The following is a 144179-nucleotide window of genomic DNA, read 5'->3' on the forward strand; positions in this document are numbered from 1 at the left end:
ACACGCATTTCCTATCGCTGGCTTCCCTCTCTTCCTTCCCACTTTCCTACCTTTCCCCTTACTTTTCTGTCCTGTCCAAAGGCTACAAAATGAGGCTGGAATGTGAATCGTGTGTTTCCAAGAAACACAGAGAACTTGCTCTGTGGGTCAAATTTCCCATTTATTTTTCAGTAAAGATTTCTGAGCCCTCCCGAGAGCCGTGCGAGTAGGAACGTCTTTCCGACACGCAGCTGCTCATTAACCCCTGGGAAAACCCCTAAAACAAACAGAGTTTTCGGCAATGTAGTAATCTTTCCATTCTGAAGCTCCGCTGTTATTTTGTTAAAGGAAGCACTCGCAGCCGTTCAAAAAACACCATTTTCAATGCGCTATTTTGATCAGCCACACAAACGCACACACGTACGGCGTTCCGGCTGCAAATCTCGAATTTGGTGACAAATTTGGTGCCCAAATAACTAAAACATTGGGGGGGGTGGGGTTCTCCACCCCTCCTGTTCTCCCACGGGGTACCCACTCCTCCCTGGAGAGCCTGAGCCTTTGCCACGGCCCCAGCTGCCGGCAGAGCCCTGGGGGGAGGCAGGCAGGCTCCTCTGCGTCATGGAGGCCTGGGCAGCGCAAGGGACAGGCTGCTGCTGCCAGTATTGCTCCAAAGCGGGTAGCAGCACACCCTCCCACATTTCCAGCTTTGCAGGAGGATCGCCGTCTCGGCTATCGGACCATAAATGCTCTGCAAACAAGCTGGGCCCTTTGCGTTTGCACCAGGACTGAGCTCTGCCATCTTATTCGTCTCTACAAGCCGCGAGACCGGCTGAGCCGCGTGCTGCAACACGGCGCTGATTCGAAAGCTCGTGTCAACACCAGCCTCCCCTTGCTCTGCCACTGCCGCTGCTGTCCCCCACCCGCCCAGGGGGAATGGCTTTGCAAGAGCCTGGGCACACAGAACACCTCTGCTGTGAGGACAGGCTGAGAGAGTTGGGGTTGTTCAGCCTGGAGAAGAGAAGGCTCTGGGGAGACCTTATTGCAGCCTGCCAGTACTTAAAGGGGGCCTATAAGGAAGATGGGGACAGACTTTTCAGCAGGGCCTGTAGCGATACGACAAGGGGCAATGACTTTAAACTAAAAGAGGGTAGATTTAGACTAGATATAAGGCAGAAATGTTTCACAATGAGGATGGTGAACCACTGGCTCAGGTTGCCCAGAGACGTGGTAGATGCCCCATCCCTGGCAACATTCAAGGTCAGGTTGGACGGGGCTCTGAGCAACCTGCTCTAGTTGAAGACGTTCCTGCTTGTGGCAGAGGGGTTGGACTAAATGTCATTTAAAGGTCCCTTCTGACCCAAAGATTCTGTGATTCTGTGGTTCTATAATGAGGGTGTATTTGCCTATGGCTTTTCCTCTGCACTCCCAACACCCAGCACTGCAGGGCTGCTGCCATGGCTGGAGCTGGTTCGGTGCTGCGGCAGGGACGCTCTCTGAGCCGGTGAGCGGCTGTGGAGCGCAGAAGAGGGTGGAGGTTTCCTACAGTACCAGGAAAGAGAAATGCACAGCAAAGGCTGAGTGAGAATAAAGAGGAAAACTTCCTGATTTATGCTCAGAAAATCATGTTGCTGGCAAAGAGCAGCACTTAGTACCTAATCCCTCCAGCAACCCACAGACTCTACATCATTTCTAGGTCTTAATAGCTTGTCTTTGACGCCACATCAGCCTGCGGGCCATGTGGGCAGAGCTAAGGGGAGCTGGAGGCAGTACCTCACTAACATATTTCACTAGCCTGGGGGCATTCCCTTTGCATGCACACCATTTTTTGGCTGAAAAAATCCCAGCATTTTTGGCTGACTAAACCTCCTTGCCTTGCTGCACAAGACTCTGTGCCATTACCTCTGCCTTTCCCAACGCACACAGGGCCTCCAGGCTCAGCTGAGAGTGAAGCTGCTACACGGTCTTAGGAGTACCTGGGGTCTTAAAGCCCCATTACCGCTTGGCACAGAGCGTTCTTTTATCTCTTACAGGGTGGAAATAATTTAACTGCTGCCCCAGATTACTGCTGACAAAAATAATCCCAGGGCTCGCTGTCACTTAGGTGATGTGGCGGTGTAGGCCTGGGAGGAAGACCGCACCCGTGGCAATCCCTCTCCAGCGAGAGCACTGGCTGCCTCCACCCCACACAAGTCATTTTGGAGGGCCCCCACCCAGATTTCTGCAAAGCCCTGCCACTTCAGGGCGAAGGGTTTTGATGTGGTGCCTGTGGTGGGCTCAGCAGCTGTGCTGGGCACAAACAATAGCGAAGTGGCTCTGCCTAGCCGGAGCCTCCACGCTTTGTAGGATCTGGCTCTTTCTTTCCATTTTCCAGACTTGAAAATGTCTGGAGGGTGTTTGGCTGAGATCAACAATCAAATCCTCCACGATTTACTTCCAGGCCCTTTCGACGTTCCCCGATAGCATTTGCACAGTGATTTCTTTGGCTGTTTTTCTGCCGCAGGCGTAGATCAGAGTGCTCTCTCTGACAACCCACCCCTTGCCATTCAACTTGCGTTCTCCAGCCATCACAGCTGGTTGGAAGATTTTTTAACGAGGCTTCTTTATCACTTATGAATATTATCATTCGGCACTGCAGGTAGATCTGTGAGTGAACAGCTTGCTAACAGTAAATGGTGATAAGAAAGCCGCCCTTGGCAAAGGCAGGAGGAACAGTGTCCTGTGACAGCTCCCTTATTCGGGGCCAGCCCAGGACGCCTCTCTCAGAGCCGAATGTGGGTTTATACGGCAAACGTGTGTACGTGTTCCCTGCTAGGGATTACAGGCGTCTTGCTGTCTGCGGTTCTCAGGGTTAAGTAATGAAACTACCAAGTTTCTTGGTAGGGATTGCCTCGCTTCCCAAAATGTTAGAAGCACCACGGAATAGCAATAAAAAGAAGGCAATAGGAAAACACGGTAACCATCCATAACACACGCAAAAAAAGAGTTTTGTAGAAAAGCCATTGACTCCATTAAATAGCGAGAACTAAAGGCTGTAATATTACTCTACGGAGGTGAAAGGTACCTGATCGGAAGTCAGGTAATTAAACTGCTTTCACTCCATACTTTAAAGTGCAAGCTCACCTCCCAGGACTGCCTCACAATATTCCAGTAGGGAATACTCATGGGGAAGTGGTGCTCTGACTGGTGTTTTTGTGCTACACCTTCTTTACCCTCCTCTATTGAATTTAAAGATTAATAGTTGTAATTTCTCACCCATCCTGGGCAGTCAGATCCCTTACCCAGCTGAACCGGCCCACCCTGCTGCCCCCTTAGCCGCCTTTTCCCTTGTACTCCACACACGTTTGCTCTTGGGCTGGCTCCACATCATTCATTTGTCTCAGGCTAATTTTGCCCATGGAAACTTCTCAGGCCCTACTTTCTAAGTCCTTTGTTCCACACAGTTTTATTTTAAAAAAAAAAGTCAACCCAAAGAGAAAGAGAGGTAAAAGAGAAGTATAATTCAATCTGATGGAAAAAAAATAATTAATTACTTAACGCCTATTTGGCAAAAACATGCTTTAGCTAAATCCTGAGCACTGCACACGATGTCGCTGCTCTGAGAATGTGGTTGTCTGCTGGCAATCATTAGCGTTGTTGGTATGTACAACAGGTCCTCTAAAAATAGCTGGGTACAAATTAGAGCTGCAAAAACCTTGATGCAGTGATTCTCTGTGGTGTCCTGGCTCATCCCTTCTCACACTCTTGAAAGATGGATTTTGCCTCATTTTCTTCTATTTTTACGCATCTTTAATAGTATAGACCATCAACTCGATTACTGTATTGAAGTACATATGTTCAGGGATGAGATTCCCAGATGCCTTTGGTCAACATAGGTTTTTAGTTTAATTAAACATAAGTGCTAAAACAAAAGTGGCAAGATATGCATCTCGCATGTCTTTATTATCAACATTTCAGCATTCACAGCCTTGCTCTTTACAATCATCTGCTGCAAATTTCTCAAATGTTATTTGATGTTACTCCACTGGTATTCAAAAGTCTTTAACAAGAAACATTAAATGCAGTCCAGACCCAAACATTCTGAAGGTGTGGGTCAGGGAAGCTCAAGTCACAAAAGCCAGTTACACACAGGAGGATGTATTTACAAAAGATACTGAAGGGTGCTCATGCGGAAAATCAGACCATTGAAAAGATAAAAACAGCCATTGATTCTTATGTAAGTGTTACCTAATCGTTATTTTTTTCCCAGAAACAGTCCATCAGAGCTGTCTCTTGTTTCATGACAAGCATCTCCTTTGTGAGGACCCTTGACAGCAACTGTGAAGTTTTTAAGTAATGTTTATTATCACCACATAAGCTTGACTGCAAGGATCAGTGTTAGCTTTCTCCCCTGGGAATATGAACGATATTGCCAGGGACACACTATCATTGCTGTGGGAAATACACCACCTTGCTAACTGGCATTTGTTTCGTACTAGAAAGGACACAGTGAACACTAACCACCCCTTGTAGTAACCAACGTCAGCACTCTAAAATGCAGTCACTGCCATCGAAAGAGCCACCAGTGTTTTTCCACACTGAGTAAGTCCCAGTCATGCTGACAGATACTGACACTTTGAAAGGCTAAGTGCTCCCTAGAAGACTTTCAAGAGTCCCCTTTGTGGAAACTATCTTTTTTTTTTTCGTTTATGAAGCACTGTTGTGGGTCTGAGGAAGTTCTCAGGAAGTTGTCCATCTTCCTGGTGTCTCACCATTTGATTCTCAGCTGGCATATAGGTGCTAGACTTGCAGCTTTGCTGTGAGCTATATTTGATCTTGTGATGCGCAGAGGGAAAACTCCATGGTGTTCTGCACAATATCCAACACACATGCATTTTCTCTACTGGATGGAAGGCTGAACTTGCTTTCTCTCTACTTGCATCGCCTTCATGTTTGCTTTCCCTGACTACTCAAATGTGATGTAAAACTGTGGCTGTACATTTAACACCTAGCCTGTTTTAATGTATAGCCCCCAGCCTCTATTTTGTTGTAACATAAGCAAAGAAATGCCATGTGAGAGACAGAACAGCCACATGTAATATATTTTGTGAGAGCCAGCTGGTTCCTTCTGGCTAGGAGTGCTAAAGCTTCCCAACAGCGTTTCTCCCAGCTCAGCAACCCTGCATTGAGCCTTGGGGGGCTCCAAGCCTTGGGTGGGCTTCAGAGCTGGGCACTGGAGGGAGAAATCACCTTTTTTGCTTGAGTAAAGGCCCAAGTGAGAGTTTTTCACACTGGAGGAGAATCATCTCCTTTCCTTGAGTGATTCGTATGATCTCTGGTCCTGCACTGCCACGGCTGTTTGAACCCTGGGGACTGAGACAGGCTGAAACAAAGAACTGAAAATGATTGAGAGAGGCATGATGAACACTCAGCCCCTTCCCTCCCATCCCGGTGACTTCTGTGGGATTGAATATGAGCTCTCTTTGCTGAAAGTTGTTTAATTTACACAAACTAATCTGTTGCACACATATTAAAAAAACATTAAATACTCGAAGTCTGTAATTCTCAGCACATTTTACACAGGGCATTTATGCTGCCATCAAAATGCAAAACGCTATGTCTGAGCAATATTTCCAGAACAGCGTAGTTAAGAGAATTGCAGCTGGAATTACTTACAGACTCATTCTTTGGAATGCAAAATAGTTTCATCGCATGTAGATATCATGGGCTAAATTGTAATTGAGTGGGGCAGAGCATCGGGGCCCCTACAAGGCATGTCCACAACAGGCAAAACTGTGATGGTCTAATATAAATTCTAAATATGACTTATATATTTTGACAGATTGATTTGCATCTACATATGCATTATGACTATGGTCAATTTTCCGTCAACATCTAATAAGAAGACATTGGCACTTTTGCAATCATGTGAAAAAATGACTTTGCATAGATCAAGAAGGACAATAATTATCATAAAGCTTACTTGACTGTGTTGAGAAGTTTATCAATTGCTCATGGAGGATTGGTGGTGATGAGATGTCACATAAAAGGAAATTATTATAAAAATAATACTGTTGGAGTTTCTGAGGAAAAAATTCTTGAAAAATGTTATTGAGAAATATGAAAATACAGAAACAGAAGGTATCTGTTGCAGAAGCAATACAAAAGTGCAGCACCATCATATGCAATAATTGTTATGGCTCACTGGATAATAATGGCAATTAAGTTGTATAATTTTCCTAAGTTCACACATAGCAAAAATAAGATTTCTCAGTCAGGAAAAATATCTGGTGTATTACAGACATATGAGCTACACTTTCAATGGAAAAAAAATCAAACAGCTGGCTGAGAACATATTATTTTTGTAACCACTTAGGCAGCAAACCATGGAAATAACAAAATGTTGCTGATGATAGTCTTCAGTGCTACACATCCCTCCTCAATTTGATTACTTTAAGACAGGAAAGAACAGTGTCAGCAATACCTGAAATAAAAAAAAAAGGAAATGTAAATTAAATAATTACAATTTTGACAGTGTATAAGCTAGTGATAACATCAGTGTTTGGGGGACATCTATCTGCAAATTAAAACAAAATGAGAATTGAATTTTTCCTCCAGTATTAGTCATGTGATATAATCTGTAACCTGACAAAGTAAGCCAGAGAGAAGTCATAATTTGATCCTGGATGTTGCAGTCAGAGTTTCTTACCTTTGAAAGGAATTTAAAAATAACATGATACTTCAGCCGACACCTAGACTACATGTAAATACTGAGGCATATCTGTACAGAGGGTTGTTGTATAACTCTGCAGTTGAAAGAAGCTTCAGTCACTCTTGCTGTCAAGCCCAAGTTTGGGTTTTCACAAAACTTCTTATTTTTCTTTCAGCCTGTGAATTTGAAAAATGTGTAAGGAATAAACATGCAGGAAGCTACAGGGAAGAACAACTTCCTTGGGAGAATGTTAACTTTGTGGAGTTCAGTGCTCCAGAGCTGGGAACTTACAGAAAGGGAATTTGCTGATCTGACCTAAACTTGGTGCCTTTGTACCTATGCATCATGAAATGGTATTTAATTACACAAACTTAAGATTATCTTTGCTCCTGGAAAACTCCTGCCTTATTTCATGTGAGGAATGGATGTCTGTTCCTGGATGGGTAGCTATACCTTCTTCTTTTTACCTCAAACTGTCATTACTTTAAGGATTTTTTTACGTAATGCGTGATTTTTAGAGAAACCCTTAACTGCATGGAGACAATTAAGTGAAATAGGTAATGTTATTCACAGCTAACACTACGTATTTACATGCAATGATTGTATTTAAATACCTTTAATGATAACTCTGCCTGCTCCTTATGGAATAGGATATGGCTTGAGAGGATCGAAAGGAGAGTCCTTGCAGCAGTTCTAACACAGAGGCAATTGAAGGCCAGGAGAAAGTTTGCCTTCACTTTGCACAACTAGGCACAAATGTAAAATCATAGTAGACAGACAGAGAACATTCAGGTAAAACCCCATCCCTAATCAGTGGATTTTAGAGTTGCCAGATTTGCTAGGCATGATACCTTCACAAATAGGGACAAGAAAGGAAAAGGGGATGGGAGAAGTAAGAAGGAGTTAATATTCTCTGATCTTGTCTGTTATCTCCCCTTGCAAAATTTCAAAGTTCAGTTATAAGCCTTGTACTCATGCAGCCAGGGAAGTAAACATCATCATCATGAATTTAAAGTGCTTTCAGCATACCCCTCATGATCATTCAAGTAGATAAGGAAAAAAAAAAAAACAAAGCAAAGCCATTTAGAAAATACTTAATTATTTCAGTTGAAATAATAAACATGTTTTACAAAGTTGCAGCCTGACCTAAGCTAGATTCACTGAGTAATTAACTACTATGAACCTCTCTTTTGGTTTACTCCATTCCACACCTTTGGGTTACCGGTCTGTGATAGCTACTGACCTTATTTCTAAGGACATCCTTGTCTTAGGAACTTTTCCTGCTAATAATGTTTGAGTATTTTTTCCATATCATTTCTGACGTATAATTTTGCCATGTTTTTCGCACTGAGGGCACTACCATATCATTTCTCTTTCACTGTTGTTTCCAGCATTGTCACTTACAGCCTTGAGCCTTCTTTTCTGATGCAGCTGGAGGATGGAAGCTGAGTGCAAAAACCTTTCTGCAGAGATTTCCATGGGTAATGTTGACTCTCCAGGCAGCTGCAGTGGTATGCAGCACGCTTTAGAGCTCCTTTTTATAGTTGCTCATATCAGTATGCTTTGACTCCAGGGGCCACAATCATACTGAGAATAATCAAAATACTGGAACTTCCCAGACTACACATGGCTTTGTAACTTGTCCTACCAGCTAGTAAGCTTCATAGACTTGAAGCTGTGAAGCCTTCAGGGAACAGAGGAAATTAATCATTTTAAATATGCTTCTGTCCTTGCTGTGCAGTCTGTTCTAAAGTTCAGTGATTGCTCTTGGAACTATTCACATGAACAGGTTTAATCAGGCCTGCAGACTACAATTATGTAAGCGTGATGCAATTTTCAGGGACAAAAATATGGAGCAAGTTCAGCATTTCATTACCTGTCCAGAGCCTCAATCCATACATAGGTGAAGGTTGACTAAACTTGGTAGGTAGCTGGTTGTAACAGGACCCAAAGTTGTCTGGATGTGATGGTGGCATTCCTTATCCTCGTTAACTGGATGAGTTGTCTAGTCTTGGAGCACACCTAGGTTAGAGTATAGACTTGCAGTGATTAAAATATATCTCTATATATACACACATATGTTTACTTCTTACTGGACATTTCTGTACTGCCAAATCTGCTTAATCTAAACTGTTTTTCCCAAGTACAGAGTAGCAGATTTTTTTCAGGTCATGGGAAAGTAGCTCAAGCCAAATGGATGCAGAGCAGAGCTCCAACAAAGCAGGGTATGCTTGCATGGTGTGGTTTACTAAGTACAGCCACACAGATGAGTGGCTGTATGACAAACCACACAAGCTAGGGAAGCCACGTATGCTGTAGGAATTTCATTGCTTACTTGGGATATTACAACACTCAGTCACTAGCAAGAATTAGCTTTTTATCTCTTCTCAAACGTTGTTGCATTTGCATTTTCTAAACAGGGGCTATTAAACTCTTTGTGAGCAGCTAGGGGTTTTAAAAAACTTACTGTCTGGATCTGGAAAAGCTGAGCTGCTAGCTTTGCTGGGAATGGTGTTTCTCACTGGTATTTCTCAATGAACAGACTCACCTGTGCTGTGCTAAAAATAGTAGGCATACTATACATACTATACACATACACCTTCTATACCGACACATACCTTATCCCTTTCTTGGTCCTATTGCACTTTGCTTTCCCCTAACAATTTCCTTTCTTTGACCTCCCTGCAGCCAGACAAAAAAACCTCGGGCAAGAAAACTGACACATTTATGATAGACAAAATAATAAAAAAATTTCTTCCTTTCTTGGGCGGATAAAGAACCCTTACAGTCTCCACAGGCAGCTGAGGAAATACTTCCAGGCACAAACGTTACCAAAGGCTTTCCCCTGATGTTCCTTCCCCACTTCTGGTCTAAATGTAACAAGAGGTTTGGGGTGGTATGTGAGGAGCTAGACCACATTTCAATGCTGCTGCTAACACCAAGCACTCATGGCGTAGTGCACATTTCACAGCTCTAAAAAGCGTAAAGCCATCCCAGACTAATTCCTGATAAGGCTGAAAATTTTGCTGGTAATTGTTATTTAACAGCAACTGCTCTGCAAACACAAGTAGGGAAGCCTTCCTCCATAAAATACAGGGTATAAAACAAGCGGAGCTTTGACTGCCTCATCCTGTGAAACACTTGTCTGCTGTCTTCATCTGCCTTTGCAGGGAACACATCTAAATGCCTACCCTTAAAGGGAAGTCACTATTTTAAGGACTTACTCTGGCAGCAGCGGGATGGGAATTTCTAGCAAACATGTTCACCATAATGTAAAAACTTCAGGGATAAGGTTCAGATGCAAAAGGAAAAGAAAAACCTTACATATAAGGTATGTTTCCTTGGTGCTAGGTGGTAGGTAGGACAGCTGTGAGAGTCACTGGTCTGAACGTCACCTAAGTCTGCCACTGCCACCAGCTCCTTCAGAAGGAAAGGATCAAAAGTAAATAGTATTTTTTTCTGCTGGTCACAACACCAAGCACATGCACTTTTCAGATTTGAGGTTTTATGCATTAGCTTCTTTGAATGCCTTTAAAAGCAGCATGATATAATCTGCCCAGAAGAGAGCAGCATTGATACCCTGTGAAGGACAACCAAGGTATTATCTATTGCCAGACAGTAGGCTGGTTCATATTATCAGCCACAATATGCAGATGCAATTAGTGTTACAAATTAGCACTGAAATTTAGAAATTATTTCTACTATCAATTAACATTCTAAGCAGTTTCCTTAACAGGAGCTAGGTCAAGTTTCTTAATAGGAGACTTTGTGTGAAACAAGCATAAATCTGAGTGAACCACAAAGTTATGCTTGTATTAGAGCAACAGAAACTGTATATAACATTTAAGGCTTGCTGACAGTAAAAATGCACTGTGCTATACACAAGGCTACCCTTGATGGACTGCAGATATACCCTTAATTAATCACAGGAACAATCTGCTCTTTGCAGGGAACTTTTGCCGGATCCATTTTAAAAGGAACATGCACCAAAAGAACCTGACCTTGTCAGGTGAAGTATAACTCTGTTACCAAACAAGCCTGCGGCTTCAGGATTTGGGGGAGAAGGGGGTATTCTGCCTAACGGAGGCTTCCTTCTCTTCCGTGGGACAGCATCACCTCCTTCTATTCACAGCTCTGCCAAGGATTTTCTATGCAACTTTGACCAAGTCACTGGGGCAGAGCTGTTTGCAGAGCGTGCCTCTGCCTATGCTCTGCCAAGGCAACGCTGGCGAGATGTCAAAGCCCAGGCTTGGCACAGGCACTGGCTGGCTCTCCCCAGGCTAGTTTGTAATCAGGTTCCAGTCCTGCCAGTACCCGAGCGTGTTCATGACGCTGCATGGTAGTTTGAGCAGGACCACCCTCCTGCAGGAGAAGCCCTACGCCTGCTGAAGCACAGAATTTTCCCACCCACCCCAAAAAAAATTTTTTTTTGTTTTGCTGAACAATCATGAACATTTACAACCCCGCGATGGCGGTTAAACCAAGTACAAATCTCTGTATTTTTTTCCCCACTGTTGGAGCCGAACTACTTCCACATTTCTGTGTGGGTGATTGCCTTTGATCCTGCGGAGAGGAGGTAGCTTTCTCGAGGAGTGTGCTGGGAGGGAACAACTGTTGATCTCCCTTGTGAAATCCCATCTGTTGTCTTCAGCAACTCTTACTTGCTGGCTGAAAGAGATAATGTTTCTCCGGCAGTAGCTGTAATTTTCCAAGCACTTTGCTGTGTGCAAAGTCAGAACTCGATTCAAAAAGCACAAGCAGGGATATAATTTTGCTCTCTCCCTTCTGTTACACAGTGTGTTACAAATTAGGCTGTGGGCAGTCAGGTAGGGCAGAGTCTGTGTAGGTTTCAGGGTTTGTTCGACACCTCCGAAGAAGAGGAGCCATGTGCTAATGTTAGGGGGGGTGTCTGGAAACAGGGAAGCCTTTTTTTGGTATTATTTTGCGTATTATTACTCCATGTTTTTGACATCCTGGCGTTTATTATTTAAATCATATTTAAATGATTGTTAGTTTGTGGTGGAAACTAAGTCAGCAGAAGCTAAAGTTAGTACTATTTCTATGTAATAAAGCATTGACTTTAGTGAATTATTTGGGGAAATTAAATGGAAGAGTGCGAGGATTTGGGAGAAGAAAGATGAAACCAATCAAGTGAACTTAAATACTAATAAAACCACCTCTTCTCGTTGGTTATGGGGAAATTCCTTGGGTTTGAAGGGCCATACCTGAAGCCACTCACCCCCTCTGTTAGCGAGACATTTCCTCCGCGCTAAAGTATTGGAATTTTTTTCCCCGCTGTGACAGAAATGTGAAATGCACAAACCTAAAGCAGGATCAGAATCGGATCCACATGGATTTGCCGCCGAGGTGTCCGGCTCCCCCGCCGGTTAGGCGGAGCCGCGGCGGGAAGGCCGCCCCACCGCCGCCCAGCCCCGTGGGCGCGGAGCTGCCCGGCCCGGCTCCCGGCCCCTGGCATGGGAGGCGGAACCCTGCGGCCGCCCCCGCCCCTCGGAGGGCGGCAGGAGAGGTGAACTTGGGAGCGAGCCGCTCCGGCTGGGGCCGCGGTGCTGCTCGGCCTGAGGAGAGCCCACCCCGCGGCCGAGGCGCCGCGCTCCCCGCTGGGGCGGGGGCAGGCCGAGGGCGGACGGCCGATGGAGAGGCGAGAGGACGGGCGGGACTGGGCGTACAGGTAAGGGCTCCTGGCGGCGGCGGAGCTTCGCTTCCCCCGCCCCGGGGCCCGTGTGGCGGGCGCCGGCTCTGAGGCGGGTGCCTGGCAGCGGCCCCCGGAGGGTCCGGCGTGCCCGCTCCTTTGCCGGGACTGACCGGGGCCGCCTGACTGCTCCCGGCTGGGCTCTCCCGGGGCGGGGGGAGAACGTTTGAAAATACCGCTTTTACAACTTCCCTGTGGATCTGCGGCACTCGGAGGCAGGGAGCGAGCCGGGAGCAGGAGCCGTGCTGGAGGGTGAATTTGGAGCCAGTTACCCGGGGGAAGAGCGAAACGTTCCTCCCGGAGCGCTCGGGGCTATGAGGGGGCGGCCGCAGGTAACGGCCGGGGGCGGCGGGAAATGGCCGCGGGGGCTCCGGGGGGAGAGGCCTCCCCCCGGGGAGAGCCCCGGCACAGGCCGGCGAGCGGCGCGGCTGTTGGCGTGAGGGCACCCAGGTGTAATGATCACCCTCCCTGCCCGGAGGCCGGTTAGGGAAGGCGCCGGACTCTGGCTATTTTCCCTTTCCACCTCAAGAATGGAGTTGAGCATGAAATTAATCTGGACTTGCTGCCCGGACAGTCGCAGTCATAAATAGGAGATGCGTTTTCGTGGAGGTGTTAGGATTTTTTTGAGCGTTCTCACCCCCTGTGTCTTCAGAGAAACCTGTATCGGGGGTTTCGGTGTTTACACCTGTGCTTTTTGTGTCACATTTGCAGAGTGCATAAATACAAAGGTGAATGTTATAACTGCCGATTAGGTAATATAAATTTGAGGTCTGAATATTAAAATGTTCCTCTTCTGATTCATACTTTACTACCCGTGACGATCCCATGAGCCAGAGTTTACCCAAGGCTGTGCCGGTGCCGCTCCATGGGCAAATTCCTTCTCCGTGAATGAAATGAGCAGTGTTATTGGAAGTTAAACCTCGATGACTGTCTTAGCAAACTTTTCTGAGTGGGCAGACCTCTGCCTGTTTAACTTCTACCAAGCCTGTGAATGCTCTGTGCTCCAGTGATAATCGGCAGGTATAAAGCGCCCTGGGAAGTTGCTGTAGATCTAGTTTAGCAAGGGGACTTTATACATCAAGCTAGAACAGAATCAGACTTGCAGTTTTGAAACTCCGTCAGTGCTGTGCTGGCCGAGATTATGCGATGTAACGTTGAAAAACTGTTAAAGACAATAAAATAAGCATTTTTGATACTACAAATGAAGAAGGTTGATACAAGGAGTTGTGGTTTGTTTGGGGTTTTTTCCAAACTGTGTGCTTTCATGAAAATAATTTCCAAAATAAGCCTTGCTAAAAATAATCTTTGTTAACTTGTTCTTTTTGTTGTCATTTTTATGTGCAGAACTGTGTGGAAAGTGAGTTCAGGCCATATTTGAGCTGTTGTGCTATACCTTCATACTTTTCAACTGTTTGTATTACAGAGAAAAATACTTCCCAGACTTCCATGTGGTCATAATTTCGGTCGGTTTTGCACACAACGGATCCTATGCTCTAAAAACTCCTTACTTCTAAAAGTAGTGAAATCTGTAAAAATTACTGGACAGTGCATGTTTAAATTCATTTACTTAAACAGCTTTAATATGCTAAATGGAGTGTAACAGTTTGTGAGGTTTTTTTTGTGAGGAGGGAGTTTTGAGCTGCTTTTAGAAATAGCAACTGGAAACTATTTAAAGCATACTTGCATATATTTTTTTTTCAGCTGTATGTATGTAGAAACATTTGTGCAAGAATTGTTTTTTATTTTGTAGGGTTGATCCATATGGATTTGAAAGGCCAGAAGACTTTGATTATGCATCCTACGAAGCATTCTTTTCCAGATATCTAGTGGTACTCACTAGAAGAGCAATAAAATGGTCCAAGCTCCTAAAGGGGAATAACCGTATACAGAAGAGTTTAAAAGGTGAGCTGTATGCCTATTTATAGGTGAAAGTGTATTATGCTGGAACTAATATAAGTAGTATTAAATTGGTTTGCATTTTTCAATGTTAAATACTATTTTTGTCCTCAGATGAAAAACAGTAGTATAAACAGTAATAATCCATAAGCAAGTATGCTGTTGTTGGGGGGGATCGTTGATTTGATTTAAAGATTGCAAAGGAGTAATCCTTTTTTGGCATACACTATAATATCTTATTACATCTGTAACCCGGAGATTATGGCTAACTGGCACTTCAAGATGGCATTTTACAGCTGTTTGTTGTATTGCACTCTGCTCTGTGCTTTCTTTACAAAGACATGAGATTATGTAGAAAATGCTGACTTGAACCCCAGAGATCAGTATGTTAGGGCTCTCAGTTGCTGACTCTTTGACAGTTTTTTTAGATTGCTGAGATTTTCTAGCTCTCCCTACCCTCCTTTTGTAAAATGACGTTCACCTCGCAGCTAAAAAGGTGTGTACTAAGAACCGATGCTAAACGCCTTACGAAGTGAAGAAAGTAAAATGAATGCAGGAGCTAATGCAACATTGGATAAAATGCGGATGGAGCTGTTAATGGTTGCTTCAAAAAGCAAAAAAACCTCTAGTAATGTTTTCTCTTGCAAGACAAACAGGGAGAAATAAATGGAGTCGAACATGACAGGGAATCCTGTGAGACTAAAGGGTGGGGATTTTTCCTCATGCTCTTTCCCTGGGTTATTTTTTCATATAAGCATCTGATTTTTCCTCTCTGCTCTTAATGATGTTATTCAGTTTGCTTTCTCCTGAGAGTCTTTTGGAGTTGGGCACAGTTCTCTGTAAGTACATTAAAGAAAAAGTGAGTAAAACTAAGCAGAAGTTCATCAGGTACTGACTGTAACATAGCTGAATACTTAGAGCTGTTTTTCAGGTGCAGACTTTGACTGCTAATTCTGACGGTTTTGTTGTCTTGGGGTGGGCTGTTGTTTTTTTTCTTGGCACCAAGAATGGGACGGTAACTAGCAAGACATGCGAAGTATAATGGTGTTATTTAGCATATGGATATCTGCCTTAAGGCTGAGGAATCCCAGAAAATGTAGGTTTGAGCTATAGCTGCTAGATCATATGCTGCTAACTGGAAAGTAGCTACTTCTACTCTCTTTTTCTTCCAAATGTAAAGAAGCTTTTGTTTAGGGTGTCAAGTTTACATAAAGTGGTAACTGTGCGGTATTTTGAATTGGTGAAGATTTTGAGATTCTTCAGAACTTAGTCTTCTAGTTGTTGTGGAAAAATAATCTGAGGCTTTAATTCATCTCCTTTTCTTAAAACGTGTGACAATCACAGCTTTTACCAATTTCTGTGAGTTTGTTACATTTCTCTTCCCTTGTGCAGCCTGTTCCAGCATCGTAGACACAGAACGCTACTGTGATACAAACAGTGTGAATGCCTTTGGTCTTATTTTGGAACCAAAACTTTGACCAAATCTCTCAACTTGTCCACCAGGCTTCAGTACTGATGGTCATGCTGCCCCACTAGCCACGTAATGGCAATAACCGTTAATGTGGTCTTAATTGTCTCTAACAGGGTCCTGTTTGTGAAAAATGGGATACCATAAACCCATCGTGTGGACACAGGCAGTGCCTCTTCACTGTAGCAAGCCCTTATGGGCTGGTGCATCATCTTTGATGTTACTAACTTTTGCTAAAGATACTCTAATTTGTAGATTATGTATTCTCATGTATATATGTAATATGTAATTCTAAGGAGAGTGACTGAAATAAATAATGTTGAGGAAATGTAGTCTGAGTGTAAATTCGAAGTTGTTACAATAAGCCTCCCTCAGTATTGTCAACTGATACCCCAGAAGAGGAGAGCAACAGGTTAACCTGTACAATTACTGATTTTTTTAAAATACTTCCCTTCTTATATCAGTATTAAGATTGAAGCCTGTGGCATAAGCACCTAGAATTATGTAAGCAGTTGTTCGGTGTGTGCTTTATCCTGCAAGATATTCCTGCGGTGATTTCCTCACAGGCAGTCAGAGAGCAGAAGGTCTGCCTGTAATGCACTGAATTTCACTCCTCCAGGACCTGACTTCATTGCTCTCAAGCTTTGTTCGAGAGCTGCTGGTTCTGATGAACTTCCCTTCTGCTGCAAGTCGACCATAAGCTAGAACTGAAAAGAGTATTTGATTTGCCGCTTTCTGCCCCAAACTCTATAGCTGTATCTGAAAACCCATATCCTTATTTTGAGTTCTACTGGGGCCTTTTCAAAATGCATCCTGCTGTGAGTAGATGTGAGAGAGGCATTGTCCGTGTGGTATTTCAGTTGCTCCACACCCATTTGTCTTTACACATAGAGAAGTTCATAATTCCTGTCTGGGTGAACAGGAAGAAGGTGATGACTTGTGCTCTTTCCAGTTTGGAAATGTGGCGTGCTCACATGCTGCTACGTTTGCCTCACATCTAGGGTAGTATGTATGTGTATAATTCAGTTCTACTGTAAAGAAAAATAATTATACTACATTTTAACAACAGTAATTAAGCAGTGTATCCTGTTGTTCTGGATCATAGCCTTCCGGCAGGGCGGGTCATGGGAATTTTGGCTGACAGTTCCTTTTGCTTGTTCTGCAGTCTCTTCCTTTTTGTTATTTTGGGGTGGTTTGTTTCCCACTCTATCCTTGTTATCTTCACTGTCTCCTCTGCGCATGTGAATTTTTAGTCAGTGTTCAGTGTTCAGTCGCTTGCCTTCTCTCTCTCTGTGTCACTACTGACATCCTCTTAATTTTTGCATTTGTCCATTCAGCTGCTATCTTTATGGGACCAAAAGACAGCTTTCAGCTGTGGCTTATTTACAGGCGGGCAACAAGCTGTCTGCCATAATTGCTCAAAGTAGCTTAATTGTGACCAAAAGCATGCTATGTAAAAGAATTTGGCTGTAAATGGGTTAGTCAGAACTGACCAGTAGCAGAAGTCATTGAGCCTGATAAAACCCAGTGTAAGGTGAAAGTAATGGTACTAAACAGTGATTGTAACAGGAGCACTTCTGTTCAGCCCAGGGGTTGGAGGAAGGAAGGAGCATCCTAGAAAGTGAGGTTTTATGTTTGACTGTAATTTGAATATTTACAGTGCAGATCTGCTTTGTTTGTTCTGTGATGTATTCATAAAACAAAACTTCCAATTCCTTGTTGTATGCTGTTTTCAGCTTTTTTGTAGAATTTTTTCCTCTAGGGTCCAAGTTAGGTTCCTCAGCATTCAATATTAATTGTTAGTAACTGAAAAAGTAACCAAAAAGTGCAGATGCTTTTCAAAATCATGCTCTTCTAATATTTTATACGAGATAATTTTTGTTTTTAAATGGGTTTTCCTACATAGACTTAGTCTATCTGTGGTGTAGAGTGAAACAATGTTAATAGGGGGGAAAAGATAAATACAACTTTATCTAGAGGCAAAAATCTCCATAATTCTCATATTCTACCATTAAACAAGGACAGACATGTTTCAAGTGATTTACTTATTTTAAAATCTTGTTACTATAAGTAGTGCCCAATATTGGAAAAATGTTATTTTCTGCGTATTTTTTCTCTTGTATTTGCTTTGGGTATTTGTCAGCACTTCTAGACTACTTCCCTATCATTGTAGCTACTTCTTCTGGTAACAAGAAAAACATGCTAGTAAGTGTGACTCTAAACTTCTGTAAACTGGCACTCGATATCAGAGGTAATAGAATTATTGAGGTTATTATTATTTGCTTAAAATTAATTGGTGATGTTGCATATTTCATTAATTAAGAGGCAAAAAGTTCACAGAACGATATTTATTACACATTTTAAAACTTAGACTATTGTGTACACTGTGGTTGTCCTGGGAGTGATCCTGAGTGCAGATACTCAGGGCTTGATGGTATTCAGTGGTGCTACTTTTGAGATCAAGCCCTTGGTTTACAGTTGGAGTCAGATGTGTGATTGGAGACACATGCACAATCTGGCTTCATCTGTGAAAGCTTCTTAAATGTTATACAGTGGGAGGATATTCTGCGGTGTGGACTGTTATTGTTGGCTTTTTAAAAGTTCCTGAGGATAATGTGGAAGAGGGCCTATAGAAAACAAAATAAATACGTATTTGTATAAAACAATATAACTTTACATATAAAATATGACTTGTATGTTTTATATATATAAAAAAACATATTTCATTGCAACTGTCCTTGTTTTCAAAACTACTTTGCTGCTTCGGTATGCCAGTTGACAGATCCTGGCAAGTATGATAACGCTGTGAGGAAGAAAAGCAGCATGTAAAGGGCTTTTCCATTCCTCAGGGAATGGGGGAACGGGGGTAGGTAGCCACTTGGGGCGATACAAGCCTCTGGCTCTCTATTGCCATGAGAACGCTCATGCTGAGGAATGATGAGTGTATGCTGTGCTGCAGGGCTGCTTTCCCCTTGTGCCAATGTCAGAGGCTTGTCTCTGCTTCTCTTTAGTTTGATGTGTATTGTTGGATGTGGATGTTGGCTGTGCTTTTAGAATTGACAGTTGTTCCATAAAAAAATACCATTGGAATTACATGTTAGAATATGATAATCCAGTAGTTCAGCTGCTTCTAGCGACATTCGCAGGCTCATTTGAATGAGACATTCTTGTTGACCTAAATGTGACTGCTTTCTTACACTCATTCCTGCACTTGCTATGTCCATTTGTAGGATTTCTCGACCATTAGAGTTCAAAATCTTGTAAAAAAAGATGAAGTGGGTATTATTAAACAACCATGGAAACAAGTAAATTATTTCCAGTTTGTATAAAAGAAGGTTGTAGTTAAAGTTACTTTACAGCTGGAACAGTAGAGACTGTAACCCGTAGTATAAATCCTCATTGCAAAGCTGAACAAAAACTGTACCCTGAAGGCCAGGTGTTTACTGCAAATGTCAAGGGTAGGAGTGTTTCTTTGAGAGAGTACCAGACTTTAGGTGGGTGAAGTGCCCATTAGAGATGCATGGATCTCTCTACTAACGTTGGGAAAGCAGCTTTGGCTCCTAAAGGATAGGCAACTGCAACTAAGTGGAATGTATTTAGCAGATGCCTGACTGATTTGTTGTAAAACCTTTTTTCACTCTGCTGTTTTTAAGGCTTTTAATTCAGGCAGCATTTATCTTGAGTAACAGGTATTTGTGATTGCATAAAACCAGGCTAGGTAATGATATTTTATGTGTGTCTTTGTGTGGGTGGAATAGAAATCCCCACTCTCATTTGAGCCCTATAGAATTTAGGGATGAGAAGTTGTTACTGTAATTGATACATACTCATTCACGTAGTAAGATGTATCTGATTCGTTTCTTAGATTCTTCTCCCTGGAAAAAGCAGAAGGATCTCGAAACATTCAACTGTCTTTTTGGGTCAGAAGGGGTAATGCTGGTTTAGGATTCTGTACCAATGAGCAGCGTTGGCTCCTTAATAATATTTTTCATACCATTCCCAGGAAGAAGCTGCTTTGGCTGTCATTAGCCTGATGCTTCTTCCTGCAATCTTGCATCCTAGTTATTTACACTGAATCATCTGCTTAAAAAAAAAAAAAAAAACACCCCAAGGCATACCCTGATGATGAATATGATGCAGGAGATGAAAGCTATTTTAGATTTGAAAAGACTTCCCCAGTTATTCTAGGGAAAAATAATCTGCTGCTCACTCACAATGTGTCCAGTTCTTCCAGAGGCTCATCTAGACAATAGCCACATGCCCAGGAGGCAGCCTGGGCTGCAGTGATCATGCACTGGTGGAGTTCACAGTCCTGAGGGATATGGGGCAGGCAAAGAGTAAAGTCAGGACCCTGAACTTCCAGCTCTTCAGGGAGTTAGTTGATAGGACCCCCTGGGAAACTGCCCTCAGGGACAAGGGAGTGGAGCAGAGCTGGCAGATCTTTCAGGATGCTTTCCACAGAGTGCCAGAGCCCTCGATCTCCAGGTGTAAGAATTCAGGAAATGAAGGCAAGAGACCACCATGGCTGAGTGGAGACCTGCTGGTCAAACTAAAGGGCAAGAAGGAAATGCACAGGCAGTGGAAGGAGGGACAGGTATCCTGGGAAGAGCACAGGGATGCTGCCTGGTTGTGTAGGGATGAGGTCAGGAAGACCAAGGTGTGGTTGGAGATGAACTTGGCACGGGATGCAAAGAATAATAAGAAGGGCTTCTACAGGTATGTTTGCCACTCTTGCTCATCAAGGAGGGCACGTTTTCTTTGACCTTCCTTTTCTGGCTAACTGGTAACTACGGAAGAAGAGAAGGCTAAGGTACTGAATGACGACTTTGCCTCGGTCTTCACTGGCAGTGTCTCTTCCCACACCTCTTGAGGGGTTGGCCTGCAATATGGGAACTGGAGGAGCAAAGTCCCTCCCACTGTAAGAAAAGATCAGGTTCATGACCACTTGAGGAACCTGAACGTCCACAAGTCTATGGGACCTGATGAGATGCATCCCAGAGTCCCGAGGGAGTTGGCTGATGTAGTTGCCAAGCCACTCTCCATGATATTTGAAAAGTCCTGGAGTCAGGTGAAGTCCCTGGAGACTGGAAACAGGGAAACATTGCACCCATTTTTAAAAAAAGTAGCAAGGAGGACCCTGGGAATTACCAACCCATCAGCCTCACCTCTGTGCCTGGGAAGATCATGGAACAGATCCTCCTGGAAGCTATGCTAAGGCACATGGAGGGCAGGGGAGTGATTCGAGACAGCCAGGTTGACTTCACCAAGGGCAACTCCTGCCTGACCAGCCTAGTGGCCTTCTATGATGGAGTGACCACATGAGTAGAAAAGGGAAGAGCTATTTATGTCATCTATCTAGACTTCTGAAGGCCTTTGACACAGTCCCCCACAACATCCTTCTCTCTAAATTGGAGAGAGATGGATTTGATGGGTGGACTGTTGGGTGGATGAGGAATTGGTTGGATGGTTGCACCCAGAGGATAGTGGACAACAGCTCAATGTCCAGATGGAGATCGGTGGTGAGTGGTGTCCCTCAGAGGTCCATACTGGGACCAGTACTGTCTAATATCTTCATCAGTGATACTGACAGTGGGATCAAGTGCACCCTCAGCAAGTTTGCAGATGACACCAAGCTGAGTGGTGCGGTTGACATGCCTGAGGGATGGGAAGCCATCCAGAGGGACCTGGACAAGCTTGAGGAATGGGCTTGATTCTGATGTGGGATTCTGACCTGTTTTACTGTTAACCAGCAGCCATGATGAAAGCATTAATCTTTGAACATTAGAGGTCAGTTGTATTTACCTAGGAATTAAGCGTGCGATGTCCTGTTAAGCTGAAGGTGGAATGTAGGAGTCATCATGTGCCTGTATTTAGAAACCATGATAAGCCTGAAATGCTTATTACTTACAAATCTGAACTGCTAGGGGATTTGGGAGACTTAAGCAAGGAAGGAATAAGTAACTGATGTTTTTATTCTTTAAAATTACATGTATATTTATACTTTTGGAATAATTTATTTTTGTTTTCTGTATATATTGCACACCTTCACACACACACGCACCCCCTGAATCACAAGCCTCATCAATAATTGAACAGTCCTCATGAGGTTCAACAAGGCCAAGTGCAGGATCCTGCACCTGGTTTGGGGCAACCCCCGGTATCAGTACAGGCTGGGGGATGAAGGGATGGAGAGCAGCCCTGCCGAGAAGGACCTGGGGTTACTGGTGGATGAAAAGCTGGACGTGAGCCGGCAATGTGCGCTCACAGCCCGGATGTCCAACCGTATCCTGGGCTGCATCCAAAGCAGTGTGGCCAGCAGGTCCAGGGAGGTGATTGTGCCCCTCTACTCCACTCTGCTCTGGTGAGACCCCACCTGGAGCCCTGTGTCCAGCTCTGGACCCCTCAGCACAGGGAAGACATGGACCTGTTGGAGTGGGTCCAGAAGAGGGCCACAAAAACGGTCAGCGAGATGGAACAGCTCTCCTATGAGGACAGGCTGAGAGAGTTGGGGTGGTTCAGCCTGGAGAAGAGACGGTTCCAGGGAGACCTTACTGTAGCCTTCCAGTACTTAAAGGGGGCTTCTGAGAAAGATGGGGAGAGACTTCTTGCAGGGCCTGTAGTGATAGGACAAGGGGCAATGGCTTTAAACTAAAAGAGGGTAGATTTAGACTAGATAGAAGAAAGACATTTTTCACAGTGAGGGTCATGAAACACTGGCCCAGGTTGCTCAGAGGTAGTAGGTGCCCCATCCCTGGCAACATTCCAGGTCAGGTTGGATGAGGCTCTGAGCAACCTGACCTAGTTGAAGATGTCCCTGCTCACTGCAGGGGGTTGGGCTAGAGGACCTTTAAAGGTCCCTTCCAACTCCAAGATTATATGTTTCTGTGATATTTCATACTACTTAGTTTCTTCCATGATTTCAGTGATTAGGTGCTAAGCTGAAATCCTAGGGTTGTGTTAAGGTAGCCATTTACGCTAAAGCATAACTAGGCAAATGGAAAGGGCTATCATGTCAGAGGGCATTAGTGATGTTGGGAAAGGAAAAAGCAGTGCTCATCTGAATGAAAAAGGGGAAACATTGCTGTTCATATCTTCCTCTGGAAAGGTGGGAAGAAGAGGAAGGGATTGAAAATCCTAATGGAGGAATAGAGGAGGGAGGAAAGCCTGGGTCTGGAGATCTGTGTGTGGAGTTTGAGTAGAAACAACTTAGGAGTGAGTCTAAAATATACTGTGTAGCTGAGAAGGAAAAGCTTATCCCAAGTGGTAGCATAGGAGAGAAAGCATAATAATTTCTAGTCAACAGTTTTCCTATGACTTCTCAGCTTTCTGTTGTTCACTTCCAAATGAAAAATATAGCTGGATTTTAATTTTTTTTGATTTATTTTTAAAAAATACATCAACCTTTTTGTTTTGCAGTGAAGAGATATATCAGAAAAGGCATCCCCAACGAACACCGTGCATTGATCTGGATGATTGTGAGTGGGGCCCAAACCAACATGGAACAAAACCCTGGATATTACCACAGACTACTTGAAGGAGAGAAGAATGACAAACTGGTTGAAGCAATCAAAACAGGTTATTGTCTTGATAACACGGTCTATCTGTGTTTATCTGTCCTATGTCCTTAAATGTTAGAGATCAAGTTATGTCATGGAAAACTTACATTTCTGTAGTAGTGGTTTAAGTGCTGAATTAACATGTAAATTAGATTAGCCATAAGCTCTTTAACAGCACAGATCTTTCCAGGTTCATTATGTGGTCAAAAGCATTAAGGAAGGTTAGAAATTATTTGGGAAGGAGCAGAGAACAAACTAGAAAACATTATTAAGTTGTCTCCTAAGTGACTGAAGAGTTACAACTTTGTACCATGAGACCTGCCTTCGGGTCTGTTTCTCCTTCCTTCTGTTCCAACAGAACACTGGAAGAGCAGCAGGGGTGGTTGAAGATATGGTACAGTGCCCGTATGAGGTATTACGAAGTATGCTAGGATTTCAGCTTGAGGAAAAAGAGTGCTGAGAAAAAGCTGCTGATAGAGCTCTATGAATCATAAATGGTGTAGAGAGGGTGAATGGGGAGCGATTGTTATTTGGTTCTTGTAACATAAGAAATTATTTTCACTGAATGGAACTTGCCATACTGCAGGTTTAGAAGAGTATATCACTGAATTGTGGCACTTGTTACTGGAGGGTGCTGCTGAGACCAGACGTATGGACTGGTTTAAAAAGGAATTTGTCAAACTGAGGGGTGGGGAAATACGCCTTGATGCATGAAATCCTAAATGCTAAATGTAAATCGCTGGAAGACGGGAAGGGTTGGAGGAGAAATACCCTTCCTCTACTAACCCAGTTCCATATGCTCTGTGAACCGATAGTGGCTGATATCGGTGACAGGTTATCAGGGCAGCCAGGCCTTAGACTGGCCCACTGGGTGTTTGAAAGAGGCAGCAGGGGAAGACAGGCAAGTAGAAGTTTGATGTAACTGATATTTGTCCTGAAACTTTTCAACCTGCTAGAGTAGAGCTTTTGTAGAGAAGCTGATACTGTCTGAAATTGCCCAGTTAATGAGGGAAGGGGTTGGGCTTTGCTCTGGACAAGCACAATGCTGAGGTTGTTTTTTTAGAGTGGCAGGCGCAGTTGCCATCTTTTTCCTCTTGACAAAAAAGCCAGGTAGTTAAAAGTTGGGACTTTATGGATTTTTTTCTTCGAGCTGGATAACCATCCGAATACTTTGCAGTTTATGCTGAATTTCTCCTCTGCCTCTCCCTGCAACAGCAGCAGCAGCACTGTGGGCTTTTGGGACTACATTTTGGAGCATAAACTTTCATGTTCTTACGAATATGAAGACTAGCCAGAAATCTTCAGGCTCGTATTTTGCTCAGAACTAGAAACAGTAGAGCTCTAGCTATAAATACAGAGGGAACTGCTTGGATGACTTTTGAAAGCCAGCCTTGGTAAGGGCCTGGAGAAGGATCAAACTGTGTTCAGTTGGGGTACAACTGCTGCAAGAGGGAGTTGCAAACAGTTTATTTTCCAGCAGTAGACAATTGCATGAAGGGTCATATCACGACAGTAGGTGGCTTTTCACACAGGTTATACGATGAAATAAAAATACTTCGGGGGGGGACGGACAAATAATGGAAGAAGATAAAGATCCATTTGTGAATTATGGAGGAAATAAAATTTTGGAAGAGCTACTGCGTCAGTTGGAAAACTGCAGAAGAGAAAACTTAACAAAGAGCAAGCGAGGGAAAGGATAAAGAAAAATGGGTTGGAGGGTTTTATTGGGGGGGGGGGGGGAAGAGGACCTTGGACTCCAGAGTGATAGATTTCCCTTCAGAAAGGAAGAAACGATGTGAGCATATGAAAGATGGAAGTACTTAAGGTGAATGGGAATGTTGTCTTTAATAAACTTAGTGATCCTGTTGACTCCAAATTTTATAGTGGGCTTTAGTTGAGGACTGTTTCAGTGTGAATTGTCATCTGACGTTCAGTTTGTTTCTGCCTGTGTTGTTTTCTGATCACTGTAGTTGCTTTTAACAGCAAACTAAAGTACGATGTAGAATCTTGCTGCTATTCACTTTTCATGTCTGCAGTTTCCAAAATTTTCAGGCAACTGTACTGTATTTAATCCTGCAGTCTATCTGTAAAGTTATAGTCCAGGGTGATGCTGCAGTTCAAAACCAAGAGAACAGCAATCACGCTTTCTTTTTGTCAGGGGGAAGACGAGGCCAACCAAACACTTTATTTCAAATTCAATTTAAAACGTGTAAGAGTCAATGTGTCCTGTTTCTTTTACGTGCCCAGAAGCTCCAAACAATTTTCATGTACATTTGGAACTTCTTTTCAATATGCTTAAAAAGTGCAGGTAGATTGTGTGGAGAAATGGTCTAGTCTTTAAAGAAAAATCTGATTAGTAATAGTAATAAAAGTTGTTCAGCTAAATAAATCTAAACTGTCCTTTCGCCATTTTTGCCTTTTAGTTTGCTGATTCTTGTTTTATACAACACTTGCCATTCGAACTTTTATTTTTTAAGATAAATATAAGAGAGAGCAGACTTCTTGCTCTAAACATGAAAGAGCGAGCTTAAAGAATGCAGGTGTCTAGAATTTTGATTGAAGTTTTCATGGTTTAGTTTACATACACATTTAGAAAGGCATGCATTCGTACTGAGCTTCATTGTTCATGCCCTATTACAGTAAAGTTTAGCAGGACAACTGATGTTGTCAGGATAAAATGTGGCTGTCCTCCTAATGCAAAGGCTACGTGCTGGTTACAAAAAGGCTGGAGTGTAAGTTTATGTAGCTTCCTTGCAGGAAGCTCCCTCTTAGCTTACTTAGCCATTGAATTTCAGAGTAAGTATGTCTATGTCTGCAAGTCCTCTCATGTGCACATGCAGCTAATATCCATGTTTCCACCTTTGCATTTCATGAGGAAGAGTTGTAGGTGCTGTGCCCAGGGTCTGATATTTACCTGCCAGTCCCCTGAACCTCCGCTGCACCTCGTCACTGCTGGTATAAGGAACTGGCTGCGTGGATTGACTAGTAGTTCTTAGTTTAGTTGGTGATGGGTTCAGAAGAGTAATTCAAACAATAGCCATTGCCACTTCACTAGAGACAGTGAATATTTTACTACCAAAGTACTAATAAGCTTCTCTGAATAGAGTTAAACTATTAGTGAAGCCTGGGAATTTTTGCGTGAGTATAGGGCATTTAACCATGCAAGAGCAAGGGGAACAGCAGTGTCAGCTCTTCTGGCCCTCTGTAAGAGAAGCTGTATCAGGTCCTATCCAAACAGCTTCCTCGTCTGGTCTTCTGTCTACCAGAACAGCTAAAGGAAGAACTGAAGGAGTAAAGTGTGTAGTGACACTTCCTCAGAATGTTTTTCCTTGTCTCCAGTTATCTGTGGTTTGGCGAGTTCCTGAGTCATATGCCGCATGTTTGTAGTTAGTAACACTGGATGGGGAAAAACATTCACAAAAAATCCCTCTGGTTGCTCCTTTTTCATGTCCTTTACCTTGATCGTGACTTTGCAGGTTTGTGCTGTCTTGCTCATAAGCATCTCCCTCCAAACTAAGGAGCAATAATTCACCTTGCTTTATGCTGTGTATGGTAGCCATTTCATACCTGTGATCTTCCTTTTTTCTATTCTCTTCTGCAATTTCTCCAATTCTGATACCACCTTTTGGAGATAAGGGGAGCTAGAATTTATGTGGGTGCTTCTCAGATTTATATGGTGGCATTGTTCTTTTTTAGGAAATCTTAACCCTGTTTGCTTTCTTGATTGCTGCAAGCTATTGAACTGTTACTTGGTGCTGGCGGTGGAGGTTGTCAGACCCAGTTTCTCTAGTTCTAGTTGATACCAAACTTGACCTTAACTTAAAAAAAAAAAACAAACCAAAAACGCCTAAACCTCCAAAACAATTTCTGCTTCCAGGTGTTGCAGGGAAAAGCTTGAAGATGAGTCCTAAATATCCAATTATAATAAATTTAAAGGGTATATTATTTTTAGAAGTTGTAACTGATGAACTAACTTCATTATTCTGGAGGTTCACAGTGCAGTTGTTGAATGCTTGTAGTTGGCAGTTGAGGTGAATTTTTGTTCTGCTCTTTACTAAGTAAAATAAAAAAAAAAAATTTACCTGTCTGGAAGCTATTCAGAGCAGATGCAAGTTACAGATGTAGCAGTAGCAAAGAAGTGACCGAAAGTGGAGTAGATGATGTTAGTTGTAAAAATACTTGTGTAATTTACGGGGCAGTGTGTCTGTGAGTGGGAAGCAGCTGGATATGAAGGTAAGAACAGAAAGGGTGGGATAGCAAGGTTAACTTGCAGGTGCCTGACTTTTGAAGTACCCTAAATATGAAAAGCACAAGACTGATACAAAAACAGTTTTCTGGACTGCACATTTAAATCTCTTTGCTCCAGAAATAGCATCAGCAATTGTTATTCCAGGTACATAAATAAATGTCTGTTTTATAAACTGAGGCTAGCGTGGCTTTCTGCCTATGTTTTTATTATTGAATAAGTGGTAGAAATGTTGCAGAAACAAGCCAATGGTCTTTTCATGGTTGCTGCAGAGAGATGAATCAACAGAAAAAAGAAAGCTCTTGGTTTTGTTTCACAGCAGCATAACACTGCCACCTCACAGCACTGAAAGATCATCTGAAAAAAAAAAAAAAGTATTGGTATTTAATCTGAATTTACTGCAAAGTAGTAGCTAGTCTTTTCTTTGTGGCCTTCTTCATGGTCCCATGCTCCTATACCTAGTTTGGTTATAGCCAGCAGATTTGCACCCAGCCACAAGCTGGTCATTGTTTTGGGGTTTACCTAGCAGTACAAAGTTCTAATGATCATTTCCCTGCTTGAAAACAGTTCTGATGTGTTTTTTTTTTTCTTTAAACTGGACCAGTTTGAGGCTGTGTTCCTTTGGATACTAATGTCTATCAAGAATGATGTAGGTTAATGGATAGCAGGTCAGAGGGTGGGCTGTGTGGAGGGGGAGAAGGAGGTGTTAAGACCTCTCCTCTGGGACAGATGTAGTAAAGTGGGGCTAAGTGCTCAAGTCAAATCAACATCTCTCACTTGCTCCTGCCGTTTGCTGCAAGTCATCTCTGGCAGTTGTCTTGTAGTGTGGTAAAACGCATCAGTTTGTGTGAGCTTGCGGTGCAGGTTGGCTTCCCTCACCTTGCAGTCAGAGGAGCCTCAGAGCTGGAGGAAGAGGGAGAGCATGCAAATGGAGCAGAAAGGGGAGGATGGAGAGGAAGCAGGACACCCTGCTCTTGGTGTGCTCAAGATGATAATCTGGCACAAGGAGTCCTCTGAGACCATGCCCCATATCTTTTATTAAGGGTAAAGACTTCTAGCTCTTGTTTTTGTTCTGTGCCCCTCTCTCCCCCAGCTAAAATACTGTAAATAAATAAAAAGAAAACTTTAATATCCTTCATAAAATTAGGGAAGACTTCCCCCAATCCTTGTGGGGAAAAACATGCTCTGCAATCAGAAAGCAAATTGGAGCTGATTCTTTCAACTGCAACCCAAATTGTGAAATTAAAAGTGAGTTCAGTTTCAGTAGTGTCTGCTCTGTACATGATGGACTTTTCCTACTGCCCCTTCACCTTTATTCTAAATAGCTGATGGGAAGAGCCATAACTGAAATATCAACATTAATATTTTCTCTAACATCCAGCATATACTTTAATAAACAACAAATTCTGATTATGCAAATACTATGCTGCTCTTCTTACCAAGAAGAAAAAAAAAAAAAACACAAAGGTATTCTATAACTGGCTGTTGCTCAAGTCCTTTTAAAAATTGTCTTTTTCCTTGTGTTTTTCTTTTCAGTCACATGAGAGGTGAAGTGAAATATTTTCCTGTCCTCCCATTTCTGTAAATGATTTGTTCACTTTTAAAAGGAAGAAGTAGTGATTAGTATGATAACGTTTAAATGTTTGTGATTTCCATGACAGTAGTCATGATTTTGAGGGGCTTTCTTCCTTTGGTTGCTTACAGCTCAGCTTTGTGTCAAAGCTGTAACAGACAGCTTTATATCTGTTTTCCTTTATGCAGGAAAAACTGATAAGAAGTGATAACTCTTAGAATGTAAGTATCTATACAGTAATGCTCTTATGGAATCTAATTTTTTTTAACTTCAAACAGATTTTTTTTGTTGTTAAATATAACCAAAACAACTGTTCATAATTTATGAATAAGTTTTGGGTTTTGAAAATCTTAAAAGTTACTTTTGGATAGGATTTTTCTCCCCAACTTAAACTTCTAAAAATCAGCTGCACAAGTCTGGACTAGTGACCTTGGGTTCCCTCTTTATAGAGTGAAGCAGGCCAAAAATTAACGCTGCTTGTTTCCTTCCAACAACTAAAGGCAGTTTTGGGTGACTAGCTCAAACTTGCATGTCTAATTTTTAGACCTTTGTAAGGAGAGATGAGTCCTACTATTCATGTTTGGTCTGGAAGAAATGAATGTTTTGAAATGTCAGTAATTGCATAGTCCTTACTTGGTTTAGGACTCAGCTTGAAGTACATGGGGGTGTGCTCTGCTGCTTGCATATCAAAAATCACTCAGTGATCTTGCACCAATGAAGCAACAACTTTTCTCATGATCACTTAATGGAGAAATTTAAGAAAATTTTTAAAATACCATGATTTTAAGTGGAAGTCACCAGCTGCAGGAACAAGACTTATTTTTAGCTGTTTGGGACTGTTTGGTAGAAGTTCACTGAATAAGTCAGTTGAAAGTTCATCAGATTTGTTACAAGACTATGCTTTCCTAGAGGCACAGCTCATTTCATGCCACTTGGTTAGATACATTTGGTATGTGTTGTTTCTGTCAGTCTAAATGTCTGGTTTGCTTTCATTTTAAGACTTTGCAGTCACGTGTTGAGAGTCCAATCTGCAGGAGAATTTCTTTAGTCCTGCTTGAAACTGATTTCTGTACACTAATAGAATTAATCTTTCTAGGAATAAATTATCCTTGAATGCAGATAGCCTTTTAGCCAAAATGGAGGTAAAGCTGTTTCTTAAAATTCATCCACCAAAACTACAGTTTTAGTGAGACATAGTGAAGTTTCATTTGTACTTCAGAAAAGCTGTAAAAGTTTGTTTGGAAAATGAAGGAGGGAATGGCTCTTAATTTTGGTCTTTTTTTCCTTTTTGTCCAGACATGAACAGAACATTTCCAGATAATGTAAAATTCCGCAAAACTGCTGATCCCTGTTTGCAGCATACACTCTACAATGTATTGGTAGCGTATGGGCACCATAATAAAGCAGTAGGATATTGTCAGGTATGTAATCACTGTTTCTTAAACAACGCTGAATTTCACCAATGGCAATTGTTCTTGTCCACTGGAATGTGTGCTTTTAGAAGCAGATCCACAAACTTCCTGTTTTTAAAATGGCCCCGGGAAAGGAAAAAATTAATTGCTTCAGGCAAGTTCAAATGTCCTTGTGAGTTTCTCCACAGCCTTTTTTGTAGCTTACTTGATCGTGTTTGGTTCCATTCCTTAGCTGCAAAATAAATGTTTTCTCACACGTGGTTGTATCAAGATTAGTTGCTTTGCAGAGAAAGTGAGCTTGCCTTTCCCTCTTCCTCCTTCCTGCCACCTTTCCCAAAACAGTCCTTGGTATGTACAAGAATCATCATGAGATCTTGGTTTCCTTTGTTTTCATGGTCACATTTTTCAAAATGCAGGAAGATCAGTGTTCATGCGACATCACGTAGCTGTGGGGGTGGTAGCATTTATTTGGTGCCATCTCCCAGTATAGACATGCAAGTAGGAAGAAAATGTTTGAAATTCAACCTGCTACTGCTTAGATGGCAGCTCAAAAAACCGTCTGTCAGCACTGCCAAGTACTGTAAAGCTTCCTGTGGGACACAAAGAAGATAAAAGTTGATTCATGACAGTCAAGTACAGAGAGGCCATCATTAAGGATCATAAAGGAGCAAGACTGTCATGAGCAAAATACATTTTCAGTTCACTTAAGTCCTCTCATCTCTCCTCCCTTTTCTCACCAAGGATATGTGTGCTAACCTATACCTCATGTTAGTTGAGGAAGTTAGTACAGTAAATGCAACTGTTCCAAAGTTAAAATAACATGAATTATTTATTGAAAACTGGAGAGGAGAAGACTTAGAGGGACTTAAACCCAGACTGGAGTTACTAAAAAAAATTCTTTTTGTGTATCCGAACCAGCTTTAATACAGAAGTTACTTGAAGAATGGGAGTAAAAGATGAATGACTTTTATTATTTTCAGTATTATATATTTATTAAAATATAACTTTTAATATTAAGAGAATAAAAGAAGGGGTAGAATTATGAATACTCTTTCGCAAGTGTCAGGCTCCTATTTAGAGGTAGTTATACCCACAAACACACACAACTTCTAAACCATGCTAGCTTCTACCCAAAACACATGTCCATTTGTTACCAAAAAGTTTTGGTATATTAACTGTTTGATCAGTGTGATAATCTTTGCATTTTAACTTGGCATTGTGAACGCTGGAGAGGGAAGACGACAACTTAAAAAGCCTTACATGATTTCTTTTCACCTCTGGTCTCCTCACAGGATGAATGTTATCTTTCCTGGCTAAATAATTAGAACATAAACCAAAGGTCAACATCTGCTTTCCAAGGCATGTCGTAAATCAAGCAAAGTTTCAGGACCTCTACTGCTAGTGAAGCAGCAGACTCATCAAGATAGATACAGCGATGCAATACTGCATGATAGGAGAGACCCTCTAAACACTAGAAAACTCAGAGTGAAAAATGGAGAGTTTCTTTCAAGTGTTTTGCAGAGCTTTTACTGACTGAAGGCTCTTCAGGGAATGTTTTCATAATGCTAGTGCATTTGTGGTACTTACTGGCATGTAAGTCTCCCGTCTGTGAGTGTAGTAGGCTTTGCCTTGTCATGCTGTGACAGTGGTACGGTGCTGCCTACCCTGGTAAAACCTGCAAAATTCAGTGTCCTGTGAACATAAACTCCAGAGTGGGTTTTTGTGCATGCTATGTTAAAAGCCAAACAGTCTCTTGTCACCATAGATGCAGTTACTAAGCTAACTGTCAGCATGGAAACAAATAGTTGCCTTCCTAACCAGAAGGCCAAGCATCATGTAAAGTCTATCCAAGCCATTTTTGTAACAACTGCTGTAGTGACACAAAGCTTGAAAATGAAACATTGGAGATGATGTAGTGTCCTAATATTTCCATGCTGTGGGAGTGTTGCAAGGCCTTCTGAGATAGGATGGGTGAGTCAAATCTGTTGAATGCAAGAAATGAGATCTCAGTGCAGAGAGGAAGCTGTACCTTCCAGAGGCTGCAAGGGGTGTTCTTTTTGGTAGCTGTCCTCTGGGTCACAGCTGTAATTGGCAGCACTGCAGGATGCCCAGAAACAGTGGTGCTGCCTGTGGCCATAAATGTGCTGGAGAAGTCTGGCTTGGAGGGACAGAGAACATGGAGAAGGCCAAAGAAAGGGATGAAACTGAAGAGGGCAATATAACCAACAGCAGCCTTCGTAGCCTGTAAATATTTAAAGATAGCTTTCTGTTAGCTTAGGAAGACTTTGGAGGTGCTTGCACCTCAGAGGCAGCTTTTGTATGTTGTCCCACTGATGTGCTGCCTATGTTATTATAGTTGTCAGCTTGTTTAAAGTATGGAAAAGACATACTTTAAAAAATGCTTAAGAAAGTGGACTACTGTGCATGTAAATCAGTAATACTGCCAAAACTTAGCAGTGTTATGGTGGGTACAAGAAAAAAGTGCCTGAGACAGAGGCAATGTGTTTACAGGGAATATCAGTTTGTAATCAAGTGTGTTCTATATGTCACTCCTCCAGTCAGAGAGCATCAGTAATGGTTACGAAAATTGCAGAGTTGGAATTTGACCAGTGATGACTTGACTAACTTTTCACAAATTCTCCGGTAGCTCTTCCAATCCTCCCACCCCCTGGTGTTTACCTTATGTTTGCATGTTGAAAGGCAGGAGCTATATTGGCCAGTCATCGACTAGCTTGTAGAGTACGAGAGGTATTATGGAAGCAAATGATGTTCATGCAAGCATTTGATGAGTTAAGCAGCAATAGCTTGTAAAAGCTGCTGGAGCTGCAGCTTTTTACTAAAGAGTGTGTGGGTCAGGCATTCTTCTTCTGCAGGCGCACTGCCTACCTGCAGGTGTGTTGTGTTTGTACTGCACATCCAAGACAGCTGTATTTTGGTTCTGGTCAAAGCAGTCTTCATTTACATTGGGACAGGGCTCTGGGATTTTTTTTTTTTTTTTTAAAAGGAAAATCGAAGGTAAATTATAGAGTACTAAGCTTTTTCTTCTAATTTTCCTCTCCTTGATCTTTGTTAATAATTCTTGTAGCTGTCGTCATGCTGGTTTAACAGCTTACTCAACTGGTAACCTGTATTACTAGATTTTGTTTAACATGGCCACTTTGTAGAACTGAAGTAATTTAGCCCTTAATCAAAAGAAATAAACCAGAAACTCTTAAGAAAAATGTATGCATCTTAAAACCCTTCTTTCTATTTCAGGGCATGAACTTCATAGCTGGATACCTGATTCTTATTACAAAGAATGAAGAGGAGTCCTTTTGGTTGCTAGATGCTCTTATTGGAAGAATATTGCCTGGTATGCTAAAAACACATATAGCTGTATTCATATATTGGAGCTTGGCTTGTATTTTATCTTTGCATTCTTCTTCATTTTAAGAGGTTTTAGATGTCAAAATGGACTTGCATAGACTGAAGATTTTCTAGGGTGCTGCAAACACAGGGCAAAGACACAACACAGGCAAAACTTGTCTGTTTTGTAGTTAGACTTTAGTCTTGATGCAGTGGTTTATGTGTATGTTAATTTTCAGCCTTATTCCTCACTCCCTACTTACATGTGTTAGGTAGGTGTCTTCCTATATGAGTATGATGCTGGGGAACAGGACTTGGCAAAGGTGTCTGGGTTTGGCAGTTCTGATTGCAGGAATACAATATGAGACACAGGTGAAGCAGTGGTCACAGAGCCGAGCGAAGATGGGACATGTGCACAGTTTGAGCACTGAGCTTAACATAGGAATTCCCAGTGCCTTGGCAAGAAGCAGCATGAGCTTTCTTCAGAGGTATTTGGCAAGGTGGTGGTAGTTTCTGCTAGGCATGGTAGTTTCTGCTGTCCCCTGCTTCTGAGTGGGGATACCTTGGGCACTTTACACATTGTGATTTTGCACCAAAGCAAACAAATGCTAAAATCCCTGTCTGTGTCTGTATAAGAAGTTCTTGTCAAACCTCTGTTATAGTCAATGGTGGTCTAGCCAGACTGGTCAAAAGAGTCTAGAGGGAAATTCAGCACAGCCTAAGCTGTAGACAATATCTACATCTGGTCAATTTAGTAGCTGTCTAGATTCCCTTGCCTGGATCTCTGGGTTTGCAGGAAGTGTTTACAAAACACATTTTGCACCATGTTTAAAACCAGAAGCAGACATCAGGCACAGCTATATTTTATACTCCTATGAAATAGATTTGGGAATGTTCTTTCCTGCGATTTAATTGTAGAGGAAGAATGGTTTCATTGTGGATTCCTGTTAGCATTGCAGAGGACTGACCACAGCTATGCCCTTTAATGTAAAGCCATACTCAAAATGGAAGACTAATTTGCTTTTGAGCAGATTTTTATCCCAAATGGTTGGAGGCTGAATTCAATACTACAGTGTCATCTAAGCACTGGTCAAGGACATTGAAGTTGATACTTTCATTTCTGTTTCATTTTTTTGTTTGTTTGTTTAATCTTAAACACAAACAGAAAAGTATATAATTTTTGGTGCCTTACTGAACAGAGGGGAAGACATTGAAAAAGAAGGAAAAAGTCTGAGGGAGTCTTTTAATGCTTTTGAGCGACTGTAAGAAATTACCTGTTATGCTGAATACACCATGTAGGAACTCAGGTTTTCCTTCCATATGAGCAGAGTGGTTGGACTTTGCAGTCTGAAAGAGTAGACACAGGCAAGGAGCGCTATGACTTGTTGAATCAGTCTGCAAATATTTGAGGTTTTGCAGCCTTGAAGTTTACTTTCAAGCTATATAAATAGTCTAAAGAAATCAACTGTCTGTTGCTTTTGCTCAACCTTGAGAGCTATAAGCTGTGCAAACAGGTAGGAGGCTTGAGGGCTGCTGTCTGCCGCATGACCTGCCGCTGGCTGACATGGGTGGATGTCTTTCCATTGACACCACTGTGTGGGGGACAATGCCCTCAGTAAAAGGCAAGTTTCATTGCAAAGTGATGTGTCGCAATTTTTTATGTTAATCTTTTTGATAGTCTTACATGTTTTTATGTGGGGCAAGGGAGTAGATTCAGAATTTTTTATTCATTGTTTTTGGTAGGGAACTTACTTTAGTTTGTCATAAAACCTTTAGTTCTTGTATATACTTCCTTTACACTTTGCTGATACCTATATGACTGAAGTTGCTCTTATTTTTCCTTCTTAGTTGTTGAATTTATCTGACACCAGTAACATTGGTGATGAGAAGAAACTCATAATGTGAAAAGCAATTACTGTGTATAAAAAGAGATGTACATTTACTTGTTATAGACATATTTTTACTACCCTGTTTATAGATATATTTTCACTACCCTGTAACAAGAGTCTAGTTACAGACTTTGGCCTGGGTTCAGCACATCCAATACAGGCATCCCTCTGAGGTGCTGAAGTTAGAAACGTGTACTTGAGTTTCTTTTGATAGTCAGTGGGGAAGGGGATACCTGATCAGAGCTGCTGATCTGAATACGCCCCTTTCCCCTTCACAGTCAGTTTTAAGAGAACTTGAGGCATCCCTTCCAGTTTGGGTGCCTCAACAAGAACCCAAGTTAGGTAGCTTGAATCTTTTATGCAGTAGAAATCTTTATATTGAGTAATACAAGGCTTTATTGTCAGAAAACTTGTTGCTGATGCTATTTTTTTCCCCTTTTATTCCCACTACCCTCCTATATCATGCTTGAATTGTACATTTATAAAATTCAAAGCATGGTGGATAAAATTATTGGCCTAATTTCAGTGAAATATTGTGTGTTTATATGTGAGAGAGAGACAATCAGGCAGGCAGACTGTATCCATAAAGAAATTTACTCAGGTAAGTAAGTACTGCCCTTCTGTTAACAGTGCAGGGTACAGCACATTTCAGTTTAAAGCCCTCTAATTATTTTTGGGGAAGCAGAGAAATATTGTATATTCTCTAGGTCTTTAGAGGGAAAATTAGCGATCATTTTTTGTTGTATGCCAGCAGCTTGATTAGCCAACGTTTTTCCTTTAGTTTTGTTGCTGATGCTCATCTCTTGATCTGTTTGCATTATAATCTACATGTTTTCCCCTTTCATGGCAACAGATATGCCGCAAGGTCATGTCCTCATTTTAGAGTGTGTCCTGTCGATGCCAGTAATTGGTGGTGATTTAGGACAATTTAGAAATACCTTCTCTGCCCTCTGCAGTGTCCCTGTGAATGCTTCCTTCCCCCTGCCCACAGGCATTTAATTACACTAAACAACTGCTCATGTACCTTGATGCTGACTGATTCCCCCCCCCCTCCCCCCCCCCTTTTTGGTCAGCAGATGAACCAAACCAGCCACAGATCAATGTCATTGATTGAAAAATGTAGAATGTGACAGATGGGAGCATTAGTGGCAGCTTTTTGGGGAAGTGACAGAGAAAGGCTCCCTAAGATATGGCTCACCTCCCTACTTGTACTGGTTTTTAGGTCTGGGTGGAGGTATGTACCATAGGATAGGATGTTGTGACTGCTCCACCCACTGAGAAGAAGGGACAGCTTGGGAATGGGACCCCATCAGTAAGTTTTCTGGCTGAATTGTTGTGTTACATCCAAATGGAGTTAGCACAGCTGGAGGAGCGAGCCAGCAAAAATGACTGTTTGGTTTGTTGGTATGTGGAGTTGTGTGCATGCCACTCATCTGGCTGAACGTGGCACTGCTGGGTGCAGCTGGGTGGGACCAGAAAGATCCTGCTACTGCCAAAGGCAAGCCTGTAGTCTGGTGCCTGTTGTGTCTGTGAGCTGCTCAACCAGGGATTTGGAGGGTTTAGGAGCATATCTCATTTAAACACAGCAAGGGGGAAGAGAATTATTTGTTTAACTCAAGTTTTGGGTGTTACCAAGATCTTTTATTCCCAGGTTGATTCAAAACAGATGGCTGGAGCAGACAGTATTGCCCACAAGAAGCAGTATGGATTCAATTTGAGCTGAGAGTGGATGTGTCTGCAATTTCTATTCAGCGTAGCTCTAGTGTTTTTGTTCTGTTCATAGCTCTGGTTCCTGTTGAGATTTTGTTTTTTTTGTTCTGTTGAGGAAATATTGGGGAGGTTGCTTTAGAAATCATCAGTTAGGTGGGAACTTTTAACTGGTTGCTCTGGTATGTAATTTAAGTACCATATTTGTCATGGTTTACATATGTGTGATTAAACGGTGAGTTTAAGAGAAGAAAAATTGACAATTTAAACTCACTTTAGTTATGCGTATATATAGCAGAACAATTTATTTTTTTCCCTCCACTTCAGTGGTTCTCAGTGCAGCAGTGTTTATCAAGCTGTACTAATTAGTCTAGCAGACGGTTATACTGGAATTATTTACTCTTACTGAAAACCAGTTGTAGAATGACTCCTCTAATGGTTAAGAGAGGTCTTATGATTTCTGCATTAGCCTGTTCATGGCCAGTTTTATGTCCTTTTATTCTTGTGCCCATGCTGACTTTTGGGGGTGAAAAAAGTCCTCCTCTCTCTTGTGCTTACATGTCATGTATTTGTAGGATGCACTCAATGCATTTTACAATTCTTTTGTATTACTAAGCTGCTTCAGTCAAGCTCTTGCATGAAACCCTTCAATGTTCCTGTTTTAGCATAATAATTATTTTGTGTGCTCGTTCCTGTTCAAATGGATTTATTTTATTTTTAACTTGATCGCAATGGCATCCTTTTCTTTTTTTTCCAGTGGTAAATTTGCTAGTGCCTTGTGCAGTGGTATTATTCCTCCCTTTTCACAACTGAAAGTGTTTTATTTGAGAGAGAGAAAAACTGTAGGATATCCCTTACCTCTTTTTCCTTGTGACACAGTGGTTTTGATTTGTGATCTCAGCAATAATGCATGTGCTATTGTCCCTCTCTCATTGTCAACAGAAGCTTTTTTCTGTGGCTTATAGGAATTCATAACACCTTTTTCCTGAAATTTATTTGCATGTTCTTGTCCTTGTTATTTTAAATATCATCATCTCTCTTAATCCAGTCTTTTCACTATGTCACTCTGTTGTGCCTTGTGTATTGACATGGGACAGTATCTCTCAGTTTTGGATTGTTAACAAATACCAGCTTTTGCTTTTTCTCCAAAGTTGTTAATAAAAATCTTACATTAGGCGTAGCCTACAAGCATTCTTCAAGGACTAGTCTAACAACCTTCCTTCAGCCTGGTATTTTTTAGCTTTTGTTTTTTAAAATTTTTTTACCCACATGTACTGCCTGGTAGTTTATCAATAATTAAAAATAAGAACAGAGTTTTGAATGATGAAACAGTCACAAAAGTAGTAGACTACACTGAACTAACTGGCATTATCTCCAAGGACACAAGGTACAATGCAAGATACCACTTTGGTGGGTAGCTTAGTGACTGCCGTTTAAGGAAAATGTCTGCATGTTGAGATAATAGATAATCTAACATATTTCTGGTTTGAGCTTTCTGTGGTTCTCAATTGTATCAGCCATAGGCTTGCAGGTACTGCTGCATAAGAGATTAGACATAGTAAAAGACATGAATATTTGAACTGAATAATAACATAGTTACATATAAAATGCTAAAATGCTTGTATATTCTTCTCTTTCAAGTGATTCATGTTAGAACATTCTTTAAAGTCCCATCATACAGACTTCCAGCTTTGAAGGGAAGGGCCACTTGAGAAACTTAGAATGCTGTACTACCTTTACAGTATTTTTATTTAGACTGCTTGCTTTTAGTTGCAGTTAAGCATGTATTTATTTTGTTCATATGGCTGAATTTATTTTAATACCCTGATTGGGAATCGCTGGGGAACTTCTGGATGCAGAACCCACTAGGCAGCTGGGTCTTTTAAGACCTGCTTCTCCAAAGGGGAGCGGAACGTTGTTTCACCTGAAGCATTGTATTCAGCTGCACAGATGAGACGCTTGCAAGACCTGAATAGTAGTAATGTTGAGCTGAATTTGCAGCCTGTGAAGGAGACCATTGTGATGAAAAGCCTGTTGTTTCACAGAGAAGACTTAAGTACCACAGACATGTCTTTGGTGTGCAAAGCTCCTAGCAGGGTTATGCATAACATGCATGACCTCATGTTTGCAAAGTAGTTTTTGATAACCAAGCTTTTTTTTTTTTTTTTTTATAGCACCATCAACCCAGAAAGTTTAAGCAGATTAATCAGTTTTGGGCTGTTTGCTTGTCTTCCTCCTCTGGCAGCACCCAGCTACAGGGCCATGAGCTGGCAGAGTTCTCGCTCATCCTTAGAGAGTTCCTCTGTGATCGCATGTGAAGGCGTAGTAATGTGCACCTCCTGAAGTATCGCATCACGTCTACCGCTAGGAGAGATGGACATTCAGCTGGTAGGCTGAATAATTAGAAGTTTTGAAATACGGGATTCTGACCTGTTTTACTGTTAACCAGCAGCCATGATGAAAGCATTAATCTTTGAACATTAGAGGTCAGTTGTATTTACCTAGGAATTAAGCGTGCGATGTCCTGTTAAGCTGAAGGTGGAATGTAGGAGTCATCATGTGCCTGTATTTAGAAACCATCATAAGCCTGAAATGCTTATTACTTACAAATCTGAACTGCTAGGGGATTTGGGAGACTTAAGCAAGGAAGGAATAAGTAACTGATGTTTTTATTCTTTAAAATTACATGTATATTTATACTTCTGGAATAATTTATTTCCTGTATATATTGTATGCCTCCTCCCCCCTACCCTGCCGAATCACAAGCCTCATCAATAATTGAACAGTCCTCATGAGGTTCAACAAGGCCAAGTGCAGGATCCTGCACCTGGTTTGGGGCAACCCCCGGTATCAGTACAGGCTGGGGGATGAAGGGATGGAGAGCAGCCCTGCTGAGAAGGACCTGGGGTTACTGGTGGATAAAAAGCTGGACGTGAGCCAGCAATGTGAAGTCACAGCCCAGGAGGCCAACCTGGGCTGCATCCAAAGCAGTGTGGCCAGCAGGTCGAGGGAGGTGATTCTGCCCCTCTGCTCCATTCTGTTCTGGTGAGACCCCACCTGGTGTCCTGCGTCCAGCTCTGGAGCCCTCAGCACAGGAAAGACATGGACCTGTTGGAGCGGGCCCAGAGGTGGGGTAGAAAAGTGGTCAAGAGGGATGGAACACCTCTCCCATGAGGACAGGCTGAGGGAGTTGGGGTTGTTCAGCCTGGAGAAGAGGAGGCTTCGGGGGGACTTTCTTGCGGTTCTTAAAGTTCTTTCTTCCAGTACTTAAAGGGGGCTTCTAAGAAAGATGGGGACAGACTTTTTAGCAGGGCCTGTTGCAGTAGGATGAGGGGTAATGATTTTAAACTGAAAGACGGTAGATTTAGACTAGAGGTAAGGAAGACATTTTTCACAGTGAGGGCGGTGAAATGCTGGCACAGGTTGCCCAGGGAGGTGGTAGATCACAGAATCATTAAGGTTGGAAAAGACCTTTCAGATTAAGTCCAAACGTCAATCCAATACCACCATGCCCACTAAACCGTGTCCTGAAGTGCCATGTCCACACGTTTTTTGAACACCTCCAGTGATGGTGACTCCACCACCTCCCTGGGCAGCCTGTTCCAATGTTTGACCACTCTCCCAGTAAAGAAATTTTTCCCTATATCTAGTCTAAATCTCCCCTGGTGCAACTTGAGACCATTTCCTCTCATCCTATCGCTGGTTACTTGGGAGAAGAGACCAACACCCACCTCACCACAACCCCCTTTCAGGTGGTTGTAGAGAGCGATAAGGTCTCCCCTCAGCCTCTTCTTCTCCAGACTGAACAACCCCAGTTCCCTCAGCTGCTCCTCATAAGACTTGTGCTCCAGACCCTTCACCAGCTTTGTTGCCCTTCTCTGGACACACTCCAGCACCTCAATGTGCTTCTTGTAGTGAGGGGCCCAAAACTGAACACAGGATTTGAGGTGCGGCCTCACCGGTGCCGAGTGCAGGGGCACGATCACTTCCCTACTCCTGCTGGCCACACTATTTCTGATACAGGCCAGGATGCTGTTGGCCTTCTTGGCCACCTGGGCACACTGCTGGCTCATGTTCAGCTGGCTGTCAACCAGCACCCCCAGGTCCTTTTCTGCTGGGAGATGCCCCATCCTTGGCAGCATTCCAGGTCAGGTTGGACAGGGCTCTGAGCAACCTGGTCTAGTTGAAGATGTTCCTGCTCATTGCAGGGGGTTGGACTAGATGACCTTTAAAGGTCCCTTCCAACCCAAAGGTTCTATGATTCTGTGATTTAGTAGGTGTGCTGGTAGCTGAGTAGAAATCTTACAGTTTTATCTAAAACAGAAGTTTCCTATATATGACAAGAATATACATGTTGTCAGCCTTACTTTTGTGAGGAAACATGCTAACATAGCTGAAAATCTATGGAGCAAAAGGACCCATAGTACTTAAAAATGCTGAAGGATATTGTGTTCCTTGATAGGGCTGTACTCACACTGGAAGCAGAACCTGAATGACTTATTCCACCCAAAAAAAGTCATGTATGCCTCTTTCCTTCTGGCAGGCAAGCCTTGCATTAATATAATTTCATTATGTTGGACTTGAGGTGTCTTCTGTGGTACTACTCTGGATGGGACTGCTGTCTGTGCAGGCAGTGGTATTTGCCTGTTTATCTCCCCAGTAAATCAAAGTTTCATCCCTTTCAAAAGCCACCAGCAAAACAAACTTTTCAAATGAAATTTTCGTGCAATTAGGACTGATCAAAGGTAGAATTACCCAGCTGCATACAAAGGAGGAAGGTCGGTAGTGTGTTGGAAACAGAAGTGTGGGTTTGGGGGAAGAGGGGTTGTCGTTGTTGTCCCCCCCTTTTTTTTTTTTTTGAACATGTAAAAAACAATTAGTGGCCAAGCATGCAGCACAAGGCTTACTTAGTTTGTGCTGTATATTTTATCAGAATAGCCATGTTGGAGGGATGTGGTTGTTTTTTTTGTTTTGGGGTTTTTTTTGAGTTTTAGCTAATGACTGTAGTTGTGAAAGCACTAATGTGCACATGTGGTATTGCAACTATAGTTTTGACAGAGCTGTCCCCTTGTTAAAGGGATTGTGCTCTTTTCTGCCGTGCTGAAGCAGCAGAGGTGCAAAGCTAAAGCGAGTAGCTTATTTCATTCCTTGTAGCAATTTTTTTTTTGCCTTCTAATCGTCAGACAGGGCTCTGCATGTTCAGTTGCAATTTTAATAACGCAACCTTCCTGAATATGTCACTTTGACAGCAAGCAGCATAATATAATTGCTGACAAATGTATAATGGGGTTATAGGTATTCAATGCAGATCCTAATACAGAGTTTCGTATTTTAACTTGTAAATACCGGTAAGATGAATTCATATACTTGAAGTCCTCCATGTGTTAAGTACCAAGACTCATAAAACTGGAAATGTAATTGGATTTGCTGTACAAGAAGCCAGCTGAGGAAACAGTAGTATCTCCTCCCATTCCCATTGCAGCAGACTCGTTTGGCTAGAGCTCATCTTTGTGAAAGGTCCCAGACTTGGTCTGAGAGAAGGACCCTACCACTCCTCCTAGTAGTGCATTCAAACTATAAATCACTCTTCTTAAAAATGCTTGCTATACTTTTTATTGGAATTTGCCTTGTTCTAATTTGTAGGTATTCCTTCTTTTGAAGACTTTTTCTTACTATATTGAAAAGCCCATAATGCCTAGAGTATTTTCTCTATGAAGTGGTCAAGTTTGCTTTTCATTTTCCTTGTATAAATTCTGCAAATAGAGAAGTTCCTCACAGAGCTCAATTTTTGTAAGTAGTGTTTATAACCTTTTCTCTCACATCCTTTCCAGTTCTTCAGCTTCGTGCCTTAAATGTGAATATCAGAGCTGGATGCCATTTTCTAACCTCAGTTTTGCTAATGTCATATACAGAGATGACATACTCTCTCCTTCAACAGTGAATATATCCGAGGATTACTTTGGTTTTTCCTGAGCTAAGATATGCTTACTCCGGATTTATTGTATTTGCAACTTCAGATACTGCAGAGTTGTTTATTTTGAATTGCTCAACTGTATTGTCAAGTTTTGTGTTTTTTTTTAATATGGCATAGTATGAAGAAGCACTGACAGCAGCCTTAGAGAGTGTTTCAAAATGTAGTATAATGCATACGTAGCATGGGTGGCTGCATAAAGAATGTGTTTGTGGAAGGAGATGTGCACAGTGGTAACTTTTGTCTACCTAAATATTCCAGAAGTGACTTTGAGTTTCAGAGAGGTGCTTGGGAAATACAACCTTGGTTGTTTCATGTGTTTTTGTGTTCAGAAGACTTGAATGCTTTACTAAGCTTTCAATTTATGGCTAGTAGAGAAGTCTTATTTGTTCCTCTTACAGTTTTAAAACTTGTTGCTTCAAGATTAGAATTAATTCTCATTCGCTTCTTCAAGCTCGAAGTAAGAGGACTGTAGCTTTCATTCCCCTTCTCTTCAGACTGAAGGGTTGGATTGGTTTCCCTCTCCAAATATCAGGCTAGAACCGTATGTGTCTGCCCAGCTTTCTGTTTTGAGCCTCCTGCTTCTGTCCCAGTCTTTTAAGTAACGTGCTCAGTAGTTCCCGTGGCGTGACTGTGGTGTTCCTGTAAAGAGCTGAAGAAAATATAACACTGGGGTGGTTCTTAAGTGTGAGAGAATATAAATGCTGTGGAGTTTTGCTGAGGTGTTAAGAATAATCTTGTCAGTGCAGTGAACTGATAAAATTGCTATTCTTCTTAATCCTGTAGAGGAATTAAAAAAAGCCACAGATCCAGGAATCCTTATTCAACCGAAGTCATCAGTCATTAAGACTCAGTGTACAATTGTAAACTCTTTTTTTTCTATTTTTTTTTTTTCTTTTAAATTTGTTTCCTCAGCAGGCGTGATAAGCAGTTGTGGTAGTCTTCAATGCTTGTTTGTGAATTTCCCCTCCGTTTGAGGAGACTGGTGTTAAAAGTCTGTCAGAGTGCTTTGTGAATTAAAAGCCTTGGCTCCTGGGACCATCACCAACCCAGTAGGCTGCAGCCTTCTCCAAAGCGCGCAACTCTTCAGGCTGGCGCAATTCACCAGGTGCGACGACGGGAGTCAGGCCAGGCCGTTTGGAAACGGCCGGGTGGTGAATAACCCATGTCCGATGGTGTCCATCAGCTCACTGATACTATGAATAAACCACTGTCCACAACAGGAGCAGTTCCAGTGGTGGTGGATATGAAGAGGGGGGAGAAGGAAGAAAGGAGAATCGGCCAACAGCATTTTGCTCAGAGTTCTATGTAATCTGTACAAGAGTGCTTTGGTAGCTATAACTTTAATCTAGAATATTTTTTAATGATGCAAATGTCTTTACTGAGCAGAACATGAGAGAGTTAGTATTTAAAACACAAAACAAAAACCCCCCAAAAATCCCCAAACCAAACCATTAGCCAGTTTCATTCTCCATAACTAGAAGGTCTGAAAGTTGCATTTGTGCTTTGTAATGTGCTGCCAAGTTCAACTTGTTTCCCTGAGAGGTTACACACGGAGTCTTTGTTTCTTTGTATTTCATCTCTGCCTCTGTCATGTCTGGAGAGATACCATCTTTGCCTTTCTTTCCACTGACTTTGTAATTAACAAGCATCCTTCTTCCAATTTCCAAACAGTAGCTGCTACATCTGCTCAGAATCCCACTGTGCTGTGTGAATTGCAGATAGGAAACAAAAGGGCTCTTTCTGCTCCACAGGATCCATTTTCCAAGTTTGGGATCAGAAGCAAGAGATAAATACAGGCAGATGGGATTATGTAGAAACAACTAAATGCTGCCTTTTTGTGCTTGCTGAGAAGGTGTTAATAGTAAACAATTTATCAAAATACACAAAATTTATAGTAATGGTAATCTCAATATCACAACCAATGAGCATCCATAAAATGCTTGCATTCTCTTTTTTTTTTTAAGGTAGTTCTGCCATTCAAAATGAATTGGGCTTGCTTATGGTTTTTTAAAGCTAATGTTCAGTTGTGAATGATATGGCTACTGCTGGTTCTGGTGTGAGTTCAGATCCTCAGGATGGAAGTTCTAGTTCAGTTTGGTTTGATGAAGAAAAAATAAAATATGGCTTGAGCCTGTTTTGGTTTGTGTGTTTTGGATGTGTTTGGATTTTTTTTTTTTTTTTTCCAGTTCCTTGGAGGATTAGGAACTTCTGTTCTAAAAATAACACAGAGTTCAGCTTGCAGTTTAACCACATATCTGCAGGATATCACTTTGGCTAGGACATCTGCAGGGGGTCACTTTGGCCTGATACTGCAAAAACAATTGGCAATACTCTTGGTTTTTCTTCCTTTTCCTGTTATGACTTTCTGATTTCCTTCCAAACATAGGTTGTCCAGCTTTTTATGCCAGGTTCACGATGTAGATTCTTAGAAGACCCATTGCACCTTTTTGGACTATCCCATGGTAGAAATAAAATAGCAGAACATTGCCCTGCCTTCTTGGACAAAGCAGGCTGAGACTTGCCATCAGGGAGAATGAGGGAGTTGGTAAATTGTGTAGGAATAGCATGAATGGCATTTAGATGCTCTGAAGGTGGGAAGTCCTCAGAAGGGACTGCTGTGATAATCTAGGTTGACCTCTCTGTAACTGAAGTGATGAACTTGTTCCGTGTGTGTTGCCTGAAGTTCATAAACTCAGCTATAATAGCCTATCATTTTGGAAGGGAAAACTTTACACTGTGTTCAGTAATGTGCAAACAGCTAAGTTTTTCTAGTGAAGGATTACTGGAAAGGATTTTTTTCCACAAAGGCACATGGTGGAATCTGTTTCTGTTTTGAGTTGAAACGAAGAACTACATGCTTTTCATGAAGTTGGCCAATTCTGTTCATGGCAACCTCTGCTTTTGCCTGCCAGCATTGAGGCCTGCTCTGTTTGTCTCTTCTAAATTCCAATGAACTCTGGTAGCAAATGGAAGATGACATTTTTGAATGTTGCATATTGGTACAAAAATGAACCATTTTTGCTTGTTTGGGGGAGGAGGGAGAACTTTAATCCCCTGCTGCTGCCATGGTTCTCATGGACACTATAAACATGCTTTTGTGAATAAAATACTTAACTTTTCTCACAGTCATAAGCAATGTAAAACTGACTAATTTTTAATTTCTCAGTTTGGTTAAATAAATTGGATCTCCAAGAAAAATGGTTTGTCCCAGGCTGGGCTATATAGGCTCTTGAAATAGTAGTTAGAAAATGCTGAAAGATAAGCAGCAGAGCTGAGGTCTTGTCTTGGGTATTTCTATAACACTAAGAATTCATATTGTGTTAGTTCCAGTAAGGCGTATTTATATTTAACTTGGCATATGCACAACAGACTTAAAGGATTCTTTTTTAACTTCTGCAGCTCTGACTTGTGGAGGTAATTTAAGGCTATAAGAGTACTGCTTCTTAAACTTTTATTTTTGGAACCTCTTAATCTATTTGTAACAGAGAACAAGGTCATACCCGCCCTACAAGCTTTATCCTTATTTCCTGCAAATCTCATTACTGCTCTGGAGCACAAGCAGACAGTTATGTCTTAGTCCTGGACATCCAGGTAGGATTCAGAGAGGTGCTAATCATTGTGCTAGGGAGACAGTGAAATGTAGTTTCAGGAACATCTCTGCCAGATGCTGAGCTAGAACAGGTTTCAAGCTAAGCAACAGCACACCACAGCCAGTGCAGTGTTACTAACAAAAAGCCCTGTAAATAAGGAAAAAAGTCCCTTCATCTAGCCACCTGTGTCGTACAGTAGCAATAAAATACCTGGCAGGTGGTGAAACTGGATTTTCCTTTTTGCTGCTCAGCTCCAAGAAGAAGAATCACAGAACCATTAAGGTCGGAAAAGACCTCTAAGATCATCAAGTCCAACCATCAATGCAACACCACCATGCCTGCTAAACCATGTCCCCAAGTGCCACGTCTACATGTTTTTTGAACACCTCCAGTGATGGTGACTCCATCACCTCCCTGGGCAGCCTGTTCCAATGCTTGGCCACTCTCTCAGTAAAGAAATGTCTCAGTAAAGAAATTTCCTAATATCCAATCTAAACCTCCCCTGGCACAACCTGAGGCCATTTCCTCTCATCCTATCGCTGGTTACTTGGGAGAAGAGACCAACACCCACCTCACCACAACCCCCTTTCAGGTAGTTGTAGAGAGCGATAAGGTCTCCCCTCAGCCTCCTCTTCTCCAGACTAAACAACCTCAGTTCCCTCAGCTGCTCCTCATAAGACTTGTGCTCCAGACCCCTCACCAGCTTCGTTGCCCTTCTCTGGACACGCTCCAGCATCTCAATGTGCTTCTTGTAGTGAGGGGCCCAAAACTGAACACAGGATTTGAGGTGCGGCCTCACCAGGGCCGAGTACGGGGGCATGATCACGTCCCTGCTCCTGCTGGCCACACTAAGAGATGCTGACGATCCTGGCAGAGCCTGGGGCTGCGCTGCTGTTCGGGGTCAGGGCTTTGATGAGGAAGGGGCACTCAGTGGGGCGAATTCCACGTGGGATGCTGCCTGCATTGCCCTCTGCTATGCTCTCGGGCACTCCTAGACTTACCAAGGCATCCAGAATCCATAGGCAGGCACCAGGAATGACAGACTAGGCAAAGCAGATGCATGTGGGTAAGCAACAAAGGAAAGCTGAGAGGAAAGTAAGGAAAGCCTAGGACCAGTTCACAAAACAGCTTGGAAATGTGGAGTTTCAGATTGAGAAACTTAGTTTTCATCTAGATATTTTTCTGGAATTTAATAATAACAATTTAATAATAGAATATAATAATAATTTATAATACAGTATTTCATTTGTTGCCTTCCAGAAGATGTGATGAAAAGTAATATAGTGTGTGATTGCCTAAGTGTTAACATTATCACTTCCATTTGCCAATTTGAGGAATAAAAGGAAGAAATCTGCTAGGTGTTTTTTCAGGGGGATGATACATTGTCAGATGACATTCCTATAAACTGTCCTAGATCAATAAATACACAATATAATTAGCCTAACTCCCTCCCCCCCCCCCCCCCCCTGCAATTAGTGAGTGGCAGATTGGGATCAGTTACTGATTCAGGTCCATTCTGGGTCAACTGCTCAGTATTTTGCCAGATTGTTGAGAGGGGAAAATAATTAAGACACTAATTAAATGCGGATCATGCAAATCTAGAAATTTCAAAGAATTTGTAAGATAAGATAAGGAAGGCACATAAAGCTAATGTATTTTGATGGTAGGTGAATAAAAATAATTTGCTGCACAGTATCTTGTGAAAAACAGCTTTGTGGTGTGGGGGAGGATTAGGCTTGTGTAGACTTGTTTATAAACAAGGATATCATGACTTTAGGGAGAGGTTCTGGGCAGAGCAGCCAGTTATAGAAGATGAGGAAAATAGGGCACACAGTGAAACAGTGTGCAGCAAGGGAGAGCTGCAGGATTTTTGCCGAGGGGATGTTTCCAGAAGGCTTAGGGACTGGGCATCCCCAAGAATAGAATAGAACAGAACAGAAGAGCCACGCAGGTTAAACATCACTGAGCGCGTAGGCACCGAACCAAGCGACCACGTCATTTTCACTAGTGAGACCAGACATACAGACCATGAAAGGTGGCTTGAGCACGACGCGGCATCCCCTTCTGACACGCCTGCGTGGTTCTGGCTGACCCTGCGTAGCCCTGATGACTTGGTGCGGGTCCCGTGGGCAGCGTGCTGCTGGCTGTGCTCGGGGCGGGGGGCTGTACCCCCTTCGGGGGGTAACGCTGCCCTCGGAAGGCCGATGTTAGGGCTGTAAGGTTAGATCTGTGCTATCCCCTGTGCTACTGCAATGCTGTTACGTTCCTTGTAAATGATCCGTGGGTAAGTTTTGCACAAATACGGGATCCTGCAGGAATGTTTCTGGAGGATTGGAAACGTGGCTTTCCTACTTTGAGGAACAAATTCTATATACATACATTTATGTATAAAAATGTGTGTGTATATATATAGTAAAATTATATGTTAAATTATAATTACATATCATTTATGTGTAATAATTATAATACCCACAGTAACTATAATTAATGTATAATAATTACATATAAAAATGCCTTGGATGCAGATTCTTTCAATTTAACTTCTTTCTGTTGTGAACTGACAGCTAATACCCTGGAAAGAGCCTGCCACTCGGTTATTGGCATTTGCATAAAATCATTAATCACTCCTCCCGCTTGTTTCAGGCACGGGGCTGAAGGTTGCAGTGTTGCGTACCAGGGCACATGGGAGCCGCTCCTGCTCCATGAGGAACAGCAGGAGGCTGCCCCAGATAAATGAATAGTTTCTTTTTTCTCTTCTGTCCAGCAGTACAATCTAACAAACTTGAATGAAATTTTAATTTACGCCAAGGCTTTCTGGCTGCTTGCTGCTTCAGTAATTCAAGGAGTGGCGTATCCAAGTTTCCTGGCTGTTAACTTTTTACATGCCAGCTCTGAAAAAGCTGGGTGGGTGTCCGGTTGCGTTCTCACTGAGAATGTCCTGACATTTACTTTGCTGCACAAATTAAAAATAGCAGCCGCTGTTATTTCAGCATATCGGATAATTGCAGCAGTGCAGTGCAGAGCAGAGAGCGTGTGGGCTGCTGTCCTTCCTCCTGAGGACACTCGCCAGTGGTAACTTGAAATTTTAAGTACTCACATGTCTCAGGAGCACAAAAAAAGAAAAAAAAAATTCGTTTGTGGATGTGTGAGAGGAGAAGGAAGGGTAGGAAAGGGAAGAAGGCTTGTTCTGTTATGTGAAATGTGATTGTTTTTCACTTACGTTAAAGCAGCATTTTAAAAAAGGATTATTCAGCCAGTTAATGTTACTTTACCTGTGTTCCAATTCACAAATGAGCACAATGCTAACACAAAATATGGAGAAAGAGAGGTTTTTGATTTGGCTTTGAGGTCATGGTGTGATTCCATTTATTTTTAGTACTTTTTTTCATGGAATTACTTGTGCTTTAGCTCTCAGTTTTTCCCTGCAAGCAATTGGAAGGCAAATGGTTAAAGGAATGTATATAGTGGCAGTGACTCTTACTATCTGTAGAGCAGTTTTACCTGCCATTCTTCAGTGGGAACAGAGAAAATAAGGATCACAGACAAAAAGCTAAGATTCCTAAAGGTTGAACACAGTGGTCCTTAGAACCATAAACTCCTGTAGACGTTCTCTGAAGGTTGGACAGGACGAATGGAGAGCAAATAGCTCCTGGGGTGGGAAGTCTGTTCAAGAAAACCATTGACACAGAAAGGAGTGGAATATTAAACAGCTCTTGTGATTTCATTAGAGAAATTGTTTATAAGTGTACTGCATAATTTGGACATCATCTTAAACTTATTTGTGCCACTGGGAGGTTTGATTAAAATTATTTCATACAAATGGACTTCGCTCTTTCCGATTCCTTCACCTTCATGTGAACCATCGGCCTATGCTGTGTGTGTCTGGGAACCTTGGCAGAAACCAGCTCTGTTAGAGAAACCGGAGTTGCAGCTTTCTGGAGTCAGTGAAGGAAAGAAACATGTAGAAAGGTGCTTGTGTTACCAGTTATTTCTTTCAGTAAATAATGTTGATAACAATAGGTCTTGTCAGCGAAGCACTAGTGAACCATCAAGTCCAGCTGAAATGTTTCTGCCAACATCTAAACCAAGAATATGAATTCCTTAAGCATCTCTGTAACTCTTGTCCCTTGCTGGGCCATCCGAACTCTTATGAACTAAAAGAATCTTTTTTCTTCCCTTAAGTATTCCCAGAACTACTTGTTTATAGAGCTGAGATGCTTGTTATTCAGCCTGCACCTTGGTAATGAAAATGCTTACCCTGTCAAACAGGCTGTGGAGTAACAGTCGTACTGTGCTCCATTTTTATTAATTGTGGATTTAACAGTTTAATGCAGTGACCAGCAGTGTAGGAGATCTAGGTCCAGTTTCAACCCCGGTCTTGCAGGTAAATTAAGTAGGAAGAGATGTGGCCTGAGGGACCTGTCATTCACTTCCTTTTGGAATTATTCTGTGAGAAGTGGGATTTCCTTGGTTCAGAGAAAAACTCTTAATCGCTAGGTCATACCCTAGAAGTGGTATCTGGCCTCCAGCACCCCTGCACAGCTTGACACTCAGAAATTCACATTTCCACTTTATGTCTGGACCTGGTCTAAAGGCTGCAGGTTGTTTTGGGGTTTTTTGGGTATTGTGGGGACTGGGGAGGTGTGCAGCCTTCACATATGGGAAGGAGGCCATGATTACATTGAACTGTTTAAATATTAGTAAGACTCCTGTAGTTTAAGCTAGTAGTTAAAAACTATCTAGATGATCCTTTCTTGGGAAAGAAGAATGAATTGCTGTAAAACATGGGAGAGAAAGAAGGTACTTTGGGAGGCGAGTGAAGTGTTTGTGTAGAGCCTTGGCTGAAAGAGAAGTGCTGTATGGCCACAGTGCAGACATCTTCATTGCATGGTTTAATTTACTCCAACTTGGGATTTGTAGGCTCAACGTGCCTTTATTTGCTCAGCTGTACAGGACATGCTCTTCGATTTTGTGGAAAAATCATGTCTGTGGATTCCTGAATTTTGGTTTCTTTCTCTCCAAGATTATTACAGTCCTGCAATGTTGGGCCTGAAAACTGATCAGGAAGTCCTTGGAGAACTTGTGAAAATGAAAGTTCCAGCTGTGGCAGAGCTGATGGAAAGACACGGAGTCATGTGGACCCTAGTGGTGTCACGCTGGTTTATATGCTTGTTCATCGACATTCTTCCAGTAGAGGTAATCAGTAACAGAAAGTTCTCTTAATACACACTCATAACCATTATTTCATTTGTAGTGCTTTAGTAACAATTACCTACTGGAAATCAAGAAGCTCTAATCTGAGTTCTCTCCTTTCCTGCAGACTGTGCTCCGAATATGGGATTGTTTATTCTATGAAGGGTCAAAGATCATCTTCCGCGTGGCCTTAACGTTAATTAAGCAACACCAAGCTTTTATTTTGGAAGCCACGAATTTCCCTGACATTTGTGATAAATTTAAGCAGATCACCAAAGGAACACTTGTAACGGAGTGTCACAGCTTCATGCAGGTAAATTTCTCTGTAGCTTTCAGTTGTTACAAATTAAAAACAAGATTGACTTAGAAATGTTTTGCTCAGTCAAAAAGATGGATACAGTTAGGAGAGATGTAGCTGTAGGAATTGCCAAAAGGATGAAGAACGTTTTCATATAAGAAATGCAGAAAGAATGTTTTAAAAGACTTATCATCTAAATCCATATGTAGTGAGCCATTCACATCTGTCATACAGGGAGAGAAATTCTTTTTGCCCTTTTTACCAGTTAAGGCAGGAAGTCTGATGAGAAAATAACTGCAGTGCATTCTTTCAGTGAATGGTGCATGGTGTTCCTGTGCTTTTTTTCAGATGAATTGTAATAGAATATTGTAGAATAGACACAAAGTGAATTTTAAACTTGCATTGATACATCTTCGTAGTGCCAGAATATAAAGCATTATATGTCTAGTCAAAGAACAAAAAGGTAGCACCAAGTTATTTTTTCCAGACAAAATCCATGAGGTTGAACGCTCAAGTCTGATGACAATCTTCAAACTAAGAATTATTCTTGTAAACTATTAATAGATTGGATGCCAAATCTGTATAAAACGCTATATTCAGAGCTTAACTCAGAAGATTAGAATGTAAAAGACATTAATTGCAAAAAAACCTCAAAAAAACAAGACAGGAACACATCTGTCGTAAATCACTTGGCCAACTCCACTATCGTTGTCTGCTAAGTATGCACAAAACTACATCCCAATAGGTGACTTTTACTCCCAAAAGAGTTTTTTGCTCCTGTCAAAGCTCTATGCATAGGTCTTACATAGTAGGGTGTCGTTTATGTTGTTTCATATTTGCTCATATAGAAGAAAAATAAGCTTAACTTACTAGTGTTTGTGAGCCTTTTAATTAAAGGAGTAAAGGAAAAGCAGGTACAGCTTAATTTAGAAGGGAGATGTTTGAGGGGTTTTCCCATTCCATAAAGGGTTTAGACTAAGAGTTTTGTTAAATGTTAACTGCCCTGAGAATACCAGTTCAGAGGCTGATACGAATGCTTGTCCTTGAAGGACTCCCCCACCCCTCTACGTCCAATTACATCACATTTTACAGCAGCTGTTTTTAGAAAATTAACTACCCGTTTCTTGCAGTTACTCAGAGTAGAACATTTATTTAAACTGTGTTCGTCACTGTAGTGAGGGGGCTTTCAACGCAATTAAGTAAACAACTTAGGTTAGGTCCTTATGTAACTTTGAAACACATACTTTTGGGTTTGGTGTTTTTTTGTGGTTCCCCTCAGCAGTACAGATAGTGGTACCAGTGGAGGTGATGACAGTTGAATATTTTATGCCCCCCTCTCCCTGAACAAAGTCTTAGTTTCCAATTTAACGCAATGCAGACTTATTTACTGGAACGCTGTTTAAAGCTGTCTCAATTGTAATCTCATCTCCAGAATTGCCAGTTAACAGCTACAGGAAACTGAGGGCCCCATACATCTTAACTGTAAATTAAAGTGCATAAACTTGCAGCTTGCTTCATAGTTTTGTTCAGTCAAAAGTTTTTGATGAAGTTGTGAAAACAAATGTATTGTTCTTGAGCAAATCAAAGCAAAAAAAAAAAAATTACAGATACATGTCACAGCATTTGAAATGCCTCAAATTCTTACATCCATATACATTGCTACTCCAGAAAGTTCAGTAGAGAAGAACAGGAAAGGCAGTACAGCAAGGGATTAAGAGTGATTTTTTTTTTCAGTCGGAACATAGTGAATGTTATATGCCTGTGTTCCAGAGCCTGAGCAACCCATGCTAGCACCACATGAGAAATGCACTGGTGCTTTGTAAGCATTAGCCAGGATAGCCTAATACATTCTACAGATGCCTGCTGTCCACCACCACAAATGCCTTCTAAAATAATTTTAACTGGACTCTTATATTCAAACTAGCTTGTGTATAACATGCAGCACTTGTTATGAGCGGCAGGTTTCCCATGTCTTTACAGCAGAGCGGATGAAGATGCTACCCTGTTAGAAGGAGGCCAAGCAGCAGTAAGCCTTTTCACAGTACAGATCTCAAAGCAGGGATTTCACACATCACAGAATTACATGAGAAGTCCAGCATGTTGTCCAAAGCCAGAATTTTAACTGAGAATTTTCTCCTTTTGCCACCAGAAAATATTCATAGACCCTGGAAGCTTGTCCATGGCAACAGTCAACAAACTCCGAGAGAGTTGCAGAGAGAAGTTGCTTTCTCAGGGATAACTCACCAGATTTAACCAGGTGGTCAGATACTACGGCAATTGACACATTCCTCTATTTGCACTGACTAAAGCACACTTTAAGCTTTCCATGAGTTAACTGACACTTGACCAATTTTTCCTGCCTTTCAAGTAAGTGTTGTTAGCACTTTGTACTGTATGTCATCCTTCGTAACTGGAACGGGTGGTTCTGTTGGTTTTTGGGGTTTGTTTTTTTAAAGGATTAAAGCATTTTCAGAGTAGAATGTGATCAGTGTCAGCACACTCCTTTTAAAAAAGCAGTCATTGTCTTTGTCTTTTCAGGGCATTTTGTAATGTTAGAACAGGTGTACAAAATTACATATCCTTCTTACTGTATTAACTGTGACACTGCTATCGTTTGTACAAAATAAATTAATTTAATTTGTCAGAACCTGTTTCTTGGTGTGAGAAGAGTAAAATAGCTGATCTCTTTCCTGACTGCCACTAGTTGGCTAGAATAGAAGCACCTTCCTTTTTGCTCACTGTTATCACTTACGGAACATAAAATAAATATGGCAAAGCACAGGGCAAGACAGCAATGAGGAAGGTGATCTTTACCTTCACTAACAGTTACTCTATGCAGTGCATAACAGTGCTTCAGGTGAAGGCGGCAGGGAACATGTGCAAGTCCAGGCTCCAGCAAGCAGCAGCAAAGACTCCTCTATAACCACCCTTTACATTTGATATGCTATTCAGGGTTTTCTGAGTAATTTGCCTCAAATCTGGAAGTAGCATTTCTCACTTTGTTGTAAGGGATGCTGAAAGATGCTGTACTTCTCCTTCATGCTGGTGTTACTGAGGTTGTGTGTAGAGGTGCTGTATCCTCATATACCCGTGTCTCTAAAAATTTTGGGAGGAACGCTTGTTAAGCTAGCTACAGACAGACTTCTTCCTTGACAGGGTGAGACAGCGGGCAGTTCCAAAGCTGCACCGTAATGCAGGTCCGAACACCCCGGCGCTGGGCAGAGGGAAGCAGCAGCCGGGCCTGCGAAGGGCTTCACGGTCCTTACAGAGCCCTCTCGTGGCCAAAGCCCTGCCCGCTCCCCGCCGCGGGGAGAGCGAGGGCGGAGGGAGGGAGGCCACCAATTTGTGCCTTTTGGTCTCCCTGGTCCACAGCTACCGTGGAAATCCTCGCCTTTTAACACCATACTCAGACTAAACTTCAAGCTATCTTCATTCCTTGTCGCAGAAGGCTCTTTTTTTTTTTCCCCTCCCCCTGCAGACTGAGTTTTTGTTCCTCTGCAGAGGAAAAACAGCCCAACAATTTTTCAGAGGAGACAGATGACTGCTCTTCTAGACAAGCAGACAGCTACTCAACAGTACGATTCCAAGCTATCCCATCCTTTATGGTACCAGACGGCAAGGTTGTATTGTAAGGCATTAGCAGTACCATACTTCTAGTACATCAGCAGGTATTAGGAAATACTAGTTTATTCACCTCTGGCAAAATCCATAGTTTTCCAGGTACCTTCAAGGTAGCAGGGCAGATGGGCCTTACTGCCCTGTGTTCAGTTCTCCCTGGCAGAAGAACAGTGTTCTGTGCGATGCTTCAGTGTTTCTTAGTTCTGCCCCATGTCGCTCATACTGTTGACACCAAAACACTACTGCAGAAGGGAATCAGGGAAGCTTCAAACGCAAAGGTTCTTTTCCAAGCACGTGACAACACACAGAGATCTCAGCAGATGTGTTTCCTACACTGTGGTAAGAATCCAACTTCAAAATAAAACCTAAAAAAATGTCATTTACACAGTCCTTATACAGACTATCTTCACAGCACGTTCAGAAAGCAATGCTTAGCAGGGTAGACCAATATACTGACATTTCTCAGCAAGCAGCAATTTCATGGAAGAGTTAACTTCCCCAGATCTCAGGTTACTGATAGGCAGAAGCTTTACCTGTTTCCAAACACAAAGTCCAAAACAAGGGACTATTCTGAAGACACATACATAGCTAAGCCTCACCTTTGTGCCACGGGGGGCGGGGGGGGGTGGTGGTGGTGTGGAAATCTTAAACAGTTGTTTAATGTAACTCCAAGGATTGTTTAGAGCTTCCCAAGTAGAGCTGAACCAAGACTTTAGCACTTACCAAATGGTCAAACATTTTTAAGTGATCAACGACACTAAGCTATACAGAAAAAAAAGTGTCTTTATTAGCATTGTTACAGGCAATGCATACATAAGAACTGATCCTTAAAGTGTACAACCCCCCAGCCAAGTTTAAAGCAAGAGAATCAGCAGATTGAGATCTATATTGTACACATGTGCAGTAACAGGATCTCTCTGGACCTTCCAACAGAAGAGACTGAAATCACTTTACAAAAAAAGGTAAATAAAAATAACACTCATTTTAAAAAAGTACCAGCTCCTAACAAGCTGGCAGAGCATCAAAAAATATATCAAACAGGGGAGTTGTCCAATCATAAAGAGTTCCTGTAAGGTTTGAGTATTGCCTTGTTCACACCCTGCATATGCCAGGCATCGAGTTTAAAGCTTAGTAAAAAATACACACCTAAAAGACAAGGTGGAGTTTAGATTTTATGTTTCAGTTTTGTCAGTTGTTACTAAATTCCTTTAAATGCATCATCAGTATAATTAACATCACCACTGGATGGCAGCAGTATGAAGAATGAACCTTTTCCCTTTGTTACGAGTTCTGAAATTGAGTCAGTGTGAATTAGCAACAGCCCTCTCTGGAATCTTTAGCTGACATGACCTTAGGCCAATTCCAAGAAAGCACCCTTAAAAACTTTTAGCTTGTTTCTAAGTGGGTAAATATTTAAACTAGTTAGCAAAATTAAACACCAGAATTTTCAGAAGTTATTTTTGTGCATAGTTAAATGCTGCAAGATGATTTCACATTTAATAAAGCAGACTTTAAGAACAAGCAATTTGCAAGAAAAGGTGTTCCCTTACAATATCAATCTTAGCTCAGGGGAAATGTGTGGGGTTGTTTTTTTCCCAGCTTCTTGCAATTGCTTTTCATCTACACTGGGTTTTAGTGCAAGTCATTAAATTGTTTGATATCCAGCATGGCTCCTCTTTCTGCCAATCAAGTAAGCAATCAAGACAATTAGAACAAGACCAGCAAGGGCTGCACCAACTATTATAGGGATCAGCATGTTGTTTTCATCCAGTTGACATTCTTCCACTGAAGAGAGAGAGAGAGAAAAAGGCCCACGTTAGCCATCTGTTGGTGCAGTAGTGCCTATGTCCAGAACTCAAGCTTCTACTCAGCACACAGATAAAACTGGCTCAGGTTAACTTCTGGCTTAGCTTGTGCCACTGATCAAAAGGGAGCCAAGTCCACTAACTGTGATAATGCAGGGTGAAATCTTTCTAGTAGTAGTTGCATGCACAATATGGAGATTTATAATAATAGTTTCCTTCTCAAGAGCTGTTACTGTTATGCACAAACTTAGCCATCATAAATATATCCATGCAACTCCTCCCCTAGCCATTTTGCTATAACCACAGTCACAGAGGACAGCATTAACTAAAAGAGTCAGTAATTTGACAGAACTTTGCTCCTTTCATACAACTGTCTGCACACAGTTTGGAGGGGAAGTTAAACACTCTCCCTTAACTCTTCTCTGGACCACGAGGAACAAGTCCTACGTATTTCAAAGCTTTTTACATACTTGTCGCACTAGCTCCCACATCATCTGTAATAGGACATGCAGAGACTAAGCATGGCACCCACAAGCTGACATTTGACTACAGAATATTATATGTTTGTATTAAAGTGCACTTCACAAATCTTAGGTTCTCCCCCCTGCCAAATGTAAGCCTCTTACCTGCCCCAAATTTGTCTCCATCAATCTTGAAAACCTGGATCTGAACATTAAATACGTTGACAAGAGCTTTGTCCGTGACCTGGAGATTCTCCTCTGCGCTGCACTTGTAGGAGTTCCCTACTGTAGCTCTCAGCTCACTCATGCTGTTGTTCGATGCTTCAAACTTTGGAACTGTGTAAGAGAAAGTCTGATTACAGAATTCTGAAGAGCAGGAGCTGTAAGCTCATAGAGCTTAAATTGAATGCATTCATCCCCAACATTTCTAACACGTTATTTAACCCAGGCAACCCTTAATATTTATAGTAGTAGTCACTGAAAGTAGACTTCTTAAGAGTTCCTACCTTTTGCTTCAGAAGGCAGAGTCGTGCTTACATTCACACCTTGCAGGAAGAATTTTTCAGTACTTGCATTCTTTAAAAAAACACAAAACCAAAACAAAACACACAAAACCAAACTAGTAGTTGTTGCTTAAGCTAATGATGTACAACATAAGCTGTTAACATTCCGGTTCAATTCTGCATACATTTTGAAGAAAGTTTTCAAAGGACAGTCCACAATTGGGATTAGTATCCAAAGGAAAAGCTTAGTCACGCTTTGAGAGAAAAGTTACAGAAGGCACCTTAGGTAAAATTACTCTGGGGAAGGGAAGGGAGGCAAAGAAAGGGGGACTGTCTCCCCTCAGACTGCTGACTTGACCTCCACACTAGAGTCCCAGCCATGCCTTAACCAGGCTCGTACAATGATCTCACCTGTGCTACAGATACAGCTTTAAAGCAGCTCAGTACCCCAGAGAGATGTGGGGAGTCGTTTAATAGCCACAGGTCTAGGTGACCGCATTTGATTAATCACATGAGTATTAAAAGCAGCATGAAGCTGACAAGCACAGTGGATTCAGTCCTCAAGGGTACACAGCTCTAGTATAGCACTGGGGCAGGGCTGTGGGAAACAGGATTTCCAGCCATCACAGCAGTCCGTAAGACAAGCACACGTGGCTCGGGCTGTACACAGAAAATTAACAAGTTCTGTTCTAACAAGTTCCAGACTTGTATGATCAGATGAGATGCCCATTTGTCACAGGCTATTCCTCTTCTAGAGCAGAACTGTTCCTAGTTTGGGCAAGAAGCTTTTCAGGGTAGGCAATATATAAAAGAAATTCCCATTAAAAAAAAAGTCTGTCTATACATATGCGTATATACGTACACATATTCTTTCCTCACAACAGTTACCAAGTATTAAAGCCTCTAAATCCTAGTATTAAAAACAAAGGAATTACTCCTCTTCCTGTAGTTGCACCTTTTTTCTGTTGCACCTGCCCCAATTAGTTTTTCCCCTAGTCCTGCAGACCCTACATGCTCTGTTGTGGAGATTCTTACCAATGCAAAGCGGAAGATAACCCTTGTTTTCTCAAAAGTCAGATTCAAGAAGGCAGACATATTGTCACATGTCCCAGAAGAAGTTGTATTATGTGGTATGAAATTCAGCAAATCCAATCCCATCTATGAGAGAAGAGGATCAGTTATGACATTTGAAGAGACTAATACATCACCATATGTTCAGTCAATATCTGTCTTGCTTGTATTCACATGCATACAATGCTGTGCTTGCCCACACATTTTACAGACAACTGGACAGATACACGTGCTAGTTATGGGCTGGTGTAAGCTCCACCTGCGTTACCAGGCTGGTACACAGAACAAAGGGCATCTTTGCATGCCTAACGAAACTTTCTGCAGCCCTGACTGGCTGCAGCCAATAACCTGCTGCTTTTCCACACTAAACTCCTTTAGTCCTAGCAACATAAGGAAAAACATTAGTAATCACCATTACACAGGGGGCAACAAGCTATAAAATACTGCTTTGACATAATCACGGGAGCTGCCTGTAAGCATGATCATCTCGTACATCACATTGGTTCAAAATGCTTTTGCTCTGCCCGTGGTTTATACCGTCCTGTATCTGCGGAGGGCTGTGGGTTAAATGCACTTGAACAATTTAGTAGAAATCTTCAGTAGCGCTTAGTTGAACCTCATGTGACTTTGGAAAACCTATTTGTCACCTCCTCACTAGTCATTACACTAGAAATCAATCAGCTGTTCCAGCAGAGCTAGAATGCCACGCTACAGGACACAGCTTAGGGAATTCCACACAATTAAGGTGGCTAAAACACAGTCCATCATAACCAGCTACTGTACAGCCACACACCAGCTATAAGTGCTCATGATTTTACCTCAGTCATCATCATCATAAATAAATGCAATAGATTCTTTTGCACCACCACACAGAGCATTAAGCAGCTAAATCCTATACAGATACCACCCTCTGCACACCAGGTCCTTTATCACTGAGATCCAACTTAAACTACACAAAAGCTGCCATAATTTGTTTGCCTGCACTTGTCCTTGTTACCTCAGATTAAGCCACAGGATAGGAAAAAGCAGCTTGCGATCAAAGGTCCTTATAACAAAGCTTTACTTAACATAAAGGTTTGCTGACCCACAGCCATTGTTTCCTGTTGAGGGCCTTCAGCAGTCCCATTGGGATTACGCTCAGAGCTTTGCCTTACTGGTTCCCAGGTAATGGGTTTGTCCATGGGACTGGCAAGCTGGGCTTTGCATCAACAACAGAGGGAAAGCACCTGTGCCGGGGCTGGATCTCACATAAACCACGTAGCATTTTTTTCTGTTAAAATCAGCCATTAAGTAGCTTTTAAGCATTGCAGTCAAACCCAAGCCTCTTCGGTGCTGGCTGGAAGTTAACTAAGTTGCAAGCCTGTCCAATTTTACAGTAGCAATAATTTTCCCTTCTAATAGTCATTCACTGTTTTCATTCAGGTGCCTCAGGCCAAATTCCTGTATTTTATTTAACATTTTAACAATCTTGTTTCCATGTCATCTTTGACAACAGGATTCCCCCTACTCATATCTTGATAATTTTTACTGTTGTGGAATGGCTGTATATACTTCCTGGATTTGACAGACAAGTTTAGTACTCCTACTTAATGGAAAAATCTTTAATTACCACTTTCAGCACAAGAAAACTGTTTGAATCATCACTTGTTTGGTCCAAGTTAAGCAATTCAAATAGAGGACAATCATGAATGAACACTACAAAGAACACTGATTTTTGAAGAAAAAGGTTAGCCTATAATAATTTACCAAGTTCTCCCCAAAGAAGGAATTTGATGGCTTTGAAGAAAGAGAAAAGTGTACCTTTTCATCTTTTTTTAGATAGGTGATATTAAGCTGTAACCCCATGTAGGCAAGTACACAGGTTCCATTTGGACCAGTCACATTGTATTTACCAACTGCAGGATTTGGGGGTGATGCAGTTGGTGCTGGGCTAGTTGTTGGAGCCGGGCTAGTTGTTGGAGCCAGGCTAGTTGTTGGAGCCAGGCTAGTAGTCTGTTTAGGAGTTGTAGGCACTACCGCAGTAGTAGAGACCATATCTTCAGCACATTCTGTCTCTGGAGAGAAAGGAAAACAGCCATTACCAAACAAAACAAAGCTGTGGGATGCTCTACCTTTTCAATCCTCAAAAGAAAAAGAGGACACAATTTCAAGTCGCTTTTCCTAATTGAAGATAATAAAAGCTACGAAACACAATGGTAAAGCATTACCTAAACTCTTGTTGCAAAGTTGGAGATGCATTTAAAGCCTGGCATGTGAAAATGACACCCCTGCTGTTATTTACTGAAGTTCATGGTGACCCCACCTGCTTTTATTCATGTCTGTCATTTCACTTCACCATCAAGTCAGGATAAATAAGATACTGCTATGTTGACAGAGCCAGCATTCCTGCTGTACGTTCACAGCAAGGCTGAGATGACTGCCCCTCAGACACACCGGGCACTCGTGTGCTAGAAGCAGAGGAACCATTCCACCCTCTGTTAAAAGTGGCCTCCCAGGAGATGTGTTGTTCTCCTTCCCCGCCCTCCCTCAGTTACACTACCAGATTGTGAGGACCATATGTCATTATTTTGGCAATATCCACAGTAACATTGAAGTACTACTGGACCTTCTCAAGTCCTCATAGCAGCGCTGTGGCTCTTCTGCCCTTAAAGGGATTCTAAGACACTGCTTCTGACAGCAAATGTTTTTTTATATCCTCTCCCTTTGGCTCTCACATCCATCCTTCCCTTTAGACCTGCATTAGTAGCCACCCACCAGCGGAGGTACAAGGCTGCCTTCTCTTTTCATCTGGTGCAGCAGCAACTTCCAAGGCAAAAGGAGAAAGAAAGAACAGTCACTCTGATTTATTTCCAAAGTACCCAGAAACACCTGGCAGCAAGATCTTAACTTGATCTGAGAGCCAAGAAGGCTCCTGCATTGAACATCTCAGCCAAAACCAAAGGTCACAGCAAAGACATTACTGTAGTAAAGTCTTCCATGTTCCAAGCCAAGATTATCGCCACATGTCAGGGATAACAGCTTGCAACTTTATAAGGATGACAGCAACTGTAGCGGTCAATTCTGACTTGAAGGGTCTACTTCTAAAAATTAATCCATACATATCTTGCAGATACTAGATATCTAATAAATAGCCTCTGAACTTAAACAGCAACTTAACTTTCGATTATGGCTCAGGAAGAGGAACTCTAATCACACCTTCTAAACTCAGGCTCCAACATAGCACACTTTCCTATTTCTACTCCATTTCTGGAAAGTCAAAGAAAAGAGGGAAGGTGGATGAATGGCGGAGTGACCCTACCTTTTGTAGGCTTAATAGATACTAGTCAGGTCCCAAAGTGTGTTAATTTCCTAACAAATGAACCAAACAGTATTTTTACTTGGTACTTCAATGGAGAATTTCCCTCCATCTGCAAGACCCCAACAGATACAGCCTCTTATTCAAGTTAGCAGAGATGGAAACAACCAAATCACTTCAAGTGGAAGTTTGTCCTAGGTGGAGTCTTGATTTTTACTGAACTGATTTACAGCATAGCTCCTAATAACTCTTCAAGACAGATTTGAAGATTAGAAATTCTCATGTCTTTTTCTGACAGTTATAGGAAAGCAGCTGACAAAACTACCAACAGATAAAATGAAAGCCGCCTTTTCTTCAAAGATACAGATAATCACTACCATAACCTCAGTCACTAGCACCTAGCTACACTGACAAAAATTACTATTCAGATACACTGAATACTGACTCTTCTTCCCTTCAGTAAGTCTTGCCCAGATCACAGCAGAAATACCCACTGATGAAGGAGTTGCAGGGAAAAATGATTAAGGGAGAATTTGAGGTCTAAAGTTTATCAATAACTAGTTGCCAGAAGGACAGGGGAAGTCTCAAGCCCACAAGAGTGGAAAGAAGGAACTGATCTGGAAAGAACAAGGTGATTTTTCAGGGTCAATATTAAAAAAAGGATAAAGTGAGAATTCTTTAACCATCTGAATAAAAAAACAACCCCACAAAAACAAAAAACAAGAAAGAGAGAGAGCTCATTGTACAGTAGGAATAAAAAAAAAATCTGGGTGCAGTCCCAAGACAGTAATAGAAACTTAGGGATGATGATAATTTAAAGAAAAAACTGAGCATGGCAGTATGGGTAACAGGAATGTGGAAACAAACAAACACAAAAAGCTTGAACTCAGACCAGTGCCTACCCCTGGATCATAGGAAATTCCATGTTTTTTCTGAGGATCAATAGTTTCAGCAAGACAGTGATACCACAGAATGGAGAAAAGCAACTCTGGGGAAGTGAAGCTGGCAAATTAAAGTGTTTAATATTAATCTAAAAAAAAAAAAAGAAGTAATAAGGAATAGAAAAGAAAACAAATGCTGATAAACTTGTGTCACATAAGGAACACCCCTCAAAATAATGCAATATTGATTTTTTTTTTCCTAACCAAAGACCTATGTAAGAACAGATAACAGATGGTGTTAAAAGGAAAATTATTACACGGTAGGGAGAATTTATTGAAGTTGTACAGAAGTTAAAAACCAGCTTTTCCCAATATCATGGTGTCGTGGTTTAGCTTACATTCAAGCCTGCTAGTAACTGATCACTTATCATACTTATCCAGGATAATAATTGGATCATGATATCATATTTACAAAATCAGATAGTTCTGAAGACTGGAGTAATAGAAATCAGGTTATTCTTTAAAATTACAAATGTAGGTCCACATCTTTGCTGCAAACTAGCTCACTGAATGGAAAAGACTGATCAAGAGAATGACACAGACTGAAATCCAAGCCAGTCATGTGAGGCCACCATAAAAAGAAATCAAGTCCGGTATTATCATGCATCAGGCAAGGTATTTTTCAGAGACATGGGACAAGGTACAGATACACCTGTAGAAGGCATTTCTTCAAGGTATCCATCACATGCCAGCACAGACTACCCTATTTTTTAAGACTCATTTCAATGGGTGCATAAATGGCATTAACAGCATAAGAAAGAAAAGTTCTACATTTCCCAGAGAAGATCCGGCTTCTTACTTGCCCCAAAAGGCAGAGATTCATCACTTTAAGATACCACAGGTGATCAAAGATCAAGAGCCATGTAAACTGAAGAGTGTTGCCACAAAAGCAAAGGACATGAACCCACCATGAAGCAGTTTGTCTTCTAATCTATTATTGGAAATATTAGTTCACCAAGTACATTTTCAGCTACAAGATACCTACTGTTCATACTGAAAGTGCCATTTGTGAGATAGGCTTCCAAAGTAACATTGCTAAAAGTAATGTTCACATTCTTCATATTGACGTGCTTGGAGTTGATGCATCTGTATTTTGTGCCCATATATGCCTGAATAATAGTTTTATGTGATACTCTCTTCACTTCTCCTGTAAAAAGATTACATTGCATTAGTATGTAACATTATTTACAGAAACAAATTGGCATTACATCTGGAAGTGTTACACAATAAGAACAGGAAGTTTTCATTTTACCTGCAGTTGAATTATGGAATAAAGTTGCATCTGACAGATTGTAGTGGAAAACTAGCTCTTCGACTTGGTACTTGTCTGCATATTCTGAGAAATTCAGGCTTAATGAATGTCCTGCTCCAAAACCCAATACCAGAACTGGATGAGATGTGTTACCTTTACCACATGAGCTCTGTGGCTCTACTGTAGCATTTTGTGGAAGAAAAAAGTGTGCAAACTGTGGAGTAGAAAAAACACATAAATGTGATATTGTAACAGTTTTTCCTTACCGCTTTTTATAACAGTTTTATAGGATATTTAAAAGATACAGTTCATATATGCTATAAGATGCTACTTGCTATATACAGATATGCAAGTAGACATGTTACTGGCACTCGGATTTCTAAGACTATTGCTCTGAAATTTGAGGAAAAAACAGTACATACTCACAGCACCTCTTCGACTGCCCCCGCCCCCAACTAGCACTACGAATGTGCAGATACTTCTGTACTACGCCAAGCAAATCTGGCAAACTCTGGACATGTGAAAGATGGGAGAATTTAAGCTTTGTTTCTTGTAATACAACTGAGTAAAGAACAAAACCAAATGGTACAGCCTACTTAGTTTGGCTATAATACTCCGAGTTTATTACATATTGAGAAGTAACTTGGTACCTGAAGACCAATACAATGTTTACTGGAAAGTTTTGAGCTTACTGCTTACAAGAAGAATCAGCCAAAAGCATGTTACAAAAGCAGTCACCTCTGCATGCAAACTTGCATACCAATATCAGCAGGATTTCAGACCATCAGCACCACCGAAAAAGTGGACTGTGCAACCTAACTCTCAGCTCAAATCCCATATAGCAAGTGCACCACTGGCAAAGTAGTAAGATTTTTTTAATTTCATATTACACTGATGGCTAGGAAAAAAATCAACTTCAGCAAGAGTGCCTCAAAACACGCAAACTGCAACGAGATTATAAATAATCCACTATTCCTGTTCAGTAGTAAAGATAACAAAAAAGTAAACCGAAAAGCAGAGTGTTTGTAAATAAGAACTCTTAAGTTTCCATTAACAGGCTTTTGCTGTTAATATGGAACAACACATATGCACTGCACTAGATTGTAGATACTCTGAAAGCTAGAGATTTGATCAGTGAGATCAGAGATTCCAGGCAAGTTTAAAAGCTATGTTCCAAGGGCCACTTCAGATTTTGTCCATGTTTTAAGTATGACCAAGTTCACCAAAAGACAACTGGTAGCATTTTTGCCTTTACAGTTCCAGTGCAAGCCATTTTAGCTACCAGTAGGACTGCTGTGGAATTTCAGTCACAAAAGTAATCCCACACATGTATTGTTTGTGGTGGTTTCAGGCAGCCTTAACCCTGTTTAATTAGATGAAGCATCAGTAATAAAGAAAAGTTGATGCAACATGACTGGGAGGGGAGAAATCTTTGCTGAAGCAGTTTTTCATGCTTAAATATTCCTTCAAAGTTTAAATACTGCACATGTGCAGAAACACCACAGATTTTATAAACAAAAGTTAGAGCCAAGCAGTGATATACCCCCTTACCTCTTTTTGCCCATTGCTCTTGTATTCCACTGAGAAGGCTACTGTCATATCAGCGATTATGCAGACTTTGCCACTTGAATCTTTCACCTCAAATGAAGAGGAAGCCTGTAAAAAGCCTGTTAAGAGTGACAAGTGGTTAACTTGATGTCATGTAAGTTTTTATTTTTGATCCCAAAGAGACAAATACATACAAGTGCACCTTTTAGGAGTACATCCTGAACAGCAGTTGAGTTTGGAAACTGGGGCATTAACGGTCTCTATACTAGCTTCAACATCACTAACACAAAGAGGGCAAATTTAACACCCCATTTAAAAAAAGACAAAGCCACCCAAATCAAAACCGTTGTCATGCTGGGTCCTCAGAGGGTAAGAAAAACTTGGAACAAACACCAGTCATACTGTTCAAGGCAGCAACTCAGTGTTCACTCTACACAGCAACTATTTTGCAAGCATCAGCCAGAATTGACTTAGCATATTTGATCCTGCATGCCTATAGTGCTCAGCTTTCCCCCCGCAGCACACCACGCAGCCTTCATTCCCACTGTACCAGGACACTCAGCTGTACATGCACTGAATGCAGCATTTAGAAAGCTTGGATTGACTGCAGATGTTTTAGAGACACTGCCAAAAATAGCGTGATAGAGCGTGCCACCCTTGCCAGGAGAACTTCTCTTTACCGTCACCACGTGCTCTGCACTTGAAAGGAGGATGGGGGCCAAGACCTTGGCAGAGACTGAGGTTATGTTTTCCCGAGTAGTTTAAGCTAACCTCAGATTGAGCTGCTGACAAAAGCACAGTTTTTCCCCCATTCGCTCCTCTCCAGCCCCAGCGCTCAGAGCACTAGTACGACTGACCAGACTAGTACTGACTTAACAGGGTAAGAACATGCGGCGAGAGGAGCACGGGATCGTCCCTTCCAACAGCAGCATGGACTTAGGCCAGCGTCCGCTAACAATGACGCTTCACCTAGGGGATGTGTTGCGTCAGGTTGGATACATCCAGAAAGCTGGTTACCTCGTATTTCATTTGTGGTAAGGGCTAACTGGGCAGTGCTCCTGTATCTGAAACCATACCAAGGTGCTCCAAGTTCTTCACTGCAGCACATTTTATTTTTCTGATTCTCATTTTGTCACCACACACCCACTCCAAAGCAAACCTCGCTGCAAAAAGCCTGCAGCGCTTTCATGCTAGCCCTTTATCAGCTTGCATTTGCAACAACTTCAGTCTTGCAGAAAACATGAAAAAAAAAGCAGCAAGACATAAACCACTCCATTTATCTCAAGCAAATAGTCTTTAAAGAGTCAAACATGCTAATCCATTCAACTGCCAATAGAGCAGAAAGATCCGGATGAGGGATTATCCATTAGCTAGTTTGTCCCTCCCAAAGTAGTTTTAAAATGCAAATCCCAATTTTAAAACTTTTTGCCTTTTTTTTTTTGCTACAAAACTATGGTGTATACAATTCATTTAAGACAATTATTAGGAAAAATGTAACTTGCGTCAGCTGGACTTTGGTAGAAGGTCCTTCAGTTGTAGGAACACATTGGAAACAATTTCTCTGGCACTCAGCAAGCATTTTCCTTTGTTGCCTTCCTCTTAGCAACAATATATCCTCCCCCAGCACCAAAGGAGAGCAAAACTTAAGCTGGAATTCACACACTTTACCCAGTTGTTTAAAGAGTCCAGACTTGAAACCACAAATAGACAGAAATTGCTTAAGAATGGATCACATAGAAAACAGACACCTCAGAGCAAAATTGTCCTACCTTTGACTTTATGTCCAGCTCAATGTTCATTAAGGAACATACATTCACAAAGAAAATGTTATTTATTGCAGTTCAGAGCAGTACTACAAACAGTCGATGTTCCTCCGCATGGAAGTTTCAATTTGTAAAGTTTCCTTCAGTTTGAATTTACATCTTGAACTTGTTTATATTTTACCCAAGCAGTTGTCTTCTGAAGAGCAGAGCTGCTTACACTTTCTTGAAGATTACTAGCACAGCATTGAAAACAGCATAAAGGCAGGGAATAAAAGTCCACGGCTACTTGAACGAACACTACCAATAGCAAATGTGCTAGAATGAAAATCTTCAGTGTGCATGCTGACTCCCTGGTTTGATAGCTATTAGAAATCTTGGCAACTTTAGAGCTAAAAATAAACAATAGGCAGTAAAAGAATGAAAGAAGAAAAAAAAAAAATCAGCTTCAAAAAGAAATGCAGGGGAAAGAAAAGACTGAAAAACAATTAAGAAAAATGTTGCTGACCTAAAGGAAAATGTGATAGATCTACCCACTACAGATCATTCAGACAACAAAAGACAACATGGAGGTACCAGAAAGCACCAAATGGAAGACAAATTCTGGGAATAAAGAAATGACAAATCATCCTTGGCAAGTTTAAGTTAACAGAATATAACGGATGTGAACAAAGTGAAAAATATCACCTGCATAGCTACTAGATTTTCGCAAGGGTAAGTTCACACTATGATATGAATCCTGTTTCTTAGTGCAGAACAAATACTATAAAACCCCATTCCTTAAGAAATGTTCAGCAGCTGCTGGATTTGCAGCGCCAGCGGTAAGACAGACACATCAAGCACGAGACACTGAGCTGTCCTCGATGAAGTGGCAAGAGGGGTGCTTCACTGCGAGTAAGCCGACATGCACAAGGACGGATGATCAGAGGACTGTGCTGCAGCGTCATCTGCTCCCATGGTCTTGGAGGAATGCAGATGAAACAGAGCAAAACATAAGGAATAGAGGCAAAGAAAAATTAGCAAAAAAATACTTGAAGAATAAATCAAGACACTGACGGAAAGAAGGTCCTGCCTATTCTTCACTCCAACCAGTTTAAGTCAGGGGAACAGCTCACTGTGTTTGGCAGGAAAGCAGCTGTTGAGTTTGTGAAGGCAGTTTCAGTGTCGACTAGTGATTAATGTATGAATCATCACCAGCTCACAAATAGTAAGAGCTTACAGTCAAAATGTCAAGAATACAGAAAAGCAAACTGATGTTGAATCAATCTGTCCTGGGAATATTTCTAATTAAGTTACATAAAGTATTGCTCAATTTTATCATGGCATATCTACAAGTTGGGAATATTGTACATCTCCTAACAATATCGTTCTTTGCTATTTAAACAAAAAAAGTGATACAACCTCAAGTCTCTTAACTTCAGACTTTAAATGCTCTTCTTAATAAACTACAGCACCCTATTTGACAACTACCTGTGGCAGAGCAAGTGCAGTACTTCAGACTTACACAGCTGAACAACTCCTACACTTTCCAATAGCAAAAAGTAAGTTTTGTGAAGTTCATTATTCATTTGGCTGGAAATACTATGCTATGGATATCTAGTAGAGGAATCATCAAAAATTTACTAGCATCAAATAAATTTCACTTAGTTCAGATGCTTCCTTTGTATTCCAATAGGTTCCAGAAAAGGGCTGTTTACATATGTATTCTAGCTGCATATTTTCAATTGAAAATCATAAGATAATCTCTCCCTTTATACCTCATTTCTGAAATTATAGTCTCATGCAAGAGAAGATTGAAGGAAAAACTGTTGAAGCAAAGCTAGATATGTTACTTGAATTAAATCTAGCATCCTTTCTTATCTAACATACCTACATAAAAAACCAAGCAGAGTGTATTAACACTCTGAGATACAATAAATAAGTCAAACAAAACTAAGACATTCTTGGTTATATAGCAATTTGTCTTAAAGAAATCTACCTCAAAAAGTTAAGTTTGTTTTAAACTGAAAACTACAAAGCCAACAAGACAATCTACCACATCTGAACAACCTAAATCAGAGCCCTTTTGAATATGGCTTTTAGACTGACAGGATTCCCCATCTCTTGACCACATAAAGATGCTTTCAGGTTTCAATCTTTTCATAATTAAAACCCTGTTAGCCAAGCACAGCTACCCTTGCGTTACTCTCCCATATAATGGAAACCTACTGAGGGAGAAAAAGGAATGGTTATTGTGCTCTAAAAAAAGCAAGCATTTATTAATGGCAATTGTTTACACCGCCTGCTTGGAAAGAGGACTTTAGTTACCATAGTTAATCATTTACTTTGTCTCCAATTTTTATTAGACACATGGAACACTGACAACAAGGATCTCAAACACAAAAGCTACTTTTATATAATTTAGGTTTTGCTGTTATATTCATGTTTCCTGCATAAGTAAAAGCCTTTTTAGCATTCTTCTGCCTCCCTCTGGGAAGAAAGGACAGCAGAGCCACCCAAACCCACCTGGGCACATATTCCACATCCTCAGTAGTTTAAGCAATAGAGATACCTAGTGGATGGGCATTGTTTCCAGTTCCTGCAAGTGACTATGGCATTAGGGAGGAAAACCAGGGTTGCAGCATAGCCCAGCTAACTGCTCCCCGCAAGCGCTGCAACAGTGGTTCAGAGTATCACACCCACAGCCTGGTCATACACGTCAAAGACTCTCCTCAGCTACAGCTGACCCTGTAATTACCACACAGCAGTACTCAGAAGGTAAGGGATGTTTGCTGACCAATGCTGGCATGACACAATCATTCTGTACCTAAGCTACAGCGTTGCTCTGTTGCCCTGCACCTTTGCCCAGATGTTCCTTGGGTTCGTAGGGTATACACAGTGAACACTGCTATCCATGGGGCATTAATCCAAGGAGATAAGAAATGCTGGTTCTTGCCTAAAGAAGATTTATTTTATCTTGTATATGTGAACAGAATTGCCCAGTAATTTACTCACTCTGACCGTTTGGAAGGATCCCGTCATCTCAGTGCCATTTTGTGAACAAAGTGGTGACCTTAGTCACCACTTTAGACTCCTAAGTCTATGACAGAGGAGAGAATGGAAAAATCCCTGAGGCATTATGCTCTCCTCTAATAGCTTGTCTTCTAATGTCAGCACCACTCCCAGAAGGACACCTGGTACAAAAGTCCTTCCTCAGAAGACTGAGTCAAGATAACTTTCTTCAGGTCCAGAATCTATACTACCTTGGGATAGTACAGAAAGAACAAGAACATAAAACATGATGTATTTTTTTGAAAGATCACACTATTTACTAATCCTAACATTTCTGAGCAACATTTGAGAGCAGGAAAATCCCTTGACAGACTTTGTGTATGAACCACTTTGTGTGGGACAAGATGATCTCCATAAAATTATGAGTTATACTTACCTGTCACCAATGGATTCAGAAGACTAAACACTAGCTATCTGGAAAGCACAGCAGTACAAGACAAGGCTGGATCCACTTCAACTGCTGTTGGACACACCTGAACACACAGAGTGGCAGAAAGGTGGAACAGAACTTCAAGGAGGAATGAGAGTACTTTAAGGGAGAAGATAAGCAGCTGCACTTGTGCAGGTGCAGCACCTGATTATATCAAGTTCCTGATCCAACCCTAGAAGACACATCCTTGCCAACTAACAGGGGCAAATTAATGCCATCTCATATTATGTTTTTGATATCATTGATTTCCGTTAAGGCAGTAAACATTTCGTTTCTCAATTCAAGTTTGCATCTGAACAACCCCTGTCTTTATAAACAATTTATAAAAGTACAAAAGCATTATAAAGGAAAGGCTATTTAGCAGCTGTACACTTGCCATTTGGCCAGAGAATTGCACAACTGCATCAAGTTTAGTCACATGAAGCTTCTTTATGGTTTCCTATCGAGAGGAAGGAAGTCCTGGGATAGCTCTACAGCAGCCGATTACATGAGTCCACAGGGAGGTCTGAACTCCCATGGCTAGACTCTTTTCAGCAGTCACAGAGGTTCATTTTGCACTTGCTCTGGTTAATGCTGCTGTATCACAACATACAACTAACACGCATCCTTCAAGGTAGCTGGCAGCCCCAAATGATGTTTTGGAGGAAGGAACATCGTGTTGACAATTTAAAGAGAAAGCCTCCCCTGAGGAGAGGATATTGGAAAAAAGATAGTAAACCAAATGCCTTAAGTAAACAACTCTCCTAGTCCTATCGAGAGTAGATCTCACCCCTGTCAAAGAAAGTAAAGACATATTGGTGTTCCCATACTACACAGACTGAATTCTGCCTTATTAAGAAACAAAAGCCACCAAAGTTTAATACAAGAAAACTACATGTATTAAGCATGGACTACTGTGGTCAAGCCTGAACGTTGAAGAGGGAACAGCTAGGCAAGCGCCCACTGCACAGAGCTGAACCACATTTGGAATTCTGTACTCCACTGCCAGGGCACTGCTAACATTCTCACACTTTGAATTACAGTAGAAAGCATAGTACTGACAGCCAGTGGTGCTGTCAATTGACAGAGAAGGTTAAGAAACTGTTACCCTTAGATTGAACAGGATACCGTCTTGAAGTCAGAAGCCTGATTTACTAAAACATAAAGTACATTTTAATTCTAAATTATAGGCCTACTCTTTTAAGATAATGCAATGAAGTATTCAAATAGCTGTTGCAAATACTGCCACACACATACCCAAAAGGGTCTCCTGTGAAGCTTATGAGAATAAATACCAAGAAATCCATTAAGGCACCAAACTTTCCCAAAGACTTTCCAAATAATCATGTCTGACAAGAGAAAAGACAAAACTGTTGCAGTTCAGCTGCAACAAGCAAATGCAAGGCATGCCTTCTTAGTGCTAGAAATAACTTATCTTTAAGACACAGAAAGGCTTAACAGAGGTAACAGTAGTTAACTTCTCAATAAAATATCCATCCTTTCTTTGAGTATGGTTCTTCTGTACCTAGAGGCAATTCTCCAGTTTATCATCTGCTACTGACTGGAAAACATTCTATTCACTACAAAACAATCTAGAAGCAGGTTACACCAAAAATGAAACTTCTCTGTCAGCCTGAGCAGGAACCTAGGGAGCGTATCTCAAGAGTGGAATGTCAGGGAGCCTGCAGAGTTCTTGCTTGGCAAGGAAAAAGTTACAAGTCAGAAAAGCTGCCGGAGTCAAAACTGGGTAACATATCACATCACGACAGGCTTGGGACTAGCACACAAATTCAGATCCATAGAGACTGTGTCAACACAAAGAAGCTATCAAGCAAGAACTATGTTAAGGGCAGCATTTAGTAAAACAATGTTTTGAAAGTCACACATAGTAAAAGCCATTCCATTTTGTGAAAACTACTTTATACCTGGTCTCAGTTCCACACAGGTAGCAATGCCAAAAGTGAGGAAAAAACACACCACCAAACATGCGCTGGCTGGAATTTATTATCCAAGTTTCTCTCAACTACCCCTACATTGGTAAAAAGTTTGAAATTCCCCTTCGGACTAGAATTGTGCAATAGAAACACGTGGATTATGTGTCAATAACCCTGAAATGGCATCACGCTACCTTTTCAAACTAATTTTTACTTCCCCAAAACTCAGATGCTTCATTATTTACTCACTGATACTGAATCCATGTCTGAGTCTGAACTTAGATTTTCAGAAATATCTTCTCAGATGTGCTTGTGTTTCTGTAAGGAAGAAAACTACAGGTGCTCTAGGACTCAAAGAGCACAAGCAGCTCTGTTGGGCTTGGCACACAACCCAGCTGACCCATCGTGCTTAACAGCAGACAAGCACCACTTTTCTCCAGACTTCAAAAAGCAGCAGTTAAGTTTAAGGTGAGGTACTTCATTTCCCGTAGCCCCTTTCCCCGTATTTATCACTGTATTACCTAAATTTTTTTTAAATCCATACGCACATTTTATATTCGTGAGGAAATTAATCACAAAATATTTAATGCTGACATAGAAAATATTCAGCTTAGTGCTTGCTGCCCAATGTGAATGGAAAACTGAAACACTAAGTGAGGTGTGGTGAGGTATTCTGGAGGGAAAAAAATTTCTATTGTCCCAAAGTCAAGGAATTGCCAAACAAGCTTTCACATCTGACCCACCCATGCTAATCCTTCCTCCTCCTGTGATCCTTACCTTATCCTCATCACTTGGATGATTAAAAGGCTGCAAACGTCTAAAGAATTCAGCTTGTATCTTCTCATTATCTCATATTCTTCTCCCCTCACTACCACCCAAGCTCCACATACTGGCAGAAAATGGTGGAGGCTACCTCTACTCCAAGGAGGGGTCTCTTTGCACCACAAAGTTTTACCCCGAGACTGTAGGATAAAGTAATGTAGAAATGCCCAGCTACTAGACACTGGTACAAAGGCCTGTTTGTCAGTAAATAGTTACTCTGTAGTAAAATAAACTAGTCTGTTGCCTCAGCTGCAGCAACCTAACACATTTTACATGCCAGAAAGTGACAAAACTAAATGCACTGAATTATGTTTGTAACTGCCAATTACGCAGGGGAACACTACTACAGTCCCAGAAAATATTGTCTCTGATACCACTTAAAAACTATGCAGGCTGATTAGAAGGCAAAGAAAAAGAATTCTTCATTTAAGCCATAACTATATTAAACAAGTTATACAAAGGATTTCCACTATAAGATCAGTTCAACACCACTTAAGTTGTGGATGCCAATCCTAAAAATCAAGTCTGATTGCACCGTAAGTCACTGCGCTCAGCAGACTGGCTCACAAACAGCTGGATATTTGAACTGCACTGTGCCCCTTGTGAGTGACACCTTTCGGGCTCAGTGTTAAGAGAAACTGAAGTACTGTCAACAATGATAAAGATATTTACTACTAAAAGAATGCTAGAAGTTTCAAAGGCTGCCATAGTCTCCAAAATGACAGCAGATAAACATTCTCAACTGCTGCTTCGTTCAGGAAATATTTTTGCTAGTTGCTGAAGAATTTTCCTTTGCTGCCAAAGCCACATTTCAGAAACTTGATAGTGTCGCCTAATGTGGCTTTCAAGAAACCTAAAGCAAGGTAGTTATCAGTAAACAAGCAAGACACACTTCCTCGTAAAACAGTCTTGCTGCACTTCTCATCTAACAAACCTTCTCATCAAGCCACTAAAATCTCTCTACTCTTGCGACATTTTAGATTTCACTCCAGATACGGCAGGATGAAGGGAGCATTACAGGCCCTATAGAAAAAGAGCTACTTCCTAGCCGTGACATCAGTAGATCCTGCCTTCCCATGCCTCGTGAGAGGTAAGGCGTATTTTCAGGTTCCTCCCGGAGCGCCGTCCCTAGAGTCAGCGCAGGTGCTCAGACGAGCGTTCCCGGGCGCTACACGGTCCCGCTGCCAAGTGCGGCCGCCGCCGCCTGCGCTCCGTCCTTCCCCCCGTACCTCCCGCAGCTGTCAGAGGTCCCCGGGCGCCGCAGGGGCCCGCTGCAGGGAGGGAGAGGGATGACCTCCCGCCCAAAGGGCCGCCTCCCAGCAGCCGGACGCTGCGGCCGGGGACCCCCGCTAGCGGAGCTGCACCCCCCGCGCCAGACCCAGCTGGGTGCCGCTGCCGCCAGGAGGCCCGGGACCCCCCGCGTCAGAACTACCGCCCCGGAACAGCAACAGCAGGTGTCAGCCCTCGGGCGGGTTTCCGGTCACAGCAGCCGCGCAGGTGCCGCGTCCAGCGCCGCCAGCCCCAGAGCCGCCCCGGCCGCGGCGACCCCCCCCCACTCCGCTCCCCCGCCGGGCGCCACAGGCCGCGGCCGCCCCACACCTCTCCCCCCGCTTACCGAGCAGGGCGGCCGCCGCGAGCAGCCCCCGCGCGCCTGGGGCCCGAGCCATGGCAGGGGCAGGAGAGGGGGCAAGGCGGCAGCGACGAGAGCGCGGAGAGGGGGCGACGGCGGCGGGGGGCGGCGGCGCACCGCGCTCGGGAGACTGGCGACGGCCCCGGCCCGTCATATGGCCTCTGACGTCACCCGGGCCCGCCCGGGCGCCGTCACGTGACCGCCGCGCTGAAGCGCAGCCGGCGCCCCGGCGAGGGAGGTGGGAGGGATCTCGCGAGAGCAGGGGGTGGGGTGGAGCTCCCTCGCGCTCCAACGGCCGCCCCTGAAGTGGGCGTGCCCGGGGGGGAGTCTGGCGGCCTGCGTGCAAGTGCACCCGGGGGAGCATGAGTGGGTGCTTTTCACGCGTGCAGGAACGCGGGCAGTGGGCCTGGGTCGTGCCTTGTGTCCCCGGCACGTGCACAGCTGTGGGTCGCCGGATGCGTACACGCTTACGGCGTGTGATGGGATGCACCGTCGTCACAAGTTGCTGCGGTTCAGCCACAGCTCGGATCCCGCTCAGTGCCGGCCCTAACCCGTGGGCCCAGGGCTTTTCAGGGCCCCGTTCCAAGAGCCCAGAGCCCGCCATGGGCTGAAGACTTCCATGGTCTGGCCTTGAGCGCTGTGGCCCCGAGTGGGCTACCTGCCCAGTTCTCATCTGCGGTGGGGGTGTTTGGCAATGGGCATTCGGGGGTTTGGGGTCTTTCTGCGAGCTGCCGTGCGTCTCACCTCTGTAACTTGAGTCAGATGAGAGCTGTGGGGAACATCGGGGCTCAGGTCAGCCTGACCAGCTCTAGGCGTTTAACGGTGGTTCCCAGTGGGGAACAGGGCACGGGCACCCCTGTGTTAAAGGGGAGGTGATAGGAGGGAGAGAAAAGGCTTCAGTGAGCAATTAACCTACCGATGTTCTGTTTTGCCTCCAGGATATGTTTCTTGCCACTGAGTTTAAAGGCAGGCTAAGGTGAGTGCAGCCATCTTGCCTAAAATTAATCCAGTCCCAGCTGTAGATCATTAACTTCCAGTATGCTTCTATTATCTCTGAAGTGATGGGTGTATGTATACGTGTGGATATATATAATCCACATACCTGTTTTAAGGGAAAACAGGGACTGCTAATGACTTGTGGTTGCATGGGTAAAATTAATTGCACTTTCACATAGTTTCTAATGTTCTTATAAACAAAAGTTTTAAGAAATTGCTTTTTTTTCTAGTTTTCTCAAAAAAAAAAGAGGTGAAGTTCATCTGTTGACATTCTCTGATGTCAGCCTAGTAACAGAGATATAGAGCCCAGGCCATGTGATCGCTTTGTAATTCAATGCTCTTACCTAAGCTGTTAAGGATATACTTTCTTCATTTGAAACCTCAGAAATACTTATTTTGCTACTGAAATCCTATTTATAGTACTATTGTAAAGTGTGCCAATAGTGAGGTGCTTCTGCTTTGTCAAAATGACTGCCACATCATCCTTCTTCTCATCACAGTGTACTCCAGATTAATCAGCTCTGAGATGGAACCATTTATGCTCCCAAGCTGCCTTCATACATTTTTACTTAGAATCAATTTGAAAAGCAATTTAGCTACTGCCAGCTGCTAAAGTCAAGTCCAGCTACTCTAAACTTGATGACCTTTCCCTGATGTTTGTCTCAGTTCACTTACACTTCCTATTCCCCCAAAACATCCTAAAGAAGTTTATTTGCTCTTCAGAGTGGCTTGGGGATCTGCCTTTCTTTTTCAATGCTATTGCTATAAACAGACATTTCTTTCTTAATGATGCATATTTATCTGTATATTTTTAGAGACAAACGTTTTAGTTTGTTTGCTTTTCCCTGCAGCATGTCTAGCTATCTTTATTCTTGCCATGTATTGTCAAAAGCAGAAGTTAGCTTGAAAAAGGATGTGAGGCACAGCTCTGGTCAAGCGTTTGAATGAGTCATCTGCAGAGGAGTTGAGGTTAACAGAGGTGGGACATCGGCTGCTCGCATTTTTTGATCACTGTTTTTGCAACCTGCACTGGGAGTGGAGGAAGATCTATGGAATACCAAAGTCTGCCAGAAAACAAAGTAGAGAGGGAGGCCCAACATAAGGTTTAAACTTGCTGTGCAGTAGTCTGCCCCTCTACTGGAAAATTGGTAGGTGTCTAGAATTGAAAAATGATAAATGCTTGGATTACTACCAATTAATATCAATATATAAATTGCATCAAACAACAATATTGTGGCAAGAAATTGGTAAGTGAACCTAAGGCTGTCAGCAGAGAATGATGTTGATCTTACATGCTGTGGATCATTAGCTTATTATGCCTTTCATAGTGGTGTAGAGGCTGCAAAAAAACCCAATTTCCATATCATTGACAGTAGATATTACCAGTATGTTTGTTAGCCTGTTGTCCTAATGAAGCAAGTCTTAAACAACTATGTTGGCCATCAGCCTCACTGCTCAATAACTTGTTGGCCAACATAAATCAAACATGATAGCAGGGTAAGACATAAAGTTACAGCTTCTGTAAAAGCTGATGCATAGCCAGTGCTGACATCGAGGGAACTGTGGTCCACACCCAGCCCCTGGGCATTTTGTTTGACAGAACTGCTGTCCAACCAAGCTGCACACAGTTCCAGGTTAACCGTGGTACGCCTTCTAGCCCTGAAGAGCCATGGGTGCAGAATGGCTGCTTATGGGGAAGAACATGGGAAATGTCCACAAGATCTAAAAGCTGTTACTACAATAAAAACTGTTCTGCAAAGTCAAGGCAGAGTACTAGCATGGAAGACAGAGTACAGGCTGGGAATTTTTACTGGGAAAGACTTTACATGAAGCATGACTCCATTTTTCCTTTTGCTGCATATTGTCTGACTTCACTGGGTTATTTTTTTTCCTGAAGAGACTTGCTAGCAAGAGATAACCAAGGTTATAGTACAGAGTCCACTCTCCCTAACACACCTGCCAAAGATCATAAACTTAGAAATAGGCCTATCTGCATAACAAATTGATGCACTAAAGTTGGCTGAAAGGTATGTAATTTTTTTTTTTCAAAGATGCATAGCACAAAGAAACTGCAGCAGACCAAGAGAGTTAAATGATAAACCCAGGTTCAGATAAAGGAGCACAGGGGAAGCTAAAATACAGAATTAAGAAAACAGGACAGAAGGAGCAGGCATGAAGGAGGCTGTTAAGGAGAGCTGTAATTGCCAGACTTGGGAAGCACCTGCAAGTCAGCAATCATCCTGCATTCTCACACTTGTTTTCCCTCAGAAAATGTTTGATGAGATTACAGGTTGTCACACTTAGGAAAGCTGCTTTTTAAATATATGTAACATATGGCAGATGAGATATCTGAACGTTTAAGTTAAACTGAGTTGAACTGAAAGGTTCTGGTAAGATTGGAGAGCCCCTACCCATATCCCAGATTCCTGCTGGTATTTTCGTCATTCCATAGAAGCTGTTACACGATTTGTTCCGAGGATGCTGAATTGCCAAGATCCAGGTTTTCCAGACAGCTTCTGAACACAGATGCACTACAGAGGAAATCTGTTACTTTGCTACAGCCCGATGTCTTCCACACTGGGTGATGGTCCAGGAAGAAACGCTAAGCAACATCTGCCCTGTGGGCAGAGATACACGCAGGGGGTTTTGTGAACCAGATAGCCAACATCAAACCAACAACTGGTCAAGACTGGATGCTCAGCCAAATCCTATCACCAGCTATCAAAAAGCAATCAAATGCAGCTATTTTGCTATGAAGAAGTGATTGCCATGCTGATTAATAAACTAACTGCTTACCTGTTTGGTTCAGCACATATAAAATCACAGGAAGAGAAATTTGAGGAAATCAAATTAAAAATGAGGACCCCAGAAAAAAAAGATGACTCACTATCACCTGGCCTGTCCATCTTGCCCCTAGTTTTTGGTCCTCTGAAGCAACTTTCAGACCCATTTGGAAGAGTAAAAATCTTCAGAGATCGTGGCATTCTCTGTAGGTTTGGGGGGTAAGGGGATGGGTGGAGATCAGCAGCTAAAGGAGAAGAAAACCAATGCTCCCGTGAGCAGAAAGGCAGAATTGGGCAGAAAAACCCTCTGCAGTACTGCTGCCTGAGGTTATTTGGGGGGGGATGATACAGTAGGGGACAAAGGCATACATCACAGAAAGACAGGCTTCATTATTTCCACGGCTTGCGGAACAGCTCATTTTTAATTGCTATACCAGAGCAATTTGTCCAGAGACTTCTAGTCTATGGCAATTAAGAAAAAATGCACATCTTGGCGCTTTTAATCAATTAACATTGCTTCATAAGGCAGAACCATTTCAGCCATCTTCAGGATACCACCGCTTTTCATCAATTGTTTAAAACCGTTGAACCAGGAAGCTGAGGTTCAGAAGAGGAAGGCAGTACACGTTCACTGCTTGGTATCAGTTACTGCATACTACTGCCAACCTTCTGTGTGGATAAAGCCTCTGCCCATTACATTTCTGTGAGGCACATACTCCTTTTTGTTTTAAAAGTCTGGCAAGATGGATCTGATCAGCTTCCACATGCACAGAAAATGAATTACAACGTGACTGGTATAATTAACACTAAAGAATAAGCTGCACAAATAAACTGAAGTGCCACATTATCACAAAGGCTAAAATTAATATTCAATATGCATCAAAGATTTTATTTGCATTAACTGAAGACTCAAATATTAAAATAAGTCTACATTAAATTACAATATTAAATATGTTTTAAATACAATAAACTAAACATGTTTAGAAACTAAACACAAAGGGAACAAAAATAATTCAGAAGAATGCAATACAATTAATGACACCACATGACAGAATAAGGACTTTAATATGTAAATCCATGAGATGTCAACTCTTAGCAATGTTTACTTTAAGAAGGGGTGGCGGCCTTTTAATTGATGCACAAACCCCGTGTTACATAAATGTAGTAAGGTATCTCTCAAGAAAATATTGCTCAGTTAAATTCTGATTTATGCCATGATCAAAACTCCTTTGGTAGCTCTTTTTCAGAATGAAACACACCAGTATGCAAATCTGGAAAAATAAACAAAGTCTTGTATTACCACAAAAGTTGTCTTCCTTAGAGTTACAATTATCGAACAGATCTACAGTGTCTTTCATTCTTTAATGCAAATCAACTTACATATATACAATATGTAACAAAGTACTCACAAAATCCTCAGTCTTTCAAGACAAAAAACTATGCTTTCACAATATCAAGACCACAGAAGTCTTTTTAAAAAAAAATGTTTTGTTTTTTAAAGTGGTGCACGCTGTACAGTAGGCTCCCTGTATGTTATTTTCAAGGCAAAACTAAATGTTACGGCAATTACATAAACAGTGATAAACACCTGTTGCCCTAAAATGAGGTAGGGCCTCTTTGACTCAGATCTAATATTTACCACCCAAGCCAGGAGAAGTAATAATAAAATAATAATCCGTATCCTAGCTAAGTAATCCAGCAACTCACTACACACATGAACACAGTTGTCCTCTTGGCACTTCAAGGATCTCACTTCAAAATCTGATTTATCCAAACCAGACTGAAGTTTATAATCATTTGAAAGCAAATTAACTGAAGACAAGTTCAAGGGTTTTCATGGTGCATAATTTCAAAAATTCAGCATATTTCAACAACACTGCTTGTACGTAAGTGTTCAGCAATTAAGGTTTTTTAAAAAGTTACCCAAGTTGTCACTGTAGCTAAAGAATGCAGCATATAGGGTCTTTATGGATGCAGTTAGGAACACATAAATGAAGAAACCAGGCTTGCGTCTATCACAGAAGTATTTCTCACACAGGTAGTTTTACCTTTCCATCCAACTTCAATGACAGTGTTAAACAAAACTGCAAAACTAAATTTTGAAGAACCCAAAAGAACAAAAGAGTAACTAAAAGAAATAAAAAAATGACGCGAAAGATTTGTAAGGAGTCTTCATAAGGATGATCAATCAACATATCATTTTGCTTCTCTTCCACAGCAGTGCATGCAGCTGGCTGAACAGTATACATCAACCTGAAATCTGCTAAAAGGAAAGTCTGGAACAGCATAGGTATTCAGTGTCCTGAAGATATATGTGGATGATTTTGGTTTTTACTTTTCGTGTTTGCTTTTTATTTTTTTAAAGTAAAAGTATTTCCTCTCCATTATGCAACATAGTGGTACTGATTGGGGTTGTCTTTGTCTCTCTCCATATAGTCTCTGTCAATGAGAGATTCAATCCTCTTTTTCAAGTCTCCAGGCTACAAGAAAAGGTGAGATTAGTAAAAAAGTTAGCAATATAAATGCAAATATATTTTATTTAAAAAAGAAGGACTGCTAACAGCTACATAAGAAAATGCGCCACAGCAAATATCTAAATATAATTTCCTACTGATACTCTGTCTCATTTCTGTTCACGCACTCATTTTAATACCTTAATCTTTGGATTTGATTCAGACATATGTCGCATTTCTTACTCTTACAGACAAGCTGAATGGAAAAATATATTACACATTTTTAGATAATCCTAGGATAGTTTGAAAAACAGAATCAGTTACCTTTACGGGAAATTTCAGTTGATTATACAATTCAGAAACAAGGAGATTATGACCAAGAGTCTTTCTCATCTTCATTATTCGTACAATAGCAGCATCAATCTGATATTGCCTGTCTTGAAATACTCTTTCAGTTGTGCTGACCTGTTCCTCGACCTAAAGAACAATACGGCATCACAAATCATATCACCTTTTATTGCTATTTTTTTATCAATTTTACTTCTGTAGTTAACCTTTCCAATGAAATTAAACTCATGTATTCATCTTTGGGACAGATGCATGCATTACTGCATCCTATGAACTAAGTGATTCTGAAGCATACTGCTAAATTAAAAATTTAAAAATAAAATTAAGGATAATGTAAAGAAAAAAATACTGTCTTATTTTAAATCTATTTGATAAATTAAATGACATCCTAAAAACTCACTTCATATTTTTGAGAGAACACGTAACAGTTTGACAGCCTAAATACAGTAGTCTTCTGTATCAAACTGTTCAACTCCAATTTGACTTTTAGGGATTTTAATATCAAAAGGCAAAAAGGAAACAGCTCAATGTTAATTAAAACATGTCACCTTGTGTCGAGAGTCAGGATTCAAGTACAACAAAGACATCACTGCAAAAACAGGGACAACACTGACTTTAATAACTGTCTTATCCGCTAAATAAAGAAGTGACACAGTGACATTTGATTCATGAGTTCAATACAGTACCAACACTTCAGCCATACCACAAAAACTTCTAAGATGGACTGAAACATTTACAAGATCTATCAGTTTAATATATTAGGCATTTAAATTTGAAAGCATAGGAACCTAAGTTGTTTCAATGTCAGCGAGTTTTAAAATCTTTATTGCCTCTGCAAGTCATCCTGTCTACAAAAAAAAAGTATCCGTCTCCTTTCTCCATATGCAAAAACTACAAGAGGAAATGCAGAGATTCTGTCTCTCCATGTGAGACATGCAGATAAACAGTTAACATAACCAGAATGAATGCAAAAAAATAAATACATACCGTTTCTTTCATTTGGATTTGGTTGATCTTTATTCTAAACAATTTGTGCTTGAAATCACCATTAAAGATGAATTTATCTCCGTCTTCTACATCCTTGCCCTTTGGATTTTTAATCAATACTCGTGCTTTTCCACAAGCTAAAGACTGCAAGGTTCTCCTTAATTCACTGTCCTCTGTGAAGAAGTTCAAAGTATGGGAGAAAGCAGAACAAAACATTAACATGAAGAGTTTATGTGATTAAAGTTACTGCTTTTATGTTAATACCTTGTTCCAGCTAAGTTCCAGTCAGGTAACAACTTCCAGCCTTCAAGCTTGGTCTCACATACTTCACAGGGGAGTGCTGAGAGCATGCACAGAATTGTACATGTCAAGAGGATAGACTCGGGCTAATCTCAGTGAGCCTTCTATCCAAAAGTAGTTTTAGAAAATATTTCACATTAATGTGTGCCTGGTTTTATTGCTTTAGTTTTGTTTGATAGTAACAGGTCTTTAAAAGAAAAAAAAAATCAGTTCATGAAGAAACTCAAGCCACCCATTTTATGATTTCATCACTATTTTTAACACAAGTCAGAAAATATATAATGAAATAAAAAAAAACCGACGAGTTTAAATTGATAGGAACATGTTTTGTGAGAAGGCAGAGATGACAAGCTGTTATATTCACAAACCTCCCTCACAACAGGAAAGTAGTAGAAATGAGTGGATGTGCAAAACTTTATCTAGTAAGATTTAAAGCTAAAAGCATTTGGACAAGTAGATAAAATGAAGTCTAAAACATTCTAATAATTATATTACAAAGTCTTGTACAGCCTCTGCAGTCTCTAGAATACTGTCATTCACAAAATGAAATTATCACCAAACGTGTCAGATCTCCTGAACAGATGTTTAGTCTAAAAATTGAAAGAAAGGTTTTGCAATCTAGTGCTGAAGTGCAGTGTACCTGAGTGAAGGATTAACACTATTATTATTTCTAAAATACTTCTAACTTTCACACAGAGTGACCCTCTTTTTTTTTTAAGCTTCCAGCTGTTCTGTGATTACTAAAAAAACCCAACCTTTAAACCACATTGACTAAACAGGTATTTATGATGTTTCACCCTTCCTGGGTGTTTCATCTTCAGTAAATGCAGGTTGTTGAGTTGAGTTTTTGTCCAAACAGAGGATGCTGTTAAAAACACTTGGGATGCTTTTGGAGCTTTGCTTCTGCCCTGCATGCCAAGTTGCAGGTTACAGTATGCCAAAGAGAAGGAATCTGCAATTACTTATCAATCACTGAAATACAAGTAAAAATGACATCTCTTAAGAGGCTTTCTTGATAATGGCAGGTAAAAACATGGAGTATATTTGGGCAACACATCTCAACGCAGCATGGTTACCAAAGAGAAGGTAACCTTTCTTTCTCTGAGTGACATTTTATGCATTTGCTAACTGCAGTTTATGTACCAGGGACAACCTCATCTCTTTAAAAGAGACTGACGATAATTTATTCTAACAGTAACTGGAAACCACAAGTTCCAACTACGGCCCGTTAATGCAGATGATGACAGTGATATCCTAAAGGGCAGAAATCCATGTGATTTTTTTTTTTTTTTAAGTAATCTGGTAATCACCCATTGAGAACCCTTCAGTGTTTTGCTCTTCCCTGAACCTGTTGTCTTGAATTCTGTAAACTTCCAGCTTTTACAACATGTTGTTTAGTTTTCACCACCATGTGCTCATTCTGTTTTATGCCCTCTAGCTTTTTTTTTATTTGAGTAAGAAAACATATCATTGCTCACCGATTTCTATTTGCCTTTTGATCTATTTAGTTTAGTCCTAGCACACTTAGCTGTTCCTCATAAAGAAGCTGGCTCATGCCTTCAGTCTTTATTCCCATTCTCTGAACTCTTCTCGGCTCTACTATGTTATTTTTAGATGGTGGAGTGAGAAGTCTGATAAACCCTACTGATTTTCTAAAACATTTTAGTGTTCTAGCAGCTTCACTCCATTTGAAATTAGATGGAGCCCATCCATCTTGTACAGGTTCCCTCTATTTCAAAGGCTTTCCTACTTCCTAATAAATCTAGGCTCTCTTCCATATATAATTTTTCAAGCATACATTGGAATTCTGCCTGTTTGACTGGCCCTGCACATGGTGTTTACAACATTTAGAAACAGTTTCTATGGCAACCCTAATGGCCAAGTTTTGCCCTCCAGGATTTCTACCACAACCAACATTATCTGTATCCACGAGCCAGGACCTCTGGTTCCTCCAGGTTGGTCTCTGAGAGTCTGGCCGTCAGCACCTCTGCCCTTCATGGTCAATTCACCAAGCAGCTGCATCACAAATTCAGCTACTTTTTCTAATAATTGAATCTCTGTTCTTTTCCATCTAGTCGGGATACCAGCCTGCGGCAAAGCAGGATCATCCATGTAGTAGGAGACAGGAAGGGCACAGCATGGGACCTACTTCCGAGATCATTTCTGGCTGTAAGAGTTTCCTCTCCTTTAGAAGTAGGGAGACTGCTAGATGGGAATGCTACCTCTCTAAAGCAGCTCCAAATGCCTCTTGTATGTAGAGTCTGGGAAGAAAGAGATTTTATGTCATCCATCCTGGCCCCACGGGAACCCCATGGACCATGAACTGTCCTCATAACCTGCATTTCTATACTATTTCCCCATAGGGGAGAGAAACACAGACGTGGCACTCAGTGTGATGACATAACGTAATACAGATAGCTCCCTACTATCAATCGGTTCTATCCAGCTGCCTTAAAAACAGCCTACTGAAATCCTTTCTCTTGTGCTATAATGGAACGGATTTCCATGCAGCAGATTTTATCTGTTGCTGTCAGGCAAGTCAGAATGCAAGCTCCAAGGTACAGCAATATAAGATGAGAAAGCAGTATCTGCATCAGGCTTGCATGAACTTATGTTTGTTCTGTAACCACTGTACTCTGACCCAGTGAGCCTCTCTGGACAATCCTGATGCTTATCATTCACACTGGCATGAGTTTTCTTCAGCTCCCTTAGCATTAATGGAGTGGATGACTAAGCAACTTCAAGCACTGATGCTGAGAAGCTGGAGCGCCCGGGCTGTACTGCCTTCTGCAACGCACTGTTCTGAACCACAGGGATTCTTGATATCCCCCTTTTACAGTATTTTAGTAAATATATTTACAATATTTTAGTACTTGCATGGGTTCAAATACTCTTTCAGCAGTTGCTGTATTGGGTTGATCTTAAGATTCACCATGTGAAGTGCTACTGGGTATGACCTGCTGGTTGATGCAGAAATTCCAGAGAGTAAAGAGATGATAGCATTATTCTTTTTAATGCCATTGGCTGTAACTATTTCAAGGAAGTGTGAAATTTTGAGAAAAATCACCCAAGAGCATAAGAACACAGAAAGTAGATACTGCAGATGGTTAAAAAGAAAAATATACTTTTCCCCAGTTTTCTTTGTCCTTTCTGCCTTCAGGTTTCAAGTGCAGAGGGAAACAGCTATAAATTATACACCCTACAGGACACTGCTCTTCTTAACAAATCAGACCTATTGTAAATGGGGCACTCCAGCAACAGTAATGGAAAACTTCTGAAAATACTCTCTTGAATCATCCCAAAATGACAGCATTCTACAACAGATCATTTTCAAAATACAATTATTTGAAAACTGTAATGGAACAAAAATAATCTGTACACAAAACAGCCTTTTTCACCACTTGAATTTGAAGAATTGCAATGATAAATTTTGTAAATCTAATAGGTTGTTAATAGTAACATGTGCTACACAGCTCTTACCATTAATTTTGTGAAGCACCTTTTTTATCTACACTAGGAAGCACCAGCAGTGTGTTTTCCTCATCTCTTTTGGTGTCTATACACTATTGGCTCATAAAGTTTGTCCTAATGATCATGGCAAATTTTTTAAAATTAGGCCTTTACAAACCAAATCATAATTGGCAATGACGAATAAATTTAAGAATCAAAAAGTATTCTTCCTACCTACACCAGTGACCATTTTAATGTCTTCAAAACTGAATTCATCTCCTTCATTAAACATAAGCAACACTAATGTCTGAAAAAGCGATACTTGAAATTCTTTCTTTCCCTAAAAAAAAAATAAATCAAATAATTAGAACTAATATTCAGAGCATTTTCTATTGTATCCCCCAAATATGACAAGTTACAATAGCTATACATTCTTGTTTCTATTTCCAGAAGGAGATGTGCATTTTAGAATGCCCAGCTCACAGAATAATTTGCTTGAATGCAGTATCAAGGAAACAGGATATTTTTAAAACATCTTTCTTTGCTCCTCTAACAGTAGCAATACAGCACACAGAAGCAGCTCATTAGAATGGCCTTGTAATTACTTTACATCATTTACTTCATACTTGACCCAAGTTTCATTTTACAGCGATGAGCAAACTAATACAAATGAGATCTTGGCATTGGATCAAATATGAAAGAAACAAAAGATAATTTTGGTTTACTATGATACAGAGCGCAGTATTATCAGGAGCACAATGTTTCTATAAAGAGGCAGTGGAAAGGAAATAAATTAACTCAAACTCTTCAGACAGCTGTAAGCACTTCTGTCAATTGACAACTACAAACCTATCCATCTTACTGTTACATAATACCGAAACTTCTAATTCCCTACTCACAATGAGTTAGTAAAAGAATTCAAGTTTTCTTGTCTTTGCTCTGACTCAATTAAGCTGCATTATTAGCAAGGCAAGATATTCCATGAGACAAAACAAAACCACATTAAGAAACAATGCAGTTACTTAAGACCTAAATAATTCAACAAGCTTTTAAATTTTAACCACAGTCATTACATCACTAGCACGCTTCAGTCTCTTTTTGTATCAGTGAAGCATTCTAGAAGCGTCACCAGTATTTCTGTGATCAAAACAATTCCATATTAAAAATAAAAATCTGCATTTTTTTCTTTAATTAATTTCCTGCTTTATTACAACCTTTATTTGAATGAGCAACAATTCCTATCAAACAAATACAAATGTTACCATAAGATAACACATTGTTGTCTTCCATTAGCTAGGTAGTATTTCAGTTTAATTATAAAAAGCCTACTTCTATACAAAGTAACAGTATTGAATTGTGATTGTTTCTCCGCAAAAAATGGTACTACCATCATTAAAAAAATACAGTACATGACTAGGTTCCAAATAACTGACCTAAATTTTATCCCGACAGGCTAAGCATTAAACAAGCTAACTTACTTCCTTAAATTCTGCCTTTAGAACAGCATGCCCTAAAGTGGTTTGCCACTGAAGCTTTCGACCACTGTGTTTTCCCAGGTAAAAGGTTTTAAACACCTCTTGAAGCTTTATCATCTGTATAGCAAAGAGATAACACAGTTTATTAGTTTTATACCAGTGGTGCCAGATGATTTCAGATATGTAATCGTTTTGGTTCTTCTCAACAATGCTGCATAATAAGCGTTTCTGTGTGAAAAACTAAATCCAAAAGCAAAATTCTGCTCTCACGTACACCAGTACTACTGTGCACAAAAGAAAGCCTCAAGTACAGCTTTTCATTTCCCGGTTTCTTTGTTGGTTATTTTTTGCGGGGGGGGAGGTGGTGGTGTGTTTGTTGCTTGTTGTTTTTTTTTAGTAATAGAAGTAAAATAACCCCTCATAAAGGGTTTTAAACCTCTGAAATAAATGCTGTTTTGTCCTGGACTTTGCATCTGACCAAGAAGTCACCAGACAAAAAGCATACATCTCACACCTATACACTGATTATTACCATCTGCTCCCAAGTTCTTCCTTTAGTTTGTCCTATCCTGATTCAAGTCTGATTCCAGTACTTTACACCCTCTTTATTCCCAAGCAAGGGGCTTTTACCCCTCTATTTCCATGACGTGTTGCTCAGGTTGGATCCTTCTGAAGTAGTCTGCTACGGAGAAAAAGATGCCATGGGAGCAAAGGCACAAAAGCTTCCACAGCTTCTGACTTGAATGGGCACGTTGCTACTACCTTTGGGCTCTGAAGTGCTTCCCACGATTCAGATGAAGCAAAGTATTGCAGGAAACAGGACTCCAATTACGTATTTCAACTGAAATCACTACTGGTAGGAGCTTTGCAAAAATCTCTCAACTTGGAAGGCAATCTTTTTTCAGGCAAATGCCATTTAAATGCAGGTGCTAGTTTTGTGAGACACGTTGCAGGGAACAGAGGAAAGATCTTACAGAAAAAAAGAACATGCAGTAACGTAACTATTGGCTAGATCAAAATGCCTGATCACTGTAGTTAAAGATTGACTAAATTGAGGTGTCAGTTTTTAAACTTTTAAGTGCTTGACTGCAATGTTAAATAGGACAGTGATTTTATTTAAGACTATTTTTAGATATTACTATTACTATTAAAATTATTATTAAAAAGGTGAAAAAAACATATGGAGTTAACTAATCACCACCAAAAAAAGTGGATTTTATCCACCACATTTTATTTTTTGCAATTTTGGAACCTTTAAAAGGAGATAAACCTCTTAAATGTCTAGCAGAAAAAAAATTACATGAAGGCATTAGTTCACCCTATGATACTGATTATGATTCCACTCCATAAAGTGCATTTAGAAGGAGAATTCAAACACTAACCTCTGAATTCAAGTTGACTTCCATAGGTGTGTAAGTTGGCCAATATCCCATAGTTAATATATTTACTGTCAGGTCTATGTTTCCTGGGTCACTTTGGTTCTGCATATACTAAAATACAAGAGACAAAAAAAATCATTCAACTATACTGTTTGCATGCTAAATTAGAAAATATATATACTTAAATTGGAAATGTAAAGTTGGTAGAATAATGAAAGATTTCTACAGGCCACATCCTTGGTTAGACATGCTCTGCCAAGATTTTTAATTTCGTGACTATTTATTGCTCCTGTTCCTAGTTTCAAAACATGGCAAGTGGTTGGAAGTAAAAAGAAACAACATGCCTTGAAACATCCTAGCCCACAGTCTTTACAGGGTATTAAGGTCAAAGGCACTTCAATCACACACAACCAAAGCAAAAGAAAAGCTTCTGATCAGAAGCCAGTGCAAGAATTAGAAGATCAAAAGGATCCTCTGAGACTTCCACATGTCTGTTAGACAATACATTTTCTTATCATTTAAGCATAGCATCAGTCAAGCCAGGGTGCAAAGTCTGGGACAGAACAGTCGCTATTTTATTACAGGAGCAGGTGTCCTCGGTTAGACCTCTACCCCAGTATCCTGTCTTCAATAAAGCCCCAAAACAGGTACCCCAGGAGAAATGCAACAACAGGGTGGGCCTATACAGTATTTCCTCCAAGAATTCCCTTGGTCACCAACAGGTTGGAAGCTTTGGGGCTGAGACATATATGATTTCTGTGCACTTAGAAACCTTCAGGGAGTTTCTCTGGTGTGGGTCATTCACAAAGAATTCATCAGAGCAGCAACAGTTTACAGAATGAAGTGGTATGGACTTTAAAAGATGTCAGACAACTAAATTACTATGTGGTGTTTAGACTGCAATTTACTTAAAAAGGAATCAAAACTGTAAGATAAGATTATCTCTGAATAGATATACAATAATTCAATCCTGTTCTATAAAGAGAACTATAAGTAGACTCTCTTACTATGACCAGGACCTGCTCAAAAGCTGTTTTGTTTGATTTTAGCTTAATCCAAGGTATAACACCATTAAGTGCTTCCCCATCACTACTGACAATTTAGTACACAAACAGAAGCTAAATGTACCTGCTTAAACTGAACCATGACATCTTTAGATAGTTCCATGTCCTTGAACATGCCCTCCAGTTTGCTGGTAAAAGCAGCGCCACATTCTGTCACACGAATTAAAGCAAAGATCCCACAATTACAAAAGAAGCACAGAACAAGCAATAAAGGTTTAACCTGAGACAGCTGAGCCAGATTTGCCAGGGTCCAGCACACCCTCAACTAGGTACATGTTTTAAGGATTTTGCTCCTCCGTAGGTACATTAAATGAACCAGTCACATATCCAAGAGATCAGCCCAATAGTTCTCACTGGGCACAGTGAAAGCTGTGATATGCTCAGCTATTACTTAAAATCTGGCTTGTCACTTCTTAAAGCATGAGAAAATAAGGATTCAAATTTACATGCCGAAAAGTAATAAAAATTTAACGCATCTGAAGACGCCTACCATGTTTAAGCTTTGACAACATGGACTTCTCAGCATCTACTGATGCACTTTTCCCGACCAGCAGTCTTTTGGCCAAGTCTTTCTTATAAAATGCCTCGAACACATCTTTACCTGTATAGAAATTGAAACAAAAATAAAATACAAATGAAATCATACATTCTATTTACACGATTGCACTTCAGGTTTGTGACACAAGCCTTTCGCATGACGTGCTGATCAGCAGAACAATATTCAATATGCAACAGCAAAGAAAAACATGTAGACATCTTGTTCTTTTTATATTTGAATTATTTTCTTAACATATTTTGCAAAATTTTTTACTTCTTTGCCTTTTTTCTTTTTTTTCCCCCACCAGGAACATGGGCTGCCTTGTATTTCGGATTTGCACTAGCTGCAAGTCACAGGAAATTATTCTGGTGTCCAGAAGAACATTCTCCTTCTAGTGGTCTGATTTATTAAAACAAGAAAAAGTGTTCCTATATATTAAAGAAACAATCTTTAAAAGCCTAAGGTGAAGAAAAAGTGACAGAAGTCTTCTCCCTTGGTTTGCCAATAGTCTCTTGAAATAAAGAAGTCATACAGGCACCCACAAACTTTCACACCTTAAACCAGAGCTTCCGCAAATCTTCTCTATTGATAGTGCAAAGATACCAGAAAGTTTTTTCACTTTTAAGAGGAAGGCATTCACTGCAACTAAGGGCACTCTTTGCACTGCCTACAGTAGCCCCTCCTAATTCCCTGCAAACACCTTCCAATGCATATGTAGCAGTATCTCTGATACTCTCCCACTCTTCCCCCAGTAAAGTGCCATTTCAAAATACTATCAAAAAGTCCAATGCCCAACAACTAACTATTAATTATCATCTGCCCTTAAAAGGACTCTTGCACACTAGGTATCTCAAAACAAAATTACACTTATATCTCAGTACTACAAAAAATATTAAGAGAAAAAGAGCTGGTCACAGTTTCAGATTAACAGAAATTAATCTCCTAAACTGAGAAGTGGCCAGTGACACTGTCTTCATTCACTATCTCCATCTAATACCCTCTGCATTTGACAAAAATCATGATGCAAATGATATTACTTTATGACTGGTTCCTTGTCTGCTTTCCCATTATACTGTACTCGTTTTGGATTTTATGAGGAAAGAACCCTACGGATCTCAGAACAAACTAATACAGAACTGGGTAGTTCCTGCTCATTCCACCCCAGGCCAGCACACACATCCCACTTCCCTCAAAACAGGTGACCACCCATCTCTACTGGACTCAACCATGTATTTTTTTCTGATATCCAACCAGGCAAATTCTTCTAACACATTTCAAGGCTTTTACTCAGACAGGGACATACTTAGGGAAGTGCATTTTAAAGACAGTAAAACACAGAAATAGCTTTTTTCTCTCATTATTCTGAGCCCTCCTCTGTGTTCATTCTCAGCCACAATGAGAAGAGACAAGTCACTCATTGCATTTTCATGTACTTCACACTTATCCTGAGGTGGTCAGGGTGGAGAAAATCTGTACTAACCTTTCTGTGTCATGAGAGGAGAGGCTGTGGTAACAGTTATGATTCACTTATGTGAAAAACACTTGGCCACCAACAGCTCTGACTTATGTCTCCACTCACAGACTGTAAAAGCTCTGTAAATTGCCAATCTCCATAGCATGAGTTGTCCTCCCTGCTATATTTATTGTTCTCCTTCAGATGTAAGGCAACCTGAATTTAAAACCAAAGTCTAACAGAAACTCATGCTAAAAAAGATCTCTTACATTCAGAGGAATACAGTTCTTCATTTTTAATTGCATCAACAGTGAACAGATATTTCTTACCATGAATGAATCTAAATATGATCATGATTTTATCAAGGATTCTTTCCAGCTCTTCATCAGTTGCTTCTTTATTACCAGCTCTTAACTTGGAATCCACATACTTTGCTACAAATAAATAAAACAGTTTAACAGCTTTTTAAAAGAAATCTAAGCTAACTTAAGCATCTCCCAATTGAAATATTGATGTATGTTAAAATATACGACAAGTGCTAAATTTTCTATTTTCCCTTCTCCCATCTCTATGTTCAGTGGAATGATAGAGCCCTGCTGTACTACTGCCATAATGGAAAAATATCACAAAAAAGAACCATCCAGGGAAAACAACGAATACAGTATAATCATTAAAATTAATGCATCAGAAATACCCACATTCTATGTTATAGTCATAGCAAGTACATTACTTGTTGAAAGACAACGTTTTGGAAGTGTATGATGCATATGAATGTATTCTATGAGAAACAGAAACAAACAACACAAAGAGGACTATATTTTTGTAGACCTTTACCATGTCCCTCAGGCTCCTTGGTAGGAGCAAACCAAAATTTAAATAGAAGCAATGCTTTCAAGTTAGTAGCTTCAGAATGCCAGTAATAAGGTTAAGCCATGAGTTTAGCTAAGTATTTATTAAGCCACATTAGTATCCTTATACAATCTTCTGCATAAGATGGAAACCTTTGCAGGAGCTGAAACACCACAATGCACAAATGACAGCAGCCCGTATCATGGCTTTAACCTGTATCGCACCAGGTTGTGCGATTTGTCCTACATAAAGCTGGTTTTAGGTAGAAGCCACAAAATAAGCTTAATAAAGGCAAAAGAACATACAGAGGAAAAACAACCAACCAAGGAGTGGGATCTTCTCCCAGTGTAAAATGCCACAGCTCCAGTTTTGCTGCAGGCAAAACAATCAGAACGGCTTTTGCCAGATCAGGGATAAACCCAATAATAGTATTTTTAAAATGTTTTTATTATTTTTCCCCTTAATAAGCCCTAGTTCCCCCTTCAAGGTAATACAATTTTTTTCTCTATTAAAACACCTCGTATCTGAAGGCTTCAAAATTGTTCTCCCAACTTCAGCCTTCAAGGTAGATGGGTTGTACTTAGTCCTTTCCGAGAGATCCGTCACATCCAAAAAACTCCTCTACTACCACAAATAAAAACAGTTCCCTTTTTTTTTTTCTTGGCCACAGCTACTCTTTCCCCTAACCGTTTACTCAACTCGTAGCATCAGCATTACGCTCTCTGAGCGGATGTTAGCACCAGGAACCGTGCAAGAAGCAGAGCGCAGGGACAGCAGAAGTCGGCATGCTCTGTCAGGACGCCGTGCACTCGCCTAACAGCACACCCAAGCTTTTTGAACCCGCAACACTCCCAGCTTAACTTTTGCCTCGCATCCCAAAAACAAGTCTCCTAAAGCAGAATGCAAACTGCATCACTATTGCACTAGCACACTCAGCAGCATTATCTTACCATGCTTTCTATAGATTTTTGAAATATTTTACAGAAAAATATTTGTGTACCTATCAATTCTGCAGGCTTATTTGGTCTCTTGTTGATAAATGTTTCAAAGGACTCCTTCATCAAGTTTATAAATTTTTCATTTTTCTGAAAGCACACTTCTATGATATGGTCCACTTTATCCTTAAAATCTAGTAGCTCTTGCACCATATCCTTGTCTTTTTCAGGATTAACCACTATTGTTGTCCCAAAGTTCTGTAAAACAAACACTTTTGATAATAAAGTACTTTAGAGTGCTAGCTATGCCCCCAACAGACACATTTACCCTTATAAAATTTATCATTAGAAAGAATAATTTTTTTTTTTTACAGAGCTCCTTATGTGACTTCAAGTTTTCAAAAAATGAGATGCATTGAAATTTAAAATAAAAACCCAGACACACATTAATGGATTTCAAACATTAATGTTTGATTTAAAGATTATATACATTTACGACAAAAGCTAAAAGACAAAAAAAAAAACCCACAACAAAAAAACACATTAGACATGACTGTATGAGGTGCAAATTTACAGTTAGATACAGAACTACATGATTCATGTAAAAGAAATTATATGGAAACTGCCTCAGAAATATTAAGTGTAATGGAAAACTTTAGAGTATTTAGGAAAATAGTGCAGAGAGCTCCCTTGATGGAACAGGTGGTAAAAATTCAACCGCTGCTCATCACTCCAAGATTTCTCTTTCAGCAAGGGCTTTAAAGGCAAAAAAGTCCTAGCTAACTTTCAATAAAACAGAACCTTCCCATTCACAAGAAGCAGCCACAGACTTTCTTTTCTTGTTCCTACATTTATTATCTTAAAGACACAATACCATTTGTCTAGTGAACCAAAATATCCTGTAAGGGAGGATTTTAACCTATCAGACAATTTACAATTGCTTTGTAACACTGATGAGCACTCTAGACAGAATGACCAGTTTTCCAAGGTGAGAAAGAGGAACAACTGCACAGTAACAGCAGAACAGTATTCAATCGGTGTATTTTCATAACTGAAGTATGTTAGCCACAACAACAGTCAAAGAAAGATGGGAAAATCTCTCCCAAACCTCACCATTTCCACTTCAGTATCTAATTATCCACCGTGGTCTTTCATTGAGATCTTTCTCAAGTAACATTTCAGAGTGAAGCAAGACAAACACAAGGCTGCCCAGGGTCCTTAGATTCAATATGTGTATCACAGAATCAGGGAATGGTTTGGGTTGGAAGGGACACCTGAAGATCATCTAGTCCACCATATCTTACACTTGGCACAATTTCCCCTTTATTAATGCAGCATCTGGAGATCTCACAGTCTCTATCAGCTACGTTCATAAATTGCAGGGCATTCCCCCATTCTGCAGATGGCAAACTGAGATTCAAAAAGCTAAGTGGCACCTCTGAAGTCATAAAAAGGTGACTATAGCACAGCACAGACTTTCACCCCCGTAATTTGGCACGCTCTCTGTGCTTTTTCTTACACTGGCTCACAAGGTAAAAGTTAAGTTCTTGAAGCCTCACTTTAATGCATTCTGTCATACAGAATGTTTGAAAGGAGGACATTTACTGACACTATAGAAAATGCTTTCTGGCTTGTTGAGTCTGTAAAAAAGATTCTTAAAAACAAAGCCATAAAGGTCTGATTCTGTGAGACATAAGGTATGATAAGCCAACTCAACAACTTGCTACTGTGAAAGGAGAGGTTTTGGTCCTCTTTCTCTTATTATCCTACCTGTCTCGAACTCCTGCTTCTTTCCTTAGGCCAGCACCAGGACTTTCTGTGAGCCTCTTTAGCTACTAAACCTGGCATAAAACTGACCTTGCTCAGGTACCGTGTTAAAACAAGATCACAAAAGAGTCTATGGAGTGGCAGGCAGCACAAGGGTTAAGTCAGCAGCGTGATCTGGGAGCAAGGAAGAAGAAAGATTATTCCTTCTCAGCCCATGGCAAGGTGTGCAACTGGCCCAGCTGCCCATGGATCCATGGACTGCACACTGGATGACTGGAGAATGGATGACACCTTGTGGAACAAACTCCACCTCAATTCTGGGGGCGGAGGGGAGACTATGTCCCACTTGTGTGGGCTGCGCACTGGTGCATCATGCAGAACTCCAGACATGGATGTGCAGGAAAGGCACCTCTGAAATGAACTGATGTTGTCCACTTCTTCCTGAAGGTTGATGAACACATGGGCAATTCAGGAGAGAACTACCACATCAGGCATTACCAACTCCAGAGAGAAATACCTTCTGTGAAGTTTTCCTGCTTTGATCTTGCAAGAGCACTAGAGTGCAAGTTCTCTGGAGCAGCACATGCAAAACAAACCTGAAGCATCTAAATACGACTTTGACGATGGATTATTTTTGAGAGGAGTACTCCATTCAAAATAGGTTAAACATTTATCAGCATTGCTGTAGACTGGCTACACCTAGCTCTGCTAACCTGCAGTAGAACAGCTACATTCTGATGTTCCACCGATTTTCCAGATATGTAAACAGTTGAGTGTATTTGTAGCAAAACACAACACATAGTACAATCCAGCATACTCTGAACACATGTGCAGCTCTATTTAAAAGCAAAGCAAACCAAAGTAACTTCTTCTAGAACATTCAAACCTATAAGGAAAGCAATTTCCAAGTAGAAATTTAAAACCAAAACTTAGGTGTCGATGCTTCTCATCATATGACTGTTATTGTCTGGGGTGGAGGAAGCATTAACATCCCTCCCCATATTTGTTTAAAACAGAATTTCGATGCGTACACCTACATGTTATTCTTGGGTTTGATAGAAGAAATATGTAACAGCATAAATTCTGACATTAGTAAGAGATCTTCGAAATACCTTGATGTATTCACTCCAATGTTGCAAAAGGATCTGCTGCCCACCTTTTACCCGGCTGAACAGCTGGTATGTCTGGGTCAAATCTGATATTCTATTTTCATCAAGCAGGTTATCAAGTCCTAAAAAAATAAAATTAGAAGAGAAGATTTTAATACAGTTGAATACATACAACTAGAAATATATTAGAAAAATCTCTATGAAATACATCAAAAGACAAGACCCTCCAGTGTGCTTAAAAAGTATGAACTTTTTAAGACTAAATTTCTGAAAGCAAGTGATACGCTCAGGGTTAACACGCCGACTTGTTTAAACTGGCTGAAATGATTGATGGTGTAATATTTTAAGACTATTTCAAATGAAGTACTTTCCCAACAAGGTGTTGACTGCAAGCCTTTTGCAGAATGTTTATGAACAGTGCTTGATTTGAAGAGTACAGTTTTATCAGGAGATCTCACAGAATCTCTACAGAATGTCAGAAAACAGTAAACTAAGTAAACTACTCCAAATGTAAAGATAAATACTTCGCAAGATTTTTTCTGTGGAGCATGGTGAGCCATGTTTTTAGATTAAAAATGTGCTATGAATTGTCTACACTCATACCAATGGAATAACACAAGACTGCAAATTCCTTCCAAGTGACTTTTGCCTTTATCAATTCAACCTACACGAGACTAGGACTTGGAGTAATGAACGGAGAAGCAAAGCTCAGGGCACAACATGAAGCATAACAACTACATACACATTTTCACATTTGAGAATATGATGTAGTCCCAGTGTAATCAGAGATACATTGTCTGGTGTTGGTGACAGACGCTTTAGTAATAAGGGAGGGTAGCATCACAGATTTATGGCATTTTTTTAAAATCCAGAAAGCTTGATTTTACACAGGTTGGCAATTCACATCATCAGTGTAGTTGACACTGTACAACTGTCCAACTTGACAAAATATTCTTAATTAACTCCAATTTTAAAATGGTGTTTGATTACAAAGGATTTTCAATCACTACAAAATTATCCCATTTTCTACTATATTCTTCATCTTAAAAATACTTTCACTGTATATTATAACTTACATGTTCAGAAAGGCAACCAATGTTCAAGAATGATGTTAGGTAAACTTTTGCTCACATTGAGATACCAGAGGAATGGGCATACTTTGAAAGTATACAGGAAGACAAAGGCTTGAATGCACGTGACTGATGTTCTTTTGGCATTGAACAGGAAATTAAGAAATACCCATTCCATCACGTCCAAGCATCACTTCCTATTAATTTAAAGACACTAATACATTAACTGCGTTATCATAAAATTGATGATAAAATTTAACCTTCCTTCTTCCTCTGGCATACAAACTGTACGATTCAACTAAATATTTTGTCACATACTTGACAACTGAAAAAGACATACAGGAAAGTCCTCTGACAGAGCTTCACACAACTTCCACAGAACACTGACACAGCCTTGGAAAATTTTATTATACTCACAATAAAAAAAACCTCACCAATACCTAGCCAATGGCAGTTGTAATAATACAAGAAAAAAAGTACATACATACCCTGCATTTGTAATGTTTTTTTTCCCCCCTGTATCAAACTGACTACATCACATTATAAATAAATGTGTCACTGGAAGAGTTACTTAAAAATAATACTTGAATTAAAAAGTAAGCAAAACTGACATATATCTACAAAAAATGAATTATTCTTACTGTTTATGATAAGCTTAAGAATAGCTAAGATGGAGTGACCACGCTTATTTTTATAAATGTATTGGAAACAGTGAAATAACCTATTTCCAGAATAGTTCAGAGAAAACTGTGAGCATGTCTATCTTTAAAGGGTCTTCTTTAAAGAAGAAAGAAGTGAAAGGGGTATGCATAACAACCCAAAAGTATTAACAAACATGGATGTGATGGAGCTCAAAGATACCAAACTGCTAGGGACATCTGTTTCGCAGCAGTAAAGGAAACAAAGATGTAAGAACAATTTGCTAGAAGATCCAAAACCTAAAATATGGCTACTGCAAGAAAAGGAAAGGATCATTTAAAGTATTAAAATATCAGGGAATATTGACCAAACCCAGAAATTCAGTGAAAAAGAGAAGAATTCAAAGTTAAGGGGAATAAAGAAATGGTGACTTAAAGACACTAAAGTCTGAATAAGGACTTTGTAAGAAGACAGCATCTCATATCTGAAATTGCCAGGCAAATGGTAAAATACAGGCAAAAGCACATGAAAGTGCATTGCCTCGGAATGTTGTCCGTTCCAATAACTCCTGATTCTCAAACTATACAGTCACAAGAATATGTGAAGCTATTGCACTTGAGCTGTGTGATTATCACATAAAAGAAGCTATGACAGTAACTGTAGTTCCAATCTGGATGTTTATATAATTCTAAATAATCAGCTGTTCCAAAGGTTTAATTCCCAAGTCCAGTGCTGCAAGTCAAAGGAATTATATTTTAGTATTTGCTTCCCCGTACACATTCCCCATATACTTGTCACAATGGGTATAACAGTATTACAGGGTTGGCTTTCTGAATTTGTGGTAGTTTTTTCCATGGCTAATATACATCCTTAAATAAAATCTGTGGAATCTATAGTTATTGCACAGTATGAGAATCTGATTCTTACTGGAGATTACATTAATTTAAAAAAAAATACCTTTTTGCAAAATAGCTGATAGGTGTTCTCCTAGTAGCTGTTTCTCCACACAAGCAATCAGTGGTTTCCTAAATAAGGCAAGAAAAGTATATTAGAAGTACTAGTAGCCTCTTGTCACAGTGTATTTGTGAATAACTTACCTTATCATAAAAGAAAATCAACAATTTTCTACTTAAAACAGAGGCTACAAATTAAGAAAAAATGTCACATGTGATACAAGTCAAGAAAGAAAACAATAAACCATGTATGTAATTAAGAAAGAAATTCAGTTTTGAATATTAAAAGCAAGTTCTTACACAGTAGAAGAGGGACGCTTAGATATCAAAAATCAGTACAAAGAAGTTTTGGAAAAGAAAAAAATTGACATTTTCTTGGAAATAAACAAACCAACACACAAAACACAATCCTTCAAGGGTTTGAACTCCAAAACAACATAATACATGCTGGTGATGTTCAAAACTCAAAACTTTTCATCCTTATGTATTATGCACCCACATAAGCATAAATTGAGCTAGAACCACAAAACTCAAGTTTGCAAAACATTTTACATTTGTCCTCGAATTTTTCCTACTTTTTACTATTACTGAAAAATTTGTTTGATACATTCACTTTAGACAGGATTGAAAAATAATGGAAAGTTTTCCTTTCCATCTCTTATAGCCTAGAAGAAGAAAGAAACTTGAAGTGCAAAGGGAGAACTAATTCCAACATTTAAACTCCTTCCATTGTTTACCATATGACAACAAAAGACCAACCACTTCTTTCTGCATTAAATTTTATAAAACTTGTTCTCAGACCCTTAATTTAGGTTTTCTGGAAGAGAGGTACTCGACTCAGATTGATGGAAGCCATTTATGTAGCAGCATCCACTTTATGTCCCTGCCTTTGCTAAAACACCACCTTTCCCGAAACACCCCACCAGTGATTTGCCCGACCTTCCATACAATATACAGTTTTAGTCCTTTCATCTCAAAAGACTAAATTAGAATTTGGAAAGGTTCAGAGAAGGGAACAGGGACGATCAAAATATGCAGCAGCAGCTACAAGAAAAACAACTGCAGGTGTTAGGACTCCTCTTTCCAGGAAAGAGATGATTTAGCAAGGACACAGTGCATTGACAGGCAGGGAAAAGGTGGAACTGACGGATCACTCTCTCTTCCAATGCAAGAACTGGAGTCATCAGTGATGGTGCTGGGAACCAGAGTTAAACAAAAGGAGGTGACTTATCATGTGGTGGCTAGTGCACTGGTGGAACGCTTAGCCAAAGGATGGCACAGATGAAAAGCTGATGTGAATCCCAGTGAGACAGTGCAAGTATTTGAAAGAGATCCATTGAATAATGCCAAACAGACAAACCACATCAGGTTCAGAAAATATCCTGTGCTGAAAACAGGCAGATACTAGGGACAGTACCAGGACATCACATATACTTACTCTATTCTTTCCCTTCAGTGGTCATAAGCAAACACAAAGTATCAGTTAGACAGACCATTTTTATGGTCCCTTCCCTATTCCCTGAAACTTCCAACTACTCCTATCTACAGCTTTTGACTGCCTCCAACAGTAGAAGGAGTCACAGTGGTAAAAAATACCATCCTTTGCCCCACAAGACCTATTCTGACTAGAGGGGAAGTAAGGATAATTGGTCTGCTTGAGACTGAGAAGCAAAGCACCATTGCCTCACCAGCAGACAGACAGAATGAGTATTTATCTTGACTGCTAGCTGATGAATAAGCCTGAAGGTACCTTCTGTATGGCCTCAAAGTCATCTACTGACGAACGAGGAAACATGCTTATTCTGGTCAGCTGTCCACAAAGAGGCATGGACCAATAGGCTGAGAAAATCACTCTGTGGGCTGCAACCACACACTCCCCGTGTGTTGCATAAATTCAGTTTGAAATATTTTGAATGGTGTTTCCCACGATGGTTTTGTACTGAAAGGATCTTTTCCATCTCAAGATCAAACCTAGTAACTAAATTTAACATCCTTTCTGCCCTTTTCATGCACACCTGGAGAGACAGTATGACTTGAGGACAACTCAAGGGCACCAATTTGAAGAGCCTCTGTTTCTTAATGCAACGAAAGGAAATCAGTGCAAAGCCTTCTAAAAGTAGGTTTCTAAGCTTTTAACTAAGGACTAGATTCAAAGCAAGGACTTGATGTACATCTAGACACACTAAAAATGTAATGATATCAACCTATTTTTTCACTTAACTAGTAAATGAATATATTTATATGCTTTAACTTTATACATCAAAATAGTTCCATATATTTTAATGTGACTGATTTTCCCTGAAAAAGATAGTCACCCTGAATCAGCATTTACAGAAAAGAGATTCAAGTTCAAGTATGTACCACGGCACGCAAGGCACACACAAGCATGTATATGTATGTATGTATAAAGCATGGGTGAAGAAAATAGTAAGTTAAAAAGATAATTTTTGTTCAGAGTTGTCCTTTAAACACACAATGAAATGCCAATACATAATCTAGAAAATTAAAAAAAAAAAAATGTTATGTTCTTTATTAAAAAAAAGAAAAATGCAACAGCTGACTGCAGGACAAATTATATGTGTATTTATAGCATGTCATTGACCCTGCAGTACTTCCTGAATGCACATTCTCACCCAAGTAAAACACACACTATTACTGAACACCAGAGTGAAAAAAGGACAGGCTACCTTGCACAATACACTGGCACCAGCTGCATCAAAGCGATGTACTATCAATTCACATCCTGGACTGCTCATGAATGATGCTCGTGGCCTGTATCCTTGCCATAATTTAACTTTTTTTTTTTTTTCCTTTTTTTGGCCTACTGAATCTTTTTTTTCCTTAAGTGATTTGTAGTTAATTTTATTATGAGCACATAAACAGTTCAAATCAGCTACAACTTTGATAATGCAAATTTGAGTTATTGTATAATGTTTTGTTAACTTCAGTTTATACCAATATATCTTTCTGGACAAATTTCCCCCCTCTTACTCAGAGTATATTCTAATTTTAAAGAAATCACTTTTGAGAAAAATTAAGTCTTAAAAAGCCCATGCTGTATCACAAGTGCTGTCAACAAGATATTTATCTGTAAGATAATACGGAAATAATCTCTGGGTCTCTACAACCACGGATAAACACACTGGTTTATGACAGATGCTTGACTTATGCTAAGAGTGATGAAATTTGTACTCACTGTGTGCTATGGTCTAAATATGTTATTACTCTGTCTCCTTCTTCTTCCAAACGTTTATTAACATGGTGAAGATATTCTGGGACCTAGTGAGACAAGAGAATACCAAGTTCCACTTCAAAAGTATGAAAGGCAGATAATCTGGTTCCATTACAATTATTTTAAATTACAAATTTAAAGAGATTACAAATTGGAAAGGACTACTCCACCAGAATGTTGTTACATACTACATAATCTATATTTTTATTAAACAATGTTACTTCATATTAAAAGTATTATAACTACACCTGAGAGAAAGGAACAGAAAAAGATAAATCCGAGAATTTTTCAAAGGAAGTTAATTTTTTCCTCAAAACCATACTGTGTTAGGCTAGCCCTTAAAATATCATGGAGCACATTTTCAGTTGGTGTGAACCATACAGTTCTATTATTTCAGTGGCTGTTTCTCCAGTGGAGTATCTGTCCGTATGGCGAATTGGCACATTCATCACATGTTATGACACAGGTATGAAACCCAGGCTTCAAATGATCAAAACAGTTATGTATACATGCATATACGTACATGTATGCACTAACATACACATGCATGTACATATGCAAGTACATGCATAATGTATATGCATTATGTGCATATGCATAAACATGTACATATATACACTGTATAAGTTAGGGCCTTACTCCTTTTGTACTTTTCCACAGCTTTCTACTAGGCGTATAAAGGCAGCAAGACTCTCCGTTTCAAAACCTCTGTCGAAGCATGTCACCTCTGGTCCCAGTGAATGAGGTGAACGGAGCAGGATTAGACACAAGGATTCACCTCAGTGCAACGTAAACAGGTGTTCTCAAAATGTCTGTAGTGACTCGGTGTTAAAATGGAGTTAATAGTCTTCTGTATTTTAGACCACCAAGAAACACGCTTTTTGATATACATTTTCAGAGATAACCCCATTTGCAGGCTGCCCACTGCAGAGCATAATTTTATCTCAAAGAGGATAGAAAACAAAAATGTCTTAAGTCTATTTAACTAATAAGGAAAAGAAACAAAACAGCAAGATAAATGCAACAAAACAGTAAAAAAAGTAAACGGTTTACTTAGGTATTAACCACATAGTAAAATGATGCCAGTGGATATTTTACAGCTCTTGGGCAAAAGTAGTATTGATGGCACACCTTTAAGCTTTATGCGGAAATGACCTTCTGGTAGTGTGACATCAGCTACACAAAATGTCACTGAGTTTCTCCACCCTTAACTAATTTCAAGCACCAAGGCAATCTGGAGTCTGCTCTTCCCTTTGATACAATACTGTGGTCCACATCAAAACAGGTGAATGTGTACATGTGTGCCTGGGTACCAGTGAATTTCATTGAACATTAATACACCACGGCACTACCAGAAGTTCTCATGTAAGCCCATAGCAGATAAAAATAACATAAACCCAATCATCTACAGCATGCACCTACCTCTCTTTCTTGCATTAATCTTTGGCCTTCTGCAGCATACAAGCAATTTGTCTCTTCCAGAAACCTCTGTTCAAATGATTCCTTGTAAACCTGCTCAAGAAATTAATTTAGTTACTTACATTAAGCTGTCAGTAAAGGTAGCATATTTTGGTTGTCAGGCATAGAGCGAAAGTAAAATCTCAAGAACTCACAGAGTTATAAAAGTGTCAGAAAAACATTACATTAACACAGAATTTCTCTGCCCACTGGTTTTAGAAAGACTGAGATCAAATCTGACTTCCCGGTGCAGCGATAGCACATTTCAGTCATCAGTACTCAAATTGTCTAAATTGACAGGCTTCTGTTTAGGGCACCCAGTCCAACACCAGCATCACATCACAGCAATGACATCCAACCCACCTGAGCTCAAGACTCCCACTAATATTTCTGTGGCAAAAAAAGACGCAAAAATCTTGCGACTAGTGAAACACTGGCACAAAACAGGCAATTCCCATCAGTAAAATAATAACATGCTCAGTAACTCATCTTCCTATCTGCCAGGTTTATCTCAGTGGCCCAGGAAAAAATTAATTATACCAAATAAAGTGAACTCTTTCTCCAGGGAAGGAATAAGGTGTGTAAAAAAGGGCACCAACAACAATCACAGACATCAAAAAATTTCTGCATAATGATGAACAGTTTAGTATAGAAAGGAGATAAGTCAGAACAACTATATAAAACAGTTAAATCAGTTTGAAGAAGGTAGCTAGGAAATAATGTGTAAACAGAGAGACAGTTAGTGAAAAGAAAAAAGAAGAGATTCCTTGAGTGTGGTGGAAGAATAGAAGAAAACATTTCTTCCAAAACATATAGCAAAGCTGTAAAACTCATTACATTCTGACCATTTTTTTCTCTTAAAGACTTTTAAAAGCTTGATTGTTTTTTTAATGCAAACTTAAATATGAAACCTCTGGCTTGACAAGCATTCAAAGCATAATAGTTCACTAATTCAGCATCACAAGTAGACGTCAACACATTTGTTTCCATCTTCTCTTTACACTAGCTCCACGTTCAACAGAATGAAATACTAGATTTCATTTCTTAACTTGCCTTCCTTCAGGATAACTGGAAAAACAGTAACATAACTGTATATGGAACTATCTTCTGCATAAAACATGTGTAAAGCACTACAATAGGAAACAGCTATAGAATAGGATTTATGCAAGCAGGAATCAACTTTCAGCAGCTAAGCCTCAATTGCATAATAGCCTAAAAATCAGGAATGAGTAGGAGATTAATCGTTTTCAAATGAAATATAAGATTTGCTCAATTAATTAATCTTCCTCCTGAAGCTAACTTCTGTTGAAAGAGGCAGAAGTAGAGATCCTGGTGTATAATTACAGGATTATGAGCACATCTCTATCTGAATGAAGTGACAGATGCTATAGAAGAACAGATTAGAGTAGGTTAGTTTCCCTAGTGAAAAAAGAAAACTACACTTTTGAGCCAATGAAGGAGAAGGCAGACTTACATCCAATTCTGTAAGAAGGATCCAATAAAGGGGAATGTTTATCTTTAGTTAGCAGAGTACTTTGCTAAAAAATAATAAACATTAAAAAGTCAACACCTAGAAAAAGCTGATGCAGTTAGAGAAACCCAGCAAATAACAATGGGAAAAAAAGTGGGAAAAAGCACACAAATCAGATCCGCACCTCCAGGTTACGTGATCTGAAAAATCATTGACAGAAGTTTGCCTTCCCTCTTGAACAGAATTTTTTCTGGTACACTAGAGAAAGTTACAGATGCAAGTCAGGAGGGTTAACTTGAAAGGCAGAAGAGCAGGTGCCTGACCAAAAAGGACTGTTTTATGCAGTCTTCCTCTTCAAACTCTTTTTTTAAACCTTCAGACAGTTTCGTAACACTGTACACCACTTGAGAACGCAGCAACCTTAACAGTTTTTAAGAATGAAAGACAGCTCCTAAGTTTTATTGCACACACAAGACCGCAATGTCAACTAGAGGACAACCTACGCCAAAGTCAGAAGGCATAGCATTTTTTAGTCTATTTAGTTACTTAGTATCTATGCTAAGTTCCAGTAAACTTCAGATTTACCTTATCTATTTGAAAACATTGGCCTGAACTTTGCATCTCATTCTATCCTTGGCATCTCTGCTAAGAAGTTGCCAATACAGTGATGTTTTTGTGATACTGACCCAGGATCTGGACTCCAAAATGTGACACTTTTTTACAGTGGCAGATGTGGTCTTTTTTTGTTCCTACATTTAATAGGCACTAGGATTAGAAAATGAGCGATTAAGACAGACAAAATATTGCACATAATTAATAGACTTGCAAATCTATTATTTAAGAGTCTGCAGGCCACTACCTCTGCTAAAGAAAACAGGCAGAGTTAAAAACAGAAAATAAAAGATTGCACATTGGGTAAAGAAAAGGCAACCTTATCAATCTAATAGCTAGATTTGGAACCACATTTACTAGAAGAATAAAATTATTTCTGTACAACACACAAATTAGAAAAGTCCAAACTCTGCTTCTAAACATAGGCGTTATTAGTAAAATTTGCTGTTGCTCACCTGCAGATCAGAGAGCATGCTCAACAAACTCCGCAGCAAACTTCTGTCCACAGCTTCACCATTTCGTTCTCGTTCAATCAGCAGGAGGATTCCATCAATAGTCTTGTTTTGAACTTGCTTGTCACTAATGACGTGATTTCTAAATAACTCTAGCCCCATATCCCTGTGTGAATATTGAAAATTAATAAATCACAGTATCACACTGTTGATTCTTGTCAAAAATCTGTATCTCAGAGAAAAATAAATACATATAAAATATATATAGTGTATATATTATACAGAAAGAGAATATATTAATGGTGTGTACATTCTTTTTGACACTGTCCATTAAGAAAACTGTAACAACAGTTATCATAAAAATGATGGCCACATGCTAGGAGATGCATAGACTTCAGCTGAGAATTGCGACCAGCCTATCCGTATTTCACAAAATAGACTATAACATTCTCTGTTTATTAAGAAAATTACTATTATAAATATAATAAAAAAACTGAACATACACCTTAACATAAGATTCCCTGGATCAGTCAGTCTATATGTAATTTATAAGTTTTGTTCAAAAGCATGAATTCTCTGTATGTTTAGGACCTTACGATCACCTGTATCAGATTCTTGTTTCATTCTAAGAGGATGAGGAATGGTGCCAATTATTAAACATTGTCTTGGCCAAGGAAAACAGAGGAATCTCACATAAAACTTGTTACCTTCATTTTCTTCACATGCATCAGGATTTCAATAAAGGGAATTTTCCCAGTATGAGGGAAAAAAGACACAAAGTATGAACAGACCTCTTCAACAATGTTTAGTAAAAGGAAGCCTGACACAAAGAGGAGGAAAACTCCTGCAGAGGTCAGAAAGACAGACGTCCACAGGACAAGCGAGGGGTGAGAGAAGGATGCTGGGTTCCTCAGACAGCCTGAGGAACTGCCGAGAGTGCAGAAGCCAGCCAGGCAGGGAAAAGGTGCACTCTTACTTTAGTATTTCATCTACATATTTTTTTGCTTTATAGATGGAGTTGGTTTGCTTGGGCAATGATACAATATGCCCGTCAGGAGGGATGCGTAAAAACAGAATGCCCAAAGATGAGCCCATGGTGTGCTGAAAGTACAGCAGCAGCATCTCAACGTTTTGAGCCACAGGTCTCGACTCTCAAGAGGCTAAGTGCTGGAAAGATGATCTGCACCTTGTCAGTGTATCTGACTTAAAAAAAACAGAGGAAGAAGTTGAGTGTTGAATTTAGTCAAAACCAGGAGCATCTGAAGGGTGCTGGGCCTGCAATAAGGTGCAGAAGTAGCAGCCCGAGGAGGTTCCCCACATAGCCAGCCTCACTCAGGCTGTGACAACTACAGCTATACATATGCCTTGACTTGTAAGCGTATGTTCACAGACCTTTTTCTTCTTTTACGCTTACTTTACAATTAATATTCCTGGGGAAGGAGGGAGACACCACATGCATACGCCAACACATGTATTTCCATAAATTAACAGAAAATTTGAGAGACCTATTACACAGATCAAATACAATGTGAAAAATTTATTTTCAACCTTTGCAAATATAATAGCATGTTCAAACTCTAAAGATTCAAGAAATACTTACATGGATACCTACCATATAGAAGGAAGCATTGAATTCTGAAGTACATATGTACGATCCAAAAATAAGAAAATGCTTCTGATCATGATCTGAAAATATATAAAGAAAAAGTTTTTCTCTTCACCACCATGTGGTATTTTCAATTATAAAGCAACTTCTGAAAAACTACATCACATAGACACGCACCTTAATTACTGATGTATGTATTTTCAACTTTTGCGGTGACTTGTACAGCCACTGGTATGTAATTTACTGATCTTAATACTATTACTAAGAGGTATTCTCGAGTACAACTGAGACAGTTTTCAAATTCATAACCATTAACTAAATAATTTTATTAGGCTGTTAGGAGTTTTAGTGCTACTGAGATACATAAGCCATTCAAGCAGTACCACCAAGACATTCAGTGAACACCCTGAAATAGCACGCTGCCATGGTTTTTGCTTTTTTAAAAAAAAAAGCTTTAAGCAGAGACAGTAATAAGCTGTGCAACAGATCTTTTCATAATAGAAGTTAGCTGCCAAAATTCTTGAGAAAAAGAGATACATTAATTCTAACAGGAGAAGAAAGGTATAAAAATACATATTTTTTTAATTTAAGAAGTGGGAAAAGGAGGTGGGGTTTTTAGCTTATTACTCTCTCGTATTCAAAATCCATTTTTAACTTTGCTCATAAAAAAGCTGCCCAGCATTCAGTTTAGGATTAGCGTAACTCAGAATGTCAGTAACTCAGTCCCAGGCCAGCTACAGAGATTTCTATCCCCAGCTGTCCACCTACTCCTCCCCTAAAAGATTTCATTGCTTCTGAAGCAATTCTCAAGCTGACATAGTTTCTGGCCAAGCATATTAAAATAAAACATCAGCAAGGCTGATTTTTTTTCTTAAATACCACAAGTGCTAACTCAGTACATGGGCAATAAAGCCACTTGCCACAGGTTGTTGCTTGGGGTCGTGGGAGAACTCCAAAGTAATTGAAGTGAACAGAGTCCATAATAAAAGCCTTTTTATAAAAACACAGGTCCAGTTTAATTACATTTTCAAGGCAATAAAATTCAACTCTATTTTCTTCAGACTGTTGAATTTGTTTTGAATAGTTACCATAATGCTTTCCAATTTTATTTCAGATAAAAATCACATACTTCTGCCCATCCCCACAAGGGAGGGGAGAGGGGTGAATTTGAAGACTGAAAATAGAAATTCGACCACTTTGGGCATCTGTAGCCAAAGCTAAGTGCCAATGCAATGAAAACTCATTGTAAAATGCTGGTTTAGAATTATAATGATGCATTATAATAGTGGGCATGGTGGTGTTGGGTTAATGGTTGGGCTTAATGATCTTGAAGGTCTTTTCCAACCTCAATGATTCTGTGATTCTTAAAGGGACAATTTACACAGAGTGTCTTTGAGGTAGGGTTTTTTCTGTAACATAATTCATCATGGAGGTAGGAGACAGGAAGGGCAGAAAGAGAGACTTTCAGTTCTTTGTCTTCCTGTTTCTTAGCCCTATAGTTGGGATAATCGTCTCTGCTTTGCAAAAAAACAACAACAACAAAAGTCACAAATTAACCTAGCTCTTGGAGCTATCTAAAAGCAAAGACTGTGGATTCTCCAGTTACTTAAAATTAGAAACAGCAAACAATTTGAGCATAGCCTGGTTAGTTTTGCTTTCCACCCGTAGAAAACAGGTGTCAATATACTTCTGAGTGATATTCCAACTTCACATGAAACCTGTGAAAGTCAGAGTCAACACAACAGAAGTTTTCAACAACAAAACCACCCCCCGCTAGCACAGGGGAAAGAGAAAAGCAATGCTGAAACTTGGAGGAGGTGCAACGCAGTCTGAAGTTAAAATCATGACAAACTCAGATTTGCCAGATTTCACACGTCAAGGATATGTATTCTGAACAAACATTCAACTTACCATTTGTCTGCAGTGATCTTGCCAGCATTTATTTATTTTCTTTAAAAATAAAAGACTATCCAGAGAATCTGTACAGCTCCAATTAAGGAAAACTAGCTTGCCAGTATCTTTCGAGGCCAGATCCTGGTGATGATCTTTACCAGCCATTAAGCAAAGCTGCTCCATGGATATTCTGATGTTACTGGGATTGCCCAGGGATAAACGGTTAATTACAGAGCTTCTACCCAGCCGAGGGGCTGGCAGTGCTCCAAAAGGCTTCCCTGTGTTTTCAAGGAATAGCACTCACTGCTCTTCAGTAATACCATCTAGCGGCTGTACTGCGTAACTTTGATAAACAAGAAATCCTACCAGTGCCAACAACAACCCTGCCACCAACCAAGGTGAGATGGATAGAAAGGTTTATTTTGTTTGTTTAATGAGTTTACACCGTGCACAACAGGAGTGACCCTAATCTCTCAAAAGCAGTTACTGTTCTAATTAATCCTCAACAAATCCAAATACCACTCTTTTCATATACATCTCCAGGTGTCCCTAAGTAAACTATATAGTTTTCTCCATTAAACAACAAATCCAATTGTTATTCATGCTTTCAGAATTCTAACATATCCAATGTATCCTGAGGAAATCCAAATGTGGCTTTACCTTCCTTTCCTGCACAGTATCACCTCCAACTCGCCCTGGCCAAAGCTGATTAATCTGATCTCATGTCCTTGGGATATAAAGTGGTATACCTGTAAAATATAAAATTTTCAATTCTCCAAACCACCAGTTCTAGCCAGGGAGGGGTGGAGCGCAGGGAAAGCAAGGTTTTAAAACACCTCTTTGGAAGATCAGATATGTGAAGTCTGAAGAGTCAGGGATGCAAAAATTGGTTAACTGTACTGCTTTACAGCAGTCTATAAGATTTGGTTCTCAGACATCAGTTATGTTTATGAGACTACTGTGCTGACTAATGTGCTTCTTAGTTATATGTGATTTTAAATGCATCAAAGTAAATGTAATTAAAAAATCAGCTGCCATACAAGACGTGAATTCACAGCGCTGATTTATGTACCAGTGTTTCTTATACACTATGTAGAAGCCAGACTCCTTAACTAGGACTCAAAAAACCCGAAACCAAAACAAATTCAAAACCATACTGGGACATAGCTAGGTAACAGGGAAGGAAAAAAAAAATTATCTTCTTTATGAGTGCAGGCGTCTACCTGGGGAATGCAGTGAACTGAGAAACTGAGTCACAATCCAAAGCACGTTTAAGGCGTCCACCTGGAAGGAAGGCCCTTTCTGGGCCCCAGCCCCTTGCTTCTTTCTATTTTAACCTATCATTTTCTGCTAATAAAATACATACAGAGACCTAGGAAACACTGCTAGCACCTAAAGTACTGCAGTATCTGTTCAGTACAGCACTCCTCAGCATCTGCTTGCAAAGACACTCTCCAGGAAAGCAGGGACAGCCAGGTGGGCATAGACTATTTATCCTACAGCCTCAGCAAGCGCAAGCCCATGGCTATTACACAAAAGGCAACTATCACAAAAAGCACGGTCTCAGCGTGCAAAGCACAGTGGGATTGAGAAACCAGGGCTGGCTGCACCCAGGTGTCCAGAGAAGATCTACAGGCACTTCTGTGACCAGTTCAGCCAGAAGAAAAGCCTGGCAATATAACTTCAGAAAACTATGGGGCAATCTACCATAAAACTTCAGGTTACTGTGTATACCAAGACAGCCAAGTGACCTCCTGAACTTAAAGCTCTCTCCCAGAACCTCCCAAGGTACACATGGGACACCTAAAGGGCTCACTAAGTGCCTCTGTGACACGTCACTGCTGACCAGTATTTATTTATTAATTATTATATTTAAAAATGTGTAATATAATAATTGCTCAAACAGGTGTACTTTATGTTTAAGAATTCTTTTATAGAAGACAGTGTTGCTGAAAATTACTGCAGTGATTTTTTTAAACTATTGCTACTGTAAGTATCACCACTACTCACCTGCCATAAAAATCCATACCTGCTGTTAAATCTCATAGTGCTATTGAAATTTCCTACATTAGGTGTAAAATTTGCATTCCTATTAAAATGATAAGTAAATTGTTATTAGCATGCTACTTACTGGTACACAAAAATTATTCACCCAGATGACTAAAGTTGCTTATGCCTGATTTGAAGATATGTAAGTGGTCAACAAAGAACCTCTTTAACACATTGGCAATTGCTGGTGTAATTTTTACAAACTGTCTTAAAAAATAATTATTTAAACTAACCATTCTAATCATTTCTGTGCACGAGAAAAGGATATTCTCTAAATTGAAGTATTTGTGCTTTCACATGATCTTCACAGACTTGTCGCAGCTGTTTGTACAGTGTAGCAGAGACTTTGTAAGAACAGAGGTTTTCAACAGCCTAAAAAACCAAAAAAAGATTATGAATGAGACAAAAAAACCTCAAATTTTTGTGCCTGTGTAATCAAGACCAACAACAAAGAGAAAAAAAAGAAACAGCATTATCTATCCAAGCTGTGCACAAAACCAGCAAAATCAAATTATCCAAACTATGTAGAAAAATTAAGACTTCATGATTCCTTTCTGATTTTAGTCCCTTCTCATACTGCTAGATTTTGTGTACAAACAAGGTCCACCATCACTATCTGGGTCATATTTTGATGTGCTGTTAAACATTACAAGAATTCCCGCCCCGCGCTCCAAATACTGCTCGGCAGCGGAACTCTGCCTGTAGGTTCATTTTGCGCATCCTCCAGCACAAGCACACGCGTACTTTTTGGTGGGGAAACACAATCATACCAAGTAATTTAATTTCTTAATAGATTTAAGGTAGACATTTCAACCACTCTAAATGGTAAATGAATACGGCTGCTTTCCTGTCATTGTATTAACTTCTTTCTTTCTCAATAATTTCACTGTTTCACACACTCATGCTAAGGTATGTAAACTGAGGGGAAAAAATAATTTAAAAAAAAAACTCAAAAACCCCACATTAACCTTTAAATAAAGACTTGAATTGATTTATTGGGACCTCATGGGATTTACTTGAGTATTTATCCATAGTTGACTAAGATGACCAATTCTGCCCAAAACCAAACATTCTTGTGGTCAGTAAATTAATGTAAATAAAGTTGTTCTGCAGTTGACCTAGACTACACTGAGACAGCTCTGGCCATCTCTAGAATATGGCTGTTCAGCTATTCAGTAATTATGCTGCCTTACACTAACATTTTTTCCTCACAAGAAACTCAATGAGAATGCCAAAGAGAAAATGTAGCCTTGCTTGATACCACTGCCTATATTTAGACTTTGTTCCAGGCACACTTTATTTTAACTTGTGTGCTGTATTTCAATAAATTATTTTATTAATAGACCATAGCATCTGAAATGAATCACAATGAAGACAGCCAAATGTTCTGTGAGAACTGTAAAGTTTACAGTAAGTATTTTTGGCCATTCAGTTCTTCATACAAAATTATCCAAAGGGGTTGGACATGATTTTCAGAACTAAAAATCCAGCTGTCTCTTCCTTTAACTTCACCTGAATTGCCTTTATGCTATGAGGTGATACTGCAGAGAACACTGACCAAGATTTAAAGCACTATTTCGCCTGGGCAACTAAAACAGACCCAGGAATATTTTCCTTTGCTCCAGAGGATCTATGGTGTCACATTTTGTTGGCAAATTTTCAGATAGCATCAGTGAAGTTGGACAAAGTTTCAGTATTTTCCCAGTGCTTGGCCTTTACTCAGTTTTCCCAAATTTTAGCTTTTTTTGTGTATGTCTTACTTCTTTGTAATATGAAATGTTATGGTGCCTTACAGCATGTAACTTCTTGTCAAAGCATTAGTAAGTGTTCTTCACAGTTTTGGTTTAAGACCACCCAACCACAGGGGCTAGCAGGTGCGTAGGCTGAGAGAGAGGCAGGGGGGAAAGCAGGGCTGCTTCTTTGGGCAACAGTGCTGGCTTAAAGTGTATTTCAAACTCTAGCTGTGTCATCTCCACTAGCTCTTTCTGCTTTTTTTGCGGGAGGGGGGCATGAAATCCAGTCATTTCTTCCTTCTCCACCTTTTGTTCCATTCAGACTTTTTGCTGCTTCTCTTTCTGAAGAAATGCGATTTGACTTTTATTCATCTGGCACACAATTAGTCTGGAAAAAAGCTAAAGTAATCACCACATCTACAAGGATATGAGAAAGACAACACTTTTAGACTCTTCACCTACACATATCTTGTAAAAGTTCCATTTCAAATCAACCTTTTAATAGCTTGTTTGGAGCAGAGTCTTCTGTTTTAACATTTAGCATGCAAATTATTGCTAGTTCTTGTATTAGTTCCTCTATAGATTCTAACTTCCTCAATAGTTTGTCTTCCAAAACACAAAGTGAATCTGCTTCCCAGAGATCTTGCCATGGGGTAATGCTAACCTACCTGATGTCATTTTATTTAAATGCACATGAACTATGGCTTCCTCAATTTTGATACAATATAAAAGAAAGCAAACAAACAGACGAAGCTATCACACAGTGATCATATTATGTTTTTCCTCTGGTCTTGAAACAGGTAAGTAAAATGACATCTGCAACAAACAGCATTCACACATAATCATTTTGCAGATAGTTTGTTATGTTTCCTAAGACATAGCCTTTCCTACCCATCCATCCAAATAAAAGTCTGGTCAGGACTCTCATCATTTTTTTTTTTCCTTCACTACTATGCCGTCCTACTCTGTGTCCTCCAGAAGGGCAGTGCTGCCCCATTTCAGTTTATTTAGGACCTTGCTGCAAAGGGAATTTCCTTTTTCCATTATTTTTATCACTCACTCCTCACTCGGCCATTCTTTGCACTGCCCCACTTTCTCTATCCCATCAAGTATAAGCTACTTCTATCAAAATCTGTGCAATCTACCACCAATCCCAGACATCATTTCTATTTTAGTCGCAAAAAATTGGCTGCCACCCTCCCATTGCTCACTAAGTCCCTGCCAAGCACCTTCATGCCTGATCCCATGCTGCCTCTAATGCCTGGAAAGTAGTATCCTTTGGGCTTCCCACAAAGCCTTGTCATTGTTCTTTAGTTTTTCCCGCAGCCACCGTGCCAAATTAAATAAATCAGAAAGTTCAAAGGCAGACTGGTACACCAGCCCGCTCACCGCACTGAACTCTAACAGGCCTCTCACTTCCTCCCATAACGTCCCACAAAGACTCAAACAACAACAACAAAAGCCCTGATAGTAAGAACTGATGCACACAGAGAAATTTTCCCCTGTGGATGATTCGGCGCTCACCAACAGGCAGTTAAAGCGATCTGTAAGTACAGATCAGGTTTCCGACAGATGCTGAATTTCATCTTTTATTCCTCTGCAGGACAGTAAGTACCTATGTATGCATAGGCACACTGACCACCACCACCCACTGTGCAGAAACCTTGCTGATTTGAACTGCTGCCTTATAGATTATTGAACTGCCCTTGCGCAGTTTTTACAAATAAGCAGGCAAGCAGAAAGAGCAAGAAGTACAGTTCTCCCTTCATATTTTATCTGAAATCTCTCCTCCTCTTCTGCCAAAACTCAAGTCTGTACCCTGGCGATTTCATAGCCATATTACTATAATCTCATTTCTGAGCCTCTGAAAACAAAGTTAGGTAACGCTCAAAGCATCTGTGGGATTTTTTTTTAGCTAGGCATGAAAAAGCAGGATTTTTCAAATGCTGAGTTTAAAACCATAAAATGTATTATGTAATTCAAACTCTGCAAACCTGCAAGTATTAATCAATTACTATATCACAGTCACGTTATCTATTTAAAAGGAATAAATTGTATCAAGTCAATATGCATTTACATTATCAGCCATTTTAGACCCATATATTATATACCCTAACTAATCACAGAGACAAGTATAGTCAGCTCTCAAATTCATCCCGATTTTCTTGAGCATGGACTCAATATGGGCTGCTGGCTTTCTCCTCCCTCACAATCTGCACTTTGCAGACAACATCAAACCTACCTCGATGGAACATTTAGAAAATTTTAGGTGAGCATAATAATGTCTTAAGTCATGATCTGGCAATGAGATCGACATCTGCAGATGAAACACCTGCACCCACAGAGAACTCATAACTAACTTAAGCTATACAGCACAACTTAGCACATCAGTAATTTTTTGTAACATGATTACTGTAAAAAATTACTACTTCAGTTAAACACCTCAAAGCACATACATTTAAAAGATAGAACTAAACCATATAGAAATGGAGAAAGTAGAGAGAAACGGCTCATATTTCCCTTTCACCCTCCCTAGCCCCTGCTCCCATAGTCCAGATGTTCCAGAAATACTTTTTCACCATTTTAATAAAAAAATTAAGATTCTGACTGTTATGCAAATGTAACAGTACTGTGAAACACAGGTAAACAGACAGTTTGTTGCCTGCTCAATCAAGATTGTTTTTTAATTCCCCAAAGGGTATTGATGCTGAAGTCTAGTCATTATTATCTAACAAATTTCAACATTACTATTCACAAGAGACCGCAGCATATACAAAAGAGAAATCATCATAAAAACATGTATCTCCATAGCCCACTGAGAGCAACATCCCGTTTCCAGCATCTTGGGTAGGCACTGTATGGAAGAGATCGAGACTCAAATCTCAGCTCTGCCCAGGCAGAGCCTTCTGTGTCTCCCAGTATAAACTGCTTTTTCATGGGCCCTGATCCTGGTAGCTCTCCAAGGATCTGATATATAAAACTGCAAAATGTACCAGAAACAGAGTATGGAGCAAACAGTTCAGAAAATAACAAGTTTTTAAGAAATCAAAACTAATTATGTTACATGAGTAGCTCTGTGAAAGTCTCAAAGCAGTTAATTTTCCTACTGTCAAGCTGAAAAAAAAACCCTGCGTGCCTTACCTGGTAGAGCTCTTCAAGGTTGTATTTAATAGAAACACTACTCTGTATCGCTCCCACTGCCTCATGAAGTTTTTGCCAGGTGTCCTGAGTGTAATTATCTGGTAATTTAGGTCTTTCTGTGAAGGAAGGTACAGGTAGTTGTAAACCAGCCGCCCGACGGCAGTCTCCAGCAATCTTTCTCACCCTGCTTCATTAAGTTTTGCCAAGCCGTGTTGCGCTCGATCCTTTTAAGTTTGGCACCAGGGGAAGGTTACTAACTCCACCCCAGGCCACCAGACCTCTGTACGGTGCGTTTGAGCCCGCAGCCGGCCGGAGCGCGGACCCTGCCCGCCGAGGGCAGAGCCGGCCCTGCCGGCGGCCCCGGGGTTGTTTGTGTTTTAGCCCCCCCGTTACTCTGAGCCAGGTAACCCTCGCTTTGCTTTAATTAGTTTTGGCACGAAGGTGGCTTTCCGCCCGTTTCCTACAGGGCTCAGGTCGTCGCTGCGCTGCTCCTTCCCGCCGCCCCCACGCACGGAGCCCCACGCGTGTCCCCATAAGCCCTTAAACCGGGATGGTGACGGCAGCGGGGAGGGTTATCAGCCCGGCGGCAGCCTCCCCTCGCCCAGATAAGGCGGCGGGGCGAGTGACAGCGGCGGGGCCCCCCAGCCGCCGGCCCGGCCCCGCCGCCGGCTGCCTGCCGCGGGGAAGGGGCGGGGAGCGGCCGGGCCCGCCGTAAACAAAGGTCGGGACGGGGCCGGGCGGCGGGGCCGGGCGCACCTGCCGGGGCAGAGGGCCCGGCCCGGCCCGCACCCACCTCTGAAGTTCTTGATCACGAGTTTCTTGGAAGAGGCGGTCGCGCCTCCTCCCCCTCCTCCTCCTCCGCCGGCGCGCGTGGCGGCGGCCAGCGAGGCGGGCTTGGTCAGCCCGTTGGTGTGCCCCACAAAGGCCGACAAGTGCGGCTTCTTCTGGGGCTCGTCCGCCATCTCCGCCCCGGGCGCCGTGTCCGGCCGGAGCAAGGCGCTGGGCTGGGCCGAGGCCGGCTGGTCCCCGCCTCCGCTCCGCTCCCCTCCTCCTCCTCCGCCTCCGCCACCACCCAGCCGCCCTCCCCCACCGCGCCGGCTCCGCGGCCCTGCCCGCGGGCGGTTGCCAAGTGCCGCCGGGCCGGGAGTCACCGGCAGCCGCTCGCCTCCACCTTCCTCAGGGCGCCCCGGCGACCAAGCGTGCGGGTCCGGGGTTGTGCCCGGGTCGCCCCCGGCGCTCGGGCGCGCGGACAGCGCCAGCCCCGCTCACAAGATGGCTCCCGCGCCCGCCGGCGGCCGGGGCAGGCCCCCGCGGGGCCGAGCGGGCGGCGGCGGCGACTCCCCGCCATCGCCTCGCAGCCCCTCTGTCCCCCCTGCTTCGCCTGACTCTATTTGTTGATACCGCGCCCAAGGGGCGGCCGGAGCAGAAGCCGAGGAGCAGCCGCATGTCCCACGCTGACCTCGAGTTCTGTCACGGAGGAGGCACCAGCCCCGGGAGGCCGCTCGCGTCCCGCTCACCGGCGACCCCCAACCCAGCCGGGGCAGGCCCGACCCTCACGCGTGTCCCCACACAGCCGCCCTCGTTTTGCACGCCTCACACACCAGTGCTTTTAAAAGCAACGGTTTAAAGAGTTAAATACTGGATTAAACTTTCTGGACGCAAGTTGGCAGAGACTGCCCACCGCTCCTCGCGGGCACCGAGGCTCCCCAGAGCGTGGCTGCAGCCCGCCGGCAGGGAGGTAGGCGGTTCCGCCCGGGCACTCTCCCGAGAAGTGATACCAGGCTCCTGTCAGCAGGGCCCGAGGCTCACGGAGGTTATCGCCCGCCTCCTTTGCCAGGTGAAGGAACAAGAGCGAAGAGAGTCTACTACGGCCACACCAGCAGAGCCGCGGACGTGCGGCACGCCCCAGCGCACGAGGTTTATCGCTGACGCACGCCGTCGGCTCCGCCCATCGCGCTTTTCCATTGGCTGCCGGTGCAAAGCCACACCTCCCGGGCGCCGCTGTGGGCGGAGAAGAGGAGCTTTTGCGGGGCGGGGGGTGAGGCGATGGTTGCCGGGAGGGTGGTTACGTGACGCGTTGGGTCGTTCCCCACCACCCCTCGGACGTCGGGGAGTCCGCGCGCCAGTTGGCTGGTTGGCTCGCGCCCCGTGCCTTGCCGGGTACCGGAAGCGTGGCGGAAGTTGGCGGAAGCTCCGTGTCGGTTGCCGGAAGTGCTGCGCCGTGGCTTGAGGGTGGGCTTGCGATGGGGCGGGAGGGGGCCCGGGGTGGGGGGTGCGTTGGGGGTGCGGGCCAGGCGCGAGGCGGACGGGTGTCGCTGGTGCGCGAGCGTGGGCCGCGTCCCGCCACGGCGCTCATGCCTCTTCTAACGCCGGCCCTCCTGAGGCCTTTGCGCCAGGGCTTCTCCACAGGGAGGTGGCCCCGGCAGGCAGCATGTGTTTGTGCCCCGCTCTGCTTTCTCCCGGCTGCGTTCCTGTACCTGTAGGCAGCGCGAGGTTTGATGAAGTCATCCCGTGTTTCCTCAGAGGGAAGAGGGGATGTGCTTGAGGCGCTGCCGTATTGCTGTTCTCTTAAACTCCTGTTCGTTTTACAGAATGTGATACAACTGCGCTTTATTTGGGACTCCTGCCTCCTCGGCTTTTATTTTAATGGCGCACATCACCATAAATCAGTATTTGCAGCAAGTAAGCAAAGTTTTTTATTTGTGGGCAGTATTTGATTATGTGGATGTATTTTTCTTTGCTGGAAATGTGTTTAAGAAACAAATCAACCTACAGTGTGTGATGTGGTGAGCAAATATACTGTTTTAAGTCAATAGTAAGTGTATCACTGTCTGCCATGGTGGTAGATGCCCTGTCCCGGGCAACATTCCAGGTCAGGTTGGACGGGGCTCTGAGCAATCTGATCTAGTGGAAGACATCCCTGCTCATGGCAGGGCGGTTGGACTAGATGACCTTTAAAGGACCCTTCCAACCGCAACTATTCTATGATTCTATGAATTTCTGAGAAGTGTGGTGGTTACTACACTGATAGTGAAGTAATTTTTCCATATGAACTAACATATTTGGATTCTTTGTGTGTGTGCAGTAACAAATGCAGCTAAGGGATTTAAGAAGTAGAGGGATTTAAGAAATACAGAAATGTGGAGATACAGTGTGTATGGCATGGAGGATGGAGAGATAGGAACAGGGTCACAAGGGTATCAGCTGGACTGAACTTTCAGTGTTAAGCTTTTAGTGTGACTACTCTTACTGCTTCTTTCTGAAACATCATATTTTCATCACTCTTATCATCTTACTCGCTTCAGTCAAGAGCAGTCAAGTCAACTGAGTAAAGGGCACAAAAAGGGAGTAATTTTTTGGGTTTTAGTCTCAAAAGTGCAGCAGCTGAGATCTCTCGGGACAGTGATCTGCTCTGAAAAGTCAGCATCTTCTCCAGCTGACAGTACTGGTGATCCTCTGTCTCCACCTTCCATATCATATAGACTGTGCCTGTGCATTTAAACTGTTTGCATTTTCTTAAGTTTATGCACACCCCTCATGAATACCTTACCTCATATGGAGAAAACATTTTGCTCTGTGTCGTACTCGGACACTTTACTGATACAATGGACGCTCACTATGTGAGGTTGGAAATGCAAAGCAATGGGTAAAGAAGTGACAGCAGGATGCGTAATGCTTAAAAATGAAGACGGGTAGATTAAACACAAAGGCAATATCTGATATTACACTGTCAAGACTGTAAATATTATATTCTATGGGAGAACGGTTTAATTCTGCTTCCTGCTAAAGATAACTCCTTGTAAAAATAGTCTGAGCAGCTTATTGTGACATCATGCTGGAAATTTCTTCAGTTGTGGAAGTAATTTTAGATACTAATTCTTAAAGAGTTCCTTTCCCACTGCTTGTGCTTTATTTGTCATATTTTTGTGTCCTGATAGGAAAAAAAAATAAATTCTTTGCTCTATGGAAAGCCCGTACCAAATGGGAAAAATCACAGACTAAAAATAGGAAGGGAGGCAGCCAAAGAGGGAAAATCAACTGCTTAAACTGTTTCAGAGATTGGTGGAATTTTTCTTCAAGTAAAGGAGAGCTAATTTTGTGTTTTGGAACTAGTTTTTTTTAAACATTAAATTCATATAAAATATATTTGCAAGTCCTGATTCATGACATGCAAATTTCATCTGCAGCATTACAAACAGTAATAATCACAGATTGTTCATGCCTTCACATATATGTTTGATGCCCATAAGTCCAACTGGAATTTTAAAAAACTTAACCAAATCTGGTTCACAACTGCTGTTTTACAATGCTAAACCCATCTCAGTTGTTTGGAGATTCTCTGGTTTGCTCATGTCCTACAAATAAGGGAAAAATACGCAATAGTGTTCGTCCCACCTTCTCCCTGATACCTTTTTGAAAAACAGGTGTATTGAAAGTACAATATTGATTCATTCAGTTCTAAACCTTTAAAAACTCACAGTTGGGTTGGTATTGATGTGGATGAACAGTGGTAACAAGAAGGTGGCTTCTGTAGTCCTGTGTAAATGTGTTGTATGGCTGTGGCTGGATTTTATTCTGTAATGTGTCTGTTTGGTAGGTACAAGAAGCCATTGACAGCAGAGATGGACAATTTTGTGCAGAATTGGTATCATTTAAGCATCCACATGTTGCAAACCCCAGGCTACAGGTGAGAATCTGTTTTTGACCTTTCTTTTGTTTTGCTTTGATTTTTCCTAGCTCTCTATATGGGTTCCTTTTCATTGGAGATAAACCTCAAAAATCTGTTTCACAGGCCAGAGTAGGATCCCCTTGTAGGTGTGTTTCCTGTTTCTTCTTACAAGGGTATTATATATTTACATTTTTTTCCTGTATGGATCTTTGTGTTCCGCTTTGAATTGTTTTCTGGAAAGTCCCTTCTGGCCAGGTCTACATTAGTTAGTAATATGGCACAGTGGAAGTTGCTATAAAGAGAAAACCAGTGGGTAGCAAGGGTCCAGTGTTTGTTCTATATGCGTTTTGGATGCTTTTATTTAAGGCTAGCTCTAATCAGGTTCTGGAGACAGAATGCACACTAGCAATTCGTTATGCTGGATGTGTTTATTAATATAATGTAAGGTTCTGGTAGATAGCAAAGGCACGTATGCATAAAACTGCCATGACAAAATATCCATATGGTGTTCTGTTTCTGGTGCATTGGATGTTCCTTTAATGTTTCGTTGATTTATTCTATACTTAGCTTCCGTCTCCAGAGGAGAAGTGTCAACAAGTTTTGGAACCACCATACGATGAAATGGTTGCAGCCCACTTAAGGTAAAGATAGACCAGGAATGTAAAGTCAGTTGTGAGGCATCCAGCAGGGAGGGGAAGGGTATCCTTAATTTTACTTAGTTATTTTAAAGGGCTGAAAGCTTGGTATTTATTGCTCTTATAAATAATGCTAGAACATCAGGAAATAAAGACCTTCTCTTTCCGCTACATGTAAAATTTGCTTTATGTATCTGTGTCTAGCCATTGACACAGCTTGGGTTTTGGTGCTTGCTGTTTTCTTTTCTCTGCATTTACTAGCTACACAAGCATTTAGAGTGAAATAAGTACGGGAAATAAATATTTTTTTAAAGGAAATTTTAGTCATAAAAGTACTCTTAAGACAGCTTTAGGACATAAGTAATTCTGTGGGGCTTTTATTTAAAAAAAAAACAAACAAACAAAACCTGCATTAACACAGTCTTTAGTTCACTTTCAGCAGTCTTGGAATTTTTTTATCTGTGCTAATCTTGCTGACAGTTTCAATAAGCATTAGCATATTACAGCTGGTACTGTGCATATTATAGAAACAAATCCCCATTCATCTCTCGGTTCAGTTTTCTACAATTATCAAGCTTTGTGCTGTGTTAAAATACTTCTGCCATTTTGTTAGGAACATTTCTAATCATATTTCTGTCTGTCTTTTAAATAAACTATAAAGCTCTATGCCTTTTAAGAAGCAAAAGAAAGATTTGTGTTAAGTATATAATAGTTGCTGATGCATTAACGCACTTTTTCTTTCACAGGTGTACTTATGCTGTTGGAAACCATGACTTTATAGAAGCATACAAATGCCAAACAGTTATCGTCCAATATCCTTTTCCATAAATCTTGTATATTGTTTTCAGATTAACTATATGTCTTCTTGTAGAATAAGTTATCGCTGCCCCTTTTAAAATCTAATAGGATGTGGTCTGCTTCCAAATACACTTCAGCTGTTTAGGTTCTTAAGCAAGGAAATCCAGATACACTCTTCTTCTTTCAACTTTCTGTAGGACTAAGGAGGAGTCTGTCACTTGGCTCTGAAGTAGAAAACTAATTTCTCGCAGAATATAGGAGACCCTCAGATCATTAATATGCCTCCCAGTTTGCACTTGGCTAGAGGGGAAGATAGTAGTAAAGAAAGCTGCTATCTTACCCCGTAAGTGGCCAGTGTTTCTTACTGCTACTGCCACACCAAGGAGTGCGTGGCTCACGTTTTTTCCCTACGGCATCTTTACATCCTGACTTCTCAGCTACTTGCTGCTTTTTTCACTTCTACTCTTTCATGTAGTAATATATGGTACCATTCAACTGCTGTTTTTTAAATCGGTGCTTCATTTCACAGCATGTTACATTCTCCTAAATACAATACATCTTTCCTGCGAGCATTTCAGGCACATAAAGAAGAAAATTGGTGAGTACATCACAGAGAGCTACTAGAAATTAGACTTTCATCTTTTGCTAGCATAATACCACAGTAGTCAAACTAAAATTATGCCTATAGTTTTATTTATGCCCAGTGATATTTAAACGCAGCCTAATTGGTTTTGCTGCCTGTTTGAGTTTTTAGGTCTAAAAATGTGAAAAATAAAGATCTGAGCTTAATTATGTTGAATGGTCCATAAGTAAACACATGAAGAATTTGTTCAAGGTGAGAAGGTATTTTATTAAAGGCACAGTAAAAAGGTTTCAGAATTAAGTTTCCCTTCAGTGTAGGATTTCTGAAATGCTGAGATCTTGAAGACCTTTCCTTTAAAAAGTGCATCCTTCTTTATTTAAAGATTAATGTATACTTTTCTAGTTTTATGACCAACTAGCAAAAAAAAAAAAAGGCTCGTTTCTCTTGTCTGTCTTGTTGCATGATTTGCACATACTAAGTATACTATATTTTATTTTTTCAGGGCTTTACCTATTATGTATGCTGTAGCCCTCGATCTTCGAATTTTTGCTAATAATGTAAGTAGATCTGATTAACAACCTCGTTACTTTTATCTATTAAGAGTTTCTGTGGTGGAAATATTTTTAGACTTTATTACGTAGCCTAAGTTTGCTCAGTACTGTTTAACTCATTGTTTAGGATTTTATTGGCACACTAAATTCATCCAGTCCAATTGAAAAACTAGGTTGCTCCATCTGCCCACCTCCCATTTGTAGCTTGAAGTTCTGAGGACCTGCATGCAACTCATAACACTTGCTTAGAGCATATAAAGTGATTACGTACTGTCTTTATAGAGTAGCATGGTGGCACAACTCACTATTTCCACGTGTTATCCTTGGGATTTGGTGGAGATCTTCCTAAGGATGGCAATATCCCAGACAACTGAGCTAATCACTCGCCATATCTGAAGAGGGAAGTTTCTGCCTCCTTTCCCCTTTTCCAGCTGCATGTACTGCTTTTGATGCTCATTGGTGCCCTTGCTGAGCCCTTACCACTGCTGACAAGCAAAAAACCTCCCAGATTTACATTATTTTCTCAGGCTAGTGCATTGAAGTACCTTGTGTAGGCATCTAATGAGAACTGCTATATGAAGGTAAGTGGTAGGGTTGTTATCTTGCTTCTAGTCACTTTACCGGAAGTGGTGAAGCTAGAGTTAAAGTTAGGTTAGAGTTTGACAATATCCAGTATTTTCAGATTTTTGTCCCCTCAGCACTTTCTTGTGCCCACCCACCCACAAAACAAGACAGAGAATGTTTTTTGTGTATGTGTGCCTGCTCTGTAACAAGTCTCGATTCTCAGTCTGAATGAGGCAAATTTGTGTATTTTGAGATGCATGAGAAAGGGGAAGGTGGGCTCAGTCATGTTCGAAGTGTTTGAACTCTGTCTTCTAACCATTGTATATTTAAATGATGCAGATACAGAGGAGACTTCGGCAGCAAAGGATGCGTTTCCGTTTCTTTTCCTTACCTTTCAGCTAGTGAGAATGCAAGCATTATAATAAAACTTTTGAGAAAGCACATAGTAAATATCCACTCGCTATATTCCCACACCCCCCTCTTTGTTGTTTAAGTTCTGCATTAATCAGTACATGGATCTTTCCCATGTGTTGGCAAGTCATTTCTTCTCTTGCCACTGTAACATGTTTTCCATTTCTTCTGAAAATCCCAGGTCCTAGCAGTGTGTGTTACTACTAGAAAATGTTAAATATGGTTTAGGAATAAAATCTAGCCCTCGTGGCTGTGGAGAGAAACTTAATTATAAATTCTAAAACTCGAACTCCATAACTGGGGAATCATTTCAGTTTGCTTTCATTCAAAGTTTTTCACAAGGAGAGTGGTGAACCACTGGCACAGGTTGCCCAGAGAGGTGGTAGATGCCCCATCCATGGCAACATTCCAGGTCAGGTTGGACTGGGCTGTGAGCAACCTGATCTAGTTGAAGCTGTCCCTGCTCACTGCAGGGGGGTTGAACTAGATGACTAACTTTAAAAGTCTGTTCCAACCCAAAGATTCTATGATTCTATAAAATAGATTTTTTTTTTTCAGACTCTTGGTCTTTGAAAACTTGAGTTGAAGTGTTAATGCTCCAGTTCAGCTGTCAGATGATCCTGAATTTAAGTTTCTGAGAGCTGCATTAAGCTTAGTGGTGCTAAAGGTAATAGCAGCCAGTGCTATTTTCAAAGGACTGTTCTCCTGTGCATTAGGTTTGGTACATGTTCAGGCCTCTTTGAATGTTTTCTTTCATTCTGTGATCTTGACTACCTTCTAGATTTGGGGGATAGCAGGCATGACACATCTGTTGCTATAAGACTTAGTAAAATGTTGTATTAAGGAACTAAACTGTTTACAACCTGGTGAAACAGGGTGTAGAATTACATGTTGCTGCTTGCTGTGTAATGATAGGCAGATCAACAGCTAGTGAAGAAAGGGAAAAGCAAAGTTGGCGACATGTTGGAAAAAGCAGCAGAACTGCTGATGAGCTGTTTTCGTGTCTGTGCCAGTGACACGTAAGTGAAACATCCGTTATAGAACTTGCACTATGAAATTGTTAAGAACTTAATGAACTTTACATAAGATTTTTCCACTTACAAAGATCATATCTGGGTAAGAACAAATGCTTCTGAGGCTCGTTTCCTCTCATTTATAGTCTGTTCTCTCTTGACTATTAACTACAGCTGGCGAGGCCTCCCTTTAGGGTTAACATTCCTAGCAGATGTTGGGAGGGACTGATTATGTCCCTGTTTCTTAGGAAAGATCATTAACACTTCAGTTGTGAAGTTTGCTTCATTATGATGAGATGGAAAAGAGGTAACTCCTTGGTTTCCAGTCTTAGCAACGTTAACACTTATGAAGTGGAGAAAATGCATTTTTTTCCACCTTTCTTTCACTTTGAATATGATAAGCAGTTGCTATGCTAATGTATGCATTACCTGCAGACTGGAGTGAGGAACCTGCTGCAGATGAATAATATTTTTGCATGGCATCTTTTCATTATGTTGAGAAGAAATATAGCAGATCTTTTTAAAATTTAAGAGGAGAACACACGTTCTGTTTTGACAGTGGTGGTATGGTTTAAGACAAAGAATTTGGCCTTGACTTTTATTTTCAGACACCTATTTTTACTTTAAAAAGCCATAGAATATCTGTGGAGGGAATTTACCATAAGGACAAAGTGAATTGCTTTCTTACAATGCTCAATACTAGTAGGTTTTTTCCTTTTTTCTTTTCTTACAACAGTCGAGCAGGCATTGAAGATTCCAAAAAGTGGGGCATGTTGTTTCTCGTGAACCAGCTGTTTAAAATTTATTTTAAGGTACGGTTCAAGTCTGATAAGCTGTGTTTTGTATTTCATATTCTAAGTCAATCCCACCCTTTTATATATGATACTATGTATCTACACCCTCTGAATAAAATACAATTAATTTTTTTAACAGATCAACAAGCTCCATCTATGTAAGCCCTTAATTAGAGCAATTGACAGCTCCAATCTGAAGGATGAATATAGTATGGCACAGCGAGTTACATATAGATATTATGTTGGACGCAAAGCCATGTTTGACAGTGACTTTAAGCAAGGTACTGTGTGCCAGTAAGATACAAAGTCTTGTTGCTTGGTGTGAAATCTGGCTGATGTCATGTGTGTGTGACTCAAAATGTGTGTGGAAGGTGCAGTTGTGTTTGCATCGATCAAAGGAAAAGTCATGGTGAAAAATCCAAGGCCCACAGACTGAGTCAGATCAGAGATGACATTACATGACACTTCTAGTTTTAAAACTGGGCATATATGACAACATTTGTGTCAGTGAAGTTCTCTGTAGTCTTATGCATTGTGTGCATGCATAATAAAATGTGTGAGTATCCAAAAGAATAGGTTTGTAAAAGGCTTCACAAAGGAAAGGGGGTTTGCAACTCTCTTGTCCTCTTCAAGTTACTGTATGCCATGTAAGAAATCTTCAGCAAACCGTGGTGTAGAGTAAGTTTCTCAGTGCATTGATTTTTGGAAGTCGTAGAAACTGCATTTCTGAAATTTCTTGTTCACCAATAGCAATGCTTCTAGAGCTGAGGTGTACAACTTTCATTGCTAACTGAAGCCCCTGACCAAAATCTATTCTGGATCCAGTTTTGTTACTCTAAACAGTGTCTTCTGCCTGTCAGGCTTGTCACTTCTCTCTCTCAGTGAAAACTGATGAGAGATTTTCATGTTGTTATGCTGTATGATCTCACTGGCACGTTTCTGCAGCTCAGCAGATGTGTGCATCGCATGCAGCTTACATCCACTGAAGAACCTAATCTGTGAATTTAGAAAATAAAGTTCTGATTCATCAGTGCTTCTTGAGATTCTCCTCTCAAGAGGATACTACTTCTCCTCTCAAGATACTACTACTATGGAGTAGTAACAAAGTAATGTTACTGAAATTAGCTTAAAAATCCAATATTGCTTGTAAGTGTTACCTCTGACGTCTAGACCTTGAGAAGTTTTCTTTGACTTTCTGAAGGACTTAGTTTTCTGGTAAGACTTTGTATTTTGTGTGAATCTCCAATATTTCTTACAGCATTTTTCTTAATGTATTTTGATTGGTGTGATTCTTTTCATATAATTTAAAATATGTGTGCAAGCTAGGGATGGACATTGAGCACAGAATTTGGGTTATGGTTTTAATCCATTTTTGTCATTGACTTATGTTACTAGCACTTTTATTTGTGTCTGCAGCTGAAGAGTACCTGTCATTTGCCTTTGAGCACTGTCACCGCTCAAGCCAGAAGAACAAAAGAATGATTTTGATCTACCTGTTGCCAGTAAAAATGTTGTTGGTGAGTAGATGTTACTCTTCTAAATAATTTGGGGGGGGGACACAGATAACTGATGCTCAGTATTGGGGTGGGGTTTTTTTGCCCCCTTATTGGTATTCAGAGGCTATCTGTGGCTGACCCTGTAAGAGCCAGCATATGCACACTTTGTTGTGTGAAGACAAAAATTGTTGAATTGTCATTTATAGCAATGTAGGAAAAGAAAAGGAGGAAAAAAACCCAAAACAACCAAACAAAAACCCCATCGTCCTTTCCTCTTACCTTCTTCCCACCCCTCCTAAAGGTGCAACCTGAGGTTACTTCTGTAATAAAGATAACTTTGAGCTCTTCGGAGAAGCACTTAACAGTGTAACTTATGTCATGTAACAGAGTGCCTGTCTGGTGATCAGCTGCACAGATGGGCCAGGGAATGTGTGGATTCACTAGTACAAATGTGTCTGCTTCTTTCACCTGGTGAAGGGAAGGAGGATGTGCAAACAGATGGATGAAGACTGATGAGGGGGGGTTGCCACAGGAGAGAAAGGATTCCTATCTTTGGGTTTTCTATATGCTCCTTGTACGTTTGCCCATTTGAGGCATGTCAGAACAGTTATAAAGTAGAGCATTTTGGTTTTGAACAAATCAATGAAGACTGGTTACTATTTGGTGATTTCATCTTTTTATTAAAAGAACTAAGCACTTCTCTGCTTCTTGTTCCTGTCCTTTCCCATGTGCTGTGTTAGCATTTGTGTATCCCTGAGTTAGTGGGATTATGGTAACAATTAATTCAGTGTAACTGAGGGAACAAGAACTAGATTTTAGAGCTTCCTGTTCCTGGCCCTATTACCAGAGTTACACATGGAATCACCTGCTTCTGTGAGTTGCCTTCTTCCACCTTTGCCCCAACCTGTTTGTGACCATCCTTCCATTTCCATTTGGTGCTGCCTTTCCAGTCCCTTGCAGTCTCAAGTGGGTAAAAGGGAAGTACAATGGGTTTGATAATTGGCTTCTGTTTTTCATTTTTTCTTTATTGACTCTCTTGCTGGTTGTTTTCAGAACAGTCAATGGTACGGTTGATAAAGGAGAACTAACAGTCTTCCTAAAAACTTCTTCCCAGTCCTGACTGGGTGACTTAAACTGGTGGGTCCGTTAGTGCCTAAAATTACCGTGGCTTTTCTGGAGCAGTTTTAGTGTACAAGAGGCACTAAAGAAACAAGACAAAAGTCATTGTTTTTACAGTTGCTTTTTTAATCAGAGTCCAACCATTAACACTAACCTTAAACTGTACTAAAATAGCTTGGATGGGGTTTCTTTTATTCCTAGCAGCTCTCGGTAAACATGCAGCTGAGTTCTGCTCTCAGCTAATCCTCCAACCAGGAAAGGAGTTCCCAACAGCATAGCATGATGGTAACTAAATTTAAAGTCTGACCCAAGTCAGCGTGCAATCTGATCTCTGCTGTGCAAGGGGAAAAAAAACAAAGTTTCTTTTTGATAGTGTAGGTTGAGTGTTTTTTGAGAGGACATTTTTATTTCTGCACGGAGGTGTAGTGAAGAAAAAAATCTGGTACAGACTGAACTAGCACTTGACTGTGCTAAAGCACTGCTTGTATTACTAGTAATGATTGGGATTCCTACAGTTCTGTTTGCAGATTGGATCATACAGCCACAACATAAAATTTTGATCTGTCTAGGCCTCATGTCACAGGATCTTGATTTTACAAGTTTGATAATTGTTCCCCAACATTGAAAAACATTAAGACTCCCTAAACCATGATAAATAGGTAGTTACTGTGAGTTGAGTTATAAGGTGTTTGGCGGGGGCAAAGGGGTTGTCTTACAAATATTTTTATTCACCTCTTGTTCTGTAGCCAAAAAAAAAGTGGTTAAACATTTGTCACTTTCTCTAACAAGTGTTTTTATAGCTTACTAGGTTACATGTAAAATGCATTTGACTTTATCTTGGAAAACCTGGAAACTGTTTATTTTTCAGGGCCATATGCCAACAGTTCAGCTCTTAAAAAAGTATGACCTTATGCAGTTTGCTGAAGTAACAAAGGCTGTGAGGTATGATGATTATTTTATTCTGTTATGTGTTAGTTCAAAAAGTGTTAAGTAAAAGGTATTTACTTGGGATGATTGAGGAAGGCAGGGGAGGGATATGGCTACCAAGTCAGATGATTTCTTTTCTCATTTTTGTGAGACCTTCTTATGTATTCATTTCTTCATCCTCATAGTGAAGGCAATCTTCTCCTACTGAATGACGCTCTGACAAAGCATGAGACCTTCTTTATTCGATGTGGAATCTTTCTTATCCTCGAGAAGCTGAAAATCATCACGTACAGAAATCTCTTTAAGAAAGTGTAAGCATAACAAAAAATACATTTTTGCAAAAGCAAGTTTAGTATGGCTTTACCTAGGACAGAGATAGAAATGTATCTGCTCCTTAGCTCTCTCTGAGAGCGCTGAATTCCTGTTAAAGTGAATTTATTGTAGAAAGGCCATTTTTCTAAGAACCAGAATTTTTAAGGGATTGTTTCTCAATAACAGATTTTTTTTTCTGTTGTTTTTTTCAGATATTTACTACTGAAAACCCATCAGCTATCTCTAGATGCCTTTCTGTTTGCCCTGAAATTCATGCAAGTGGATGATGTTGATATTGATGAAGTCCAGTGCATTTTAGCTAACCTTATATATATGGTATGTGCTGACTACTTGTTGTTCAGTCTTTCCAGATTTCAGACAGTAAAAAAATTTGGGTAGAGACTAAAAGTTTATTACAAAAAACATATCGGTAATCCCAGGTTTTCTTGTGTAAAAAAGTCGATTTACTTGTGCCCAAAGTGAAACGTTTTTATTTGCCCTTAGGGCTTCCTCTAGTTCCTGCCTCTTTTGCAGGAATCACTTAAAACTGAAGTTGAATTTTTACATTACAAATCCAGTACTGACATTTCTATAGATGCATAAATATAGATGTAAAAATACAAAAATTATGACTGGGACAAAAAGGGATTTATTCTTCTGCATTTGAAGTAGGAGACTCTTGACATTCTGACATTAGAAAAAATTAAAACCAGATTTCTTTGTTTTTGTTTCACATTTTGTCTATTTACTCCAAATGGTTCTCAAGTACTTTTGAACAGATAAAGGCTTGAAATCAAGAGATTTCTAATAAATTTGAGGTTTCAGAGCAGCATTGCAGTGTCAGTGAGAAAATGAACTGCTGCTTTGTTTCGGAAACATATTTGGTGGGCTCTTGGAGTAACAGAGGGTGGGAGGTTTCTTTCAGTGTTACAACACTACGTGTCTGAGAAGGAAGTACTATGTCATTTGGTTAATTAGGTTTGGAATAGCAATTAATTGAAATCCTCATTTTAAAGTGAGCAAGAGTAAGTTTAGAAACACTTCGGTAGAGCTCTGTCTCTTTCAAGGGAATGTAAGCAGAAGGGGGCCCTGGCAACAGGCTCTCAGCCTGACAGCACTGCAAATATGCAAACATGGTAATGGTTCCAACTTTCTGCTTACACTCTGAGCTGACCCACTTACATAAATTGGATCCTTACAAGATATCAAGTACAGCAGTGCAGTGGTGGTTGCACATAGCTATGCTTGATGTAGTCTGAAGACAGCTGAGGTTGTAGGCATTGTGTTACCAACTTCCAGTACTAACGCTGTCTTTTTCTCCTTCTGCCAGGGTCACATTAAAGGCTATATATCTCATCAGCATCAAAAGCTTGTGGTCAGTAAGCAGAACCCATTTCCCCCACTGTCAACAGTGTGTTGAGTATTGCGTCTTACCCATGCAAGTACTTTTCAGATACTCAGCTTGCCCAGTGGAGCTGCTCCTAATCACCCTGAGAACACTGTAAATGACCTGGTTCATGTCCAGGACTGGAATACCAGGAACTGTTTGTGGCTCCTTTCCCAGAACGACCAAGGCTGCCAGTGTTACAAAGTGCGTTGGAATGAAATGCTAACTTTTCAATAATAGTTTCCGCAGCCTTTCTAGATGATTCGAAGTATTTCATGAGGAAATAAAGCAAAGCATTCCAAATTCCTTCCAAACTACTTAAAAGCTTTTATAAAGTACTTCATGTTACTATTTCTGCATTTATCTTTCAGAGAGGAGAAGTATCATCCTTTGTTACTTGTGTTAATCCATTCTTCAGAATGGAAATGATGTTTTCTTTCATGGTTTCCATTTTTTTAAGTCTCTTCAATAATCTTGCTGGTATTAAATACTCTATTCAAGCTTTCTCTGAAAACTAGAGAAGTGCTTGACACCAAAAGCTTTGCTTACAGGTTCAAGTAAATGTGGGATTTTTGTCTGTAGGTGCCCACAGACAGGTTTGGTTTTCTTTAATACTGGTAATATTTTGTTTCATTTTTGTTATGATGAACAAAATCTTACCTAAGTAACTTATCCATACTGTGTTTTATTCTCCTTCTGGGGAAAACACTGCCACTGGATCCATTAAGTGTTACTACCTTGGGGGTTTTATTTGCTTTTTTGGGAGTGGTACAATGTAACTTTGTCCATAGTGATGGGTTGGTAGTTCATAGGGTTTTTTTAATTATTTTAAAAGGAAATAAAACCTTTTTTTTTCCCCCCCTCTGAGAGTTGGGTTTTATTTTACCCATTAGCTGATGTGGACATGATTCATAAGGGAAAACACAGGTACCCTGTATTGAGGGGAAGCATTCTTTAGTGTGATGAGAGTGTCAAGTCCTACATGAACATAGGCATTTAAAAGCTTGGAGTTCCCCTGGTCTTCATAAGTTTTACTTGTATGGATGCTGCAGTAAGAACATGCATTTTCTGAATCAAACCTCAGGGGAGCAGGAATTAAAAAGACTCATTTCCTTCTAGCAACATTTAAAACCCCAGGAAAACATCAACGCTTTTTGAGTTTTAGGATGAACAGTTCTAGGAAACTTAAGAGTTCAGTCAGTTTTTAGTAAAATAACTAAGTTTACCACATGACTTTCACAGTACTGTGTGTCAGCAGAAGAAGGAAAGACAGGTTTTTCTGTATGAATTGGAGTTATGTACGTGTCATCGTTATAACTTCCATTGCTGCAAATCGTGATAGAGGGTCAAATGGGTGTACTGGCTGCATCTGAAGGTTTCCTTGCAGTGATTGGTAGGGGTTTAGTGCTGGAGGGTTGGTTGTGTTTGTGTCTTCATTTTTTGTTTAAACCATATCATATACCTTGCGGTGTTAGTGAATAGAAATGTTTCCCAGTCAGTGTCTTCTAGTGGCCAAGATCCCAGGATACCAGTCAGAAACCAAGTGCCCTTGTACTCGGTAGCTAAAAAACTTCCTCCAGCCAGTCGTTTGTCTACGGCCTCCTGGAGGTGCCCACAAAACTGCCTGTTTGTGAGGCTTATGTTGAGTATTTGTTTGCAGTCCTCAGCAGGGAGGTATGAAACCTGCAGCTCATCACCTTGAAGTTCATCACCTTCCATTCTCCAGCCACTGACTGTACCGGCCAATTTTGGAATTAAAATGTGTTCTGCAAAGTCTCTTTCAGGGGCACATACAGGAAGCTGGTGGTGGTTGCACTCAACATGCTCTTGGAGTTGTAGTAATGCAATGTCGTTCTCACCAGTGTCTTCGTCATACCGGATGTGTATGTGTTTCTCACTAACTTGCATTGTCTTCTCAGCTCCAGTTGTTCCATTAGGCCCTGTGAAGCAACGACATTTCACTGCTCTTAGGAATAATTTAGCAGAGACCTGAAAACTCTGTGCAAACTGACAACTGCCTAGTCATGCTGAGAAATAGGTGCAGTAGAGAAACTGAAGGTGCTTTTCCTTGTAAACTGCTGCAGTGAAGGTAAACTAGGAATGACATATTGACAGCTTTTTAATGCTGTGTAGAAGCATGCATCATTTCAGAGGGAAGGACCAGCAAGAGAGGTGAATTTTGGCATGAAAGAAAAGACACCTCTAAATACACCTGGCTTAGCTTATCCCTGGGTGCTGAGTTCTGAATTGCATTCAAGAGGCAGTTGTGTCTCTGCTTGGGTCATAGCGAGGTATGGGGCAGCTGTAGTTCTAGCTCAAGATACTTAACTGAAATGCTTAAATGAGATGACAGCAGATTTCTTTCCTTTAACAATATTTTTATGCAGAAAAAATTGTAGTAAGCTTTTTTAAAAATTAACTTGTAATACTAAAATGTGCTGCAACAAGAGAAAATGTGTTTTACCACATACCAGCACCAACCCTGATTTCAAAATGGCTGTGCAGAAGGGCGCACTCTGCTGTAGTCAATACAAAGTTACTTTTTAGCAGCACTCCTCCACAGAAGCCCTTCCCTTCCGAGTTCAGCAGCAGGACCTAAGAAAATGCAAAAAGATGATAGATAGCACTGACCATGTGAGGTTGAGTGATGAGGTTCGTGAATTGCTAGAAATACCTGCCAAGGAAATCGCTCATCACGTTTCTTCCTGGTTTCTCTTATCGGATTATCACTGTCTTGAAGTCTGCCACATGCACATTGATCTAGCAAATGAATGAAAAATAATCAAAACCTCATGCTGTCATTTCAAGACAACTAATACCTACAAATGCCTTATTGCTTCCACCTTGTCTTTGGGGTTTCATTTTTGCACCAAGGAAAAGGACAATGTCTCAGATGATAAAAATTGGAGTAATTTGCTTGTCATCTGTACTCTAATAGCTTAGTGATGGCACTGAACATTTTGGGTCATTTGTGTTAGGCTTGTAGTGACCAGATTTCACTGTGTCTGTAACTAGTGGGTGGTCAAGCATTGGAATAGGCTGCCCAGGGAAGTGGTGGAGTCACCATCTCTAGAAGTGTTCAAAAAACGTGTGGATGTGGTGCTTCAGGACATAGTTTAGGGGACATGGTGGCACTGGATTAATGGTTGGACTTGATGATCTTGAAGGTCCTTTCCAACCTTAGTGATTCTGTGATTCTTTGATTCTGTGATAGTGAAATGAGGCTTCTTCTCCAGCCAACCATCAGCACAGCTTGCTTCCTCAGCTTTGTCTCCTGTAACCAAATTGCACCAAATACCCAATAGCTGTGGCCCAATCTGGACAAGGTAAATCCCGAGTTTTCCTTGTTAAAACTGTTACTGTAGGGCTGCAGCATACTTTTCTGTTCTGGTTCAGACGGCAAGGCTGCTTTTCAAGTGGATCCCCCAGTTACCTGCATTTATCACACTTTCTGATCACCTTGTGCCATGGTCTTGGGTCACACAAGCTGGATTCTGTTCAGGTGAAGCTAAACCAGAAGACACCCTCCAGGAGCGCACATAATGTACTCTCATAGCTCAGGGGTGCTTAGCCCACAGGACCAAACTAGAGCTAGTCTGAAGTAAAGCCCACCTGAAATGTGCACTGAGTGCAGACATCAAGCCTTCATCACCAAAAGCGTGGCTTTACAGCTCAACTCCTATTTGGCTGCCCTCCTTGCTAATATAGGCAAGGGCCTAAGTATACTACTGTGTTTTTAGTAGACCTGGTTTATAAGGGGATGAGATTGAATGAGATACCTTGTATGAGTTTGAAAAAATGAAGAGGGCTACTGCTTCAAACTAATCAATATGGCAGCAAATGTTGCCCTACATTTATCAGACCATCCATCAGGTGCCTGATGGGAATCAATTGAACCTCATTCCCAGACAGACAGGTCTTCAGTGGAGTTGCTCTTTACCAAGCATAGGAGTGGAAAACCTGGCCTAGTGAGTGACGTGTAGGATGATGCAAGTCCTCTCTGCAGACCCATGTTTAAACGTTCAGATCAAATATCACTGCTTTTACCACTGCTGTGGCATCTTGGGCGGTGGTCCTACATTCCTCCTTCTTCTGCCTAGTTTGGAAGGTCAGTAATGTTCTCATGGCTTGAGTTTCCAAGCAGGCCCATCGCACCTGGATATCAGATGGTGGCCTGCCCACCTCAGCACTGAGCATGTGCCCCCTGGACTTCCATGCTCACACCTACCTAATGCGATGCACTGTTTTTTGTCCTTCCCGAGCTCATAGCCATCAGCACAGGAACAATGGTAGGAATTACTTCCCGGGTAGCAGAAGTGGTGACATCCTTCCTTTCCTTGGTGGCGACATTCATTTTTAGCTAAACAGAACAAGCGGAGGAAAAGCATTGGGAACAGTTCAGCTGGAGTGCTCTTGCATGGCTTGAGTCCTCTTTCCTAAGCATTTTATTTTTACTCGCTTTGTGTGGAGGTGGGTAGGGACTCTGGATTGGTAGTATTTCCCACCACATTGTTTTTTCCCTTGTTAAGCAGACATTGGAGACAGCTGAGTCTCTGCAGTGTCCACAGACTTTGCAAACAGTGCTCACCCAGCACCTCCCCGCACCAGACTGTCTGCACCTCTGAGTTTTGGGGAACGTTAGCCAAGGGTCAAACTAGGCCTTTCATGTGAACCCATGGAAGGATGCCATGGGTTTTCTTTCTGCACTCTTAAACAAAATGCTAAGTATCTGCAGCGCGGGGAACTGTTGCACACATTAAGAAGGCAAGTATTGCTTGAGGAAGCAGGTGGCTAAAGCTTTCTGTTTTTCAGCAAAAACAAATGCATAGCTCTTATTTCTCACGCATGTGCTAAAAAACTTAAAATTAACAGCTGCCCAAGATAAGAAAAAAAGAAAGGGAGTATTAATCACCTTTGAAACATGCTCGGTCAACTTTCCGTAGCTGAGCAAACACACAAGCTTCAGCACAAAGCAACAGGAGGAACAGCTGTTTGATGGTGGATCTAGCTCACAGGTGGAGGAGTAGCAAAAAACCCTCACATAACGTGGCTCTCTAAGGCTCATGCTGAGCAGGTCCAATTCCCAACACTGGTCCAAGCTGTGTCACCACCTGTGCTCCCCCGGAAGCTGGTCACAGTCACCTCCCTTATAGAGAGAAGGACACTGCCTTGTGGCAGCCAGGGTGTCTCCCGCCCCAAAGGACCTCCGAGCCAGCAGAAATACTGACGTAAGGGCTGGCAAGTGGAACCTGGCAGACATAAAAATGTAGGATTCGGCCCAGGGTGTTTTGCGTGCCAGAAAGCGTCCGTTTTGCTTCATGCCTTTTACACTTCCACCAAAAACGGTTTGTTTTCTGGAATCCCTCTGTCCTGAGGGACTGCCTTGTGTGTGGCCTCGGAGGCCCCGGGGTGGCCGGGAAGCCGCGCTGGCACCGAGGCCCAGGCTCTTCAGGCCACGCGCCACCTCAGACCGTGGCAGGACAAGCAGCCAGGGAGCGCTGGTGGCAGCGGCGGGGCTGCCCTTGGAGACCACCCGTGAGAGGGGCTTGCTCCAGCCCTTTTGCTGCGTCCACAGAGAAGGGAGGCTCGGGGGGAAGAGGTAGCCAGCGTAACCGCGGGGTGCCATAACGTTTTGGTAGACAGGCAGCACACATCACCCCTGCTCTGCAAAGAACTCCGTGTGTTTTAACCCAAAATATGATAACTGGCTGTAATGGGAGAGCTGCGTGTGGTTTCCTGGGGACCCCCTACGACAGGAGGGCTTCTCAGGAGAGGGGGCAATGCCTTACCGAAAGCACAGTTCTCTCCCTCGTAGCCCTCGGCACAGGTGCAGGTGTAGCCACGAATGCTGTCCTCGCACACGCCGTTGTGCTGGCAGGGGCTCGACGAGCACCTCCTGCCGCCTGAAGAAATGCCGCGGGAGAGGGACGAGTCACCACCACCGCTGACCCCAATTATGCAGCCCCCTTCCCAGCACGCCAGCCGCTCGGAGAAACATTGCGAAAAGCAGTTTGGAAGGAAATGGGCTACGTGTCACCAAACTGCTCCCCGGGAGTAATTTTAAGCCAAGTCTCTGCTTTCCAGAGGTGGTCACGCAGCCCCTGGCAGGGAGGCCGGGAGGTGCCCGGAGGCAGAGCCCGCTTCTGGAGGAAGGGTGCTCTGCTTCAGGGAACAGCACTGACTTACAGTTCAGCGACTCGTTACAAATGTAGTATGAGACTGGAGTTTTAGGTCTCCCACGTTAGATTGATATGCATATGGCTAAAAAAATGCTTATATGCACATATGAATAATAAAAAAAAAGGCATCAAGATTATACTGCAAGCAACATCTGGCTTTTACACATCTGTACAATTATTGTCAGCAGCTTGGACACTAGCAAGCTTAGTCTTTCTGATGAACCAAGTGTTGAAACCAGAGGATGCCTCACTACAGGTGAAGCACCAGGCAGAGCTGTCTGTTTCCCTTTAAGCTGCCCACTGGAAAGACTCCAAAGAGTTTAGAAACGTTCTCCAAATAACAACTGCCTATTGTAGACATGAGCAATCAGGGAGCAAGCCAGAAACCTGGAACATGATCTCCAACCTTTCTAAAATTTAAAACTTCATCAGAGAGGTTAACTTCAGTCAGCTGGCTGCCATGATTGATATTAGGGACGGAAGGCGAAACCTGCCTGGTACTGGGAAAAAACCACCAACCACCACCTGCTCAGGCTATGGGCATGTGTATCTTTGAGTGTTCACTCTACTAAAATACTGGATTAAAGCAGTTACCACCTTCAGATGACCTGCAGTCAAGTGCCACTAGCATGCCCCAGCACAAATTAGGTCTCCTGGGAGGGTTTTTGGGTGGGTTAGGGTGGGGTCTCATCTGCACAGCTGAGCAGGCAGAGGAGTGAGGACCTCCAGCAGCAGTGGTGGGTAGCTGGAGATAGGGAAGGGCTACACCTGCAGCTTTAAGCAAGTTAGATGGTTTCAAGCCTCTGAAATGCTCAAATAGAGGGAAGGAAGTGTCAAAAGTATCTGGGGTCAGGTGAGGTTCTGTAAGACTGGGAAAAAAATAAGCCTAGTGCCTAGCTTTTTTAAAGGAGGAAAAAGAAGATTCACGGAATTGTAGAGAAATCAGCCCAAGTTCTGTTACTGGAAAGCTACTGGAATAATTAAACTATTTGTAAGCACCCAGCAAAGTAAGAAGGTGGTAGGTAACAACCAACATGCATTTTTCAAGGTCAAATAATCCAAACCAATTAAATCTAATTGTATTATAGGATAAGGGACCTAGTGGGGAAAGAGTGACATCATAGAATAGAAATGTCTCAGATGACACTGTTGTTAAGTGAGCTAGGAAGACACAAACTACTACAAGGCATGCACAAAACGGTTTGGAAAATGATGTTTAAAGAGAGGTTATTAATAACTAAGTTTATACTGTTGATAAAAGAGGGCCAGGGACATGTGCGACCTCAGGCCAAATGCCCTGACTGCGTACATCCACGCTAGAGCGAAGTGCCGCTACATCAGCTTTGACTTGAGACCAAGGTGGAGCAGTACAAAACAATGCCAAAGGGTGAGCCAGCAGTTAGCTGGGTGCTCCAGCCTTTCTCCTCAGCCCTCTTTCATTCACAGTTCATATTTACCCACTGTACCCTGGACTATGGAAGGAAGGCAACATGCACACCAGAGGTGTGGGAAATGAGACTTTGGAAGACAGGATGAAAAAATGGGTTTGTTTAGTGAGGAGGAAAAAAGCCATGGAGATGCATGGCAACACTCTTCAAAATGTTAGAAAAGATACCACAAAGAAGGAAATGCACACTGCCGTTCTGTAGGAAGAAGACAGGACATAATGGCTTTTAATTACCACAAGGAAGCCACCCCTGAGGCTGGAGCCAGTCATGACTCCTGATTGTGGCTAAGCTTGTTTGGATGGACCATTCTCAACTGGTTGCCTTTCCCTCTTCACAGACTAGAGAGGAAGCCTGCATGACATGCTTCATACAAACATCCAATGACTGAAATTAGAAGTTAATCCCATCAGATTAATGAAAGGCCAGATATTTAGCATCATTCATCATAACATTTATATCACTGATGGGATTCTTCTACGTAACGGCTCCCTGGACTCAGTGTTTTAGTGGCTTCTGCAGAAAATTAATACTAACTGCTGGTTTTGTCACTTCCTTATCCACTGTCTAAACCTAAGATTAGAAATGAATAAAAGTTACGTTAAAAACAAGGGAAAAACTTAGGACAAGGCATGCAGAAAAGAGGGAGGGAATAGGGCATAGTCATCGTAAGACGGTGCCCCAGGCTCCTTGTTCAGGAGGCATCTAGTTAGATCAGCCCCTCAGCTTTTACAGATTCCTTTCTTGCCTTGAAGGCTGCCAAGGGATGATGCAGTGCCAACGTCCAGAGTGTGCAGGTGACCCAGTAGCTTTTGATACCTATTTATCTCAGGTTTAAGTGCTAGGTTTGTATTTGGGAGGTTTTGCTGGTAAAGCTGTGCTGCTCCATTGTATCAGCAAAGCAGCCTTTCTCAGGTCCAGGTTGTTTCAGGACAGCCTGAAGTTCAGGAAAAGAAATAGCCTGTTTACTATGAAAACATCTACTCACCTTCAACTTTTATTCATTTTGCAGTCTTAAATGCTTTTACCTATTCATTACTTTTTTAAACCTTTCGCATCAACACTTTTCCTCCTCCTTTACTAGAAACATGACGAATAGCAACTGGGTGTTTCTTGCAGGATAAACTGCTAAAAGCTCTCAGAAAACCAGTATTGGACTGAATCGTAATGTTCTCAGTGTGACATCGCTATGAAGGAGAGAAATCAAGAGGCCAGCTTACCGTAGTAGGCCTCCCAAAACATTTCCTGGAAAAAAAAAAGGGAAATTAGATTTTAATTCTCAAATAATATAATCTTCCATAAATATTATGGTAAAACAAAAACATTACATGAGAGAATATATACTATGGTTTAACGTTTACACAGTTGCACAGCTACAAATTCTGCCCTGCCAGCAAAATTTGAATGAGATGGGAGGGGGGGTTGCATCCTGCTTATTTTACTGTTTCTTAAGAAGCTACAAGGGAAAAGAAACATTTTGCAGGCAAGAGAGGAACAGCTGAATCCTTTATTTATCCAATAATAACAATAAATTATTATTTATCCAATACGGCTTCCTGGAAAAACTGGCCGGCCATTGTCTCTCTGGCATGCGGCGGCCTGGGAAGTGACCCCGTCCCGTCTGGCTTGTTCCCCCGTCGCTGCCGCTGGAGGCAGCGGGGACAGCAGAGAGTGGAGCTGCAGATCACGAGCACTGGTCACCACCTTCATCTGCCCCACTTTCCTCTGGGTACTGCAGCCAGCTCTGCCACTGCTTTCCCCGAGGGGACACCTCTCCCCGCTCCCTGTACCCCCCCGCGGTCAACTTTCCCCAAAGCACCGGGACGGCCCGTGGGCAGCCCGATGGCTCTTTCCTCTGCTTTCCCCGCAAACACAATCTCCGGCCAGATTCCTGTTAAAGACGCAAAGCATCTGAACGTACGTGTCAGGGGGGCCTCTTTCTATAGGTCCCACTACTTGCTGGCGCGTTGCTTCCCTCCAACTCAACACCCCCTTTGCCCCTCCTGGTCCCTAAAGGGGTGCTGAAGCTGTATTTCGGTGTGTGGCCAGGATGGGACAACAGCCATACACTTTCACAACATAAGGGGCAGGACACATCGTTTTCAGGAGGGGACTTTACAAGTGTCAGAGCTGAATTCTGCAGTTCCATTGTGACCGCTGAAGACACCTGCTTTCTGCTCGCTGAGGGGCAAAGATTTCACACAGAGGAAAACCCAAGCAAAGGAAGCAGGCTGCAGGGCTAAATTTGATAGTAAAAGACCAAAGGCAGTAATTTTTAATAGGCACACAAGAAAACAAAATACTTACGAGCATTTCATCATTTTCAAAGACTTCTCTTGCTTCTTCATGCGTACATCTCTCTTCAAGGCATTCCCTTTCTAAGCTGCCTTGGAGGACCTCCTCCAAAAGCAGGGAACTGGCACGCCTCTGTCTCTTGATAACGTTGTTTGCATCATCAGCTGATATAAACACTGGAA

General features: G+C 41.1%; 5 protein-coding genes across 6 annotated transcripts in view; 2 read left to right on the forward strand and 3 right to left on the reverse strand.

The window, feature by feature from the left end:
• Window positions 1–12318: 12318 nt before the first annotated feature.
• Window positions 12319–54763, forward strand: GRTP1 (growth hormone regulated TBC protein 1; the record flags this gene model as incomplete). The annotated part of the gene is made up of 8 exons (XM_082003832.1): window positions 12319–12356; window positions 14128–14279; window positions 23158–23316; window positions 30413–30537; window positions 33784–33880; window positions 52057–52229; window positions 52354–52539; window positions 54674–54763. The coding sequence occupies 8 exons, from the start codon at window positions 12319–12321 to the stop codon at window positions 54761–54763; spliced, it is 1020 nt and encodes a 339-aa protein (XP_081859958.1).
• A 3024-nt stretch (window positions 54764–57787) lies between these two features.
• Window positions 57788–76661, reverse strand: LAMP1 (lysosomal associated membrane protein 1; the record flags this gene model as incomplete). Its single annotated transcript, XM_082000134.1, has 9 exons — window positions 57788–57927; window positions 58574–58744; window positions 58915–58984; window positions 59947–60069; window positions 61783–62036; window positions 65204–65362; window positions 65471–65684; window positions 67022–67137; window positions 76610–76661. The coding sequence occupies 9 exons, from the start codon at window positions 76659–76661 to the stop codon at window positions 57788–57790; spliced, it is 1299 nt and encodes a 432-aa protein (XP_081856260.1).
• A 6126-nt stretch (window positions 76662–82787) lies between these two features.
• On the reverse strand, window positions 82788–119781 carry CUL4A (cullin 4A; the record flags this gene model as incomplete). Of its 2 annotated transcripts, none has more annotated exons than XM_081999393.1 (20): window positions 82788–82883; window positions 83181–83333; window positions 84192–84364; window positions 88176–88281; window positions 89420–89533; window positions 90799–90906; window positions 91924–92009; window positions 92350–92460; window positions 94180–94284; window positions 95700–95892; window positions 98514–98632; window positions 101177–101244; window positions 104369–104451; window positions 105827–105916; window positions 108401–108563; window positions 110010–110083; window positions 111915–111982; window positions 114212–114317; window positions 118820–118935; window positions 119613–119781. In XM_081999393.1, 20 exons carry the CDS (start codon window positions 119779–119781, stop codon window positions 82788–82790), a joined length of 2301 nt encoding a protein of 766 aa, XP_081855519.1. The 2 variants fall into 2 exon arrangements, with proteins under 2 accessions (XP_081855519.1, XP_081855518.1); XM_081999392.1 differs by having other exon boundaries at window positions 95682–95892.
• A 1684-nt stretch (window positions 119782–121465) lies between these two features.
• Window positions 121466–134111, forward strand: PCID2 (PCI domain containing 2; the record flags this gene model as incomplete). Its single annotated transcript, XM_082014052.1, has 14 exons — window positions 121466–121501; window positions 123417–123506; window positions 124056–124129; window positions 124870–124930; window positions 125473–125519; window positions 126007–126061; window positions 127946–128049; window positions 128780–128855; window positions 128977–129118; window positions 130254–130354; window positions 132321–132394; window positions 132565–132690; window positions 132904–133027; window positions 134022–134111. The coding sequence occupies 14 exons, from the start codon at window positions 121466–121468 to the stop codon at window positions 134109–134111; spliced, it is 1200 nt and encodes a 399-aa protein (XP_081870178.1).
• A 1368-nt stretch (window positions 134112–135479) lies between these two features.
• Window positions 135480–144179, reverse strand: part of PROZ (protein Z, vitamin K dependent plasma glycoprotein) — a gene marked incomplete at its 3' end in the record, with an annotated part of 10456 nt that continues 1756 nt past the window's right edge. The window contains exons 2-8 of the mRNA XM_082014471.1: window positions 144010–144173; window positions 142923–142947; window positions 139868–139981; window positions 138307–138438; window positions 136753–136838; window positions 136550–136673; window positions 135480–136018 (exon numbers count right to left, since the gene is read on the reverse strand). Of these exons, the coding sequence (XP_081870597.1) occupies window positions 135480–136018; window positions 136550–136673; window positions 136753–136838; window positions 138307–138438; window positions 139868–139981; window positions 142923–142947; window positions 144010–144173 (1184 nt within the window). The remainder of the gene's footprint in view (window positions 136019–136549; window positions 136674–136752; window positions 136839–138306; window positions 138439–139867; window positions 139982–142922; window positions 142948–144009; window positions 144174–144179) is intronic.

Source organism: Phaethon aethereus, assembly GCF_964289735.1.
Source record: "Phaethon aethereus genome assembly, chromosome: 1".
Classification (NCBI taxonomy): Eukaryota; Metazoa; Chordata; class Aves; order Phaethontiformes; family Phaethontidae; genus Phaethon; species Phaethon aethereus.